Source organism: Salmo salar, chromosome 16 (genome assembly GCF_965601325.2).
Source record: "Salmo salar chromosome 16, fSalSal1, whole genome shotgun sequence".
NCBI lineage: Eukaryota > Metazoa > Chordata > Actinopteri > Salmoniformes > Salmonidae > Salmo > Salmo salar.
The window spans coordinates 88,035,616-88,179,794 of NC_138306.1; the positions used below are offsets into that span (position 1 = coordinate 88,035,616).

Below are 144,179 nucleotides of genomic sequence, written 5' to 3' on the forward strand. Positions count from 1 at the left end.
ATAGACTGGGCCTGTTATAGACTGGGCCTGTTATAGTCTGTTACAGTCTGGGCCTGTTATAGTCTGTTACAGACTGGGCCTGTTATAGTCTGTTATAGACGAGGCCTGTTATAGACTGTGCCTGTTATAGTCTGTTATAGACTGGGCCTGCTATAGTCTGTAATAGACTGGGCCTGCTATAGTCTGTAATAGACTGGGCCTGCTATAGTTTGTTATAGACTGGGCCTGTTATAGACTGGGCCTGTTATAGACTGGGCCTGTTATAGTCTGTTATAGACTGGGCCTGTTATAGTCTGTTATAGACTGGGCCTGTTATAGTCTGTTATAGACTGGGCCTGTTATAGTCTGTTTTAGACTGGGCCTGTTATAGACTGGGCCTGTTATAGTCTGTTATAGTCTGGGCCTGTTATAGTCTGTTATAGTCTGGGCCTGTTATAGTCTGTTATAGACTGGGCCTGCTATAGTCTGTTATAGACAGGGCCTATTATAGTCTGTTATAGTCTGTTACAGACTGGGCCTGTTATAGTCTGGGCCTGCTATAGTCTGTTATAGACTGGGCCTGTTATAGTCTGTTATAGACTGGGCCTGCTATAGTCTGTTATAGACTGTTATAGTCTGGGCCTGTTATAGACTGTTATAGACTGGGCATGTTATAGTCTGTTATAGACTGGGACAGTTATAGTCTGTTATAGACTGGGACTGTTATAGTCTGTTATAGACTGGGCCTGTTATAGACTGTTATAGACTGGGCCTGTTATAGACTGTTATAGACTGGGCCTGTTATAGACTGTTATAGACTGTTATAGTCCGTTATAGACTGGGCCTGTTATAGACTGTTATAGACTGGGCCTGTTATAGACTGTTATAGACTGGGCCTGTTATAGTCTGTTATAGACTGGGCCTGTTATAGACTGTTATAGACTGGGCCTGTTATAGACTGTTATAGACTGGGACTGTTATAGTCTGTTATACACTGGGACTGTTATAGTCTGTTATAGTCTGGGACTGTTATAGTCTGTTATAGTCTGGGCCTGTTATAGTCTGTTATAGACTGTTATAGACTGGGCCTGTTATAGACTGTTATAGACTGGGCCTGTTATAGACTGTTTTAGACTGGGCCTGTTATAGACTGTTTTAGACTGGGCCTGTTATAGACTGTTTTAGACTGGGCCTGTTATAGACTGTTATAGACTGGGCCTGTTATAGTCTGTTATAGACTGGGCCTGTTATAGTCTGTTATAGACTGGGCCTGTTATAGTCTGTTATAGACTGGGCCTGTTATAGTCTGTTATAGACTGGGCCTGTTATAGACTGGGCCTGTTATAGACTGTAATAGACTGGGCCTGTTATAGACTGTTATAGACTGGGCCTGTTATAGACTGTTATAGACTGGGCCTGTTATAGACTGTTATAGACTGGGCCTGTTATAGTCTGTTATAGACTGGGCCTGTTATAGACTGTTATAGACTGGGCCTGTTATAGTCTGTTATAGACTGGGCCTGTTATAGTCTGTTATAGACTGGGACTGTTATAGACTGTTATAGACTGGGACTGTTATAGACTGTTATAGACTGGGCCTGTTATAGACTGTGCCTGTTATAGTCTGTTATAGACTGGGATTGTTATAGTCTGTTATAGACTGGGCCTGTTATAGTCTGTTATAGACTGGGCCTGTTATAGTCTGTTATAGACTGGGACTGTTATAGTCTGTTATAGTCTGTTATAGACTGGGCATGTTATAGTCTGTTATAGACTGGGCCTGTTATAGTCTGTTATAGACTGGGACTGTTATAGTCTGTTATAGACTGTTATAGACTGGGCCTGTTATAGACTGTTATAGACTGGGCCTGTTATAGTCTGTTATAGACTGGGACTGTTATAGTCTGTTATAGACTGTTATAGACTGGGCCTGTTATAGTCTGTTATAGACTGGGACTGTTATAGTCTTATAGACTGGGACTGTTATAGACTGTTATAGACTGGGCCTGTTATAGACTGTTATAGACTGGGACTGTTATAGTCTGTTATAGACTGTTATAGACTGGGCCTGTTATAGACTGTTATAGTCTGTTATAGTCTGGGACTGTTATAGTCTGTTATAGACTGGGCCTGTTATAGTCTGTTATAGACTGGGCCTGTTATAGTCTGTTATAGACTGGGACTGTTATAGTCTGTTATAGACTGTTATAGACTGGGCCTGTTATAGACTGTTAGTCTGTTATAGACTGTTATAGACTGTTATAGTCTGGGACTGTTATAGACTGTTATAGACTGGGCCTGTTATAGACTGTTATAGTCTGGGCCTGTTATAGACTGTTATAGACTGTTATAGACTGTTATAGACTGTTATAGACTGGGCCTGTTATAGACTGTTATAGTCTGTTATAGACTGTTATAGACTGTTATAGACTGTTATAGACTGTTATAGTCTGTTATAGACTGGGCCTGTTATAGACTGTTATAGACTGTTATAGACTGGGACTGTTATAGACTGTTATAGACTGTTATAGACTGTTATAGACTGTTATAGTGTTGATGTTAGGGGGAGTGATGAGCTCTACAGCAGAGTCTCACAACTCAATCGCTGGTTGAAAACTGTTTTCTGCCCCTCCCATCATCGACTCAGTGGGTTTTGTCCAACATGTCTCTGGACCTACTCACTGCCACAGTCATACTCTGGACCTAGTTTTGTCCCATGGAATAAATGTTGTGGATCTAAATGTTTTTCCTCATAATCCTGGACTATCGGACCACCATTTTATTACGTTTGCAATTGCAACAAATAATCTGCTCAGACCCCAACCAAGGAGCATTAAAAGTCGTGCTATAAATTCTCAGACAACCCAAAGATTCCTTGATGCCCTTCCAGACTGCCTCTGCCTACCCAAGGACGTCAGAGGACAAAAATCAGTTAACCACCTAACCGAGGAACTCAATTTAACCTTGCGCAATACCCTAGATGCAGTTGCACCCCTAAAAACTAAAAACATCTGTCATAAGAAACTAGCTCCCTGGTATACAGAAAATACACGAGCTCTGAAGCAAGCTTCCAGAAAATTGGAACGGAAATGGCGCCACACCAAACTGGAAGTCTTCCGACTAGCTTGGAAAGACAGTACCGTGCAGTATCGAAGAGCCCTTACTGCTGCTCGATCATCCTATTTTTCCAACTTAATTGAGGAAAATAAGAACAATCCGAAATTTCTTTTTGATACTGTCGCAAAGCTAACTAAAAAGCAGCCTTCGCAAATGGAGGATGGCTTTCACTTCAGCAGTAATAAATTTATGAACTTCTTTGAGGAAAAGATCATGATCATTAGAAAGCAAATTACAGACTCCTCTTTAAATCTGGGTATTCCTCCAAAGCTCCATTGTCCTGAGTCTGCACAACTCTGCCAGGACCTAGGATCAAGGGAGATACTAAAGTGTTTTAGTACTATATCTCTTGACGCAATGATGAAAATAATCATGGCCTCCAAACCCTCAAGCTGCATACTGGACCCTATTCCAACTAAACTACTGAAAGAGCTGCTTCCTGTGCTTGGCCCTCCTATGTTGAACATAATAAACGGCTCTCTATCCACCGGATGTGTACCAAGCTCACTAAAAGTGGCAGTAATAAAGCCTCTCTTGAAAAAGCCGAATCTTGATCCAGAAATTATAAAAAACTATCGGCCTATATCGAATCTTCCATTCCTCTCCAAAATTTTAGAAAAAGCTGTTGCACAGCAACTGACTGCCTTCCTGAAGACAAACAATGTATACGAAACGCTTCAGTCTGGTTTTAGACCCCATCATAGCACTGAGACTGCACTTGTGAAGGTGGTAAATGACCTTTTAATGACGTCAGACCGAGGCTCTGCATCTGTCCTCGTGCTCCTAGATCTTAGTGCCGCTTTTGATACCATCGATCACCACATTCTTTTGGAGAGATTGGAAACCCAAATTGGTCTACATGGACAAGTTCTGGCCTGGTTTAGATCTTATCTGTCGGAAAGATATCAGTTTGTCTCTGTGAATGGTTTGTCCTCTGACAAATCAATTGTAAATTTCGGTGTTCCTCAAGGTTCCGTTTTAGGACCACTATTGTTTTCACTATATATTTTACCTCTTGGGGATGTCATTCGAAAACATAATGTTAAATTTCACTGCTATGCAGACGACACACAGCTGTACATTTCAATGAAACATGGTGAAGCCCCAAAATTGCCCTCGCTAGAAGCCTGTGTTTCAGACATAAAGAAGTGGATGGCTGCAAACTTTCTACTTTTAAACTCGGACAAAACAGAGATGCTTGTTCTAGGTCCCAAGAAACAAAGAGATCTTCTGTTGAATCTGACAATTAATCTGGATGGTTGTACAGTCGTCTCAAATAAAACTGTGAAGGACCTCGGCGTTACTCTGGACCCTGATCTCTCTTTTGAAGAACATATCAAGACTGTTTCAAGGACAGCTTTTTTCCATCTACGTAACATTGCAAAAATCAGAAATTTTCTGTCCAAAAATGACGCAGAAAAATTAATCCATGCTTTTGTTACTTCTAGGCTGGACTACTGCAATGCTCTACTTTCCGGCTACCCGGATAAAGCACTAAATAAACTTCAGTTAGTGCTAAATACGGCTGCTAGAATCCTGACTAGAACCAAAAAATTTGATCATATTACTCCAGTGTTAGCCTCCCTACACTGGCTTCCTGTTAAGGCAAGGGCTGATTTCAAGGTTTTACTGCTAACCTACAAAGCATTACATGGGCTTGCTCCTACCTATCTTTCCGATTTGGTCCTGCCGTACATACCTACACGTACGCTACGGTCACAAGACGCAGGCCTCCTAATTGTCCCTAGAATTTCTAAGCAAACGGCTGGAGGTAGGGCTTTCTCCTATAGAGCTCCATTTTTATGGAATGGTCTGCCTACCAATGTGAGAGACGCAGACTCAGTCTCAACCTTTAAGTCTTTACTGAAGACTTATCTCTTCAGTAGGTCCTATGATTAAGTATAGTCTGGCCCAGGAGTGTGAAGGTGAACGGAAAGGCTGGAGCAACGAACCGCCCTTGCTGTCTCTGCCTTGCCGGTTCCCCTCTTTCCACTGGGATTCTCTGCCTCTAACCCTTTTACAGAGGCTGAGTCACTGGCCTACTGGTGTTCTTCCATGCCGTCCATGGGAGGGGTGCGTCACTTGAGTGGGTTGAGTCACTGACGTGGTCTTCCTGTCTGGGTTGGCGCCCCCCCCCCCCCCCCCCCTTGGGTTGTGCCATGGCGGAGATCGTTGTGGGCTATACTCGGCCTTGTCTTAGGACGGTAAGTTGGTGGTTGGAGACATCCCTCTAGTGGTGTGGGGGCTGTGCTTTGGCAAAGTGGGTGGGGTTATATCCTGCCTGTTTGGCCCTGTCCGGGGGTATCATCGGATGGGGCCACAGTGTCTTCTGATCCCTCCTGTCTCAGCCTCCAGTATTTATGCTGCAGTAGTTTATGTGTCGGGGGGCTAGGGTCAGTCTGTTACATCTGGAGTATTTCTCTTGTCTTATCCGGTGTCCTGTGTGTATTTAAATATGCTCTCTCTAATTCTCTCTTTCTCTCTTTCTGTCTTTCTCTCGGAGGACCTGAGCCCTAGGACCATGCCTCAGGACTACCTGGTATGATGACTCCTTGCTGTCCCCAGTCCACCTGGCCGTGCTGCTGCTCCAGTTTCAACTGTTCTGCCTGCGGCTATGGAACCCTGACCTGTTCACCGGACGTGCTTGTTGCACCCTCGACAACTACTATGATTATTATTATTTGACCATGCTGGTCATTTATGAACATTTTAACATTTTAACATTTTGACCATGTTCTGTTTTAATATCCACCCTGCACAGCCAGAAGAGGACTGGCCACCCCTCATAGCCTGGTTCCTCTCTAGGTTTCTTCCTAGGTTTTTGGCCTTTCTAGGGAGTTTTTCCTAGGGAGTTTTTCCTAGCCACCGTGCTTCTTTCACATGCTTTGCTTGCTGTTTGGGGTTTTAGGCTGGGTTTCTGTACAGCACTTTGAGAATATCAGCTGATGTACGAAGGGCTATATAAAAATAAATTTGATTTGATTTGATTTGATGTGTTTTGTATTTGGTAGCCGTTTGGTTGCTACTGTGTAATATTGTTCTTTATTTTGACGTTCTGTCCTTTATGGACTGCAACAGGCTACAGAACGTCATGTTTGCCTCAATTTGGACCCATTGGTTTAAATATCCACCTACACTATGTTCACCAGAGTGCAGTTGTAGATAAAACCTTCATGTTGTTGTACTCTATTTGGCCCTAACAGTTAGGCTTACACACTAATGCCAGATAAACACAATGAAAGAAAAAACTGTATGTAGCCTATAGATATGCAAACTAGTAATACATTTATGGATTTTTTGATGCAATGTTTTCCCTTTATTCAACCCGCACGCCACCCACCCGCCCTTCATCCACACAATACTTCATGGCCCTGAACCCACCCGCCCACAGTGTCCGCAGGGACTGCAGTCAACCAGCACATCAGTCCTACTGTGTGCAGAGCAATACTGCCCCCTGCAGGTCACTGCAGGTAGCTTCACACACACAATCTCTGAGGAGACAAATGAGTATTACCTGAAAGCCAGCTCAAACACAGAGCCACCACTGTCGTTGCACACTGCCAGCGTAGGGTCATCAGTGAACTGAGAGAGAGAGAGAGAGAGGGACAACAGAGGAGCTCAATAGAGACCATCTGAGCAGAAGACACATTTCCATTCAAGTTGACTTTTACTGCCAGACTACCTTGACATGTAAGACGGCGGTGCCGGGTGGGTGAGCGTCCGTAATGCTTCGCAGAAGCTTCCCATTGGCCAGATCCCACATGGTGATATGTCCCTTGGCGAAGCCACAGAGCAGGCGGGTGCAGTGGTGGTTGATGCTGAGGGCGGAGACGGCTCCATACTCCGCCCCTGTCGCCGTGCTTCCCAAGCACAAACGGAGAGCCTGGTTCAGATCTGAAATAAACCGCATTACCCATCAGGCAACACACTGTGGAGCCAAGCACTATGGGAGAGGCCACTCTTAACTCTTGTACTGTCATAGAACAACAGCAGTGACACTGGGACAGTCAGTCTTTAGAAAACATATGGAGATTTGTCAAAACACATTTTCTGCTTAGAGCATAAATCAAACCAAAAACACGCTCCACACAGTAGTGAATGACAACCACACTAAATACAACAACACATGTCTGAACCAGCCGGATGAATGACAACCACACTAAATACAACAACACATGTCTGAACCAGCCGGATGAATGACAACCACACTAAATACAACAACACATGTCTTAACCAGCCAGATGAATGACAACCACACTAAATACAACAACACATGTCTGAACCAGCCGGATGAATGACAACCACACTAAATACAACAACACATGTCTGAACCAGCCGGATGAATGACAACCACACTAAATACAACAACACATGTCTGAACCAGCCGGATGAATGACAACCACACTAAATACAACAACACATGTCTGAACCAGCCGGATGAATGACAACCACACTAAATACAACAACACATGTCTGAACCAGCCGGATGAATGACAACCACACTAAATACAACAACACATGTCTGAACCAACCGGATGAATGACAACCACACTAAATACAACAACACATGTCTGAACCAACCGGATGAATGACAACCACACTAAATACAACAACACATGTCTGAACCAGCCGGATGAATGACAACCACACTAAATACAACAACACATGTCTGAACCAGCCGGATGAATGACAACCACACTAAATACAACAACACATGTCTGAACCAGCCGGATGAATGACAACCACACTAAATACAACAACACATGTCTGAACCAGCCGGATGAATGACAACCACACTAAATACAACAACACATGTCTGAACCAGCCGGATGAATGACAACCACACTAAATACAACAACACATGTCTTAACCAGCCGGATGAATGACAACCACACTAAATACAACAACACATGTCTGAACCAACCGGATGAATGACAACCACACTAAATACAACAACACATGTCTGAACCAGCCGGATGAATGACAACCACACTAAATACAACAACACATGTCTGAACCAGCCGGATGAATGACAACCACACTAAATACAACAACACATGTCTGAACCAGCCGGATGAATGACAACCACACTAAATACAACAACACATGTCTGAACCAGCCGGATGAATGACAACCACACTAAATACAACAACACATGTCTGAACCAGCCGGATGAATGACAACCACACTAAATACAACAACACATGTCTGAACCAGCCGGATGAATGACAACCACACTAAATACAACAACACATGTCTGAACCAGCCGGATGAATGACAACCACACTAAATACAACAACACATGTCTGAACCAGCCGGATGAATGACAACCACACTAAATACAACAACACATGTCTGAACCAGCCGGATGAATGACAACCACACTAAATACAACAACACATGTCTGAACCAGCCGGATGAATGACAACCACACTAAATACAACAACACATGTCTGAACCAGCCGGATGAATGACAACCACACTAAATACAACAACACATGTCTGAACCAGCCGGATGAATGACAACCACACTAAATACAACAACACATGTCTGAACCAGCCGGATGAATGACAACCACACTAAATACAACAACACATGTCTGAACCAGCCGGATGAATGACAACCACACTAAATACAACAACACATGTCTGAACCAGCCGGATGAATGACAACCACACTAAATACAACAACACATGTCTGAACCAGCCGGATGAATGACAACCACACTAAATACAACAACACATGTCTGAACCAGCCGGATGAATGACAACCACACTAAATACAACAACACATGTCTGAACCAGCCGGATGAATGACAACCACACTAAATACAACAACACATGTCTGAACCAGCCGGATGAATGACAACCACACTAAATACAACAACACATGTCTGAACCAGCCGGATGAATGACAACCACACTAAATACAACAACACATGTCTGAACCAGCCGGATGAATGACACACAGACAAACAACCTTATTCAAAAACCAGTTGGAGAAATGAAATAGCATGTGCAGACAATATGTTAACATGCTGATGTTGAGACCGATGTCTACAATATGACTGTACAGAGAGACCGATGTCTACAATATGACTGTACAGAGAGACAGATGTCTACAATATGACTGTACAGAGAGACCGATGTCTACAATATGACTGTACAGAGAGACCGATGTCTACAATATGACTGTACAGAGAGACCAATGTCTACAATATGACTGTACAGAGAGACAGAGACCGATGTCTACAATATGACTGTACAGAGAGACCGATGTCTACAATATGACTGTACAGAGAGACCGATGTCTACAATATGACTGTACAGAGAGACCGATGTCTACAATATGACTGTACAGAGAGACAGATGTCTACAATATGACTGTACAGAGAGACCAATGTCTACAATATGACTGTAGAGAGAGACCAATGACTACAATATGACTGTACAGAGAGACAGATGTGTACAATATGACTGTACAGAGAGACCGATGTCTACAATATGACTGTACAGAGAGACCAATGTCTACAATATGACTGTACAGAGAGACCAATGACTACAATATGACTGTACAGAGAGACAGATGTCTACAATATGACTGTACAGAGAGACCGATGTCTACAATATGACTGTACAGAGTTGAGGTCGACCGATTATGATTTTTCAACGCCGATACTGATTATTGGAGGGCCAAAAAAAAGCCGCTACCGATTAATCGGCAGATTTTTTTATTTATTATTATTTGTAATAATGACAATTACAACATTACTGAATGAACACTTATTTTAACTTAATATAATGCATAAATACGATCAATTTAGCCTCAAATAAATAATGAAACATGCTCAATTTGGTTTAAATAATGCAAAAACAAAGGGTTGGAGAAGAAAGTAAAAGTGCAATATGTGCCATGTAAAAAAGCTAACATTTAAGTTCCTTGCTCAGAACATGAGAACATATGAAAGCTGGTAGGTCCTTTTAACATGAGTCTTCAATATTCCCAGGTAAGAAGTTTTAGGTTGTAGTTATTATAGGAATTATAGGACTATTTCTCTCTATACGATTTGTATTTCATACACCTTTGACTATTGGATGTTCTTATAGGCACTTTAGTATTGCCAGTGTAACAGTATAGCTTCCGTCCCTCTCCTCGCTCCTACCTGGGCTCGAACCAGGAACACATCGACAACAGCCACCCTCGAAGCAGCGTTACCCATGCAGAGCAAGGGGAACAACTACTCCAAGTCTCAGAGCGAGTGACGTTTAAAACGATATTAGAGCGCACCCAGCTAACTAGCTAGCCATTTCACATCGGTTACACCAGCCTAATCTCGGGAGTTGATAGGCTTGAAGTCATAAACAGCGCAATTCTTGAAGCACAGCGAAGAGCTGCTGGCAAAACGCACAAAAGTGCTGTTTGAATGAATGCTTACGAGCCTGCTGGTGCCTACCACCGCTCAGACTGCTCTATCAAATCATAGACTTAATTAGAACATAAAAACACACAGAAACGTTTTTCGAAAACAAAACGTTTTTTCTTTCAGTGAAATACGGAACCGGTCCGTATTTTATCTAACGGGTGGCATCCCTAAGTCTAAATATTCCTGTTACATTGCACAACCTTCAATGGTATGTCATAATTATGTACAATTCTGGCAAATTAATTACAGCCTTTGTTAGGAATAAATGGACTTCACACAGTTCGCAACGAGCCAGGCGGCCCAAACTGCTGTATATACCCTGACTGCTTGTACGGAACGCAAGAGAAGTGACACAACTCCCCTAGTTATAAGAAATTCATGTTAGCAGGCAATATGAATTAAATATGCAGGTTTAAAAATATATACTTGTGTATTGATTTTAAAGAAAGGCATTGATGTTTATGGTTAGGTACATTGGTGCAACGACAGTACTTTTTTCGCAAATGCGCTTATTAAATCATCACCCGTTTGTCGAAGTAGGCTGTGATTCAATGAGAAATTAACAGGCACCGCATCGATTATATGCAACGCAGGACACGTTAGATAAACTAGTAATATCATCAACCATGTGTAGTTAACTAGTGATTATGTTAAGATTGATCGTTTTTTATAAGATAAGTTTAATGCTAGCAAGCAACTTACCTTGGTTTCTTGCTGCCCTCGCGTAACAGGTAGTCAGCCTGCCACACAGGCTCCTCGTGGAGTGCAATGTAAGGCAGGTGGTTAGAGCGTTGGACTAGTAACCGGAAGGTTGCAAAAACGAATCCCCGAGGTGACAAGGTAAAAATCTGTTGTTCTGCCCCTGAACAAGGCAGTTAACCCCCGTTCCTAGGCCGTCATTGAAAATAAGAATGTGTTCTTAATCTGACTTACCTAGTTAAATAAAAGTGTAAAAAATTACAAAATACATTTCAAAAAAAAAAAATCGCCGTCCAAAAATACCGCTTACCGATTGTTATGAAAAATTGAAATCGGCCATTCCGATTAATCGGTCGACCTCTAGTACAGAGAGCACAATGTTTACAATATGACTGTACAGAGAGACAGAGAAAGAGAGACAGAGAGAGAGAGAGAAACAGACACAGACAGACAGAGAGAGACAGACAGAAAAACAGAGAGAGAGAGACAGACAGAGAGAGAAAGACAGAGAGACCTATTGGCGGAATGTACCTTTTCCTGTCCATTCAGAGTTAGCCCAGACAGACAGAGAGAAAACAACCAACTAAATATATAACAATCTTCAGTTGAATTCATAGTTCACACAACCTCAACGTAGTTAGTTAGTTACTACCTTGTCCTTAACCATGCATTGCACTGGATCATGTCAATGATTATATGACTGTAGTACTAATCACTGATATGTTAAGGACTTACCAAACACTAGAGCCAGGCCATGAGACGTTCCCACTACGATCACACCGGACACAGTCTAGAAACAGAGAGAACAGGACCAGTCTAGAAACAGAGAGAACAGGACCAGTCTAGAAACAGAGAGAACAGGACCAGTCTAGAAACAGAGAGAACAGGACCAGTCTAGAAACAGAGAGAACAGGACCAGTCTAGAAACAGAGAGAACAGGACCAGTCTAGAAACAGAGAGAACAGGACCAGTCTAGAAACAGAGAGAACAGGACCAGTCTAGAAACAGAGAGAACAGGACCAGTCTAGAAACAGAGAGAACAGGACCAGTCTAGAAACAGAGAGAACAGGACCAGTCTAGAAACAGAGAGAACAGGACCAGTCTAGAAACAGAGAGAACAGGACCAGTCTAGAAACAGAGAGAACAGGACCAGTCTAGAAACAGAGAGAACAGGACCAGTCTAGAAACAGAGAGAACAGGACCAGTCTAGAAACAGAGAGAACAGGACCAGTCTAGAAACAGAGAGAACAGGACCAGTCTAGAAACAGAGAGAACAGGACCAGTCTAGAAACAGAGAGAACAGGACCAGTCTAGAAACAGAGAGAACAGGACCAGTCTAGAAACAGAGAGAACAGGACCAGTCTAGAAACAGAGAGAACAGGACCAGTCTAGAAACAGAGAGAACAGGACCAGTCTAGAAACAGAGAGAACAGGACCAGTCTAGAAACAGAGAGAACAGGACCAGTCTAGAAACAGAGAGAACAGGACCAGTCTAGAAACAGAGAGAACAGGACCAGTCTAGAAACAGAGAGAACAGGACCAGTCTAGAAACAGAGAGAACAGGACCAGTCTAGAAACAGAGAGAACAGGACCAGTCTAGAAACAGAGAGAACAGGACCAGTCTAGAAACAGAGAGAACAGGACCAGTCTAGAAACAGAGAGAACAGGACCAGTCTAGAAACAGAGAGAACAGGACCAGTCTAGAAACAGAGAGAACAGGACCAGTCTAGAAACAGAGAGAACAGAACCAGTCTAGAAACAGAGAGAACAGGACCAGTCTAGAAACAGAGAGAACAGGACCAGTCTAGAAACAGAGAGAACAGGACCAGTCTAGAAACAGAGAGAACAGGACCAGTCTAGAAACAGAGAGAACAGGACCAGTCTAGAAACAGAGAGAACAGGACCAGTCTAGAAACAGAGAGAACAGGACCAGTCTAGAAACAGAGAGAACAGGACCAGTCTAGAAACAGAGAGAACAGGACCAGTCTAGAAACAGAGAGAACAGGACCAGTCTAGAAACAGAGAGAACAGGACCAGTCTAGAAACAGAGAGAACAGGACCAGTCTAGAAACAGAGAGAACAGGACCAGTCTAGAAACAGAGAGCACAGGACCAGTCTAGAAACAGAGAGAACAGGACCAGTCTAGAAACAGAGAGAACAGGACCAGTCTAGAAACAGAGAGAACAGGACCAGTCTAGAAACAGAGAGAACAGGACCAGTCTAGAAACAGAGAGAAGACATTTAACTAGAGAACAGTCTAGAAAGGGTGAAAGCAGCACTGCAGTATAGTATGTGATAATGATACTTACTACTGCAGTTGGCAGTCCAGCATCTACTTTGTCCTGAAGAACAAGGAAGGAAAAAGTACATTTCAGTGATGCATGTACAAATTGTACAAATTGAAAGCTGTGTTTGTGTTGTTGGTTGTGCGTGTGTGTGGCGTTGGTTGTGTGTGTGTGTGTGTGTGTGGTGTTGGTTGTGCGTGTGTGGTGTTGGTTGTGCGTGTGGTGTTGGTTGTGCGTGTGTGGTGTTGGTTGTGTGTGTGTGTGTGGTGTTGGTTGTGCGTGTGTGGTGTTGGTTGTGCGTGTGTGGTGTTGGTTGTGCGTGTGTGGTGTTGGTTGTGCGTGTGTGGTGTTGGTTGTGCGTGTGTGGTGTTGGTTGTGCGTGTGTGGTGTTGGTTGTGTGTGTGGTGTTGGTTGTGTGTGTGGTGTTGGTTGTGTGTGTGGTGTTGGTTGTGCGTGTGTGGTGTTGGTTGTGCGTGTGGTGTTGGTTGTGTGTGTGGTGTTGGTTGTGTGGTGGTGTTGGTTGTGTGTGTGGTGTTGGTTGTGTGTGGTGTTGGTTGTGTGTGTGTGTGTGGTGTTGGTTGTGTGCGTGGTGTTGGTTGTGTGCGTGGTGTTGGTTGTGTGCGTGGTGTTGGTTGTGTGTGTGGTGTTGGTTGTGTGCTGTGGTGTTGGTTGTGTGTGCGTGGTGTTGGTTGTGTGTGTGGTGTTGGTTGTGTGTGTGGGTGTTGGTTGTGTGTGTGGTGTTGGTTGTGTGTGTGGTGTTGGTTGTGTGCGTGGTGTTGGTTGTGTGCGTGGTGTTGGTTGTGTGCGTGGTGTTGGTTGTGTGTGTGGTGTTGGTTGTGTGTGTGGTGTTGGTGTGTGTGTGTGTGGTGTTGGTTGTGTGTGTGGTGGTGTGGTTGGTGTGTGTGTGGTGTTGGTTGTGTGTGTGCGTGTGTGGTTGTGTGGTGTGGTGTTGGTTGTGTGTGTGGTGTTGGTTGTGTGTGTGTGGTGTTGGTTGTGTGTGTGTGGTGTTGGTGTGTGTGTGTGTGGTGTTGGTGTGTGTGTGTGTGGTGTTGGTTGTGTGTGTGTGGTGTTGGTTGTGTGTGTGTGGTGTTGGTTGTGTGTGTGTGGTGTTGGTTGTGTGTGTGGTGTTGGTTGTGTGTGTGGTGTTGGTTGTGTGTGTGGTGTTGGTTGTGTGTGTGGGTGTTGGTGTGTGTGTGTGGTGTTGGTTGTGTGTGTGGTGTTGGTTGTGTGTGTGTGGTGGTGTTGGTTGTGTGTGTGGTGTTGGTTGTGTGTGTGGTGTTGGTTGTGTGTGGTGTGGTGTGGTGGGTTGGTTGTGTGTGTGGTGTTGGTTGTGTGTGTGGTGTGTGGTTGGTGTGTGTGTGGTGTTGGTTGTGTGTGTGGTGGTGTTGGTGTGTGTGTGTGTGGTGTTGGTTGTGTGCGTGGTGTTGGTTGTGTGCGTGGTGTTGGTTGTGTGTGTGGTGTTGGTTGTGTGTGTGGTGTTGGTTGTGTGTGTGGTGTTGGTTGTGTGTGTGGTGTTGGTTGTGTGTGTGTGGTGTTGGTTGTGTGTGTGGTGTTGGTTGTGTGTGTGGTGTTGGTTGTGTGTGTGGTGTTGGTTGTGTGTGTGGTGTTGGTTGTGTGTGTGGTGTTGGTTGTGTGTGTGTGGTGTTGGTTGTGTGTGTGTGGTGTTGGTTGTGTGTGTGTGGTGTTGGTGTGTGTGTGTGGTGTTGGTTGTGTGTGTGGTGTTGGTTGTGTGTGTGGTGTTGGTTGTGTGTGTGGTGTTGGTTGTGTGTGTGGTGTTGGTTGTGTGTGTGGTGTTGGTTGTGTGTGTGGTGTTGGTTGTGTGTGTGGTGTTGGTTGTGTGTGTGGTGTTGGTTGTGTGTGTGTGGTGTTGGTTGTGTGTGTGTGTGTTGGTTGTGTGTGTGGTGTTGGTTGTGTGTGTGGTGTTGGTTGTGTGTGTGGTGTTGGTTGTGTGTGTGGTGTTGGTTGTGTGTGTGGTGTTGGTTGTGTGTGTGGTGTTGGTTGTGTGTGTGGTGTTGGTTGTGTGTGTGGTGTTGGTTGTGTGTGTGGTGTTGGTTGTGTGTGTGGTGTTGGTTGTGTGTGTGGTGTTGGTTGTGTGTGTGGTGTTGGGTGTGTGTGGTGTTGGTTGTGTGTGGTGTTGGTTGTGTGTGTGGTGTTGGTTGTGTGTGTGGTGTTGGTTGTGTGTGGTGTTGGTTGTGTGTGTGGTGTTGGTTGTGTGTGTGGTGTTGGTTGTGTGTGTGTGGTGTTGGTTGTGTGTGTGTGGTGTTGGTTGTGTATGTGTGTGTGGTGTTGGTTGTGTATGTGTGTGTGGTGTTGTGTGTGTGTGTGTGTGTGGTGTTGTGTGGTGTTGTGTGTGTGTGTGTGTGTTACTCACAGCGGCTGAGACTATCTGAGCAGAGATGCCTTTCAGGATGCAGTGTCGGAGCACTGAGCCATGGACTGTAGTGCTGAGCTCCACTGTCTTCCGCTTCCTACACACACGCGCACAAACACACACGCGCACGGGCACGCGCACAAACACACACAGGCACACACACACACAGTTAGGTTTGAATCTCAGTTGCGACGACAAATGTCAGAGTGAACTGTACCCGTAATGCATAATATAACCTGCTGAATACAGCACATCACAGAAGGGTCTCACAACATGCCCATTAGGAGTTAGGTTACATTTAGTGTTAGAGAAAATAGGATTTTGGATTGGGAATCAATTCTTTGGTCCCCACAAAGATAGCAATACAAAACTGTGTGTGTGTGTGTGTGTGTGTGTGTGTGTGTGTGTGTGTGTGTGTGTGTGTGTGTGTACACACATTTTACCATACTTGTGAGTACCAGAAGTCCTCACAATAATAGTAAACCAACAAAAATTCAGAGAAGTGAGGACATTTTGCCGGTCCTCACTTGTAAAGGCAAGGCTAGGTTGGTTAGGCTTAGGTATAAGGTTAGGCTTAGGTATAAGGTTAGGCTTAGGGAAAATATAATGTTCAATGGGAATCAATTGTTGGTTCCTAAAAAGTCCTCACAAGTAGAGTAAGACATAGCTGAGAGAGTGTGTGTGTGTGTGTGTGTGTGTGTGTGTGTGTGTGTGTGTGTTGGCTACCGTTTGAGGTGTGTGCGGTCTCCGCTGTCGGAGCTGGCCAATGAGGAGGTCTCACAGGAGTGGGCATCGATGTTCTCTGTGTTCAGCAGACACGTGTCCTCCAGGATGAAGGGCTCCTCCTCATCCTCAGGCTAAAACAGGAGACGGAAGAATCACAACTGTTAGCCCAGATATGATGTAGGGCTGGCTACCCCGCTGTGTTGACTTCCTAACAGAACATTGTGTTGTTCTGTAACAAGTCAGGGAGCTAGAAGCTGTCAGATTCCTGCAGCATGTGAAACAGAATAGGTATAGTTACTGAAAGATGAGAGTTACCTCATTCAGGATGCTCTCCAGGGTAGGCGGGGTGTCAACTTGGGGAATGTCAAACTCTTTATCATCGATCTGAGGAGAATAGATAAGGTATGCAATATGTGTTCAGCACAATGAAGTCTATCTCGTTAGACATCTCATTATATTACTATTCTACCTAAGTCTATGGTTCTAGCGATCTTTAATGGGATATTAAACGTATAGCAGAAACATGGCAGTGCTAGGCTAAATGAAAACAAAGTAACCCACTAGCAAGCTATACACTTGACAACCAGTAAAATAATACTAATGCTACCTACAGCTTTAATTGCACAAACAAACTCTCATATTTAGTGCATCTATCCCCCCAAAAATGCTAGGTTTAGCTATCTAACTATCTACCACCTCCACCAAGTCTATCAAGAAAACCAGAAACTGTTGAGAAACAGCCATAAGCGACAGTCCCACTCACCGTATCTATTTCCATTAAATTGAGCTGGGATGAGGCAGAAACCAAACTGCGTGTATCTGGTGAACCTGACATTGTAACAGGTCAAATATATTCATGTAGATACACAACGAAACAATAGCTACATTATTAGCTAGCTAACGGTATCACATCTCTCCGATTCTACTCTTCCTTGTTGTACCGGAAGAACGGTGTGTCACGTGCTACGTCACGACTGAAGGGGTGTATTCAGTGTTCGGAACGTTTGGCAAGGTTCAGAAACATTTTGTCTTGAGCGAAAAATACCAACAAAAAGTGTGGATTTTGTATAATACTTCACACTCTTTTAGAGTGAAATGAATGAGTTCAGTATTGCCAGCTAGCTTCCCATCTCTATTTCCCAGATATGTTTCACTCTCTCTGGTATTCCAGGAGTCCTCGGCCAGTATTCAGAATCTCAGATCTAGGATCAGGTCAAAACTGATCCTCGACCAGCACTCCGAATCTGAAACCATTTAGGAATATGGGCTCTTTGGAAGAGGTTGATGTGCGGTGGAGGGATGAAGATTCTGTAAAATGTAATTGTAGCTTTTAACCAGCAGGGGGCGTCCAAAACACAGTCTACTTCGGCCTACTAACTACAACATGGTGTTGAAATGATCAAGAGTAGCTAAATGCTGCCTCCTTGTGTCCTATTTCCGAAATACAGGCAAAAGTGATGAGTGTGACCAATCTTTTGAGTGTGATCCCAAATAAAAGTCTGTGGTTTGAACAAGATTTTCCTAGATAAAAAACATCTTATCATCTTGAAAGGTTTAGAAGTAGACAGCAAAATAATGACATACTCATTGTTGTTGACAGAGTTGGGGAGTAACTGATTACAAAAAACTGCAACTGTAATCAGTTACATAACCAGCTAAAATATTGTAATGAGATTACAGATACTGTTTTCTCAAGGTCATTAAATTCAGCATTGAAAAAAGGAGCAAGTTTAAGTTTGTTCCACCTGAGTGAGTCTGGCAAGTGATGACACACCAAATGATGACCACCAATCAGAGACCACTATGATGACACACCAAATGATGACCACCAATCAGAGACCACTATGATGACACACCAAATGATGACCACCAATCAGAGACCACTATGATGACACACCAAATGCGTTTGATGGATCTTTTTAGTCTTCTTCTAATGGTGAAATGAATCCAAAAGTATCTGAAAGTAATCAGATTACATTACTGAGTTTGGGTAATCCAAAAGTTACATGACTAATTACAGTGTTGGATAGGTGACTAGTAACTGTAATAGATTACATGTAGAAAGTAACCTACACAACCCTGGTTGTTGATGCCTGTGTCTTGTGCACTGATGAAGGTCTGACGACCGAATGCTCAGCCTAAATAAATAGAAAGTTGTGCATTGATCCTGAGTGTGCGGAGACTCCTTTTCATTTAAATGTGTCTTTTGCGCAAATCAATGACAGGCCCCTGCTAATAATGTTGTGTTTGACTCTAAATGTCTACAACAACTACATATAAGCCTAACCTTACGTATTTCCAAAACACTGATTTCCCAAAAATCGTTTTGGTAGGGAAACCAAAAATGCAAGTAAGCGTTTCATTGGATGGTGTATACCATGTGTATCCTGTACAGATGACTCATAAAACTTGAAATTGAAAGGCTTTACTTGAAACATCTAATGAGGCTGTCACAGAGATACAAAAGCAGATTGGGTCTGGTAGGCCGAAGCTATACTGGTACATCTCTGTTCCTCACAATCCTGGATGCAGGCTGGATTTTACGCTTTACTTTCACAGATCCAGCTTTAAGCTTCTTGTTCTTGCTGCTTTTCTCAGTCTTTTGCACATCGGGCACAGACTCAGGATTCCGAACTGACTCTATGGGAGGCTTTGGATCCATCACACACCTTGAGGTGTATATCTGTCTGGACAGGCTCTGTTTCGATAAACTGTGTGTCTGTGTCTGCATCGACTTCTGTCTGGACAGTTCTGGTGGTGAGAGCAGAACGCTGATCTTGCTGGACCCCAGGATCGGCTGTTCGAAGCACCAGCCACAGCACCAGCTGAATATGACAGCTAGAGTCATGGTGATGACGATGGTGCAGAAGATGAATACTACGAGAAAGCCACCAATGCTCCACATGTCGTGGAAGCCCTCATCGGACAGCTTGGAGAAGAGCCTCTCATAGAGGTAGGACCACTCCTTGGAGATGTTTCTTGCCATGGCTGCCATCTTGGCTCTGGCTCCAGTGTCTTCATTCACCTGTACGGTCATTGAGGTCAATGTCAATTCTCTAATAACCATAGCAATGTGGAAGATACCATTCTGTAAAACATACATGACACTTACCTCTTGATCACCAGCTATTACTCTGATAGAGAAGAACACCGTTCTCCTATACTATGTGAGAAGCTTCTGGACTACTACATCATTGATGTCCATTTCAGATCCACTTTATCTGTATTCATTCAGAAATAAGAAGATATAGTTGCACGGACATGTAATCTTTGAATGAACAGTATTTCTTTATCATTTCCATCCAGAAAACGAATAATAGTTTCCATCATAACAAAGTCAAGTGCCACCGTCAGTGCCAATGAACAAACTGGACAGAGGACCCCAGCTAGCTAGCCAGCTAGCTTGTTAGCTATTACTGTCAAGTTGCAATAATTGAGCCATGACGAAGTGTGTTAACTTAGGGAACTTTCATTATCATAAAATTCCTTCGTGAAAGCGTTACTTCAACTTACCAAAATTGTTAGTAGGACGTTGGCAAACTATATGGCTTTTATTTGAACGGGAGGATCACTGGTCCAGTCGGAAATTCTTGGTAACCATGGTAACATGTTATCAACGTTTGCCACGTGTTACATTAAATTGTTGCAAGCCAAGCGCCTAGGAATTCTGTAGAGAGCATGTATCTTTTTCCTAATATTAGCTAGCCTACTTTACAACTATTCGTTGAGTTACTTTATAATATGCATGAGGAATTTCGAGATGGTAGACCTACAGGCTTGTGGTAGATATATAGGGGAGAGCAAGTGAAATAGTTTTTTAACTAACTGAAGAGTTATCCAATATTTATTTGCTCTAGCCTAAGCTCATATTCAGTTGCCTCAAGGAAAAGGAGTAGATGAAAACTTAGTACTGTAATTATGGTTACTACATAAACAATTATAATGCTTTTCACAAGTGAAGAGGTCTAATCACTGTATCATTCATGTGCTCTTTTTCTACCAACCCTGGTCATTAGGCCCTGGCTGCAAGCTAGTGTTTCATGCTAGGCGCTGTGATACCAGCCACACTAATTGGCAGAGATGGAATTCCTCAGGGGCCTGATTCATCTCCTAGTTCCCAGCACGGAGAGGGGCTTATGTAGGGGTCATACAGACGAGTGCTGTGTGCACACACGCACAGATGCACTCACACACAGAGGCAGGCACACAGACACACACACACACACACACACACACACACACACACACACACACACACAGGCAAAATGCTACTGTACTACTGTTGTCTTATACTGCATCAATTTCCTTCACATAGGCCTCTAAGTACAGTACAGTATAGTCTGGGTAATCTAGGATATTGTGCCTGCCAGCCTGTCACTTCTCTAGACTTAAGCCCCACTGTAAGACAAGACATCAGACAGAAAACAGCAGTCCCTCTAGCAGTGTAAGCTTTACTGGGAGGATGTACAGTGTGTGTGTGTGTGTGTGTGTGTGTGTGTGTGTGTGTGTGTGTGTGTGTGTGTGTGTGTTTTTTTTAGCTGGGGATCTACAGGAAATATGGGATAATCCCCTTTTTAAGATAACTTTCCTTGAGAATGTGATGTGTTTCTTTCTCTAAAGCCCCAATTGTACCACAGTATCCTCAGAAATATACACATAAACCACGCATCAGTGGGGGAGAGAGAGAGATTCAGCATTCAGCACCACAGACAGCTCAGAGAGAGAAAGTGAGATGACACATTAGTCTGACATTGATAAAAATGACATTGTTTACAAACAATGGAGTAAAACAAGCTTATATTTTGGGTTCCGATGGGGTACGACAGTTGAACTACGCTCAATTAAAAGTCAATGGGTATATAATATAGAATTAATTTAGAAGTCTAAAAATGTAGGTACAAATCACAGATTTCCCCTTTTAAAGTCCTTGTTTTTATTATCATAAAGATAGAGATACTGACAGGCTACATTCCAGTAGGTGAGGGACACTCACATTCCATCACAGGGCAGGATGTCACACTGACAGTAGCCTACACCCTGAGGTCAGATTGTGTGATGTAACAATGACTTATGTCATATGACAGATAACATTAACAATGAATGCCATGACCCTCACACCTCACTGGCCATTGCAAGCAGTGTCAAACATACAGTATTGATAAAGAATCATAATTGCTCTACATAGTCGAGAGAGAGAGAGAGAGAGTGAGAGAGAAGAGAGAGAGAGAGAGAAATCGAGATAGAGAGAGAGAAAGAGAGAGACAGTGAGAGAGAGAGAGTGAGAGAGAAGAGAGAGAGATGAGAGAGAGAAATCGAGACAGAGAGAGAGAAAGAGAGACAAAGAGAGAGAGAGTGAGAGAGAGAGATGAGAGAACACGGGCGATTAGAGATATTTCTTTACAGTGTAAATTGTTTGGGGGTTAATGCTAGTGGAAGTCCTACAACAGTGTAAATTGTTTGGGGGTTAATGCTAGTGGAAGTCCTACAACAGTGTAAATTGTTTGGGGTTAATGCTAGTGGAAGTCCTACAACAGTGTAAATTGTTTGGGGTTAATGCTAGTGGAAGTCCTACAACAGTGTAAATTGTTTGGGGGTTAATGCTAGTGGAAGTCCTACAACAGTGTAAATTGTTTGGGGGTTAATGCTAGTGGAAGTCCTACAACAGTGTAAATTGTTTGGGGGTTAATGCTAGTGGAAGTCCTACAACAGTGTAAATTGTTTGGGGGTTAATGCTAGTGGAAGTCCTACAACAGTGTAAATTGTTTGGGGGTTAATGCTAGTGGTGGTGGGAAGTCCTACAACAGTGTAAATTGTTTGGGGGTTAATGCTAGTGGAAGTCCTACAACAGTGTAAATTGTTTGGGGGTTAATGCTAGTGGAAGTCCTACAACAGTGTAAATTGTTTGGGGGTTAATGCTAGTGGAAGTCCTACAACAGTGTAAATTGTTTGGGGGTTAATGCTAGTGGAAGTCCTACAACAGTGCAAATTGTTTGGGGGTTAATGCTAGTGGAAGTCCTACAACAGTGTAAATTGTTTGGGGGTTAATGCTAGTGGAAGTCCTACAACAGTGTAAATTGTTTGGGGGTTAATGCTAGTGGAAGTCCTACAACAGTGTAAATTGTTTGGGGGTTAATGCTAGTGGAAGTCCTACAACAGTGTAAATTGTTTGGGGGTTAATGCTAGTGGAAGTCCTACAACAGTGTGACATATTTCCCTGGGCCTGGGGGAAACTGCAGCAGTGAGTGGGCCACTACTCTGATTGCATTCCAAATGGCACCTTTTCCTTATATAGCTCATAGGGCTCTGGTCAAAAGTAGTGCACTATGTAGGGAATTAGGGTGTCATTTGGGCCACGCTCACGCAGACTGGCTCACTTGTTTCTTCAGACGCATGTTGAAGAGAGAGGAAATGGAGAGAATTCAGCTCACTCTTCTTGTATCTGGATGTGATGTGTGATGTGTGATGTGTGGTGTGTGGTGTGTGTGTGTGTGTGTGTGTGTGTGTGTGTGTGTGTGCTGTAGCTTACTGCCAGGGTTCAGCAGGTTCAGGGAAGGCTGTAGTGTGGCACTAAGCACACTAGGCAGACCAGAATATATAAATACCTAGTGTATAGGGGATAGTCTACTGTGCATTATTCAACAGCCACAGCCCATATAGCATCATAAGGCACCTCCAATTTAGACCTATATGTCAACTTTTTTATTTATTTAAGCAGCTTGTTTGCTAAATGTGAACAGCCTAAGTTCCCCAATCAATGATTTTTTTTAAAAATATATAATTTTAGTTGTTGGACATAAAAGACTGTAAAATCACCAGAAAATCATCTCAAAGTATTGTTTATTTTATTTATGAAATCTGTTCCCAAGTCTTCCCACGCGTAAATAGAGGGATGTGTGATCGTATCCCAATGTAATCAAGGTTTGACATGATTCTGTTTTTGTCAAATACTTTATCTGTTTGTGATTCCTGCTGAATCTATTATTTCATCTCATTCATCCCAGATGTTATCTTGTTGCTATCCGATATGAGACGAGCCAGCCCATGCTCGCCCCCTTTCTTGCATCACGCTGGTGTTCCAGACGGGCCCGCGCCTGGGAGCTGTCCCATCCTTAATGGTGCTGAACCCGCGGCGAGAAGAGAACCATCGAGTCGAACGGATTTCAAAAGCACAGAGACAACGGCCACATCAACCACCTCTCTCCGGTTTCGCTGCTCCTGTCGACCCAAAGACATGACAATAACCGTTTTGGGGTGAATTAAAGCACTGTTATGTCGTTAAAATATGTGGATTACCCGCTTGTAAAGAGGATGCTCCGTGTGAGAGAAAATGACGGTAGGAGGCTAGGCTCAGTGGAAGCGAAGCCCAGGGCATGTTCGTGACATCCCTAAATTATCTTGTAGGCTTTTGTTGTGGGAATAGCCTCAACCTTCTCAGACAGACCGTTGAATTGACAGGCGACGAACGCAAACTACCGTGGAAACTATATTAGACTGCAGCCGAGGACATAACCTTTTAAGCATCCATCAGGATGAGTATAGAGAAAGGATGATTTAAGCAGGGCTCGACTGGTCAACGGGGTGGGGGGTGGCGGTTATATCAAGGAGCAGTGGCCACATAGCGACTGTTATTACAACATGTAACTGGACATTGTTGGTAGAAGGCCCGTAAAGAAACAGAGGTGTTGGATTAATGGAACATGATAGGATCGATAAAGGGCAACGGGAGAGCAGGCGAGACACGAATGAAAAGATCGCAATACTGTAGTCCTGCTCCCAAGATCCGGTTTGTGATGCCATTAGAATGAAATGGGAAGATGCTCAGCTATGTGCCTGCCCATTTTCTCTAAGGTATATGAGACATGTAAGTCTATTTGTTTGATATATAGTCAGGGTTTTCCTGTAACCTGAGCAATTACTTAGTTACAGGCATACGCGAGCTCCAAGGCTAGTGCACGATAGGGTTATCTGACAAGGCTGAGAAATGATGTGCGGTGGTGCGCGCACACCAACTCATTCGATTTATTCAGGCTGATTCGATATTAGAATTCAGAGCTAAATTGAAAATAGCTGTTGAGAGAAAGAATGTCATTCAGCCCAACTGGAAAAGTCACAACAGAGAAAACTCCTCTTTCGGATAATCCTCAACGAAATAACAGTAAGCGTTTCCTTTTCTCTTCCTGTGCTCTGCACATTTCTGAATAGGAATCTCCACCTGTATGCTCATATCGAAACAGACACATGTTGTTGTCTCTCTGGGTGGTTGTATGGTGCTGGGGATTGTTGAGCCGGAGACCGATGCTGCTCCGCCGCCAGGGCATGTCCAAAGGCCGCTGTTGCGTTTTGTTCAGTGACCTGAAGGTTTTCTTACTCAGACCGCCGGTCCCGGCTCCGCCACCGGCGATCATCCCCATGAACGGACAATATACGGACAGCAATGGGTCCGGCACCGGCATTGATGTTGCCGCCGACAACAGCAACTCTGCAGCGAGTGCACCTCCACCAGAGGCGGATGGTTATGCTGCCCCTGTCCCGCCGACAGGAGAGCCTCATTCTGCCGGGACAAACGAGCCTAAAGCGACAGAGGAATGGCAGCATGCTACGGGACAGACTGGACCCCTGGACTATGGCAGCTCCGAGGAGGACTGCTTCAAAGCGAAGTGTGAGGAGAGATTCTCCCTGAACAGTCGCACAGACAGTGGTGTTCGGACTCCCCAGTGCAGGATATGTTTCCAAGGTCCAGAACAGGTGAGTGGCCTTACAGGTAGTCAATAGATGATAGACCTATAGTCAGACATTGACTGTATATGGCTAATTGTTGCTAACAAGGATGTTCTTCAAAGTGTTTCAAAAACAATGGAGCTGTCCATGGAGCTGAAGGGCTGAGAAATTCTCTCTCTCTCTCTGTCTCTCTTTCTTTCTCCCTCCCTCTCAACACTGTGCATGTTGTGGATCCCAAGCACGCAGGAGCAATTATATGCTTGAGAACAGAAATAATGATTTTCTAACTTACTCACTTCCCATGGCCATGTAAATGGTAGGAGTACTAGAATTCACAGAGCAAGCCCTGTCTTGGACAGAAGAGATAGGAACAGAACATGACAGAGGAAGCCCTGTCTTGGACAGAAGAGATAGGAACAGAACATGACAGAGGAAGCCCTGTCTTGGACAGAAGAGATAGGAACAGAACATGACAGAGGAAGCCCTGTCTCGGACAGAAGAGATAGGAACAGAACATGACAGAGGAAGCCCTGTCTTGGACAGAAGAGATAGGAACAGAACATGACAGAGGAAGCCCTGTCTTGGACAGAAGAGATAGGAACAGAACATGACAGAGGAAGCCCTGTCTTGGACAGAAGAGATAGGAACAGAACATGACAGAGGAAGCCCTGTCTTGGACAGAAGAGATAGGAACAGAACATGACAGAGGAAGCCCTGTCTTGGACAGAAGAGATAGGAACAGAACATGATAGAGGAAGCCCTGTCTTGGACAGAAGAGATAGGAACAGAACATGACAGAGGAAGCCCTGTCTTGGACAGAAGAGATAGGAACAGAACATGACAGAGGAAGCCCTGTCTTGGACAGAAGAGATAGGAACAGAACATGACAGAGGAAGCCCTGTCTTGGACAGAAGAGATAGGAACAGAACATGACAGAGGAAGCCCTGTCTTGGACAGAAGAGATAGGAACAGAACATGATAGAGGAAGCCCTGTCTCGGACAGAAGAGATAGGAACAGAAAATGACAGAGGAAGACCAGGGGAAGTAGTGGATTCAAGTAACACAGGGTACATCTCAATAGTCTAAAGGGGATTCCTCTCCTAAAATCTCCAATTCCAGGTGTTTGCTTTCCACCTGTCCTGGTCTTTCATATCATCAGATGGAGCCAAGGAGAGGGAAAGGAAAGGACACCACTTTAGAATATTGAGATCCGGCCAGGGAGTGTAGCTAGGGCCACATGGCCTTGGATTACCTGACTCAGAAGAACTCCCATTTACAAAGTACCCGGCCCACGTAGACAACTCAGTGTGAAAGTGGATTGATGATTGAATAGGTGCTGGTGCATCAGGGTCAACATGGTGAATGTGCTGCACATACCTTTCACATCCTGATCCTCTCACCTCTAAGGGAAGTCAATGGGGTTGCTCCTCCCCCTCCTGCTTCTCCTCCTCCCGCTCCTCCTCCTCCTCCCCTTCCCGCTCCTCCTCCTCCTGCTCCTCCTCCTCCTGCCCCTCCTCTTCCTCCTCCTCCTCCTCCTAATCCTCCTCCTCCTCCTCCTCCTCCTGCTCCTCCTCCTCCTCCCCCTCCCGCTCCTCCTCCTCCTGCCCCTCCTCTTCCTCCTCCTCCTCCTCCTCCTAATCCTCCTCCTCCTCCTCCTCCTGCTCCTCCTCCTCCTCCTCCTCCTGCTCCTCCCCCTCCTGCTCCTCCATCCCCTTCTCCCCCTGCTCCTCCTCCTCCTGCTCATCCTCCTCCCGCTCCTCCTCCTCCTGCCCCTCCTCTTCCTCCTCCTCCTCCTAATCCTCCTCCTCCTCCTCCTCCTGCTCCTCCTCCTCCTCCTCCTGCTCCTCCCCCTCCTGCTCCTCCATCCCCTTCTCCCCCTCCTGCTCCTCCTCCTCCTGCTCATCCTCCTGCTGCTCCTCCTGCTCCTCCTCTTCCTCCTCCTCCTCCTCCTCCTTCTCCTCCTCCTCATCCTCCTGCTCCTCCTCCTCCTCTTCCTCCTCCTCCTCCTCCTCCTGCTCCTCATCCTCCTCCTAATCCTCCTGCTGCTCCTCCTCCTGCTCCTCCTCCTCCTTTAATTTGTGGCCTAGTGCATCAACTAGCCCAGGGGTATTCAACCCAGGGTCCGTGGTATTGCAGGGGGTCCGTGAAAATATATTTAAAAAAAAGGGGATTTACATTTTTAACAATTTAATCGTTTTTATGAATATTGCTAACAACAACAAGATAAACCCCTTTTGAATGACATTCAGACAGTAGAAAATATGAGAATATAATATAATATAATGATGTTAAATTTATTTCTCAACTCATAATATTGAGCAAATGACATTCACTGAAGTATCAACCAATGGTCGCGCTCCCCTGCTCAGACTTTGCATGCATCAACCAATGGCTGCGTGCCACGTCATCGACAGTGCTGTAGGGCACATGATTGCTGTAACATATGATGCGATTAGCTGATAGTTAAATATCTATGCAGGCGGTGTAAGAGCCGACATGCGTCTGCACCGCCTGGGCAGAGCAATGCACCATAAGCTTTGAAAAAGTACTGTGAGCCGCTGGCTGCTGGTCAGCTTTCTTGACAGATTTTGACCAACACATGGCTCACCTTTGTTTAACCAGCGAAACAGCTGCTATTGGCTATTAGTGTTTGGAGTGACCTGTCTAGCTAACATGTCATGTTAGAGTTCCACTTCCTCTTCCTGTTATAATGTGGGAGGTCAACATAATATAAAACCATCTACCAAATCTATTCATTTAAAAATGTTGGTGACTTAACCTTCACCTGATGATAAGACAAGACATGAACAGTTTTTTATGCTAACATACGATGGGGGTGCTGGGTCACCAGTTTGCCTGGGCGGGGGTCCATGGTTCACCAGTTTGCCTGGGCGAGGGTCCCTGGGTCACCTGTATGCCTGGGCGGGGGTCCATGGTTCACCGGTTTGCCTAGGCGGGGGTCCCTGGGTCACCTGTATGCCTGGGCGGGGGTCCCTGGGTCACCTGTATGCCTGGCGGGGGTCCCTGGGTCACCTATATGCCTGGGCGGGGGTCCCTGGGTCACCTGTATGCCTGGGCGGGGGTCCCTGGGTCACCTGTATGCCTGGCGGGGGTCCCTGGGTCACCTATATGCCTGGGCGGGGGTCCTTGGGTAACAAAAAGTTGAAGACCCCTGAATTTGCCCCATCTTCACCCAGTCTCTTTCAGTGGTGAAGACAAATCCTCATGATCTGTCCCTGTGTTGACATTTAGGGAGACTAGTCTAGTGTCTGGTGATGCCCCTGGAGAACACTGGAGAGCATCTCTCTCTCTCTGCTCTAAATGACATCACATTATGTAACACTACTGCCTGGAGTGGTAGTTGCAGTCAGCCTGTCTCTGGGTGGCAGGCTGCTGAACGCTTTTTGGCTATGAGGATAAATTAATATGTGTCCCAAATGGCACCCTAGTCCCTATCTAGTGCACTACTTTAGACCAGGGTCTGAGTCCCTATCTAGTGCACTACTTTAGACCAGGGCCCATAAGGTGGCCTCTAGGGTGCCATTTGAGCTGCATCCTCAGTATAAAGAGAGTCTGTGTTAAAGCTTTGGCTCAGTCTGGGAGCAGGAGGAAATAAAACACATTCAGGAGAACCAGTGTTGTTAATGCTGCCTGTCAATCTGAAAGGTCCCTTATTTATTTATTTACTCTCTCTCTCTCTCTCTCTCTTTCCCCCCCTCTCTCCCCCCCCCTCCCTCCTCCTCTCTCCCCCCCTCTCTCCTCCTCTCTCCCCCCCTCTCTCTAGTGTAATATGTTATTGAATGTAAACCCTGTTTGACACTTATTGAATGTACTCTGCTAGTCTGACTCCTGTCACAGACAGTACAGGACAGTTGGTTCCCAGGGCGGTTTAGGTTGAATTAGGTTGGATAACCAACGTACCAGTTCAGACCTCTTTTAAACCCATGTTGTTGTAGCCTAACTACCAGACAGCAGGCTGCACTGGGTACACATACATTTATCTGCCAGCCAGGGACAGCTTTTCTATGTCTTTATTGTGTAGTATCCACCTGTTTGTATTACATAGATGGTGTGAAATTGAGTGTAGATAATTGCCTGTCTCTCTCTGAAGAAAGGAACAGGAGAGATGTCATTATAGATGTTTGGCTTTAGAAAAGTGCTCTTCTGGGTGTTTGTGTTAACAACTGAAACATGAAAGCAAGAGAATGACCTTCTTGAAAGGCTGTTTCATCTCTCTCTGTGTCTCTCTCTGTGTCTGTGTCTCTGTGTCTCTCTCTCTGTGTCTCTCTCTCTGTGTCTGTGTCTCTGTGTCTCTCTCTGTGTCTCTCTCTGTGTCTCTCTCTGTGTCTCTGTGTCTCTCTCTCTGTGTCTCTCTCTGTGTCTCTGTGTCTCTCTCTCTGTGTCTCTGTGTCTCTCTCTCTGTGTGTCTCTCTCTGTGTCTCTCTCTGTGTGTGTGTCTCTCTGTGTCTCTGTGTCTCTCTCTCTGTGTCTCTCTCTCTGTGTGTGTCTCTCTGTGTCTCTCTCTGTGTCTCTCTCTCTCTGCGTCTCTCTCTCTGCGTCTCTCTCTCTCTGCGTCTCTCTCTCTCTGCGTCTCTCTCTCTGTGTGTGTGTCTCTCTCTGTGTCTCTCTGTGTGTGTCTCTCTCTGTGTGTCTCTCTCTGTGTGTCTCTCTCTGTGTCTCTCTCTCTGTGTCTCTCTCTCTGTGTCTCTCTCTCTGTGTCTCTCTCTCTGTGTCTCTCTCTGTGTCTCTCTGTGTGTCTCTCTCTGTGTCTCTCTCTGTGTCTCTCTCTCTCTCTGTGTCTCTCTCTGTGTCTCTCTCTGTGTCTCTGTGTCTCTCTCTCTGTGTCTCTCTCTGTGTCTCTGTGTCTCTCTCTCTGTGTGTCTCTCTGTGTGTGTGTGTGTGTGTGTGTGTGTGTCTCTCTCTGTGTCTCTGTGTGTCTCTCTCTCTGTGTCTCTCTGTGTGTCTCTCTCTCTGTGTTTCTCTCTAATAAAAGTGGTTGCATGGTTCTCTCTGTGTCTCTCTCTAATAAAAGTGGTTGCATGGTTCTCTCTGTGTGTCTCTCTCTCTGTGTCTCTGTGTCTCTCTGTGTCTCTCTCTAATAAAAGTGGTTGCATGGTTCTCTCTCTGTGTCTCTCTGTGTCTCTCTGTGTCTCTCTAATAAAAGTGGTTGCATGGTTCTCTCTCTGTGTCTCTCTAATAAAAGTGGTTGCATGGTTCTTAGGAAAAATAACATTTGAGCCTGGATACGGTATGCCTGGCAGATTCAAGGCATCATCACTGCTGGATTCATCTGACCAGAGCACTAACCAGAGAGGACGTGGCCTGGTCATGATAACCATGGTAGCTGTGAGATGTCTGGAACCAGAGAGGACGTGGCCTGGTCATGATAACCATGGTAGCTGTGAGATGTCTGGAACCAGAGAGGACGTGGCCTGGTCATGATAACCATGGTAGCTGTGAGATGTCTGGAACCAGAGAGGACGTGGCCTGGTCATGATAACCATGGTAGCTGTGAGATGTCTGGAACCAGAGAGGACGTGGCCTGGTCATGATAACCATGGTAGCTGTGAGATGTCTGGAACCAGAGAGGACGTGGCCTGGTCATGATAACCATGGTAGCTGTGAGATGTCTGGAACCAGAGAGGATGTGGCCTGGTCATGATAACCATGGTAGCTGTGAGATGTCTGGAACCAGAATAAATACATTATATTGGTAATACTGATGATAAAAATACGCTTTTTAATGAGTGTCACACAATGTGTCATCTCACTCTCTCTCACTGAGCTGATAAATCTCTATCACTCTCTCTGAGACGATTATAAATGACAAGTTCACGGTAGAACGCACTGATGTGAGAATCACACACGCTCACACACACGCTCACGCTCACACACACGCACTACACACACAAACTTTCACACATAACAAGATAAGAGTGTTAAGGATTCATCTCTGAGGAGGTCTCTGTTGAAACAGATGACATGAGCTGTGGGAGGTAAGAAAGCAGAAACCACAGAGCTGTCTATCTGTCTGGAGGAAACACTCTGTAGAATCCACATTCTGACAGATACACAGAGTCAGTGAGGACATGTAGGTGCAGAGCTGAAGGGCACGTTACTGGTGATGCACTATATAGAGAATAGGATGCCAGATTAACCCTGTGGCAGCACCAATTATGTATATAAACCCTGGATTGCTGATGCTATGTATTGGCCAATGAGAGGCTTTGAAGCCATGTGTCGGCCATATTGGTACTCCCCATAGGAATGAATGGAATTCTACAGTATTTCAATGAAATGTTTCAAGGACAAAATTACATGTATTTAAGTATTTTTTGTTTTAGTGTGGACAGTAACATTAGTAATGTAAAAAATATATACTTTAAGGAAAATGTTTTTATATAAAAAAAATTGTTTAGCTCACATAATAACATTTAAAAGATTGCATTAAGGTGTCTGTAATAGAATAAACGTGGCAAAAACAAAAACAAATGTAGACATTAATAAATGCATTTCTTTAGCTTCCAAAATATTTTTGACACCGGTGTAGGAGTGTCAAGATGGAGGGGCGATGGCTTCAACACAGCGCCCCCTATCAGTCATCCAGCGTATATATAAATCATTGGTCAGCACCCTGGCCGACACTCAGCTGGCTCACTGTAAGACAAACCAATAGCAGCATTTTCCTTTGTGTCCCACAGGGGGAGCTGCTGAGCCCGTGTCGCTGCAGTGGGTCGGTCCGCTGTACCCATGAGCCCTGCCTCATCAAGTGGATCAGTGAGAGGGGCTCCTGGAGCTGTGAGCTCTGCTACTACAAGTACCACGTGGTAGCCATCAGCACCAATAACCCACTCCAGGTAGGGACAGCTGTGATGGGACTCACCAGCTCTTGGACTTGAGTGAAGGGGGAGGGTTTTAGGGGATGAAGAGGAGAGCTCTAACTGGGTGCATATCACACAGCACTGCAGAGAGAGAGAGGGGTTAATACTAGTGTATAGTGTGTATGAATAGTATGGGATGATGATGTACTCTCTCTCTCTCTCCCCCCAGTGGCAGGCCATCTCTCTGACCGTGATAGAGAAGGTCCAGATCGCTGCGGCCGTGCTGGGCAGCCTGTTCCTCATGTCCTCTATCTCCTGGCTGGTGTGGTCCTCCCTCAGCCCCTCGGCCAAGTGGCAGCGCCAGGACCTGCTCTTCCAGATCTGCTACGCCATGTACGGATTCATGGACCTCGTCTGCATCGGTGAGGCCGGCACACAGAGGAACTCCTCTTACTCTTCTTCTTTCTTTCTTCCTTGATTGATTTATTGGGGGGAAAAGATACACAACCCAGGGGAAACACGATAAAGCAATTCTACATGTTTGCAACGTAGTCCCCTATGGAATACACCTCCCTCCTCCCCTCTTCCTGTCCTCCATTCCCTCTTGTCCAATCAGGACACTTGAGGAGGGACATATGACTCCACAGACAGAGCTCTGGAGGACTCCCTGTGTGATCTATGAACATTACCAACGCATGTTGGATTCAGGATGTATTCATGTGTAACTGACAACCTCCCCCTCTTCTTCTCTCGTTCAAGCGCTGATCGTCCATGAAGGCCCCTCGGTGTTCAGGATCTTTAACCGCTGGCAGGCAGTGAACCCCAGCCTCAAGCGCTGATCGTCCATGAAGGCCCCTCAGTGTTCAGGATCTTTAACCGCTGGCAGGCAGTGAACCAGCAGTGATCGTCCATGAAGGCCCCTCGGTGTTCAGGATCTTTAACCGCTGGCAGGCAGTGAACCAGCAGTGATCGTCCATGAAGGCCCCTCAGTGTTCAGGATCTTTAACCGCTGGCAGGCAGTGAACCAGCAGTGATCGTCCATGAAGGCCCCTCGGTGTTCAGGATCTTTAACCGCTGGCAGGCAGTGAACCAGCAGTGATCGTCCATGAAGGCCCCTCAGTGTTCAGGATCTTTAACCGCTGGCAGGCAGTGAACCAGCAGTGATCGTCCATGAAGGCCCCTCGGTGTTCAGGATCTTTAACCGCTGGCAGGCAGTGAACCCCAGCCTCAAGCGCTGATCGTCCATGAAGGCCCCTCGGTGTTCAGGATCTTTAACCGCTGGCAGGCAGTGAACCAGCAGTGATCGTCCATGAAGGCCCCTCAGTGTTCAGGATCTTTAACCGCTGGCAGGCAGTGAACCAGCAGTGATCGTCCATGAAGGCCCCTCAGTGTTCAGGATCTTTAACCGCTGGCAGGCAGTGAACCAGCGCTGATCGTCCATGAAGGCCCCTCGGTGTTCAGGATCTTTAACCGCTGGCAGGCAGTGAACCAGCAGTGATCGTCCATGAAGGCCCCTCAGTGTTCAGGATCTTTAACCGCTGGCAGGCAGTGAACCAGCGCTGATCGTCCATGAAGGCCCCTCAGTGTTCAGGATCTTTAACCGCTGGCAGGCAGTGAACCAGCGCTGATCGTCCATGAAGGCCCCTCGGTGTTCAGGATCTTTAACCGCTGGCAGGCAGTGAACCAGCAGTGATCGTCCATGAAGGCCCCTCGGTGTTCAGGATCTTTAACCGCTGGCAGGCAGTGAACCAGCAGTGATCGTCCATGAAGGCCCCTCGGTGTTCAGGATCTTTAACCGCTGGCAGGCAGTGAACCAGCAGTGATCGTCCATGAAGGCCCCTCGGTGTTCAGGATCTTTAACCGCTGGCAGGCAGTGAACCAGCAGTGATCGTCCATGAAGGCCCCTCAGTGTTCAGGATCTTTAACCGCTGGCAGGCAGTGAACCAGCAGTGGAAGGTGCTCAACTACGACAAGATCAAAGACACTGAGGACCACCAGAAATCCAGGCTCACGCCCAGGCACTTGGCCCTGCCCAACCCCAGGACGAGTGCTCCTCCCGGGGCAGAGCCGGGGGATGACTTGGTCTCCCCCTCCACCTCCTCCCTCATGGCCGCGGTGGCCGCCTCCGCGCCTGGCTACACCGTGGCCACGACCACAACCGCCAGCCTGACGACGGTGACGACACAGGACTCAATGTCGGAGCAGAGCAACGGGGGGCCACCATCCCTGCCGGACCACCACTGTGCGTACAACATCCTCCACCTGCTCACCCAGCACCTCTGGACAACGCAGCAGGGGCCCCGGCCCACTCAAGTCCAACCCCAGCCTCCACAGCCCAGCAACAGCAGCCGGGAGCTGGTCATGAGAGTCACTACGGTCTGAGGCTTCAACTGTTACGTTACAACAACGAGAGAGACAGACATAAGAGAGAGAGAGCTGTGTGACCTCGTTTTGGGAGTTTGAATGGAGGACTGGGAGATGTTACTGCTGCTTCACAGAGATTTACATGAAGTTACTCAATGCTGCCTGGGACAGAAGGAGCGAGAGGGAGAGTGTGGGTGAGGGGGGGGGAGGATGAACAGGGGGTGAGGATGGAGAGGCGGAGGGCAGAGAGAGAGAGAGAGAGAGAGATTTGCCAGTTTCCTGTGTTTTGACAGCCTTGATGTAATAAAAGGAGATTTCCAGATCTGTGTGTTGTGGTCTGATGTAGCAGGAAGGATGTGTGAGGCAGAGCCATTTCTCTCCATATATAGGACTCTGCTTGGAGGGGGCTGTGATAGATGGCACTGATCTGATGTGATCTACTGTCTAGCCTGGAGCAACACTCCTGTCAGGAAGCTGCAGTCCTCACAGTCAGGATAAATAGACGTTTCTAATTACTATGATGACAGACAGGAGCACAGTTCAGTACAGTGACAGTCCATAACACTAATACCTTCTTCCATTAGCTGTTCACAATGACAATTCAGTCTACATCCCAAATGGCACCCTATTCCCTACATGGTGCACTACTTTTGACCAGAACCCGATGGGACCTGGTCAAAACTAGTGGACTGTACAGGGAACCGGTTGCTATTTGGGATGCAGCCTGAGATGAAGTTTCAATACAAAACACAAGCAGTCTCCTTCTGAAGAGCTTGAATAGTACGCCACTGACCCGAGGTTAGTTTGGAGTAGCCTAAAGTATGTGGTAACGCATTAACAGTTGAATTATTCATATTGGAATATGATTCCTTCCTGTCAACTATGAGACATGGCAGAGGCATCACAGACAGCTTTACGTCTCCCCAGAGTAATTTATATACAGCTTTACCCAGAATAAAGTATCTCCTCTCCTCTCCTCTCCGAAGGATAAATCTGAGGAAATTAAGTCTCCCCAGAGTAATTTATATACAGCTTTACGTCTCCCCAGAGTAATTTATATACAGCTTTACGTCTCCCCAGAGTAATTTATATACAGCTTTAAGTCTCCCCAGAGTAATTTATATACAGCTTTACGTCTCCCCAGAGTAATTTATATACAGCTTTACGTCTCCCCAGAGTAATTTATATACAGCTTTACGTCTCCCCAGAGTAATTTATATACAGCTTTACGTCTCCCCAGAGTAGTTTATATACAGCTTTACGTCTCCCCAGAGTAATTTATATACAGCTTTACGTCTCCCCAGAGTAGTTTATATACAGCTTTACGTCTCCCCAGAGTAATTTATATACAGCTTTACGTCTCCCCAGAGTAATTTATATACAGCTTTACGTCTCCCCAGAGTAGTTTATATACAGCTTTACGTCTCCCCAGAGTAATTTATATACAGCTTTACGTCTCCCCAGAGTAATTTATATACAGCTTTACGTCTCCCCAGAGTAATTTATATACAGCTTTACGTCTCCCCAGAGTAATTTATATACAGCTTTACGTCTCCCCAGAGTAATTTATATACAGCTTTACGTCTCCCCAGAGTAATTTATATACAGCTTTACGTCTCCCCAGAGTAATTTATATACTAGCTTTACGTCTCCCCAGAGTAATTTATATACAGCTTTACGTCTCCCCAGAGTAAGTTTATATACAGCTTTACGTCTCCCCAGAGTAATTTATATACAGCTTTACGTCTTCCCCAGAGTAATTTATATACAGCTTTACGTCTCCCCAGAGTAATTTATATACAGCTTTACGTCTCCCAGAGTAATTTATATACAGCTTTACGTCTCCCCAGAGTAATTTATATACAGCTTTACGTCTCCCAGAGTAATTTATATACAGCTTTACGTCTCCCCAGAGTAATTTATATACAGCTTTACGTCTCCCCAGAGTAATTTATATACAGCTTTACGTCTCCCCAGAGTAATTTATATACAGCTTTACGTCTCCCCAGAGTAATTTATATACAGCTTTACGTCTCCCCAGAGTAATTTATATACAGCTTTACGTCTCCCCAGAGTAATTTATTTACAGCTTTACGTCTCCCAGAGTAATTTATATACAGCTTTACCCAGAATAAAGTATCTCCTCTCCGAAGGATAAATCTGAGGAAATTAAGTCTCCCCAGAGTAGTTTATATACAGCTTTACGTCTCCCCAGAGTAATTTATATACAGCTTTATATCTTCCCAGAGTAATTTATTTACAGCTTTACATCTTCCCAGCATAAGAAACACAAAGGTTAAATCATGATGTGTCTCTAGTAGAACACAGTGAGCCGGTTGAAATGGATTTAACTCAAAACCTGTCTCTTCTGTCAGGTCCATCCATCTTAGTACAGGTTGAAATGGATTTAACTCAAAACCTGTCTCTTCTGTCAGGTCCATCCATCTTAGTACAGGTTGAAATGGATTTAACTCAAAACCTGTCTCTTCTGTCAGGTCCATCCATCTTAGTACAGGTTGAAATGGATTTAACTCAAAACCTGTCTCTTCTGTCAGGTCCATCCATCTTAGTACAGGTTGAAATGGATTTAACTCAAAACCTGTCTCTTCTGTCGGGTCCATCCATCTTAGTACAGGTTGGCATCTCTATGAGAAGTGAATCCATATGATCTTTGATAACACCACCGATGGCAGTAAAAGGGTTTCATGTGTGACATGGACTGCAGCAAGTAGCCTGAGTGAAAACTGAAGAGCAGCAGAGGGTGTTGCTTGAGTGAAAACTGAAGAGCAGCAGAGGGTGTTGTTTGAGTGAAAACTGAAGAGCAGCAGAGGGTGTTGCTTGAGTGAAAACTGAAGAGCAGCAGAGGGTGTTGTTTGAGTGAAAACTGAAGAGCAGCAGAGGGTGTTGTTTGAGTGAAAACTGAAGAGCAGCAGAGGGTGTTGTTTGAGTGAAAACTGAAGAGCAGCAGAGGGTGTTTGAGTGAAAACTGAAGAGCAGCAGAGGGTGTTGTTTGAGTGAAAACTGAAGAGCAGCAGAGGGTGTTGTTTGAGTGAAAACTGAAGAGCAGCAGAGGGTGTTGTTTGAGTGAAAACTGAAGAGCAGCAGAGGGTGTTGCTTGAGTGAAAACTGAAGAGCAGCAGAGGGTGTTTGAGTGAAAACTGAAGAGCAGCAGAGGGTGTTTGAGTGAAAACTGAAGAGCAGCAGAGGGTGTTGTTTGAGTGAAAACTGAAGAGCAGCAGAGGGTGTTGTTTGAGTGAAAACTGAAGAGCAGCAGAGGGTGTTGTTTGAGTGAAAACTGAAGAGCAGCAGAGGGTGTTGTTTGAGTGAAAACTGAAGAGCAGTAGAGGGTGTTGTTTGAGTGAAAACTGAAGAGCAGCAGAGGGTGTTGCTTGAGTGAAAACTGAAGAGCAGCAGAGGGTGTTGTTTGAGTGAAAACTGAAGAGCAGCAGAGGGTGTTTGAGTGAAAACTGAAGAGCAGCAGAGGGTGTTTGAGTGAAAACTGAAGAGCAGCAGAGGGTGTTTGAGTGAAAACTGAAGAGCAGCAGAGGGTGTTGTTTGAGTGAAAACTGAAGAGCAGCAGAGGGTGTTGTTTGAATGGAACATAACGAGCTAAGAGACTGCTTTTCAGATGCTTCGTGATGTTTTTGGTTCTGAGTGAAGTACCTCCAATCAAAACAGTGTGCATCTGGTAACCATGACGATGACCCCCAGCCCCTACCTGACCCCTGAGTTAAGCCAACCACAGTGCTCTGTAAAAAGGACACCACGTGCCTTCAGTCAGTGAATACACTGTTCCATGGGGACACATTCTGTTTATGATTAGTATAAATATGTTCAAGAAAACTGTTGATATATAAAACAAGGAATTTGATTCTGTGGTTCAGCTTGGGTACATCTGAGTCAGACCGTGTAGTTCAACATCGTTCCAATCATCTCTCTTTTATTACAAAATGAGCTCCAAAAAACAAGTACAAACACATCATGATTTAGAGGTGTAAGTCTACATTCCTTAAAGCCTGGCGTCTCATTCAGAGCTCTGCTGTACTACGAGTCCTGATCTTTGAACTTTGACACCAAGCAGCCAATCTACTCCATATATAGTGGACTACTTTGGGCCAGGGCCGTCTCAAGCTCTTCTGCCTTCAACAGGAGGAGACTGAGTCCCAGATCTGTTTAGTCAACTACACATGACGCCAATAGGAGTTGGCTTTACAGCACAAAACACATCTGGGACTCAGGCTAGGTAAATCAGATAAAATACACATTTTACACTCTAAAGCAATCAAGTCTCTACAGGCGACACAATGCACAGGATATTTAATAGGTAGGCTTTCCTCTAGAGGAACCCCTGGGTAATGATGATGTTACAGAACCATCGGTCCTGTTCTGGTCCTGTGTGGAAATAGAGGAACCCCTGGGTAATGATGATGTTACAGAACCATCGGTCCTGTTCTGGTCCTGTGTGGAAATAGAGGAACCCCTGGGTAATGATGATGTTACAGAACCATCGGTCCTGTTCTGGTCCTGTGTGGAAATAGAGGAACCCCTGGGTAATGATAGAGGAACCCCAGGGTTTTCACCATTACAGTACATGCAGCATCCTATGAAGTGCACTACTTTTGACCAGGGCCCATAGAGTGCATTTGGGACATAGCACAGGCAATATAGAACCCAAACCGATCTATAAGGTCCACTGGGGTGTATGAGGGAGAGTGAGTGTGTGGGGAGAGAGATCGATACGTCGAGCCCCTCTACCAGTCCCCACAGGTTGTCCAGCCCCTCTACCAGTCCCCACAGGACGTCCAGCCCCTCTACCAGTCCCCACAGGACGTCCAGCCCCTCTACCAGTCCCCACAGGACGTCCAGCCCCTCTACCAGTCCCCACAGGACGTCCAGCCCCTCTACCAGTCCCCACAGGACGTCCAGCCCCTCTACCAGTCCCCACAGGACGTCCAGCCCCTCTACCAGTCCCCACAGGACGTCCAGCCCCTCTACCAGCCCCCACAGGACGTCCAGCCCCTCTACCAGTCCCCACAGTACGTCCAACCCCTCTACCAGTCCCCACAGTACGTCCAACCCCTCTACCAGTACGTCCAACCCCTCTACCAGTCCCCACAGTACGTCCAACCCCTCTACCAGTCCCCACAGGACGTCCAACCCCTCTACCAGTCCCCACAGTACGTCCAACCCCTCTACCAGTCCCTACAGTACGTCCAGCCCCTCTACCAGTCCCTACAGTATTTAAAGAGTAACTTTCAAGACAAAAAACAGGATATTTTAGGCTTAGTTATAGTGAAGCACGTCAATCCTGGTCTTCATTTTGACAGTTTGTTGCAAAAGTGATATATTCAGGTGTTTTAGTATTAAATCTAGCTCCTTGTCCCTAGTGGTTCAACCCTACCATTGAATTGGTGATGTAGAGGCCCCCCCACGTCATCAAAGGGAGGGGTTCAGTATGAAATCCACTCCCTTCTAGATGCAGGTTGTGGAGTGTGCCAATATATTTAGCATGATGCTTCCTTGAACACTGACGTTACACAACATACAAAAGGCAGTAAAGGCACATACCCGCATATGACCAAATTCAACGTTTTATCTTACCGTTTCATACACATCAATCTGGTTTACCAAGAAAAAATAACAATTATACGTAGATACAGTTGAAGTAAGAAGTTTACATACACTGAGGTTGGAGTCATTAAAACTAGTTTTTCAACCACTCCACACATTTCTTATTAACAAACTATAGTTTTGAAAAGTCGATTAGGACATCTACTTTGTGCATGGCACTAGTAATTTTTCCAACAATTGTTTACAGACAGATTATTTCACTTACAATTCACTGTATCACAATTCCAGTGGGTCAGAACTTAACATACACTAAGTTGACTGTGCCTTTAAACAGCTTGGAAAATTCCACAAAATGATGTCATGGCTTTAGAAGCTTCTGTTAGGCTAATTGACATCATTTGAGTCAATTGGAGGTGTACCTGTGGATGTATTTCAAGGCCTACCTTCAAACTCAGTGCCTCTTTGCTTGACATCATGGGAAATCAAAAGAAATCAGCCAAGACCTCAGAAAAACAATTGTAGACCTCCGCAAGTCTGGTTCATCCTTGGGACCAATTTCCAAACACCTGAAGGTACCACGTTCATCTGTACAAACAATAGTACGCAAGTATAAACACCATGGGACCACACAGCCGTCATACCGCTCAGGAAGGAGACGCATTCTGTCTCCTAGAGATGAACGTACTTTGGTGCGAAAAGTGCTAATCAATCCCAGAACAACAGCAAAGGACCTTGTGAAGATGCTGGAGGAAACAGGTACAAAAGTATCGATATCCACAGTAAAACGAGTCCTATATCGACATAACCTGAAAGGCCGCTCAGCAAGGAAGAAGCCACTGCTCCAAAACCTGCATAAAAAAGCCAGACTACGGTTTGCAACTGCACATGGGGACAAAGATCGTACTTTTTGGAGAAATGTCCTCTGGTCTGATGAAACAAAAATAGAACTGTTTGGCCATAATGAGCATTGTTATGTTTGGAGGGGGACGCTTGCAAGCCGAAGAACACCATCCCAACCATGAAGCACGGTGGTGGCAGCATCATGTTGTGGGGGTGTTTTGCTGCAGGAGGGACTGGTGCAATTCACAAAATGGATGGCATCATGAGGGAGGAAAATTATGTGGATATATTGAAGCAACATCTTCAGACATCAGTCAGGAAGTTAAAGCTTGGTCGCAAATGGGTCTTCCAAATGGACAATGACCCCAAGCAAACTTCCAAAGTTGTGGCAAAATGGCTTAAGGACAACAAAGTCAAGGTATTGGAGTGGCCATCACAAAGCCCTGACCTCAATCCAATAGAACATTTGTGGGCAGAACTGAAAAAGCTTGTGCGAGCAAGGAGGCCTACAAACCTGACTCAGTTACACTAGCTCTGTCAGGAGGAATGGGCCAAAATTCACCCAACTTATTGTGGGAAGCTTGTGGAAGGCTACCTGAAGCGTTTGACCCAAGTTAAACAATTTAAAGGCAATGCTACCAAATACTAATTGAGTGTATGTAAACTTCTGACCCACTAGGAATGTGATGAAAGAAATAAAAGCTGAAATAAATCACTCTCTCTACTATTATTCTGACATCTCACATTCTTAAAATAAAGTGGTGATCCTAACTGACCTAAAACAGGGATTTTTTACTAGGATTAAATGTCAAGAATTGTGAAAAACTGAGTTATAATGTATTTGGCTAAGGTGTATGTAAACTTCCGACTTCAACTGTATTCGTAGCTACATCCATCGTAACAAGAAATAGATGACAGTGGTCATGTTGTAACGGCTGTCTTCGTCGTCAGATGAAACAGAGAAGTCATTGTCGGAAAAGGTGGACCAATACGCAGCGGAGGATGTGTTCATATTCAATATTTAATTAATAGAAACACTTCAAACAAAACACGAAAATGAACGACAGCCTACAGTTCTGCTAGGTACAAAACTAAAACAGAAAATACAATTACCCACAAAACCCAAAGGAAAAACATGCTCCTTATGTGTGACTCCCAATCAACAACAACGAACTTCAGCTGTGCCTGATTGGGAGCCACACACGGCCCAAAACAAAGAAATACAAAAAACCTAGAAAAAGAACATAGAACGCCCACCCAATGTAACACCCTGGCCTAACCAAAATAAAGAACCAAAAACCCCTCTCTATGGCCAGGGCGTTACAGTACCCCCCCCCCCCCCCCCCCCCCAAGGTGCGGACTCCGGCCGCAAAACCTGACACTGAAGGGGAGGGTCCAGGTGGGCCTTCCTACGGCGGTGGCTCAGGTGCGGGACGTGGCCACTGCTCCACCCTCGGCGTCGCCCTCTTAGGTGGCGCACCTGCCCGCGCCGAAAGTCTGGTTGGCGACCCTGACTGCGCCCGGCTGGCGGGCGACCCTGGTTGCACCCGGCTGGCGGGCGGCGATGGCTGCGCCCGGCTGGAGGGCGGCGATGGCTGCGCCCGGCTGGAGGGCGGCGATGGCTGCGCCCGGCTGGCGGGCGGCGATGGCTGCGCCCGGCTGGCGGGCGGCGATGGCTGCGCCCGGCTGGCGGGCGACCCTGGCTGCGCCCGGCTGGCGGGCGACCCTGGCTGCGCCCGGCTGGCGGGCGGCGATGGCTGCGCCCGGCTGGCGGGCGGCGATGGCTGCGCCCGGCTGGCGGGCGGCGATGGCTGCGCCCGGCTGGCGGGCGTCCCGGGCGGCACTGACCCAGGATTCACCAGGCTAAGGAGACATGTTAGAGGCCTGGCCCTAGGCGTAGGCTCTGACTGCTCTGGCGGCTCCGGACAGGCGGGCGGCTCTGGCGGCTCCGGACAGGCGGGCGGCTCTGGCGGCTCCGGACAGGCGGGCGGCTCTGGCGGCTCCGGACAGGCGGGCGGCTCCTGACTGGCGGGCGTCTCTGGCGGCTCCTGACTGGCGGGCAGCTCCGGACTGGCGAGACCCACTGGAGGCCTAGTCCTGGGAGGTGGCACAGGACGGACCAGGATGGGGAGACCCACTGGTGGCCTGGTCCTAGGAGGAGGCACAGGACAGACCAGGATGGGGAGACCCACTGGAGGCCTGGACCTAGGAGGAGGCACAGGACGGACCAGGATGGGGAGACCCACTGGTGGCCTGGACCTAGGAGGAGGCACAGGACGGACCAGGATGGGGAGACCCACTGGTGGCCTGGACCTAGGAGGAGGCACAGGACGGACCAGGATGGGGAGACCCACTGGAGGCCTGGACCGAGGAGGAGGCACAGGATAAACCGGGCTGTGGGGGAGCACTGGAGTTCTGGTATGTACGCTCAACATGCTTACTCCAGGCTGAATGCCCACTTTGGCCCGGCACGGGCGGAGAGCAGGCATTGGGCGAACTGGACCCTCCCAGCACTCTGGAGACACAGTACGCAACGCCGGCGCAGGATAACCTGGACCGAGGAGGCGCACTGGAGACCAGACGCGCTGAGCTGGCACCATCCGCCCTGGCTCGATGCCTGCACTCGCATGGCACTTGCGGGGGGCTGGTATGTAGCGCACCGGGCTATGCACACGCACTGGGGACACCGTGCGCTCCACAGCATAACAAGGTGTCTTACCAGTACCACGCTGCTTCCGGTAAGCACGGGGAGTTGGCTCAGGTCTACCGCCTGACTCCGCCAATCTCCCCGTGTGCCCCCCCCCAATTTTTTGGGGGGGGCTGCCTCTCGTGTCTGCTGCGCTCCCTTTCCTCATACCAGCGCCTCTCAGCTCTCGCCGCCTCGATCTCCCACTGCGGGCGGCGATAATCCCCAGCTTGAGCCCATGGTCCTTTCCCGTCCAGGATTTCCTCCCAAGTTCACGAATCCTGAACGCTCCTCTCCTGGCGCTTCTCCTTCCTCCGCTGCTTGGTCCGTTGTTGGTGGGTAATTCTGTAACGGCCGTCTTCGTCATCAGATGAAACAGAGAAGTCATCGTCGGAAAAGGTGGACCAATACGCAGCGGTGGATGTGTTCATATTCAATATTTAATTAATAGAAACACTTCAAACAAAAACACGAAAATGAACGACAGCCTACAGTTCTGCTAGGTACAAAACTAAATAGAAAATACAATTACCCACAAAACCCAAAGGAAAAACATGCTCCTTATGTGTGACTCCCAATCAACAAGAACGAACTTCAGCTGTGCCTGATTGGGAGCCACACATGGCCCAAAACAAAGAAATACAAAAAACCTAGAAAAATAACATAGAACGCCCACCCAATGTAACACCCTGGCCTAACCAAAATAAAGAACAAAATCCCCTCTCTATGGCCAGGGCGTTACACATGTTAACTTGACTGATTGGTGGTGCAGTCTGCTACAGTTGGCTCATAGTTTAATGGTTGTGAGTTCTAATCCCAACTGGGGAAGATAGATTTATTCTTCAAATCCTTTATTTCCTATATTCATCACGTGACCACACACACACTTCTAATTCTGAAAAGTGAAAGCATAGTAGTTGTAGGTTTTCATACAGTACCCAAGACCAGTCTGTGTTCATTTGACCATTGGAAAAAGAGATACTGCGTAAATACTGCAATGAGGTTTGGATTGAGTTGAGCCCCTTCATTTACAAGGTGATGATTTCACTTTCCTCCCAACACAATACCGCAGTAAATATGAGTCCACGTTTCAAATATTCCCCCCCCAATAAGGGATTCTAACTTACACTGCAAGTGGCAATAGATGTCAGGAAGTCAGCACATAACAACTGTGAGCCAACTTTCCAGAGCTGTATTTGCTCGCGATGCACATCATTTTATTATCAGAGCGTGCCAGTGGACTTCTGGGAAGTATACTTCAGTGAGAGAGTGTTGGGATGAGGTACAACTACATTTACCCACCCCCAAAATGAATATTTATGAGCAAGTCCCCCTATCCACTTCTCACCTGAATGCATTTTTTTCTTTACAATGTCAAGTGGTTGGACAAAGGCTGAAATTGGGGTTGAGAGATATCCTTTAAAAAGGCAAACAACTCCAGCCAAGGGAGTAGCGTTTTACTATAACCAGGTTTCTACGCTCTGATACACAAGTGTTTCATTACATTGAAATGTGAGGCGCTAGCCTGGTCCCACATGTCCTGGCAAGATGGCACAAACAGATCTGAGACCAGGCTAGTGAGGAAGTACATTACACATGATTAGTGACATGATGCTAAGTGATATATACAGTATTGATCATATTTAACAGGACAATCCTCCTTTCAGAGGCTGAAGGCACTAAAACAGGTCCACAGCGTCCATCTTGTTTTTGAGTTTTTGTGTGGAAAATTCCTAGAATGAGCGAATCCCAGAAGCCAATACTGGAGAGAGTAGCCTACTAGTACCACAGGAAGACCAAAACACCAGAACAAAACAACAAGGACAGACTGGGGAACAGTCCATCTAGTCTACTAGTATCCTGTTCATTCCTTTGTCCCAGAATTCCTTCAACCGGACTTGGAAGCCAATCCCTGGCGAGCGAGGTCAGAGGTGGGAGGGCAGAGGTTAGAGGTCGTAGGTTAGATCCTACTCTAGTTGGACCAGAAGGTCTCCCTCTCCAACCGTCTCTCCTGCTTTACAGTGGACACTCTTCACCTGGGAGGGAACAACAGAAAGGTCAATTGTCATAGAAACTAGCCGTCTGACTGGTGATGTGTAGAGGAAAGTAATTCAGTGTGTGTGTGATAATGTAGTAGTGTGTGTGGTAATGTAGCAGTGTGTGTGATAATGCAGTAGTGTGTGTGGTAATGCAGTAGTGTGTGTGGTAATGCAGTAGTGTGTGTGGTAATGCAGTAGTGTGTGTGATAATGTAGTAGTGTGTGATAATGTAGTAGTGTGTAGTAATGTAGTGGTGTGTGTGGTAATGTAGTGGTGTGTAGTAATGTAGTGGTGTGTAGTAATGTAGTGGTGTGTGTAGTAATGTAGTAGTGTGTGTAGTAATGTAGTAGTGTGTGTAGTAATGTAGAAGTGTGTGTAGTAATGTAGTAGTGTGTGTAGTAATGTAGAAGTGTGTGTAGTAATGTAGTAGTGTGTGTGATAATGTTTTAGTGTGTGTGATAATGTTGTAGTGTGTAGTAATGCAGTGGTGTGTATGGTAATGTAGTAGTGTGTGTAGTAATGTAGTAGTGTGTGTGGTAATGTAGTAAGTAGTGTGTAGTAATGTAGTGGTGTGTGTGGTAATGTAGTAGTGTGTGTGTAGTAGTGTGTGTAGTAATGTAGTAGTGTGTAGTAATGTAGTGGTGTGTAGTAATGTAGTGGTGTGTAGTAATGTAGTAGTGTGTAGTAATGTAGTAGTGTGTGTGGTAATGTATTAGTGTGTAGTAATGTAGTAATTGTGTGATAATGTAGTCGTGTGTAGTAATGTAGTGGTGTGTGTGATAATGTAGTAGTGTGTAGTAATGTAGTGTGTGTGTAGTAATGTAGTAGTATGTGTGAGTAATGTAGTAGTGTGTGTAGTAATGTAGTAGTGTGTGTAGTAATGTAGTAGTGTGTGTAGTAATGTAGTAGTGTGTGTAGTAATGTAGTAGTGTGTGGTAATGTAGTAGTGTGTAGTAATGTAGTAGTGTGTAGTAATGTAGTAGTGTGTAGTAATGTAGTGTGTGTGGTAATGTAGTAGTGTGTAGTAATGTAGTAGTGTGTGTAGTAATGTAGTCGTGTGTAGTAATGTAGTAATTGTGTGATAATGTAGTCGTGTGTAGTAATGTAGTGGTGTGTGTGATAATGTAGTAGTGTGTAGTAATGTAGTAGTGTGTGTAGTAATGTAGTAGTGTGTGTAGTAATGTAGTAGTGTGTATAGTAATGTAGTAGTGTGTGTAGTAATGTAGTAGTGTGTGTAGTAATGTAGTAGTGTGTGTAGTAATGTAGTAGTGTGTGGTAATGTAGTAGTGTGTAGTAATGTAGTAATGTGTAGTAATGTAGTGTGTGTGGTAATGTAGTAGTGTGTAGTAATGTAGTGTGTGTGGTAATGTAGTAGTGTGTAGTAATGTAGTAGTGTGTAGTAATGTAGTGTGTGTGGTAATGTAGTAGTGTGTAGTAATGTAGTAGTGTGTGTAGTAATGTAGTAGTGTGTGTAGTAATGTAGTAGTGTGTGTAGTAATGTAGTAGTGTGTGTAGTAATGTAGTAGTGTGTGGTAGTAGAGGGTGTAGTAGTGTGTGGTAATGTAGTAGGGTGTGTAGGGGGGTAATGTAGTAGTGTGTGGTAATGTAGTGTGTGTGGGTAGAGGTGTAGTAGTGTGTGGTAAGTGTAGTGTGTGTGGTAATGTAGTAGTGTGTAGTAATGTAGTAGTGTGTGAGTAGAGGGTGTAGTAGTGTGTGTGGTAATGTAGTAGTGTGTAGTAATGTAGTAGTGTGTAGTAATGTAGTAGTGTGTAGTAATGTAGTGTGTGTAGTAATGTAGTGTGTGTGGTAATGTAGTAGTGTGTAGTAATGTAGTAGTGTGTAGTAATGTAATAGTGTGTAGTAATGTAGTGTGTGTGGTAATGTAGTAGTGTGTAGTAATGTAGTAGTGTGTAGTAATGTAGTAGTGTGTAGTAGGAGGGTGTAGTAGGTGTGTGGTAATGTAGTAGTGTGTAGTAATGTAGTAGTGTGTAGTAATGTAGTAGTGTGTAGTAATGTGTAGGGTGTGTAGTAAGGTGTGTGTAGGGTGTGTAGTAGGGGTGTAGTGTGTGTGGTAATGTAGTAGTGTGTAGTAATGTAGTAGTGTGTAGTAATGTAGTAGTGTGTAGTAATGTAGTAGTGTGTAGTAATGTAGTAGTGTGTAGTAATGTAGTGTGTGTGGTAATGTAGTAGTGTGTAGTAATGTAGTAGTGTGTAGTAATGTAGTAGTGTGTAGTAATGTAGTAGTGTGTAGTAATGTAGTAGTGTGTAGTAATGTAGTAGTGTGTGGTAATGTAGTGTGTGTGGTAATGTAGTAATGTGTAGTAATGTAGTAGTGTGTAGTAATGTAGTAGTGTGTAGTAATGTAGTGTGTGTGGTAATGTAGTAGTGTGTAGTAATGTAGTAGTGTGTAGTAATGTAGTAGTGTGTAGTAATGTAGTAGTGTGTAGTAATGTAGTAGTGTGTGGTAATGTAGTAGTGTGTGGTAATGTAGTAGTGTGTAGTAATGTAGTAGTGTGTGGTAATGTAGTGGTGTGTTTTATTGTTTTTATCCTTATTTAACCAGGGAAGTTGACTGAGAACACTGTAATTTACAGCAACAACCTGGGGAATAGTTACATGGGAGAGGAGGGCTGTGTAATGTAGTGTGTGTGGTAATGTGTTGTAGTGGAGGTTAGTGTAATGGGTGTGTGTTCATTGGTCTTACCTTGGCAGCTTTAGCAGCAATCAAGCTGTTCTGCATCTTCATGGCCTCAATCACACAGATCTCCTGGCCTTCAGCCACCTGGGGAACAACAACAACAGATCATTACAGCATACAATAATGTAGTCTATAGCAGGCATGACTCACTCCAGACAGACAGACGTATGTATTAACTCACGACAGACAGACAGACAGACAGACAGACAGACAGACAGACAGACAGACAGACAGACAGACAGACAGACAGACAGACAGACAGACAGACACATTAACTGGCGCCAGATGCCACATGCAATATTGATAAACCAGCATTCCATCTCCATCATTGAGTGCTGATTCACAAGGTTAAATCATTGATGGATGAGGTGGTGAAACTAGTATCCAGCAACAACATGTATGTAACAACTAGTATCCAGCAACAACATGTATGTAACAACTAATGTCCAGCAACAACATGTATGTAAAAACTAATGTCCAGCAACAAGCATGTATCATGTAACAACTAATGTCCAAGCAACAACATGTATGTAACAACTAATGTCCAGCAACAACATGTATGTAACAACTAATGTCCAGCAACAACATGTATGTAACAACTAATGTCCAGCAACAACATGTATGTAACAACTAATGTCCAGCAACAATATGTATGTAACAACTAATGTCCAGCAACAACATGTAACAATTAATGTCCAGCAACAATATGTATGTAAAAACTAATGTCCAGCAACAACATGCATGTAACAACTAATGTCCAGCAACAACATGTATGTAACAACTAATGTCCAGCAACAACATGTATGTAACAACTAATGTCCAGCAACAACATGTAACAACTAATGTCCAGCAACAACATGTATGTAACAACTAATGTCCAGCAACAACATGTAACAACTAATGTCCAGCAACAACATGCATGTAACAACTAATGTCCAGCAACAACATGTATGTAACAACTAATGTCCAGCAACAACATGTATGTAACAACTAATGTCCAGCAACAACATGTATGTAACAACTAATGTCCAGCAACAACATGTATGTAACAACTAATGTCCAGCAACAACATGTATGTAACAACTAATGTCCAGCAACAACATGTATGTAACAACTAATGTCCAGCAACAACATGTATGTAACAACTAATGTCCAGCAACAACATGTATGTAACATGCAACATGTCCTTACCACATTATCTCCAGGCATGACGCTACTGCTCTGTTCAGGATGCTCTATGTACCAGGCATGACGCTACTGCTCTGTTCAGGATGCTCTATGTACCAGGCATGACGCTACTGCTCTGTTCAGGATGCTCTATGTACCAGGCATGACGCTACTGCTCTGTTCAGGATGCTCTATGTACCAGGCATGACGCTACTGCTCTGTTCAGGATGCTCTATGTACCAGGCATGACGCTACTGCTCTGTTCAGGATGCTCTATGTACCAGGCATGACGCTACTGCTCTGTTCAGGATGCTCTATGTACCAGGCATGACGCTACTGCTCTGTTCAGGATGCTCTATGTACCAGGCATGACTGCTACTGCTCTGTTCAGGATGCTCTATGTACCAGGCATGACTCTACTGCTCTGTTCAGGATGCTCTACGTACCAGGCATGACTCTACTGCTCTGTTCAGGATGCTCTACGTACCAGGCATGACTCTACTGCTCTGTTCAGGATGCTCTACGTACCAGGCATGACTCTACTGCTCTGTTCAGGATGCTCTACGTACCAGGCATGACTCTACTGCTCTGTTCAGGATGCTCTACGTACCAGACATGACTCTACTGCTCTGTTCAGGATGCTCTACGTACCAGGCATGACTCTACTGCTCTGTTCAGGATGCTCTACGTACCAGGCATGACTCTACTGCTCTGTTCAGGATGCTCTACGTACCAGGCATGACTCTACTGCTCTGTTCAGGATGCTCTACGTACCAGGCATGACTCTACTGCTCTGTTCAGGATGCTCTACGTACCAGACATGACGCTACTGCTCTGTTCAGGATGCTCTACGTACCAGACATGACGCTACTGCTCTGTTCAGGATGCTCTACGTACCAGGCATGACTCTACTGCTCTGTTCAGGATGCTCTACGTACCAGGCATGACTCTACTGCTCTGTTCAGGATGCTCTACGTACCAGGCATGACTCTACTGCTCTGTTCAGGATGCTCTACGTACCAGGCATGACTCTACTGCTCTGTTCAGGATGCTCTACGTACCAGGCATGACTCTACTGCTCTGTTCAGGATGCTCTACGTACCAGGCATGACTCTACTGCTCTGTTCAGGATGCTCTACGTACCAGGCATGACTCTACTGCTCTGTTCAGGATGCTCTACGTACCAGGCATGACTCTACTGCTCTGTTCAGGATGCTCTACGTACCAGACATGACTCTACTGCTCTGTTCAGGATGCTCTACGTACCAGGCATGACTCTACTGCTCTGTTCAGGATGCTCTACGTACCAGGCATGACTCTACTGCTCTGTTCAGGATGCTCTACGTACCAGGCATGACTCTACTGCTCTGTTCAGGATGCTCTACGTACCAGGCATGACTCTACTGCTCTGTTCAGGATGCTCTACGTACCAGACATGACGCTACTGCTCTGTTCAGGATGCTCTACGTACCAGACATGATGCTACTGCTCTGTTCAGGATGCTCTACGTACCAGGCATGACTCTACTGCTCTGTTCAGGATGCTCTACGTACCAGGCATGACTCTACTGCTCTGTTCAGGATGCTCTACGTACCAGGCATGACTCTACTGCTCTGTTCAGGATGCTCTACGTACCAGACATGACTCTACTGCTCTGTTCAGGATGCTCTACGTACCAGGCATGACTCTACTGCTCTGTTCAGGATGCTCTACGTACCAGGCATGACTCTACTGCTCTGTTCAGGATGCTCTACGTACCAGGCATGACTCTACTGCTCTGTTCAGGATGCTCTACGTACCAGACATGACTCTACTGCTCTGTTCAGGATGCTCTACGTACCAGGCATGACTCTACTGCTCTGTTCAGGATGCTCTACGTACCAGGCATGATGCTACTGCTCTGTTCAGGATGCTCTACGTACCAGGCATGATGCTACTGCTCTGTTCAGGATGCTCTATGTACCAGACATGACTCTACTGCTCTGTTCAGGATGCTCTACGTACCAGGCATGACTCTACTGCTCTGTTCAGGATGCTCTACGTACCAGGCATGACTCTACTGCTCTGTTCAGGATGCTCTATGTACCAGACATGACTCTACTGCTCTGTTCAGGATGCTCTACGTACCAGGCATGACTCTACTGCTCTGTTCAGGATGCTCTACGTACCAGACATGACTCTACTGCTCTGTTCAGGATGCTCTACGTACCAGACATGATGCTACTGCTCTGTTCAGGATGCTCTACGTACCAGACATGATGCTACTGCTCTGTTCAGGATGCTCTACGTACCAGTGTCTTGGATCTATGTGGATTCTATGTAACATGTATGTTCTTACCACGTCTCCAGGTTTGACAGACACGGCGACCACGGAGCCAGGCATAGGAGAACGCAGGATGCTGCTGGTGTCTTCTGGAACCTTCTCAGGCATGTGAGCGCTCAGCGTGGATACCAGCTGACTGAGAACACGGACCTTAAACTGAACACACAAGAGACAGAGGTCAGGGGTCAAATCACAGTTATCAATTCATTACATATACAAGTCCACAAAGTAGGCCCGTGTTGTAAAACTAATGAAAGAAAAATCAAGATGAACAACACATTCATTATTCTGAAACTCCTATTCTGTTGATGCTGTTCTCCTTGGGTCCACCGGGTGGCAGCACCCAATATTCGTGTCAGTCTATATCCGTCCCTGGCTTAGTGAATCAATACTACAGCTACTACTGCATTACAGCCAGTGGGTTCATTCATCAGGCTGTTTCATGCCAATCCTTTAATTAGCTCATTAGGCTCATTTATGTCTTACACATAGCTAACACTGAGTGGCTGGTTTCTCCCTCATTAAGAGTTGAAACTTCATGAAGCAGCAGGCCTAATAAATATAACAGCCAACGGTCGCTTGGCGCCGGGCAACAAGGTGAGACCGGAGAGTGAGATGAGGAGGGAGGGAGAGGTACAATACATTTTTTTCTGGTAGATATCTGTTGTGTGGTGCAATTCAATGAGCAGCTGGATACTGAAGTTTGATAACAGCTTGATAACAAAATACCTTCCTAACTCAGTCCTTTTATACTGAACAACAATATAAACGTAACATGTCCCATGTTTCAGAAGCTGAAATAAAAGATCCCAGAACTGTTGCCAGAGTGTTCATTTCTTTACCATAAGCCGCCTCCAACGTCATTTTAGAGAATTTGGCAGTACATTGTACATTTTTTACTTTTGAGTAATTTAGCAGATGGTCTTATCCAGAGCGACTTACAGTGAGTGCATACATTTCCATAGGTTTTTTTTCTCCGTACTGATTCTCCGTGAGAATGGAACCCACAACCCTGGTGTTGCAAGCATCATGCTCTACCTACTGAGACACAAGGATCTGTACACAATTCCTGGAAGCTGAAAATGTCCCAGCATTGTCCTGGCTTAACACTGGTCTAGGCTAGGGGGAGCATTGTCCTGGCTTAACACTGGTCTAGGCTAGGGGGGAGCATTGTCCTGGCTTAACACTGGTCTAGGCTAGGGGGGCGCCGCCGTCGGCAGGGGGGCATTGTCCTGGCTTAACACTGGTCTAGGCTAGGGGGGGGGAGCATTGTCCTGGCTTAACACTGGTCTAGGCTAGGGGGGGCATTGTCCTGGCTTAACACTGGTCTAGGCTAGGGGGGGGCATTGTCCTGGCTTAACACTGGTCTAGGCTAGGGGCGGGGGGAGGGGGGCATTGTCCTGGCTTAACACTGGTCTAGGCTAGGGGGGGAGGGCATTGTCCTGGCTTAACACTGGTCTAGGCTAGGGGGGGCATTGTCCTGGCTTAACCACTGGTCTAGGCTAGGGGGGGGCATTGTCCTGGCTTAACACTGGTCTAGGCTAGGGGGGGCATTGTCTTGGCTTAACACTGGTCTAGGCTAGGGGGGGGGGCATTGTCCTGGCTTAACACTGGTCTAGGCTAGGGGGGGCATTGTCCTGGCTTAACACTGGTCTAGGCTAGGGGGGGCATTGTCCTGGCTTAACACTGGTCTAGGCTAGGGGGGGGGGGCATTGTCCTGGCTTAACACTGGTCTAGGCTAGGGGGGGCATTGTCCTGGCTTAACACTGGTCTAGGCTAGGGGGGGGCATTGTCCTGGCTTAACACTGGTCTAGGCTAGGGGGGGGCATTGTCCTGGCTTAACACTGGTCTAGGCTAGGGGGGGGCATTGTCCTGGCTTAACACTGGTCTAGGCTAGGGGGGGCATTGTCCTGGCTTAACACTGGTCTAGGCTAGGGGGGGGCATTGTCCTGGCTTAACACTGGTCTAGGCTAGGGGGGGGCATTGTCCTGGCTTAACACTGGTCTAGGCTAGGGGGGGGCATTGTCCTGGCTTAACACTGGTCTAGGCTAGGGGGGGGCATTGTCCTGGCTTAACACTGGTCTAGGCTAGGGGGGGCATTGTCCTGGCTTAACACTGGTCTAGGCTAGGGGGGGGGCATTGTCCTGGCTTAACACTGGTCTAGGCTAGGGGGGGCATTGTCCTGGCTTAACACTGGTCTAGGCTAGGGGGGGGGCACTGGTCAGGCTAGGGGGGGCATTGTCCTGGCTTAACACTGGTCTAGGCTAGGGGGGGCATTGTCCTGGCTTAACACTGGTCTAGGCTAGGGGGGGCATTGTCCTGGCTTAACACTGGTCTAGGCTAGGGGGGGGCATTGTCCTGGCTTAACACTGGTCTAGGCTAGGGGGGGGCATTGTCCTGGCTTAACACTGGTCTAGGCTAGGGGGGGCATTGTCCTGGCTTAACACTGGTCTAGGCTAGGGGGGGGCATTGTCCTGGCTTAACACTGGTCTAGGCTAGGGGGGGCATTGTCCTGGCTTAACACTGGTCTAGGCTAGGGGGGGGCATTGTCCTGGCTTAACACTGGTCTAGGCTAGGGGGGGGCATTGTCCTGGCTTAACACTGGTCTAGGCTGGGGGGGCATTGTCCTGGCTTAACACTGGTCTAGGCTAGGGGGGGCATTGTCCTGGCTTAACACTGGTCTAGGCTAGGGGGGGGGGGCATTGTCTTGGCTTAACACTGGTCTAGGCTAGGGGGAGCATTGTCCTGGCTTAACACTGGTCTAGGCTAGGGGGGGCATTGTCCTGGCTTAACACTGGTCTAGGCTAGGGGGGGAGCATTGTCCTGGCTTAACACTGGTCTAGGCTAGGGGGGGGCATTGTCCTGGCTTAACACTGGTCTAGGCTAGGGGGGGCATTGTCCTGGCTTAACACTGGTCTAGGCTAGGGGGGGGCATTGTCCTGGCTTAACACTGGTCTAGGCTAGGGGGGGCATTGTCCTGGCTTAACACTGGTCTAGGCTAGGGGGGGCATTGTCCTGGCTTAACACTGGTCTAGGCTAGGGGGGAGCATTGTCCTGGCTTAACACTGGTCTAGGCTAGGGGGGGGCATTGTCCTGGCTTAACACTGGTCTAGGCTAGGGGGGGCATTGTCCTGGCTTAACACTGGTCTAGGCTAGGGGGGGCATTGTCCTGGCTTAACACTGGTCTAGGCTAGGGGGGGCATTGTCTTGGCTTAACACTGGTCTAGGCTGGGGGGGCATTGTCCTGGCTTAACACTGGTCTAGGCTAGGGGGGGGGGGCATTGTCCTGGCTTAACACTGGTCTAAGCTAGGGGGGGCATTGTCCTGGCTTAACACTGGTCTAGGCTGGGTGGGGCATTGTCTCTGCTTAACACTGGTCTAGGCTAGGGGGGGCATTGTCCTGGCTTAACACTGGTCTAGGCTAGGGGGGGGGCATTGTCCTGGCTTAACCCTGGTCTAGGCTAGGGGGGGCATTGTCCTGGCTTAACCCTGGTCTAGGCTAGGGGGGGCATTGTCTTGGCTTAACCCTGGTCTAGGCTAGGGGGGGGCATTGTCCTGGCTTAACCCTGGTCTATGCTAGGGGGCGGGCATTGTCCTGGCTTAACCCTGGTCTAGGCTAGGGGGGGGGCATTGTCCTGGCTTAACCCTGGTCTAGGCTAGGGGGGGGGCATTGTCCTGGCTTAACCCTGGTCTAGGCTAGGGGGGGCATTGTCTTGGCTTAACACTGGTCTAGGCTGGGGGGGGGGCATTGTCTTGGCTTAACACTGGTCTAGGCTGGGGGGGGTCATTGTCTTGGCTTAACCCTGGTCTAGGCTAGGGGGGGGCATTGTCCTGGCTTAACCCTGGTCTAGGCTAGGGGGGGCATTGTCTTGGCTTAACCCTGGTCTAGGCTAGGGGGGGGGCATTGTCCTGGCTTAACCCTGGTCTAGGCTAGGGGGGGCATTGTCTTGGCTTAACCCTGGTCTAGGCTAGGGGGGGGGGCATTGTCCTGGCTTAACCCTGGTCTAGGCTAGGGGGGGCATTGTCTTGGCTTAACCCTGGTCTAGGCTAGGGGGGGGCATTGTCCTGGCTTAACATTGGTCTAGGCTAGGGGGGATCATTGTCCTGGCTTAACCCTGGTCCAGGCTAGGGGGGGAGCATTGTCCTGGCTTAACCCTGGTCTAGGCTAGGGGGGAGCATTGTCCTGGCTTAACCCTGGTCCAGGCTGGGGGGGATCATTGTCCTGGTCTCAGTAACACTACTAGCAGCTGGTCCCAGTAACTGACCTGTATATGAAGGTCACAGTACAATAACATTAGGAAGCCACCCAGCATGTTAATGACCGCATGCATCCTTGTTTGTTTGTTTGTACCACACACACACACACACACACACACACACACACACACACACACACACACACACACACACACACACACACACACACACACACACACACACACACAACAGGTCATCCTCTTCACAACACCATCATAGTGACTAAAATAACCCCTGGCCGGGATACCCCCATAAGATACCCCCATAGGATACCCCCATAGGATACCCCCATAGGATACCCCCATAGGATACCCCAAACAAACAGTCATTGATTCCCAAGGCCGACAATCCCTTGTTGAAAAACCAGGAGCGGGGAGGGGAAACCAAGCTGGACTCGTAAATCAGTCTGTAATCCGGAGCGTCAGGAGTGTGGGGAATGTGAGGGTTGGGATGGCCTGGGGAAATGCAGGCTTCCACAGGATTTCTTCCCAGGAAACAACAGTAACTAACAGCCCTCATATTGGCCCTGCTGACTGTCACCCCAGTTCAGATACAGGTCAACCAACCAGGTTAACTAGGTGTTGTTCTGTAACCAGCTGTACTAAAGGTCTATTCAACTCCAGCCTGTTAACTAGGTGTTGTTCTGTAACCAGCTGACAAGAACATACCCAGGATGAGCTAGATTAGAACATACCCAGGATGAGCTAGACTAGAACATACCCAGGATGAGCTAGACTAGAACATACCCAGGATGAGCTAGACTAGAACATACCCAGGATGAGCTAGACTAGAACATACCCAGGATGAGCTAGACTAGAACATACCCAGGATGAGCTAGACTAGAACATACCCAGGATGAGCTAGACTAGAACATACCCAGGATGAGCTAGACTAGAACATACCCAGGATGAGCTAGACTAGAACATACCCAGGATGAGCTAGACTAGAACATACCCAGGATGAGCTAGACTAGAACACACCCAGGATGAGCTAGACTAGAACATACCCAGGATGAGCTAGACTAGAACATACCCAGGATGAGCTAGACTAGAACATACCCAGGATGAGCTAGACTAGAACATACCCAGGATGAGCTAGACTAGAACATACCCAGGATGAGCTAGACTAGAACATACCCAGGATGAGCTAGACTAGAACATACCCAGGATGAGCTAGACTAGAACATACCCAGGATGAGCTAGACTAGAACATACCCAGGATGAGCTAGACTAGAACATACCCAGGATGAGCTAGACTAGAACATACCCAGGATGAGCTAGACTAGAACATACCCAGGATGAGCTAGACTAGAACATACCCAGGATGAGCTAGACTAGAACATACCCAGGATGAGCTAGACTAGAACATACCCAGGATGAGCTAGACTAGAACATACCCAGGATGAGCTAGACTAGAACATACCCAGGATGAGCTAGACTAGAACATACCCAGGATGAGTGAGAGCTAAGGGATACAGTGGTCTTCCATGTCCTCAGGAGAGGAAGCCTGGAAGCAGCTCAGCAGGGTGTCTCCTACTCTCCAACACAGAGACAGAGTCCTCCAGCTGACGCAGCAGGGGACAGGACAGAGGTACTTACTGAGCCACTCATCAACCTCCTCCCAACCCCCCATGACCTAACAGACCCCCACGGCCCAGCCCCAGGACCCTAAAGGAGGAAAGGGAAGTGATGTCGCCCCGTGACAAGTTCCTGTGGAGCCTGCGTTCAAAGCCCCCCAGGGTCTGAGCAGCACAGAGCTGTTTATAGCTGGCTCCCTTCAAAGCCTCTGATACATAACGGATGGTCTTCTCTTCCTGACATTCTGTGTAGTGTGGGGGTCTGGGGGGTATTGGGGGTCTGGGACTAGGCTGGATGGGGATGTGTAGGCGGGGAACTGACACCGACTTGGCCCGACAGATAAGAGGAACGTTACTAAATGTGTGTACATACACACGACCACTAAGACACACAATTCATACATTCACCAGAATGAAGGAGAGGTGACTCACCTGTGTGCCCAGGTACTGTAGAGTGATGTCTCCTCCTGCATCTCTAGACAGACACTGTAGAACCCTGGGGGTTCTGTTGATGGTGACAGGCAGCAGGGCTGAGGCCAGGTTCCACTCTCCACTAACCTCCACCTTAACTCCATCCACCTCCACCTACCAGGGGGATCAGAGGAACAGTCATTTCATTACTACACTCTACTTATTATTCTGATACAAGCCATTTGCTTCCCATGTGGAGAGATTGCAGTTTGATATGCAGGAAGAGACAGCCTGCAGCCTGACAGCAGGAGGAGCAGCTATGTTGAACCACTTGGGAAAATAACAGCATCAAAGATAGTACTGTTGGGCAGAGGAAAGACCCAGTATCCACTACTAGAGGACCAGGGAAAGACCCAGTATCCACTACTAGAGGACCAGGGAAAGACCCAGTATCCACTACTAGAGGACCAGGGAAAGACCCAGTATCCACTACTAGAGGACCAGGGAAAGACCCAGTATCCACTACTAGAGGAGAGGACCAGGGTAATACCCAGTATCCACTACTAGAGGACCAGGGAAAGACCCAGTATCCACTACTAGAGGACCAGGGAAAGACCCAGTATCCACTACTAGAGGACCAGGGAAATACCCAGTATCCACTACTAGAGGACCAGGGAAAGACCCAGTATCCACTACTAGAGGACCAGGGAAATACCCAGTATCCACTACTAGAGGACCAGGGAAAGACCCAGTATCCACTACTAGAGGACCAGGGAAAGACCCAGTATCCACTACTAGAGGACCAGGGAAAGACCCAGTATCCACTACTAGAGGACCAGGGAAATACCCAGTATCCACTACTAGAGGACCAGGGAGACCAGCCACTACGGGCCAGTATCCACTACTGGGAGAGGACCAGGGAAATACCCAGTATCCACTACTAGAGGACCAGGGAAAGACCCAGTATCCACTACTAGAGGACCAGGGAAATACCCAGTATCCACTACTAGAGGACCAGGGAAAGACCCAGTATCCACTACTAGAGGACCAGGGAAAGACCCAGTATCCACTACTAGAGGACCAGGGAAAGACCCAGTATCCACTACTAGAGGACCAGGGAAAGACCCAGTATCCACTACTAGAGGACCAGGGAAAGACCCAGTATCCACTACTAGAGGACCAGGGAAAGACCCAGTATCCACTACTAGAGGACCAGGGAAAGACCCAGTATCCACTACTAGAGGAGAGGACCAGGGAAAAACCCAGTATCCACTACTAGAGGACCAGGGAAAGACCCAGTATCCACTACTAGAGGACCAGGGAAAGACCCAGTATCCACTACTAGAGGAGAGGACCAGGGAAATACCCAGTATCCACTACTAGAGGACCAGGGAAAGACCCAGTATCCACTACTAGAGGACCAGGAGAAAGACCCAGTATCCACTACTAGAGGACCAGGGAAATACCCAGTATCCACTACTAGAGGACCAGGGAAAGACCCAGTATCCACTACTAGAGGACCAGGGAAAGACCCAGTATCCACTACTAGAGGACCAGGGAAAGACCCAGTATCCACTACTAGAGGACCAGGGAAATACCCAGTATCCACTACTAGAGGACCAGGGAAAGACCCAGTATCCACTACTAGAGGACCAGGGAAAGACCCAGTATCCACTACTAGAGGACCAGGGAAAGACCCAGTATCCACTACTAGAGGACCAGGGAAAGACCCAGTATCCACTACTAGAGGACCAGGGAAAGACCCAGTATCCACTACTAGAGGACCAGGGAAATACCCAGTATCCACTACTAGAGGACCAGGGAAAGACCCAGTATCCACTACTAGAGGACCAGGGAAAGACCCAGTATCCACTACTAGAGGACCAGGGAAATACCCAGTATCCACTACTAGAGGGAGAGGACCAGGGAAAGACCCAGTATCCACTACTAGAGGACCAGGGAAAGACCCAGTATCCACTACTAGAGGACCAGGGAAAGACCCAGTATCCACTACTAGAGGACCAGGGAAAGACCCAGTATCCACTACTAGAGGACCAGGGAAAGACCCAGTATCCACTACTAGAGGACCAGGGAAAGACCCAGTATCCACTACTAGAGGACCAGGGAAAGACCCAGTATCCACTACTAGAGGACCAGGGAAAGACCCAGTATCCACTACTAGAGGACCAGGGAAAGACCCAGTATCCACTACTAGAGGACCAGGGAAAGACCCAGTATCCACTACTAGAGGACCAGGGAAAGACCCAGTATCCACTACTAGAGGCCAGGGCCCCCACTGGGACCAGGGAAATGACCCAGTATCCACTACTAGAGGACCAGGGAAAGACCCAGTATCCACTACTAGAGGACCAGGGAAAGACCCAGTATCCACTACTAGAGGACCAGGGAAAGACCCAGTATCCACTACTAGAGGACCAGGGAAATACCCAGTATCCACTACTAGAGGACCAGGGAAAGACCCAGTATCCACTACTAGAGGACCAGGGAAAGACCCAAGTATCCACTACTAGAGGACCAGGGAAAGACCCAGTATCCACTACTAGAGGACCAGGGAAAGACCCAGTATCCACTACTAGAGGACCAGGGAAAGACCCAGTATCCACTACTAGAGGACCAGGGAAAGACCCAGTATCCACTACTAGAGGACCAGGGAAAGACCCAGTATCCACTACTAGAGGACCAGGGAAATACCCAGTATCCACTACTAGAGGACCAGGGAAAGACCCAGTATCCACTACTAGAGGACCAGGGAAAGACCCAGTATCCACTACTAGAGGAGAGGACCAGGGAAATACCCAGTATCCACTACTAGAGGACCAGGGAAAGACCCAGTATCCACTACTAGAGGACCAGGGAAATACCCAGTATCCACTACTAGAGGACCAGGGAAAGACCCAGTATCCACTACTAGAGGAGAGGACCAGGGAGTAATGACCCAGTATCCACTACTAGAGGACCAGGGAAAGACCCAGTATCCACTACTAGAGGACCAGGGAAAGACCCAGTATCCACTACTAGAGGACCAGGGAAAGACCCAGTATCCACTACTAGAGGACCAGGGAAAGACCCAGTATCCACTACTAGAGGAGAGGACCAGGGAAAATACCCAGTATCCACTACTAGAGGACCAGGGAAAGACCCAGTATCCACTACTAGAGGACCAGGGAAAGACCCAGTATCCACTACTAGAGGACCAGGGAAAGACCCAGTATCCACTACTAGAGGACCAGGGAAAACCCAGTATCCACTACTAGAGGACCAGGGAAAGACCCAGTATCCACTACTAGAGGACCAGGGAAAGACCCAGTATCCACTACTAGAGGACCAGGGAAAGACCCAGTATCCACTACTAGAGGACCAGGGAAAGACCCAGTATCCACTACTAGAGGACCAGGGAAAGACCCAGTATCCACTACTAGAGGACCAGGGAAAGACCCAGTATCCACTACTAGAGGACCAGGGAAAGACCCAGTATCCACTACTAGAGGACCAGGGAAAGACCCAGTATCCACTACTAGAGGACCAGGGAAAGACCCAGTATCCACTACTAGAGGACCAGGGAAAGACCCAGTATCCACTACTAGAGAGGAGAGGACCAGGGAAAGACCCAGTATCCACTACTAGAGGACCAGGGAAAGACCCAGTATCCACTACTAGAGGACCAGGGAAAGACCCAGTATCCACTACTAGAGGACCAGGGAAAGACCCAGTATCCACTACTAGAGGACCAGGGAAAGACCCAGTATCCACTACTAGAGGACCAGGGAAAGACCCAGTATCCACTACTAGAGGACCAGGGAAAGACCCAGTATCCACTACTAGAGGACCAGGGAAAGACCCAGTATCCACTACTAGAGGACCAGGGAAAGACCCAGTATCCACTACTAGAGGACCAGGGAAAGACCCAGTATCCACTACTAGAGGACCAGGGAAATACCCAGTATCCACTACTAGAGGACCAGGGAAAGACCCAGTATCCACTACTAGAGGACCAGGGAAAGACCCAGTATCCACTACTAGAGGAGAGGACCAGGGAAATACCCAATATCCACTACTAGAGGACCAGGGAAAGACCCAGTATCCACTACTAGAGGACCAGGGAAATACCCAGTATCCACTACTAGAGGACCAGGGAAATACCCAGTATCCACTACTAGAGAGGAGAGGACCAGGGAAAGACCCAGTATCCACTACTAGAGGACCAGGGAAAGACCCAGTATCCACTACTAGAGGACCAGGGAAAGACCCAGTATCCACTACTAGAGGACCAGGGAAAGACCCAGTATCCACTACTAGAGGACCAGGGAAAGACCCAGTATCCACTACTAGAGGACCAGGGAAAGACCCTAGTATCCACTACTAGAGGACCAGGGAAATACCCAGTATCCACTACTAGAGGACCAGGGAAATACCCAGTATCCACTACTAGAGGACCAGGGAAATACCCAGTATCCACTACTAGAGGACCAAGGAAAGACCCAGTATCCACAACTAGAGGACCAGGGAAAGACCCAGTATCCACTACTAGAGGACCAGGGAAATACCCAGTATCCACTACTAGAGGACCAGGGAAATACCCAGTATCCACTACTAGAGGACCAGGGAAATACCCAGTATCCACTACTAGAGAGGACAGGACCAGGGAAAGACCCAGTATCCACTACTAGAGGACCAGGGAAAGACCCAGTATCCACTACTAGAGGACCAGGGAAAGACCCAGTATCCACTACTAGAGGAGAGGACCAGGGAAAGACCCAGTATCCACTACTAGAGGACCAGGGAAAGACCCAGTATCCACTACTAGAGGACCAGGGAAATACCCAGTATCCACTACTAGAGGAGAGGACCAGGGAAATACCAAGTATCCACTACTAGAGGACCAGGGAAAGACCCAGTATCCACTACTAGAGGACCAGGGAAAGACCCAGTATCCACTACTAGAGGACCAGGGAAAGACCCAGTATCCACTACTAGAGGACCAGGGAAATACCCAGTATCCACTACTAGAGGACCAGGGAAAGACCCAGTATCCACTACTAGAGGAGAGGACCAGGGTAATACCCAGTATCCACTACTAGAGGACCAGGGAAAGACCCAGTATCCACTACTAGAGGACCAGGGAAAGACCCAGTATCCACTACTAGAGGACCAGGGAAAGACCCAGTATCCACTACTAGAGGACCAGGGAAAGACCCAGTATCCACTACTAGAGGACCAGGGAAAGACCCAGTATCCACTACTAGAGGACCAGTATCCACTACTAGACAGGAGAGGACCAGGGAAAGGACACAGTACCCAGCACCAGTCGTTCCTCTCCTGGGGGGTACTGGCCCCTAGTTTGATGTGTGGTTCAGTGGTTCTGGGTGACCAGGAGAGGCTGATTAGGAGCATATGTTATCATGGTTCAAGGAAAACAGCCCACCAGACCAGGGACTGCAGGTGTCTAAACACCCAGCCACCGAGTGATGTCTGTCGGCCAGGACAACCCCTCCTCCCCCCCACCACCTGGACCTCAGCTCCATTCAAGCCCCCTCACAGAGAGAAGGGCCTACTGCCTTCATTCACTTTACCAAACCACAGGGATACCTTCAGGCTCTGATCAGTCCCTACACCCGGACCCTACACCCGGACCCTACACCCGTACCCTACACCCGGACCCTACACCCGGAGCCCTACACCCGGACCCTACACCCGAACCTGAAACCCAGACCCTACACCCGGACCCTACACCCGTTGAAAACCTGTGGTTTGAGTTGAAGAGGGCAGTTGATAAGCCCAGACGAAGGATATCAAAGATCTGGAAGGATTCTGTGTGGAGAAATGGTCCAAGATCCCTCCCAATGTGTTGACCAACTCACAAAACTTTTTGTTGCATAAAATAGATCTCAGTATTTAAATTATTTACCTTATACAGTTTTTTGCTCATCTTTATCAAGGGTGTCAATAATTTCGAACCCCACTGTGTGTGTGTGTGTGTGTGTGTGTGTGTGTGTGTGTGTGTGTGTGTGTGTGTGTGCGTCACTCACAGTGAACGTGGATCCAGAGCGTGACACAGCGACCGCGTGGCTTCCCTTCTCCAACTCCACACACAGCTCCCACTGCCTCCTCTCCTGGGGGGTGGTGGACACCCTGAAACACACACACACCCCTTTCCCATTAGTATCAGTCTCAGAGAGCGTTTCCCTGAGGCTCAGAGGAAGCTGAATAAACAGTCAGCTCTTCCACTAACTGACAGCTACTCCCTCTCTCTCTCCCTACACCAGAGACCAGTCTGCTGGTCTGTTACCTCTCAGCCAACCTTCCTAACACAACTTTTATTAAGAAAGACACTTGAAATGAGCATGGTATAGATGAACATAATCAACAGCACCAACACAAGTTTAGCTTTGGAACCAGAAATTCAAGAGATAGAAATGTTTCTAAAATGTTGATGGCTAACTATAGTGTTGAGGCTTTAATGATCATGTTCTCTGGAATACTCCACTGTAGAAGGATCTGTCTGGTTTATCCCTGCTCTGAGAGAGAGGAGGGGGTAGGGGGGAGGGAGGAGAGAGGAGGAGTGAGAGGAGAGAGGAGGGAAGAAAGGGGGAGGGAGGGCTGAGGGGGAGGGAGAGAGGCGGAGAGGAGACAGGAGGGGTGAGGGAGGAGAGAGGAGAGAGGAGGAGTGAGAGGAGAGAGGAGGAGTGAGAGGAGAGAGGAGTGAGAGGAGAGAGGAGGGGGAGGGAAGAAAGGAGTGGTAGGGAGGGGGAGGGAGGGAGGGAGGGAGGGAGGGAGGGAGGGGAGGGATCTACCACTGACTGCAACTACAAAGACCGACCCCCGGCGGTTCATGAACAACGAAAGGAAACGATCCGAACAAGAAAGAATAAAACGTGGCCAGATGTTGAGACAGATGGCAGAGCTGACAGAGAGAATCAAGTCTAACAGTTTGACCAGCAGACTGCTACACCACGCTAGGATACAGCTCTGTTAACTGGTGACATATTGCAGAACTGAGCCGGTGCTACAAGCAATGGAACATGTAAAACACTGGTTTAAACACACAACACAATAATAAACTCAGTAAAAACAGACAATGGACATTCAGATACAGTGAAACAGCACAATAATTAACACATGGGGAACAATGAGAGCTCTAGCTCTTTCTGATGTCAACTAGAACCTCTTGGTGTTTTTACCTCCTCTCTGTTTGATTTAACCAGTCATTGAGAACACATCAATTACAATATCAACCTGACCAAGATGGTGCTTTATCTAAGTGATATTCCAGTACCAATTCATACAAGAATTTCCCACAGTTATTTTAATTTATTTAATTTACCTGAGATTACCCAGGAACCTCTGGGAGCGGAGCTGTGCCGAGACGTAGAGAGCGGCTGCGGTGGCGACGAGCTCCCTGCGACCCTCGGAGGTCAGCTGGTGACCTTTGAACCCCTCTGGGTATTCCTCTGGCAGGAAGTTAGTGGTGATGTCACCAGAGATGAAGCGAGGGTGGGTGATGATCTCCCTGAGCAGGGGGATGTTGTGGGTCACACCTGGACAGTCACACACACAGGAACAACAGTCAGAGACAGGTAGAGATCAGACCCCTGGACAGTCACACACACAGGAACAACAGTCAGAGACAGGTAGAGATCAGACCCCTGGACAGTCACACACACAGGAACAACAGTCAGAGACAGGTAGAGATCAGACCCCTGGACAGTCACACACACAGGAACAACAGTCAGAGACAGGTAGAGATCAGACCCCTGGACAGTCACACACACAGGAACAACAGTCAGAGACAGGTAGAGATCAGACCCCTGGACAGTCACACACACAGGAACAACAGTCAGAGACAGGTAGAGATCAGACCCCTGGACAGTCACACACACAGGAACAACAGTCAGAGACAGGTAGAGATCAGACCCCTGGACAGTCACACACACAGGAACAACAGTCAGAGACAGGTAGAGATCAGACCCCTGGACAGTCACACACACAGGAACAACAGTCAGAGACAGGTAGAGATCAGAACCTCTACATGTGTGTAGCTATACAGAAAATGTCAGAGTCTTGAGGTACTGAAGATGCTTCCAGAAAGATATAACACCCAACAGTGTGTGTGCGCGCGTGTGTGTGTGTGTGTGTAGTGTGTGTGTGTGTGTGTGTGTGTGTGTGTGTGTGTGTGTGTGTGTGTGTGTGTGTGTGTGTGTGTGTGTGTGTGTGGTGTGTGTCTTACCTCTGATGACATAGTTATCCAGAGCGTCCTCCATCCTCTGCAGGGCTTCAGCGCGCGTGGCGCCATAGGTCACCAGCTACGGCGAGCACAGAGGGACATTCACATTATAGATCAGTAAAACATATTGGAAAGGGCAATGTGATTGTGTTGGGCAGTTTGAGGGAGAACACAGCAGCTAACCTTGGAGATCATTGGGTCATAGTAGATACTGATGTCACTTCCTTCTTGGATGCCACTGTCCACACGCACCTGACAGAGGAGACTACATGTCAGTATGAATACACTGTCACCTGACAGAGGAGACTACATGTCAGTAAGACTACATGTCAGAATGACTACATGTCAGTATGAATACATGTCAGTATGACTACATGTCAATATGAATACACTGTCACCTGACAGAGGAGACTACATGTCAGTAAGACTACATGTCAGAATGACTACATGTCAGTATGAATACATGTCAGAATGACTACATGTCAGTATGAATACTTGTCAGTATGACTACATGTCAATATGAATACATGTCAGAATGACTACATGTCAGTATGAATACATGTCAGTATGACTACATGTCAATATGAATACACTGTCACCTGACAGAGGAGACTACATGTCAGTATGACTACATGTCAGTATGAATACATGTCAGTAAGACTACATGTCAGTATGAATACATGTCAGTATGACTACATGTCAGTATGAATACATGTCAGTAAGACTACATGTCAGTATGAATACATGTCAATATGAATACATGTCAGTATGACTAAATGTCAGTATGAATACACTGTCACCTGACAGAGGAGACTACATGTCAGAATGACTACATGTCAGTATGACTACATGTCAGTATGAATACATGTCAGTAAGACTACATGTCAGTATGAATACATGTCAGTATGACTACATGTCAGTATGAATACATGTCAGTAAGACTACATGTCAGTATGAATACATGTCAGTATGACTACATGTCAGTATGAATACACTGTCACCTGACAGAGGAGACTACATGTCAATATGAATACACTGTCACCTGACAGAGGAGACTACATGTCAGTAAGACTACATGTCAGTATGACTACATGTCAGTATGAATACATGTCAGTAAGACTACATGTCAGTATGAATACATGTCAGTATGACTACATGTCAGTATGAATACACTGTCACCTGACAGAGGAGACTACATGTCAGAATGACTACATGTCAGTATGAATACATGTCAGTATGACTACATGTCAGTATGAATACACTGTCACCTGACAGAGGAGACTACATGTCAGAATGACTACATGTCAGTATGACTACATGTCAGTAAGACTACATGTCAGTATGAATACACTGTCACTTGACAGAGGAGACTACATGTCAGTATGACTACATGTCAGTATGACTACATGTCAGTATGAATACATGTCAGTAAGACTACATGTCAGTATGAATACACTGTCACCTGACAGAGGAGACTACATGTCAGTATGAATACATGTCAGTATGACTACATGTCAATATGAATACATGTCAGTAAGACTACATGTCAGTAAGACTACATGTCAGTAAGACTACATGTCAGTATGACTACATGTCAGTATGAATACATGTCAGTAAGACTACATGTCAGTATGAACACATGTCAGTAAGACTACATGTCAGTAAGACTACGTCACTATGAATACATGTCAGTAAGACTACATGTCACTATGAATACATGTCAGAATGACTACATGTCAGAATGACTACATGTCAATAAGACTACATGTCAGAATGACTACATGTCAGTATGACTACATGTCAGAATGACTACATGTCAGTAAGACTACATGTCAGTATGACTACATGTCAGTAAGACTACATGTCAGTATGACTACATGTCAGTAAGACTACATGTCAGTATGACTACATGTCAGTAAGACTACGTCACTATGAATACATGTCAGAATGACTACATGTCAGAATGACTACATGTCAGTAAGACTACATGTCAGTAAGACTACATGTCAGTAAGACTACATGTCACTATGAATACATGTCAGAATGACTACATGTCAGAATGACTACATGTCAGAATGACTACATGTCAATAAGACTACATGTCAGAATGACTACATGTCAGTATCAATGACTACATGTCAATGACTACATGTCAATAAGACTACATGTCAGAATGACTACATGTCAGTAAGACTACATGTCAGTAAGACTACATGTCAGTAAGACTACATGTCAATGACTACATGTCAATAAGACTACATGTCAGAATGACTACATGTCAGTAAGACTACATGTCAGTAAGACTACATGTCAGTAAGACTACATGTCAGTAAGACTACATGTCAATAAGACTACATGTCAGAATGACTACATGTCTTTAAGACTACATGTCAGTAAGACTACATGTCAGTATGACTACATGTCAGTAAGACTACATGTCAGTAAGACTACATGTCAGTAAGACTACATGTCAGTAAGACTACATGTCAATAAGACTACATGTCAGAATGACTACATGTCTTTAAGACTACATGTCAGTAAGACTACATGTCAGTATGACTACATGTCAGTAAGACTACATGTCAGTATGACTACATGTCAGTAAGACTACATGTCAGTAAGACTACATGTCAGTAAGACTACATGTCAGAATGACTACATGTCAGAATGACTACATGTCAGTTAGACTACATGTCAGTTAGACTACATGTCAGTAAGACTACATGTCAGTTAGACTACATGTCAGTAAGACTACATGTCAGAATGACTACATGTCAGAATGACTACATGTCAGTATGACTACATGTCAGTAAGACTACATGTCAGTAAGACTACATGTCAGTAAGACTACATGTCAATAAGACTACATGTCAGAATGACTACATGTCAGAATGACTACATGTCAGTATGACTACATGTCAGTATGACTACATGTCAGTAAGACTACATGTCAGTAAGACTACATGTCAATAAGACTACATCAGTATGACTCAGGTCTTCCAGGAAGATAGAAATATGACATGTAGTATGTATTTCCATGTTGTTTAATGTTTATCAAATTGTTTTGACATCAGGTTGAGGACAGAAGGATATAAATATGACGCTATTATTAGTAGTCATAACAACAAGCATTCTGATGCTCTAGATCTGAGGCCTGACTAGAACAGCAGCAGTGTTCCATGGAAATATCCTGTCAGGTTCAGAAAGGTCAACACACATCACGTCTTCAGCAGAAATAACAGAGAGGTCAACACATCACGTCTTCAGCAGAAATAACAGAGAGTTCAACACATCACGTCTTCAGCAGAAATAACAGAGAGGTCAACACATCACGTCTTCAGCAGAAATAACAGAGAGGTCAACACATCACGTCTTCAGCAGAAATAACAGAGAGGTCAACACATCACGTCTTCAGCAGAAATAACAGAGAGGTCAACACATCACGTCTTCAGCAGAAATAACAGAGAGGTCAACACATCACGTCTTCAGCAGAAATAACAGAGAGGTCAACACATCACGTCTTCAGCAGAAATAACAGAGAGGTCAACACATCACGTCTTCAGCAGAAATAACAGAGAGGTCAACACATCACGTCTTCAGCAGAAATAACAGAGAGGTCAACACATCACGTCTTCAGCAGAAATAACAGAGAGGTCAACACATCACGTCTTCAGCAGAAATAACAGAGAGGTCAACACATCACGTCTTCAGCAGAAATAACAGAGAGGTCAACACATCACGTCTTCAGCAGAAATAACAGAGAGGTCAACACATCACGTCTTCAGCAGAAATAACAGAGAGGTCAACACATCACGTCTTCAGCAGAAATAACAGAGAGGTCAACTCAGAACAAAGAGTGCATGTGACTCACTTTTGGGAGGTTGATGGGTTCCTGGTACTGTGACAGGCGTCCAATGGAGGGCAGACCAAAGGACTTGTAGGGGTCCTGGAGAAGGAGAAATATCACCTATGCTTTATAACTGGTTATAACTGCCTAATAAACTCTCAATAACCTCTATAACACACAGGAAGTGTCCAGAAGACAGTGGGGACCCAGAAACAGTTTTGTAGAGAGAAGTGACACATTCACTAGCCAGCAGAAGGGCCATGGTTCACCTTATTCACTTTAAGGTACAAAGCAGAACAAGTGTTTAGTGTGCCCACCTCAGCGTAGACTCTGCTCTCTATAGCCCAGCCGTTGATGGGGATGTCTTCCTGTTTGTGTAGCAGAGGGAAACCCTTGGCCACCCGGATCATCTGCTGCACCAGGTCCAGACCAGTGATACACTCTGTGATTGGGTGCTCCACCTGAACGGGGCAAAGGTCAGCGGTCAGTCAACCACTCAGAGGGGAGGACTGGGTTGATTACAGGAAGTCACTTGGCAAGTGTCTGACTGTCATGTACAGAAAAACACACAAAGACAAAAGTACAGCTTTCTTCCCATCGCCCCACCTGAAGGCGAGTGTTCATCTCCAGGAAGTAGAAGTTCTTGTTGGAATCCACCAAGAACTCTACGGTCCCGGCAGAGGAGTACTGGACTGCTTTAGCCAGCTGTACTGCCTGCTCCCCCATCGCACGACGTGTGTCTGGGTCCAGAAACGTACTGCAGAGAGGACAGAAAACAGAAAACTTAGAGCCCAAGACATTTCTTTTTTTAAATGTAACCTTTATTTAACTAGGCAAGTCAGTTGAGAACAAACCCTAACCCTTATTTACAATGACGGCCTACACCGGCCAAACCCGGACGACGCTGGGCCAATTGTGCACCGCCCTATGGGACTCCCAATCACGGCCGGATGTGATGCAGCCTGGATTTGAACCAGGGACTGCAGTGACGCCTCTTACACTGAGATGCAGTGCCTTAAAGCGCTGCGCCACTTGGGAGCCCACTCGGGAGCCCACTCGGAGCCCACTCGGGAGCCCACTCGGGAGCCCACTCGGGAGCCCACTCGGGACATACACCAATGAATAAGTTAAAGGCGAAAACATTGACCCCTGACCTTGGAGCCTCCTCCACCACCTTCTGGTTCCTCCTCTGGATAGAACACTCCCTCTCGTTCAGCCACAGAGCATTACCATGCTTATCAGCCAGGACCTGGATCTCAATGTGTCTGGGGTTGTCTACAAACTTCTCAATCAGCAGACGGTCGTCTCCGAAACTAGATGCAGCCTCCTGTGAGGACAAACGAAAACCTTCCCTGGGAAAGACAGAAGGGAAACGGTTTATAAGTCTCATTAAATATCTTAATAAAGTCTATAAATATCTTATTGCCATTTACTACACAGCGTAGAGACGTATAACTAATTGTATAATTAAAATGCTTTTATTATATTTTAATTGTATTTATTACAGCAATAACGAATCTCACCTGGTCTCATCATCGTTCCAGGCGATCCTCATACCTTTCCCCCCTCCTCCTGCTGAGGCCTTGATCATCACCGGGTAGCCTGATCAACAACACAATATGACTGGGTAGTCTGATCAACAACACAATATGACCGGGTAGCCTGATCAACAACACAATATGACTGGGTAGCCTGATCAACAACACAATATGACTGGGTAGTCTGATCAACAACACAATATGACCGGGTAGCCTGATCAACAACACAATATGACCAGGTAGCTTGATCAACAACACAATATGACTGGGTAGCCTGATCAACAACACAATATGACTGGGTAGCCTGATCAACAACACAATATGACTGGGTAGCCTGATCAACAACACAATATGACTGGGTAGCCTGATCAACAACACAATATGACCGGGTAGCCTGGTCAACAACCCAATATGACCGGGTAGCCTGATCAACAACACAATATGACCGGGTAGCCTGATCAACAACACAATATGACTGGGTAGCCTGATCAACAACACAATATGACTGGGTAGCCTGATCAACAACACAATATGACCGGGTAGCCTGGTAAACAACCCAATATGACCGGGTAGCCTGATCAACAACACAATATGACTGGGTAGCCTGATCAACAACACAATATGACTGGGTAGCCTGATCAACAACACAATATGACTGGGTAGCCTAATAACACCACAATATGACCCGGGTAGCCTGATCAACAACCCAATATGACCGGGTAGCCTGATCAACAACACAATATGACTGGGTAGCCTGATCAACAACACAATATGACTGGGTAGCCAGATCAACAACACAATATGACTGGGTAGCCTGATCAACAACACAATATGACTGGGTAGCCTGATCAAAAACACAATATGACCGGGTAGCCTGATCAACAACACAATATGACTGGGTAGCCTGATCAACAACACAATATGACTGGGTAGCCTGATCAACAACACAATATGACTGGGTAGCCTGATCAACAACACAATATGACTGGGTAGCCTGATCAAAAACACAATATGACCGGGTAGCCTGGTCAACAACACAATACAAAAATTCTGCATGGAGGCCAGGCAAATCTTTTTTTAATTAATTAATGGAATTTTGATTCACTTACCGATCTCTCCTGCAATCTTCACAGCTTCCTCCACGTTCTGAGACAGGAGACAGAGTTGTAAGTTCCACCAACCACCAGCAGAGGGAGGGATTTCCCTCATCTCCTTAACCATCCCTTTGTTTCTCTGCGTCTCCCCACCTGTCTGCTTCTGCCTGCCTGCGTTCGCCTGCCTGTCTCCCTGCCTGCCTGTCTCCCTGCCTGCCTGTCTCCCTGCCTGCCTGCCTGTCTCCCTGCCTGCCTGCCTGTCTCCCTGCCTGCCTCCCTGCCTGTTTCCCTGCCTGCCTGTCTCCCTGCCTGCCTGTCTGTCTGCCTGCCTGCCTGCCTGTCTCTCTGCCTGCCTGCCTGCCTGCCTGCCTGCCTGTCTGTCTGTCTGTCTGTCTGTCTGTCTGTCTGTCTGTCTGTCTGTCTGTCTGTCTGTCTGTCTGTCTGTCTGTCTGTCTGCCTGCCTGCCTGCCTGCGGGTCTGTCTCTCTGCCTGCCTGTCTGTCTCCCTGCCGGTCTGTCTGTCTACCCCATCAATCATGCCCAGGGGCAGCATAGGTAGAAGAGATCACCCCATCAGAGGTGTTGTTGCCCCCCTGGCCTGTGACAGCTACGTGACAACAACCATCTTTATCTATTTATCTACTAGCCATCAGCAGGCGAAGTGTTAAACATGGCCCACACAGCTCTATTAGGACCATCACTGTATACAGAGGAGAGGGGAAGAGCAGGAGAGGAGAGACAGGGGAGAAAGAAGGGAAGATTGAGTGAGTGAGAGAGACAGACAGAGAGAGAGACAGAGAAAGGCAAGAGGCTGAGGAGAGAGAGGGGGAGAAGAGAGAGATGGGAGAGGAGAGAAGAAGAGCAGGAGGAGAGAAGAGGGGGGGAGAAAGAGGGGGGAGAGGAGAGTGGAAGAGCAGGAGGAGAGGGGGGAAAGGAGAGAAAGAAGGGAAGATTGAGAAAGAGATAGACAGAGAAAGGCAAAAGGCTGAGGAGAGAGGGGGTAGAGGAGAGAGAGATGGGGAGAAGAGAGATGGAGATAGAGTGAGGGAAAGAGAGGGGGTGAGGAGAGAGAGAGATGAGAAGAGAGATGGAGATAGAGTGAAGGAAGGAGAGAGGGGGTAGAGGAGATGGAGGAAAACAAATGCCTGTGTGTAGAATGAGGGATAATGAAGAAGACTAGATCTGAGTGGTATTGTTAAATGCAGATGAAGTTTGATTTGTTGCCAGGATGATCATATGCTTGCAGAAAGTTGTTGCCAGGACAACCATGTTGACGTATAGCTCACCTCGACGACCCCGTCAAACCCGGGGATGACGTTGACATTGGCTGCCTTGGCAAGGAGCTTGCTCTCGATCTTGTCGCCCATGGCATGGATGGCGTGGGTGTCCGGTCCTATGAACACCACATCTTCTGCAGCCTGCAGGAGACCAACAACATCACCACCACATCAGAGAACAACCTACACTGGAACCATTCAGACAGACAATCACACCTGCTACCTATACCAACCTACATAATGAACAGACCTGAGTCAGTATAGAGCTGCTACCTATACCAACCTACATAATGAACAGACCTGGGTCAGTATAGAGCTGCTACCTATACCAACCTACATAATGAACAGACCTGGGTCAGTATAGAACTGCTACCTATACCAACCTACATAATGAACAGACCTGGGTCAGTATAGAGCTGCTACCTATACCAACCTACATAATGAACAGACCTGGGTCAGTATAGAGCTGCTACCTATACCAACCTACATAATGAACAGACCTGGGTCAGTATAGAACTGCTACCTATACCAACCTACATAATGAACAGACCTGGGTCAGTATAGAGCTGCTACCTATACCAACCTACATAATGAACAGACCTGGGTCAGTATAGAGCTGCTACCTATACCAACCTACATAATGAACAGACCTGGGTCAGTATAGAGCTGCTACCTATACCAACCTACATAATGAACAGACCTGAGTCAGTATAGAGCTGCTACCTATACCAACCTACATAATGAACAGACCTGGGTCAGTATAGAGCTGCTACCTATACCAACCTACATAATGAACAGACCTGGGTCAGTATAGAACTGCTACCTATACCAACCTACATAATGAACAGACCTGGGTCAGTATAGAGCTGCTACCTATACCAACCTACATAATGAACAGACCTGGGTCAGTATAGAACTGCTACCTATACCAACCTACATAATGAACAGACCTGAGTCAGTATAGAGCTGCTACCTATACCAACCTACATAATGAACAGACCTGGGTCAGTATAGAGCTGCTACCTATACCAACCTACATAATGAACAGACCTGGGTCAGTATAGAACTGCTACCTATACCAACCTACATAATGAACAGACCTGGGTCAGTATAGAGCTGCTACCTATACCAACCTACATAATGAACAGACCTGGGTCAGTATAGAGCTGCTACCTATACCAACCTACATAATGAACAGACCTGGGTCAGTATAGAACTGCTACCTATACCAACCTACATAATGAACAGACCTGGGTCAGTATAGAGCTGCTACCTATACCAACCTACATAATGAACAGACCTGGGTCAGTATAGAGCTGCTACCTATACCAACCTACATAATGAACAGACCTGGGTCAGTATAGAACTGCTACCTATACCAACCTACATAATGAACAGACCTGGGTCAGTATAGAGCTGCTACCTATACCAACCTACATAATGAACAGACCTGGGTCAGTATAGAGCTGCTACCTATACCAACCTACATAATGAACAGACCTGGGTCAGTATAGAGCTGCTACCTATACCAACCTACATAATGAACAGACCTGGGTCAGTATAGAGCTGCTACCTATACCAACCTACATAATGAACAGACCTGGGTCAGTATAGAGCTGCTACCTATACCAACCTACATAATGAACAGACCTGGGTCAGTATAGAGCTGCTACCTATACCAACCTACATAATGAACAGACCTGGGTCAGTATAGAGCTGCTACCTATACCAACCTACATAATGAACAGACCTGGGTCAGTATAGAGCTGCTACCTATACCAACCTACATAATGAACAGACCTGGGTCAGTATAGAGCTGCTACCTATACCAACCTACATAATGAACAGACCTGGGTCAGTATAGAGCTGCTACCTATACCAACCTACATAATGAACAGACCTGGGTCAGTATAGAGCTGCTACCTATACCAACCTACATAATGAACAGACCTGGGTCAGTATAGAGCTGCTACCTATACCAACCTACATAATGAACAGACCTGGGTCAGTATAGAGCTGCTACCTATACCAACCTACATAATGAACAGACCTGGGTCAGTATAGAGCTGCTACCTATACCAACCTACATAATGAACAGACCTGGGTCAGTATAGAGCTGCTACCTATACCAACCTACATAATGAACAGACCTGGGTCAGTATAGAACTGCTACCTATACCAACCTACATAATGAACAGACCTGGGTCAGTATAGAGCTGCTACCTATACCAACCTACATAATGAACAGACCTGGGTCAGTATAGAGCTGCTACCTATACCAACCTACATAATGAACAGACCTGGGTCAGTATAGAGCTGCTACCTATACCAACCTACATAATGAACAGACCTGGGTCAGTATAGAGCTGCTACCTATACCAACCTACATAATGAACAGACCTGGGTCAGTATAGAGCTGCTACCTATACCAACCTACATAATGAACAGACCTGAGTCAGTATAGAGCTGCTACCTATACCAACCTACATAATGAACAGACCTGGGTCAGTATAGAGCTGCTACCTATACCAACCTACATAATGAACAGACCTGGGTCAGTATAGAGCTGCTACCTATACCAACCTACATAATGAACAGACCTGGGTCAGTATAGAACTGCTACCTATACCAACCTACATAATGAACAGACCTGAGTCAGTATAGAGCTGCTACCTATACCAACCTACATAATGAACAGACCTGAGTCAGTATAGAGCTGCTACCTATACCAACCTACATAATGAACAGACCTGGGTCAGTATAGAGCTGCTACCTATACCAACCTACATAATGAACAGACCTGAGTCAGTATAGAGCTGCTACCTATACCAACCTACATAATGAACAGACCTGAGTCGGTATAGAGCTGCTACCTATACCAACCTACATAATGAACAGACCTGGGTCAGTATAGAGCTGCTACCTATACCAACCTACATAATGAACAGACCTGAGTCAGTATAGAACTGCTACCTATACCAACCTACATAATGAACAGACCTGGGTCAGTATAGAGCTGCTACCTATACCAACCTACATAATGAACAGACCTGAGTCAGTATAGAGCTGCTACCTATACCAACCTACATAATGAACAGACCTGAGTCAGTATAGAGCTGCTACCTATACCAACCTACATAATGAACAGACCTGGGTCAGTATAGAGCTGCTACCTATACCAACCTACATAATGAACAGACCTGGGTCAGTATAGAACTGCTACCTATACCAACCTACATAATGAACAGACCTGAGTCAGTATAGAGCTGCTACCTATACCAACCTACATAATGAACAGACCTGAGTCAGTATAGAGCTGCTACCTATACCAACCTACATAATGAACAGACCTGGGTCAGTATAGAGCTGCTACCTATACCAACCTACATAATGAACAGACCTGAGTCAGTATAGAGCTGCTACCTATACCAACCTACATAATGAACAGACCTGAGTCAGTATAGAGCTGCTACCTATACCAACCTACATAATGAACAGACCTGAGTCAGTATAGAGCTGCTACCTATACCAACCTACATAATGAACAGACCTGGTCAGTATAGAGCTGCTACCTATACCAACCTACATAATGAACAGACCTGGGTCAGTATAGAGCTGCTACCTATACCAACCTACATAATGAACAGACCTGGGTCAGTATAGAGCTGCTACCTATACCAACCTACATAATGAACAGACCTGGGTCAGTATAGAGCTGCTACCTATACCAACCTACATAATGAACAGACCTGGGTCAGTATAGAGCTGCTACCTATACCAACCTACATAATGAACAGACCTGGGTCAGTATAGAGCTGCTACCTATACCAACCTACATAATGAACAGACCTGGGTCAGTATAGAGCTGCTACCTATACCAACCTACATAATGAACAGACCTGAGTCAGTATAGAGCTGCTACCTATACCAACCTACATAATGAACAGACCTGGGTCAGTATAGAACTGCTACCTATACCAACCTACATAATGAACAGACCTGGGTCAGTATAGAGCTGCTACCTATACCAACCTACATAATGAACAGACCTGGGTCAGTATAGAGCTGCTACCTATACCAACCTACATAATGAACAGACCTGGGTCAGTATAGAACTGCTACCTATACCAACCTACATAATGAACAGACCTGAGTCAGTATAGAGCTGCTACCTATACCAACCTACATAATGAACAGACCTGGGTCAGTATTGAACTGCTACCTATACCAACCTACATAATGAACAGACCTGGGTCAGTATAGAACTGCTACCTATACCAACCTACATAATGAACAGACCTGGGTCAGTATAGAACTGCTACCTATACCAACCTACATAATGAACAGACCTGGGTCAGTATAGAACTGCTACCTATACCAACCTACATAATGAACAGACCTGGGTCAGTATAGAACTGCTACCTATACCAACCTACATAATGAACAGGCCTGGGTCAGTATAGAGCTGCTACCTATACCAACCTACATAATGAACAGACCTGGGTCAGTATAGAGCTGCTACCTATACCAACCTACATAATGAACAGACCTGAGTCAGTATAGAGCTGCTACCTATACCAACCTACATAATGAACAGACCTGGGTCAGTATAGAGCTGCTACCTATACCAACCTACATAATGAACAGACCTGGGTCAGTATAGAACTGCTACCTATACCAACCTACATAATGAACAGACCTGGGTCAGTATAGAGCTGCAACCTATACCAACCTACATAATGAACAGACCTGGGTCAGTATAGAGCTGGTACCTATACCAACCTACATAATGAACAGACCTGGGTCAGTATAGAGCTGCTACCTATACCAACCTACATAATGAACAGACCTGAGTCAGTATAGAGCTGCTACCTATACCAACCTACATAATGAACAGACCTGGGTCAGTATAGAACTGCTACCTATACCAACCTACATAATGAACAGACCTGGGTCGGTATAGAACTGCTACCTATACCAACCTACATAATGAACAGACCTGGGTCAGTATAGAGCTGCTACCTATACCAACCTACATAATGAACAGACCTGGGTCAGTATAGAGCTGCTACCTATACCAACCTACATAATGAACAGACCTGGGTCAGTATAGAGCTGCTACCTATACCAACCTACATAATGAACAGACCTGGGTCAGTATAGAACTGCTACCTATACCAACCTACATAATGAACAGACCTGGGTCAGTATAGAGCTGCTACCTATACCAACCTACATAATGAACAGACCTGGGTCAGTATAGAGCTGCTACCTATACCAACCTACATAATGAACAGACCTGGGTCAGTATAGAACTGCTACCTATACCAACCTACATAATGAACAGACCTGGGTCAGTATAGAGCTGGTACCTATACCAACCTACATAATGAACAGACCTGGGTCAGTATAGAGCTGCTACCTATACCAACCTACATAATGAACAGACCTGGGTCAGTATAGAGCTGCTACCTATACCAACCTACATAATGAACAGACCTGGGTCAGTATAGAGCTGCTACCTATACCAACCTACATAATGAACAGACCTGGGTCAGTATAGAACTGCTGGAATTTGCGCTTTTTGAACTATAGTGGTTGCATTGGTTCCATTGTACCAGGCATAGCTCAAGAATTGAAACGTGATCGACTTATTTCACCAATTTCAGTATATTCACAAATTTACATTTACATTTGAGTCATTTAGCAGACACTCTTATCCAGAGCGACAGTTAGTGTATTCCCCTTAATATAGCTAGGTGGGACAACCACATCTCAGTCTTAGTAAGTACATTTTTCTTCAGTAAAGCAGCTATCAGCAAAGTCAAAGCTAGTAAGAACAAAAATAAGTCAATTGTGAAATACGTAAATGATACAGGACGAACATACCCGACTCCCATCACAGCCATTTATTTTCAGTCAAAGCAGTGCTGTCTTGGGAACTCAACACAAACCCCTTCAGGCTGTAATAGATGAGGCCTAGTCTTCTGTCACATCTACCCCTTCTACATTACCCACTACCCCTGGAAACATGACAGTACTTAGGGCATATAAACAGGGAAAGAAAGAGGGACGGGAAGAGGGGCGCTTGTTCTCTCTCTCTCTCCCGTTGTCTTTGTGTTGTATAGAGCCCGTTGGATATTGCTTCCTGCCTGACACACAGTGGCAGAGCCTCAGGGCCCATCGTCAGGCCTACAGCAGGGCAGTAAGGCTATAGCCCAAATGGCAACCTATTCCCAATGAAGTGCATCACCTTTGACTTGGCTCTGGTCTAAAGTAGTGCACTATATAGGGAATTGGGTTCCATTTGGGTCGTAGCCTAAGGGCCTGTTATTAGTATGGAGATTCACCCTCAATGACTCCCAATTCAGCACCCTTAAAGTGAATAGGCCCTGGTTCCCATAGCATGACACACAGGACAAAGGCAGAGAAGGAGAAGAGGGGGACTCGACCCAGAGATAATTCTGCTGTTTGTAAATAATAAGCTTAGCTGAGAAGGACAAAGAGAAGAGTGGTGAAGAGAGAAAACAGAAGAACAAAACCCCTACTTTAGTGAAATGATTTAAGTTTTACACAAAAGGTACCTTCATTCTCATTTCATCAGTAGGCTTCCTTGTTAGACTTTGACTTGGTTGTAGAGATCACTGTTTGAACAATATTTACAACTCCTCCATCCTGGTTCCAGATCACTGTTTGAACAATATATACAGCGCCTTCGGAAAGTATTCATAACCCTCAGCATTTTGTTGAGTTACAGCCTGAATTCAAAATGGATTAACACATCTACACACAATATCCTGTAATGACAAAGTGAAAACATGTTTTCAAATGTTTTGCTAATTTATTGAAATACAAAACACACAAGTCAATAAGTCAATTTATTGAAAGACTCACACCCCTGAGTCAATACTTTGTAGAAGCACCTTTGGCAGTGATTACAGCTGTGAGTTTTTCTGGGTAAGTCTATAAGACCTCTAAATTCTTCAAGCTCTGCCAAGTTGGTTGTTGATCATTGCTAGGCAGCCATTTTCAAGTCTTGCCATAGATTTTCAAGCTGACTGAAGGGGTGTGAGTCAGGAACAGTCAATGTCTTCTTGGTAAGCAACTCCAGTGTAGATTTGGCCTTGTGTTCTAGTTTATTGTCCTGCTGAAAGGTGAATTCGTCTCCCAGTGTCTGGTGGAAAGCAGACTGAACCAGGTTTTCCTCTAGTACTGTGACTGTGCTTAGCTGTATTCCGTTTATTTTTATCACCCAAAAAAACCTCTATAGTCCTTGCCGATGACAAGCTTACCCATAAAATGATGCAGCATCCACCATGCTTGAAAGTATGAAGAGTGGCACTCAGTAATGTATTGGATTTGTCCCAAACATATCAATTTGTATTCATTTTTTGCTGTTTTACCTTAGTGCCTTATTGCAAACAGTTTCAGAATATGTATTTTGTACAGGTTCCCTTCTTTTTACTCTGTCATTTAGGTTAATATTGTCGAGTATACAATGTTGATCCATCCTCAGTTCTATCACAACCATTAAACTCTAACTGTTTTAAAGTCACCATTGGCCTCATAGTGAAATCCCTGAGCAGTTTCCTTCCTCTCCGGCAACTGAGTTAGGAGGGATGCCTGAATCTTTGTAGTGACACCATCTAAAGTGTAACTAACAACTTCACCATGCTGAAAGGAATATTTAATGTCTTATTTTGTTTTTACCCATCTACCAATAGGTGCCCTTCTTTGTGAGGCATTGGAAAACCTCCCTGGTCTTTGTGGTTAAATCTGTGTTTGAAATTCTTTGCTCGACTGAAGGGACCTTACAGATAATTGTATGAGTTGGGTACAGAGATGAGGTACACACTATTATTGCACACAGAGTCCATGCAACTTATTATGGGACTGGTTAAGCACATTGTTACTCCAGTACATATTTAGGCTTGCCATAACAAAGGGGTTGATTACTTATTGAGTCAAGACATTTCAGCTTTTAATAATTTCTGAAGGCACTAAGTATTCACACCTGAGTCAATATTTTGTAGAAGCACCTTTGGTGGGGATGTCTGGATCAGCTTTGAGTCGTCTTGGGGATGTCTGGATCAGCTTTGCACATCTGGATTTGGGGATTTTCTCCCATTTTTCCTTGCAGATTTTCTCAAGCTTTGTTAAGTTAGATGGGGAGCGCCGGGGAACAGCAATCTTCAAGTCTTTCCACAGATTTTCAATGGGATTTAAGTCTGGGCTTCTGCTGGGCCGCTCAAGGACTTTAACATTCTTGTTCTGAAGTCATTTCAGTGTTGCTTTGGCTGTATGCTTGGGGTCATTGTCCTGTTGGAACATAAATCTTCACCCCAGTCTAAGGTTGTTTGCACTCTGAAGCAGGTTCTCGTCAAGGATTGGCCTGTATTTGGCTCCATTCATTGTTCGCTCTATCCTTACCAGTCTGACAGTCCCTGCCACTGAAAAGCATCCCCATAGTATGATGCTGCCACCACCATGCTTCACGGTAGGGATGGTGTTAGACGGGTGATGAGCTGTGCCTGGTTCTCTAGACATAGCGCTTTGCATTCAGGCCCAAGAGTTCAATTTCAGTCTGATCAGACCACGGAACCGTTTGCCTCATGCTGTCTTTCACAGGCCTTTTTGCAAACTCCAGGTGTGCTGTCATGTGCCTTTTTCTCAGTAGTGGCTTCGGTCTGACCACTCTCCCATAAAGCCCAGATTGGTGAAGTTCTGTAAAGACGATTGTCCTTCTGGCAGGTTCTCCCATCTCAGCCAAGGAACTCTGTAGTTCTGTCAGAGTGGTCATTGGGTTCTTGGTTACCTCCCAGACTAAGGTCTTTCTTGCCCGGTTGCTCAGTTTGCTGAGACGGCCAGCTCTAGGCAGAGTCTGGGTAGTTCCATCATTTTTCAATTTCCCAATGATGGAGACCACGGTGGAGACCACTCTTGGAAACTTTCAACACTCTAGAACTTGTTTTATACCCTTCCACAGATAGAATTGTGATGAGGCATATATCTTGGAGCTCTACGGACAGTTCCCTGGACTTCAGGGTATAGTTCCTGCTCTTACATGCACTGTCAACTGTGGGACCATATATAGACAGGTGTGCTTATTTCTAAATCATGTTCAAACTGGTGAAAACAGGTGGACTCCAGTCAAGTTGTAGTGACATCAAGGATGATCAAAGGAAATTGGATGCACCTGAGCTCAATTTGGAATGTCATAGCAAAGGGGTGTGAATACTTATGTCAATGAATATCTGCATTTAATTTTCAATATATTTGCAAAAATGTCTAAAAACATGTTTTCACTGTCATTATGGGGTATTGTGATGTCATTATGGGGTATTGTGTGCAGATGATCCATTTTGAATTCAGGCTGTAACAACAAAATGTGGAATAAGTCAAGGGGTATGAATACTTTCTGAAGGCACTGATACAACTCCATCTTTCTAAACTATTTGGCAGACAATGACAAACACACAAGCTATCCATCTTTTAGATGGTAATGACAAAGAAACACCCAACCAATCATCCTTTAGACGAGGACACACAATGACAAACACACAACCTATTTTTATTTATTATGAATCCTTATTAGCTGCTGCCAAGGGGTTCTGTGGTCAAGCAAAATTAAGGCAACATTTTCAAAACATTACAATACATTCACAACACACTGTGTGCCCTCAGGCCCCTACTCCACCACTACCCCATATCTACAGTACTAAATCCATTTGTGTGTGTGTGTGTGTATGTTCTCATGTGTGTGTGCATATGTCTGTGCCTATGTTTGTGTTGCTTCACAGTTCCGCTGTCCCATAAGGTGTATTTTTATTTGGTTTTTAAATATAATTTTACTGCTTGCATCAGTTACTTGATGTGGAATAGAGTTCCATGTAGTCATGGCTCTATGTAGTACTGTGCACCTCCCATAGTCTGGACTTGAGGACTGTGAATAGTGGCATGTCTTATGGGGCATGCATGGGTGTCCGAGCTGTGTGCCAGTAGTTTAGACAGACAGCTCGGTGTATTCAGCATGTCAATACCGCTCAAATACAAGCAGTGATGAAGTCAATCTCTCCTCCACTTTGAGCCAGAAGAGATTGACATGCATATTATTAACATTAGCTCTCTGTGTACATCCAAGGGCCAGCCGTGCTGCCGTTCTGAGCCAATTTCAATTTTCCTAATTCCTTTTTTGTGGCACCTGACCACACGACTGAACAGTAGTCAAGTTGCGGCAAAACTAGGGCCTGTAGGACCTGCCTTGTTGACAGTGTTGTTATGAAGGCAGAGCATCACTTTATTATGGACAGACTTCTCCCCATCTTAGTTAGTACTGTATCAATATGTTTTGACCATGACAGTTTACAATCTAGGGTTACTCCAAGCAGTTTAGTCATCTCAACTTGTTCAATTTCAACTTTATTTATTACAAGATTTAGTTGAGATTTAGGGTTTAGTGAATGTTTTGTCCCAAATACAATGCTTTAAGTTTTAGAAACATTTCGGGCTAACTTATTCCTTGCCACCCACTCTGAAACTAACTGTAGCTCTTTGTTAAGTGTTGCAGTCATTTCAGTCGCTGTAGTAGCTGACGTGTATAGTGTTGAGTCATCCGCATACCATAGAAACTCTGGCTTTACTCAAAGTAAGTGGCATGTCGTTAGTAAAAATGTTAAAAAGCAAGGGGCATAAACAGCTTCCCTGGGGAATTCCTGATTCCATTTGGATTATGTTTGAGAGGCTTCCATTAAAGAACACCCTCTGTGTTCTGTTAGACAAGTAACTCTTTATCCACATTATAGCAGGGGGTGTAAAGTCATAACACACATGTTTTTCCAGCAGCAGACTACAATCGATAATGTCAAAAGCTGCAGTGAAGTCTAACAAGACAGCCCCCACAATCATTTTATCACAAATTTCTCTCAGTCAATCATCAGTCATTTGTGTAAGTGCTGTGCTTGTTTAGTGTCCTTCCCTATAAGCGTGCTGAAAATCTGTTGTCAATTTGTTTACCGTGAAATAGCATTATATCTGGTCAAACAATTTTTCCCAGAAGTTTACTAAGGGTTGGTAACAGGCTGATTGTTCGGCTATTTAAGCCTGTAAAGGGGGTTTTACTATTCTTGGGTAGCGGAATGACTTTAGCTTCCCTCCAGGCCTGAGGGCACACCTTTCTAGTAGGCTTAAATTGAAGATGTGACAAATAGGAGTGGCAATATCGTCTGCTATTACCCTCAGTAATTTTCCATCCAGATTGTCAGACCCCGGTGGGACACACAATTTGTCAGACCCCACAATAATTTTCACCTCCTCCACACCGACTTTACGGAATTCAAAAGTACATTTGTCTTTCATAATTTGGTCACATATACTTAGATGTGTAGTGTCAGCCAGTGTTGCTGGCATGTCATCCCTAAGGTTGCTTATCTTGTCAATGAAAACGTCCTTAAAGTAGTTTGCAATATCAGTGGGCTTTGTGATGAGTGAGCCATCGGATTCAATGAACGATGGAGCCGAGTTGGCTTTTTTCCCCAAAATGTAATTTAAGGTGCTCCAAAGCTTTTTACTATCATTCATCTTTGTTTCATAGTGTAGTTTCTTTTAATTTAGTTTAGTCACGTGATTTCTTAATTTGCAGTACGTTTCTCAATCAGTTGGGCTGATTGGGAAACGTTATTCTTGAGTGGGCAGCTTGATGATCGCCAATCAATATTTAAAGTCTCACCCAGAAAATATACTTCTCTGTTGATATCACATACATTATCAAGCATTTCACACATATTATCCAGATACTGACTGTTAGCACTTGGTGGTCTATAGCGGCTTCCCACCAGAATGGGCTTTAGGTGAGGCAGATGAACCTGTAGCCATATTACCTCAATAGTATATAACATTAGATTGTCTCTAAGCTTTACAGGAATGTGGTTCTGAATATAGACCGCAACACCGCCTCCGTTGGCATTTCTATCTTTTCGGTAGATGTTATAACCATGTATTGCTACCACTGTATCAAAAGGTATTATCTAAGTAGAGTTTCAAAGATAGTCAGAATAGAAAATGTTACAATCAAGTTATTGACTTCATGGACCTTGTTTCTTAGGCTATATATGTTAATATGGGCTATTTTGTGGCACTTTCCTGGGTTGCTTGATTGTTTTTAACGCTTTCCTGGGAAGTTTGTCAGAAGTAGACTTACTCATGTTATTTACATTGGAGCTGATTGTGCAGGGTGAGATGCACAAAGTGGTCTTCCTACTAGGACACCGCCTCACTGCTAACAGTGTAACTCTGGTTTATAGTCTTATGATTACTGCTTACAATAGCTGTAGGATTAACAGAAGTATTCGGTGTAATTAGGGGTACATAAATTAAATGACTAACATTGTGTTTGCCAATGCCCCTTGGATCATGTACATTTGATGCAGCATTATGACGACTCATTGTCACAATGGTAGGGATTAACTGAGCTGGTCTTGGATCATGTACATTTGATGCAGCATTATGACGGCTCATTGTAACAATGGTAGGGATTAACTGAGCTGGTCTTGGATCATTTACCAGTCATTGTTTCAACGCAGCCTTGAAATGCTTGGACAGAGTCCAGGAGACAAGATGATTTGGATGGACTCCGTCATTCCTGTAGAGTATCTTCTGTTTCCAGAAGGTGTCAAAGTTATCAATAAAAGTGACTCCAGCAGAGCTACAGTAGTCTTTTAGCCAGATGTGTAATGCCAGCAGTCTGCTGAATCTTTCACACCTGCAGCCCAACGATGGTACTGGACCTGAAATGATTGGCCGTTTTTTTGGAATCTTAATGCTAAAACATCAGTTCTTTAAAATAAATGTTCAAATGTTCCAAGCTAGCCCTCCTGAAGTCGTTTGACCCCACATGAACTACGACAGCATCAGCTCCCGGCATCTGTGGTAGAACAGTCAGAAGCAGCCTTGTTATGTCCTGTACTCCTGCTCCTGGGTAACACAGGGTTTTTGCCTTGGGAACCGAGATGTTTCCCACCATAGTGCTGCCTATGGTGACAGCAGGTGATGTTGAATGGGCCGGTCTCTCAGGCAGCCTCAGGGTCTGTTGAGGGTGGGAGCTCCGAGGATCTGAAGCTGAGATAGGAGCCACCGGAGAGGGAGACAGGACCGAGGACAAAGGCGCAGGTACCTCTGGATCCGATCTTGAATGGGAAGCCCCCAAGGAAGAAGGCGCCGGAACCTCTGGATCCAGGGCGGCAAAGCTGTTTCTGGTCTGTGTCAGTTCTGGGCTCAACATCTCCATGGAGACCCCCGTTGCCAGAGGACGCCTTCTTTGAATTCCACGGCGAGTGATGTACCTCCGTGGCTGGTTGGTTGGGTCGAGAACTCCGTTCTGCCAGGGAAGAGGGAGACCCCTTCGGGGATGGAACCCTGCCGAGCACCGGCCTGTCGGCTGTGGAGAGCCTACACGGCAGCGAAACTTCCACTAGAACAAAGCAGCGTCCGGCTAATGGGGTGGAAGAAAATGAAAAAGTAGGCGGGCGTGGGTTCCCCAGTAGCTTGTGTAGGTTTGCTACTTGCTTGCTAAGAGTAGCTACTTTGCTCCTGTAGTCTTCAGCAAACAAGCAGTTGCTACATTGAAAGTCAGCGCGGTCCACATTGTCCCGGAACAAAGCAAAGTAAACACAGCTCCTGCAGCGCTGGAAACATTCAAAAGCGGCCAGCTAGGCTAACTGGGCTTTCTGTCTTGAGACCGATAGCAGCGCTGGAAACATTCAAAAGCGGCCAGCTAGGCTAACTGGGCTTTCTGTCTTGAGACCGATAGCAGCGCTGGAAACATTCAAAAGCGGCCAGCTAGGCTAACTGGGCTTTCTGTCTTGAGACCGATAGCAGCGCTGGAAACATTCAATAGCGGCCAGCAAGGCTAGCTGGGCTTTCTGTCTTGAGACCGGACCGATAGCAGCGCTGGAAACATTCAAAAGCGGCCAGCAAGGCTAACTGGGCTTTCTGTCTTGAGACCGATAGCAGCGCTGGAAACATTCAAAAGCGGCCAGCTAGGCTAGCTGGGCTTTCTGTCTTGAGACCGATAGCAGCGCTGGAAACATTCAATAGCGGCCAGCAAGGCTAGCTGGGCTTTCTGTCTTGAGACCGATAGCAGCGCTGGAAACATTCAATAGCGGCCAGCAAGGCTAGCTGGGCTTTCTGTCTTGAGACCGATAGCAGCGCTGGAAACATTCAATAGCGGCCAGCAAGGCTAGCTGGGCTTTCTGTCTTGAGACCGATAGCAGCGCTCACAGCAACTTAGCCCAACGGAGCCGCAGGATCCAAAATAAAAAAGTATATATAAAAAGAAAAAAAAAAATAGGTTTTTAGTTCAGGTTTCAGCGTTCAACAACAACAAACATCTGTCCTGTAGACGAGGACAAAGAAAAACACACAACCTATCATCCTCTAAATCAGTGTTTCCCCAACTCAGTCCTGGGGCCCCTCCCCCAGGTGCATGTTTTGGTTTGTAACGCTGATTCCAATAACCAAGTCATCATCAAGCTTTGATTATTACCAAACATAGACCTGGGGTGGGCAGGACCGAGCTGCTCTAAATGTAGACACACAATGACAAACATCTATCCTCCCTCCCTCCTCTGGTACCATCTCACTATTTAAATCACAATCAACCTGGCTAAGCCTTTTCAGAACTCCCTCATCCTCTCACGTCCAAACGGCTGTTCTTAACACACTAGTGAGCAGAGCACCACACGCCATTCTGCCAGGCGCAAACAAATGAGTCTCCACCAATAAGAGGTGTAATCGGACCCCTGAGTTTAGTGGGTGCATGTGTCCTAGAGTGCTCAACACAAGTGTGAAATGCTTGTGTTCATCTGCAGAGTCCAAAAATAATTAGACATTTATTTTGAAATGGGAGGGATCCACCGACGCATTGAGGGACAATACATTATACTATACTCCATCCATCCCCCGTATCCCTTCAGCTCTATTCAGCCTGAGGTTCTTTCTCATGCTAACAGAACCTTTACCCTAATCTCCCCCCCCCCAGCTTTACCCCGAGCCCAGAGGCATACGGACCTTGCCCCCCCCCATCGCCCCCAGAGCGTTTTGCAATGCGTAAATCTGGCACTAACTCTTCACCCACTGTTACAGGAGGGGGAGGCCCATTGAGTTGCTAATGTAATGACATCTCCATTTCCACAGCAGGCTCCCATAAGGCAGTGGACAGCCTAGTGGACGGCCGTGGACGGCCGGGACGGCCGGGACGCCTAGTGGACGGCCTAGCGGACAGCCTAGTGGACGGCCTAGCGGACGGCCTGCGGCAGCCGGGACGGCCGGGACGCCGTGGACGCCTGCGGCGCCAGCGGCGCCTAGTGGACGGCCGGGCGGCCCACTCACATACAGAGCAAGAGCCTTGTTCCAGGGCAACACATGAGGAATGGGGGATACTGGGCATTGGGGTTGATTCAAATCATGGGAGTGGGTACGAAATGTTTTAGTTCCAATGAAGGAAAATATGCCATTTAGCTGTGGGATTAGCTTGAATGTACTATGGCCCACCGTCGGGTGCCACCGTCGGGTGCCACCGTCGGGTGCCTTGCATGATACGGCACAACGGACAGGAAGAAGGGCTACACCTAGTAAGTTGTTCAACTGAATGCATTCAATGGGAGGGAGAGATGTCTGGGTTTTTGTAGGACATTGAATGATGGCGGGAGAGGTACTTGGTTAACCATGAGGTAAATATGTGGGTTATTTTCCTGTGGAACTAGGTGAGTTTTAGATTTGCCGTACTAACACAGCCTTGCATAACGGCATGGTTCAATGTGTGTCATCAGCTAAACTTCACAGGGGACTTTAATTTATTTCACCTTTATTTACGTTGTCAAGTCTTGTGTCTGTCTGCAGGACGATGGGGCCATGTAATGTGGAGGTATAACTGCCAAAACATTTTTCTTTAAGTAAATTACTTTAAATAATTTGAAAGATGTTACATGTTCTTATCATGAAGTGAGCCTTTTGGCGTCTGTGTGTTAAGTTTTCATATCAGGTTGACCCGGAGAATCACACCCTTAATAAAATTAACTTCCAGGGGTCCTGAAGCTGTTGATAAGGGAAACAGAGGGTATATAGAGAGGTGTGTGTGTTCCCAACAGTTGGAAATCCCAGCACTACTCACCAGTCTCTTGGCAAACTCTTTATTTTCAGACAGAAAGCCGTAGCCTGGATGCACCTTCAGAGACAGAAGAGAAAAGAAAGGTTTTAAAACACATCAGCAAACACAACCGTGTGTGTGTGTTCAAATGTTGATGTGTGTGTTATGTGTGTGTGTGGTAAATCTCACGGCCTGGGATCCAGTCTTCCTGATGGCGCCCATGATGGCGTCCATGTTGAGGTAGCTCTTGTTGGTGGGGGCGGGGCCTACACACACTGCCTCGTCAGCCATCTTCACATGGACCTGAGGTGGCACAGAGAGAAACAAGTATTTATTCAACTTCACATGGACCTGAGGTGGTACAGAGAGAAACAAGTATTTATTCATCTTCACATGGACCTGAGGTGGTACAGAGAGAAACAAGTATTTATTCATCTTCACATGGACCTGAGGTGGCACAGAGAGAAACAAGTATTTATTCATCTTCACATGGACCTGAGGTGGCACAGAGAGAAACAAGTATTTATTCATCTTCACATGGACCTGAGGTGGCACAGAGAGAAACAAGTATTTATTCATCTTCACATGGACCTGAGGTGGCACAGAGAGAAACAAGTATTTATTCATCTTCACATGGACCTGAGGTGGCACAGAGAGAAACAAGTATTTATTCATCTTCACATGGACCTGAGGTGGTACAGAGAGAAACAAGTATTTATTCATCTTCACATGGACCTGAGGTGGCACAGAGAGAAACAAGTATTTATTCATCTTCACATGGACCTGAGGTGGCACAGAGAGAAACAAGTATTTATTCATCTTCACATGGACCTGAGGTGGTACAGAGAGAAACAAGTATTTATTCATCTTCACATGGACCTGAGGTGGCACAGAGAGAAACAAGTATTTATTCATCTTCACATGGACCTGAGGTGGCACAGAGAGAAACAAGTATTTATTCATCTTCAAATGGACCTGAGGTGGCACAGAGAGAAACAAGTATTTATTCATCTTCACATGGACCTGAGGTGGCACAGAGAGAAACAAGTATTTATTCATCTTCACATGGACCTGAGGTGGTACAGAGAGAAACAAGTATTTATTCATCTTCACATGGACCTGAGGTGGTACAGAGAGAAACAAGTATTTATTCATCTTCACATGGACCTGAGGTGGTACAGAGAGAAACAAGTATTTATTCATCTTCACATGGACCTGAGGTGGTACAGAGAGAAACAAGTATTTATTCATCTTCACATGGACCTGAGGTGGTACAGAGAGAAACAAGTATTTATTCATCTTCACATGGACCTGAGGTGGTACAGAGAGAAACAAGTATTTATTCATCTTCACATGGACCTGAGGTGGTACAGAGAGAAACAAGTATTTATTCATCTTCACATGGACCTGAGGTGGTACAGAGAGAAACAAGTATTTATTCAAATGGGGCAAGCCTCAATCATATGGTACACACGCAGCTCACTGCCGCAGACACACACCGGCTCTGCTACAGCACACACCGGCGCGCCACGGCGGGCGCTCGCCCGGCCGCACAGCCACACCGGCGGGCGCTCGACACCGGCGGGCGCACGACCGGCGGGCGCTACAGACACCGGCGGGCGCTACAGACACCGGCGGGCGCTCGACACCGGCGGGCGCACGACCCGGCGCTACCACAGACAGAACGGGATCTTAATCACTGATTTTTTTTGGCAGGACCCAACGTATCACACCAAATGGATGACGTTTTGGATCGAGCGCTACTTTCAAAACCACTGGCTAAAATTATAGAAAATCTATGTAGCATCATTTTAAATAACTAAATATTCAAGAGGACAAGCTAGCCAAAGCATCAACTGTGGTCCATTCATCTGACAGATATTTTCTGTTAAATTAAACAGGTTGTAAAACAAGGAAGAAATGATTCATTGGGTGAGAGTGGTATTTTGAAAACACAACATCAAGGCCAGGCAGCCATATCATCTTCTAAATCTCACACCAGCCCCCGTCCCCGTCCCTGTCCCCCCCCCCCATGGAGCCAGACCCTCAGCAGATTGAGTGACAGACACTGTCACCACCAGGACACATTCCACGGGATTAACATCAACATCTGGATCAACAAGGTGGCAGAAGGAGTGTGTGTGTGTGTGTGTGTGTGTGTATATCGGGGGGTGGGAAGGGGGTTATAGGCCAGTTGGTTCCCTGCGTCTCTTAACAAAGAAGTGCTAAGGGAGGCATCATGTCTGCTCCACAGCTAAACACCACAGCTAAACACCACTTCACAACCTGTCCAACACATCCACAGGTCAATGGGACTTCACTATTACCTGCTCCATCTTACAGGCCGTCCTTCAGTCCTTACATTGACATACATCTGGTCCATCTTACAGGCCGTCCTTCAGTCCTTACATTGACATACATCTGGTCCATCTTACAGGCCGTCCTTCAGTCCTTACATTGACATACATCTGCTCCATCTTACAGGCCGTCCTTCAGTCCTTACATTGACATACATCTGGTCCATCTTACAGGCCGTCCATCAGTCCCTTACATTGACATACATCTGGTCCATCTTACAGGCCGTCCTTCAGTCCTTACATTGACATACATCTGGTCCATCTTACAGGCCGTCCTTCAGTCCCTTACATTGACATACATCTGGTCCATCTTACAGGCCGTCCTTCAGTCCTTACATTGACATACATCTGCTCCATCTTACAGGCCGTTCTTCAGTCCTTACATTGACATACATCTGGTCCATCTTACAGGCCGTCCTTCAGTCCCTTACATTGACATACATCTGCTCCATCTTACAGGCCGTCCTTCAGTCCCTTACATTGACATACATCTGGTCCATCTTACAGGCCGTCCTTCAGTCCTTACATTGACATACATCTGGTCCATCTTACAGGCCGTCCTTCGTCCCTTACATTGACATACATCTGGTCCATCTTACAGGCCGTTCTTCAGTCCTTACATTGACATACATCTGCTCCATCTTACAGGCCGTTCTTCAGTCCTTACATTGACATACATCTGGTCCATCTTACAGGCCGTCCTTCGTCCCTTACATTGACATACATCTGCTCCATCTTACAGGCCGTCCTTCAGTCCTTACATTGACATACATCTGCTCCATCTTACAGGCCGTCCTTCAGTCCTTACATTGACATACATCTGCTCCATCTTACAGGCCGTCCTTCAGTCCTTACATTGACATACATCTGCTCCATCTTACAGGCCGTCCTTCGTCCCTTACATTGACATACATCTGGTCCATCTTACGGGCCGTTCTTCAGTCCTTACATTGACATACATCTGGTCCATTGACATACAACAATATTAACATACACCGTAGAGACTCCAGAGCACATTTTGGTGGGTACTCAACAGTCCCCCATCTACCCCCTGTGTCCTGGTCAATGTTATGGTGGGTACTAAACAGTCCCCCATCTACCCCGGTGTCCTGGTCAACGTTTTGGTGGGTACTCAACAGTCCCCCATCTACCCCCTGTGTCCTGGTCAACGTTAACGTTTTGGTGGGTACTCAACAGTCCCCCATTGACCCCCTGTGTCCTGGTCAACGTTTTGGTGGGTACTCAACAGTCCCCCATCGACCCCCTGTGTCCTGGTCAATGTTATGGTGGGTACTAAACAGTCCCCCATCGACCCCCTGTGTCCTGGTCAACGTTTTGGTGGGTACTCAACAGTCCCCCATCGACCCCCTGTGTCCTGGTCAACGTTTTGGTGGGTACTCAACAGTCCCCCATCGACCCCCTGTGTCCTGGTCAACGTTTTGGTGGGTACTCAACAGTCCCCCATCGACCCCCTGTGTCCTGGTCAACGTTTTGGTGGGTACTCAACAGTCCCCCATCGACCCCCTGTGTCCTGGTCAACGTTTTGGTGGGTACTAAACAGTCCCCCATCGACCCCCCGTGTCCTGGTCAACGTTTTGGTGGGTACTCAACAGTCCCCCATCGACCCCCTGTGTCCTGGTCAACGTTTTGGTGGGTACTCAACAGTCCCCCATCGACCCCCTGTGTCCTGGTCAACGTTTTGGTGGGTACTCAACAGTCCCCCATCGACCCCCTGTGTCCTGGTCAACGTTTTGGTGGGTACTCAACAGTCCCCCATCGACCCCCTGTGTCCTGGTCAACGTTAACGTTTTGGAATGTTAGTCACCTTGGCAACTAGAGAAGCCCAATAAACAATCATGTCTACCCACCCATCTGGCCAATAGAGGAGCATCTCCTACACACCAACTCTACAGACCAGACAGACTGGGATCAACATCCCCTACTCACACCAACTCTACAGACCAGACAGACTGGGATCAACATCCCCTACTCACACCAACTCTACAGACCAGACAGACTGGTATCAACATCCCCTACTCACACCAACTCTACAGACCAGACAGACTGGCATCAACATCCCCTACTCACACCAACTCTACAGACCAGACAGACTGGTATCAACATCCCCTACTCACACCAACTCTACAGACCAGACAGACTGGTATCAACATCCCCTACTCACACCAACTCTACAGACCAGACAGACTGGGATCAACATCCCCTACTCACACCAACTCTACAGACCAGACAGACTTACCGCGCTGGCATCGACATCACTGTGCACCGCCACTGTTTTGATTCCCATCTTCTTACATGTTTTCATCACCTGCCAGAGGCAAAGACGACGTGTTATCAACTTTTATTCAATACATCAATAATAATTGTCTCTAATGTTTACTAGGTGCTATAGAGCTGCTATAGAGCTGCTAGAGAGCTGCTAGAGAGCTGCTATAGGCGCAGTAGAAAGATGTGACACGGTATAGCTCAGGAGGGCTTTCATCCTGTCTCTGGCTTTTAACCTGAGAACCAGTGATGCTTAGTTAACATAGCACACAGTCTTACCCTGCAGGCGATCTCTCCTCTGTTTGCAATAAGGATCTTATCAAAGGTCTAGTAGGGTGAAAGGGAAGAAAGACATTAGTTTGAGAACTCGTTGTCACAACAAATCATTTGCTCCTGTGTGTGTGTGTGTGTGTGTGTGTGTGTGTGTGTGTGTGTGTGTGTGTGTGTGTGTGTGCCAGTAAAGACGTAGAAACCCAGTAAGTGAAAGCGTCTGGTTCTGTCAGTCTTTCCATTCCTCTGGTCTGAACACCTTATTAAATGGAGTGTCTTTCCTCTGTCCCCTCTTACCCCCCTACTCACAGCTCAACCCCCTGCCAGTCCTACTGCTAAACACTATGGCCAGAGGCAAGGTTGGCATGGCGGTTTGAAGATCAAAGAACAAAGCTAGGAGGATGTGACATGTTTATATTGGGGACGGAGGGAAATGAAGGTTTCCCCTTGTAACATTTAGAGAGAGAAAAGATAATACTCTGCAAGCAACAAATAAAATACATTCTGTTACTCCGGTTCATGTTGACAAACCTCCGCAAGTCATGACAAAGTACTGTTTTTAAATCAGAGGTCTGTCAACACAAAGTACTGTTTTTAAATCAGAGGTCTGTCAACACAAAGTACTGTTTTTAAATCAGAGGTCTGTCAACACAAAGTACTGTTTTTAAATCAGAGGTCTGTCAACACAAAGTACTGTTTTTAATTTCAATACAGAACTACTCCTATCCTTCCTTGCATCATGTGACAACCCTGCACCCAGTGAGCCATACTACTTCTATCCAATGTTCCCTCTATACTGCACCTCCTCCAGGCGCAGAAGAAATGCCGCGCGACGCAAGAGACTGAACTTCACTGAGTTCACCCCATTAGTTTGCACTACAGTGCCTTCGGAAAGTATTCAGACCCCTTGACTTTTTCCACATTTTGTTACGTTACAGCCTTATTCTAAAATGGATTAAATAAGATTTTAAAAAATACTCAGCATCTACACACAATGCCCCATAATGACACAATGAAAAAAGGTTTTTAGAAATGTTTGCAAATTTATAAAAAATAAAAAACAAATAACTTAGAAGTATTCAGACTCTTCGCTATGAGACTTGAAATTGAGCTCAGGTGCATCCTGTTTACATTGATCATCCTCGAGATGTTTCTACAACTTGATTGGAGTTCACCTGTGGTAAATTCAATTGATTGGACATGATTTGGAAAGGCACACACCTGTCTATATAAGGTCCCACAGTTGACAGTTCATGTCAGAGCAAAAACCAAGCAATGAAGTTGAAGGAATTGTCCGTAGAGCTCCGAGACAGGATTGTGTCGAGGCACAGATCTGGGGAAGGGTTACCAAAACATTTCTGCAGCATTGAAGGTCCCCAAGAACATAGAGGCCTCCATCATTCTTAAAATGGAAGATGTTTGGACCCTCCAAGACTCTTCCTAGATCTGGCCACCCGGCCAAACTGATCAATCGGGGGAGAAGGGCCTTGGTCAGGGAGGTGACTAAGAACCCGATGGTCACTCTGACAGAGCTCTAGAGTTCCTCTGTGGAGATGGGAGAACCTTCTGGAAGGACAACCATCTTTGCAGCACTCTACCAATTAGGCCTTTATGGTAGAGTGGCCAGACAGAAGCCACTCCTCAGTAAAAGGCACATGACAGCCCGCTTGGAGTTTAACAAAAGGCACCTAAAGACTTTCAGACCATGAGAAAGAAGATTCTCTGGTCTGATGAAACCAAGATTGAACTCTTTGGCCTGAATGTCAAGCATCACTTCTGGAGGAGACCTGGCACCATCCCAACGGTGAAGCATGGTGGTGGCAGCATCATGCTGTGGGGATGTTTTTCAGTGGCAGGGACTGAGAGATTCTTCAAATAGCCACCCTTTGCCTCGATGACAATACCACCCATACCTTGTCACAACATAACTGACTGGCTCAAACGCATTAAGATAAGAAATTCCACAAATTAACTTTTAAGAAGGCAAACCTGTTCATTGAAATGCATTCCAGGTGACTACCTCATGAACCTGGTTGAGAGAATGCCAAGAGTGTGCAAAGCTGTCATCAAGGCAAAGGGTGGCTACTTTTAAGAATCTCAAATATATTTATTTAACACTTTTTTTGATTACTACATGATTACATGTGTTATTTCATAGTTTGTCTTCAATATTATTCTACAATGTAGATAATTGTCAAAAATAAAGAAAACCCTTGAATGAGGTGGTGTTGTAAAACGTTTGACCAGTAGTGTATGTATGTAAATGTGATTTCAGTTTTTTATATTCTAAAATTCTAAAAACCTGTTTTTGCTTTGTCATTATGGGGTAGTGTGTGTATATTGATGAGGGGGGGACGATTTAATCAATTTAGAATACTTCTGTAATGTAACAAAATGTGGAAAAAGTCAAGGGGTCTCAATAATTTACAAAGGAAAAAGCTTTTTCTGTGATCGAATCAACATTATATCAGCCCCTTTTCAATGCAACAAGCCAAAACAAATCTAACTTTGCAAGACTGAGTCTGTGATGTTGTAGGCAGAGCCAGAACACAACGGAGTAGAATTCTATTGGCGGGAGAGTAGCCCACGAGCTGTCTTTCAATCCCCTGTAGACTATATTTCAAAAGCTATTTGCATGTTTAAATGTTATGGGATTTGCTCCATTGGTAGGCCTACATTATGCTCCAATAGCCTATCTGTCTAAAAGTGTAAGGGTACAGCCTCTGTTCACTGTAAACGCTCGCCGGAAGTTGCACAACATTCTCACAACTTTCAAGTTTCCACTCACAAGACCTGAAATGTGCTCAGTGCCCCCCAAAAATTGAGGGATCATTGCTCCTATCCTTCCATGCATCATTGTGACAGCCCTGCACCCTGTGAATCATATGTTACCTTCTCATTGGAATCATAAACAGTGGAGTACCGTACTCGACTGGACACCACACAGCATCTGGACTGGAAAGAGGCATGCTGCAGGGAAACATTTCAGAAACATGAACGTTATAGTACCACACGCAAACATCAGAAACACCACTCTTCGCTATTCTTTATAATGGGCACATGCCGAACATCACAAAGAGGTGAAGGTTAAACGTGATGGCAGCTGTGTTTCTATTACACCAACAGCGCCCATAATTGCTGAGTTGGAAAGAAGGCATATCCCGATATACGATAGCTGTTCAGGTCACAACGTTACATTCAAGGACGGTTTTTCATTCAAAGACGGTTACATTTAGTCATGTGGTGAAGGTTCAACCAGTTCAGGATTGTGTTATGAAGTGTAACAATTTATTAGCAAGATGCTAACGGTTTGGACGCTTTGACATTGACAGAGGAGGAATGGACGAAGCTGTACATTCTCTAATACGAATATAAATTAAACATTTATACCGCAAAATACAACATTTAAATGTCAGATAGAGAAGAGAATGCTTACATCTTACAAAAGTCAAAAGAAGAGAGACGGCTGGAGAGAAGGTGTGTGAGTGACAGACGGACTTGCTAGCTAGGCAGGCTAGCGAACAGATGTCCGATTGTGTGGTGCTAGAGACTTGCATTAAAAGCATAGATTTTCGGGTGTTTCGGTTCTGAAAGAGCTCTTCGTGAATTTGAAATAACTAGCTACAAGATTAAGGTTGCAATAACTGACAGCTCACCTTAGCAACAAGCACAACTCTTTGCAGGGTTGAAGTGATCATGTACGCCGCCATGTCTGTCCCGGTGAGGGGAGCGTCGTAGTGACGTATGACAGGGGCGTATGCTCCGTCTTCCAATCAAATGGAGTCACCGGACGTAGAAGGACGTCCGTAGAGCTCGAGGGGTTTCAATGGATTTCCATTTAATGGATCATACAGTAACCTAGTTTTATAATGCAAGTCTCGTCTTACTTATTTGTCCATCTGTTTTCTCATCTTCTCACCTGTTTTCTTACCTTTTGAAATGATATGAACAACAATGATGTTAAGTATTATCAACATAGTAGGCATTTCGAGTGACATTTGGAATTTGTGGACTTTTACAGAGATAAGCCTAGAAGAAATCCATTATTCCTATATTTTCAAAATGTCATTTTAGTGTCATACAGTAGAATACAGTCATGTACAATATCAATGTATCTTCATTATTCTCTGGAAATGGGAAAAAATCTATAAAAACTGAAATGATGGAATTAGGTCTATATCCGGGTTTATTTGGGTTAGCCTATAGCCTTCTTTCCCCGACTCTTTTACCGTCCTTTCCTGCTGTATAGTCTCTCGTTATTGTCCAGTGCAATGACAGGAATAAAAACAGAATACAGCAGGCCGTGTAAACTCCAACCTGTAAGAAATGACTGGAGCTGTGTTAGAATACTCATACTAACCACACTATTTGCGACGTAAATTGAGTCTGTAGTAGACGGTATGTTAGCATGGGTATTCGAACACAGCTCCAGACTTTGTTCTCCTCGCTGATTTTACTCGTGTTGTTTGTTTTTAAAATGGTCGAATTAATAAACTAAAGGGGTCTCATTTCAATGACCATTTTAAAAAAACCGAACAAACATGAAATAACAAAACAAGTTGTATTTCTCATAAACAATAGGTGGTGGTGATCAATCCAAGTTGTCCAGCCATATTAAGGATTAAGTCATTGCTTTAAAAACCCTATTGGAGCTCCACATAAATAATGAATCATTGAATTGATGATTCTGAACAGAAGACCCATGATAATTTATGCATACATGTAATTTATTATCTTACATATCAGTAGGGTACATATACAATTTAGACTTGTATAAATTCCATATCATACTTGTTGGTGGGGGGAACCGTTTTAATGCAAAACATTTACAGAGAGACACGAATTAAAAAAGGATTTAAGACAGGCATTTTAAACATCAGATTCATTTTATTAACAAGTTTCGAAACATAATGGACTTACAGCAAAACAACAATAAAAAAAATGTGCACAATTAAACTAAGGTTAACTTTGGCACTTATTTAAAATATTTTTAAATATTTAATGTTCAGTCTCAAACTCCAAATCAACTATAAAAATAAGCAATCTCAAAATGACAGCGAAAGACTGATATGAGAATCATAATACTGATAATTAAACAACCATCGAAAGAAAGATAACGTTTGTTATTTTACATAAGACATTTTCTTCTTTGGCTTCCAATGTTTTAGTGCAACGTTATTGATTCATATTTCAATCGCGCGTAAAGCGTCCATTTAGGCCAGTCAGATGCTCATTGTATTTTTTGCCTGTTTTTCCTTCATTTTTTGCCATCGTTTTCCCGTTAGTCTTGAGTGTGGTCCTCAGACATACCACTCACTGAAGTTGGACGAGAGGTTGCTGTGTCCGCTACCGAGGACCGCAGAGTCCGGGGACATGTTGCTCTGTGTCTCCGAGGCAGGGGACACTAAACTCGGGGGCGTCGAGGACTCATACCCGCTGCTGGCTCCGGGCGAAGTGTCTGCTACTGACAATGAATCATGCACCTAAAATAAATAAAAACTCATCTGTCAAAAAACACTCTCAGATGACCACAATTTCGGCACAAAAGTCTCATTTGTCACAGAACAAAGGTGTCCAGGAGAAGTATATTTTGGCAGAGAACACTGACCTTCATATGTTTTCTCAGAGAGCTGGGGTGTGTGTAGGACTTGACACACTTCTTGCACAGATAGGGCTTGTCAGACGTGTGAACGTGCAGGTGTTTCTTGCGGTCACTGCTGTTGGCGAAGCGTCTGTCGCAGCCGAAGAAATCACACATGAACGGTTTCTCCCCTGGAAGAGAACAGAATGAGGAGATTAGTTTAAACGTGTTTGTTGGTTTAAATACAGTCACAATTGTTTTCAAATGTCTGATACGATTTAGTTATAGGCCCTGCCGATAAAACCCAAAGCACATAAACAAATAAAAACATGGGAGAGTTATGGATTATTTTTGAAGGACACAGGCAGTACACCAGCCTGGGGACATTTACCTATAAACTTTCTAAACAACCTCACTCCATATAAAACTCAAATCAGATATCTAAAACTGACGTTTATATCCATGAGATATTCAACCTGCAGACATCAAATCAAACTTTATTTGTCACATACAACAAATGTAGACTTTACCGTGAAATGCTGAATACAACAAGTGTAGACCTTACCGTGAAATGCTTACTTACAAGCCCTTAACCAAACAGTGCAGTTCAAGAAGAGTTAAGAAAATATTGACCAAATAAACTAAAGTAAAACAATATATAAAAAGTAACACAACATAACAATAATGAGGCTATATTTCGTTTTAAATTACCTGTGTGCGTTCTCTTGTGTATCTTTAAGTTCTCAGAGCGCGCAAAGACCTTGCTGCACGCGGGGAACGGGCACGCGAAAGGCTTCTCTCCAGTGTGCACCCGAATATGATTCACCAGTTTGTATTTGGCCTTGAACGATTTGTTCTCGCGCGGGCACTCTTCCCAGAAGCAAGTGTGGCTACTCTGCTCGGGCCCACCGACGTGCTCCACGGAGACGTGCGTAACCAGCTCGTGCATGGTGCCGTAGGTCTTGCCACAGCACCGGCTCGCCCCGCCGGGCTGGTCCGGATCTATCCACTTGCAGATCAACTCTTGTTTGATGCACTGCTGCCGCATGAAGCGGAAGAACGCGGCTGGGTGATGATGGTGGTGAGCTGCCATGCCCATGTTGTGACCCATGGCCCCATATTGTCCGTAAGGGTCGCTCCTTGGACCGGAAACATGGTGATACTGGTCCGCTCTCCCGAATACCTCCCCTGGTAGTCCCAACCGGCCGCCCAGCACGTTAGCAGAGCCGTGGTGCTGGTCATGCATTCCAGGAAAGAGGAGGTGTCCATGCCCGTGGCCCTGGCCCTCTACGTGTGACTGATGGAGAGACCCAGCCATAGTTCTGAGGAGAGAGTGCTGATCGCTGGCAGGGGAAGAGTCTCCGAATCCCCGGTTGCGCAGGATAAAGTCCCGTGTGGAGTTCGCATAGGATGGGCCATACCCGGGACCCTGGGTGGCGATGTGGACCGACTCCATAAAGCTGGGGTCTCTCTCCTGCATCTCGACTGGTGAATGCGCTGAGTGGTGCCTTTGGAACGCGCTCGCACTGACCCCTGTGCCTGATTGCTGGTGACCTCCCTCCAACAGCATCACAGCACGAGCCTGGGCTGAATGGAACGATGCGCAAAGTAAATATTTAAACTGTAGGCGTGCGTAGAAAGCGGTTGAAGAAGTGTTCAAAAGCTCTAAATAAAAATATGTTTTTTTCTCAAATGAGGACTCAATATCTTGCTGGAAAAAAATATTCCAGATAATTCCTAAGCACCCCAAGGAGAAAGAACTTCCCCAAGCTGTGAATGGATAGTTTAGCAGGAGTCTCGACAGGAATGTGCCAGGTAATTAATAAAGATCTTGTGGTGTATCTCCAGAATGCTGTTTGTAAGTATGACTGTTCACTACAACGTGAAAATGCTTATCCCAGGGTCTTCAATGGGCACTTCTTACCTCCCCTTTTTACAGAACCCCGGGTGTTCACCAAACGCACTCTAATTGGCCACTGCAGCTCATCCCGATCCCAGCCATTCCACCAATTACAGGCAAGCCTCTCGTGACTAATCGATGCTTGCTCCGCCCATGTTTTATTACTATGGAAAGTCTTAACGGGAAAATAACAAATGTTGGTGAAATCTTGAAAGTGAAACTAGTCACTTCCTTTACGTTGCTTGAATGCTGAATAGTGATGGGGAAAAATATGCATTCAGTTGTGTGGAAAGTATATATTTTCACTCACACAACACACACACACACACACACACACACACACAAGCGTTTAATACATTTTGCAAGCTAACCATATGTTATGGCAGCTCAAAGCTTAAATCTGTTTTAACTGATGCACCTCAGCCATCCAATTTCGTTAGGCCTAAATAAAAACCCCAAGGATATTTATGTTTAAAGTGAATAAGATGGACTTACAGCAAGGAGAAGAATGACCCTGAAGAAAGTTCCATTGCTCCATGGTTACAGTTACGCACGGCCCTACCTCTTTTGTCCCGCTGGCCACACCACAGGAGTGAGTCGAGTTCAAAGGCAGCCCTGCAGCTCTGGGGTTGGAGGGAAAAAACAACCTTTCAGTGTCTCTGTGGAAACAGAAAACATTAACCCTGTCCTGTTAGAGGCTCAGAGGAAAATACAAGAAAACAGTTAGAGGACCAAAATAGCATTGGAAATGTTTGAAATCCGATTACAAATTATAAGCAGAATCTTCAAGACGTTTAATTTTGGAACATGTTCAGCATCCCATGTTCCTCACTATCCACTGAATGTGTTAAACCATATATAGAATGAAAAGTGGATATTCTGCAAATGAAATATTTGATATTGTACTGTCAATTCAATTATGCGACAAATGCCCAAGGAAAAGTTTTATTTCTTACAATTCCACGTTTTACATTTTGTAAATATATGGTTGTGGCCACAACTATCAAATTATTTAGATAGAAAGGATATAGTTTATAACAAAACCAAAGGTGGGAAAAGAAAACAACGTTTATTTTTGCTAATCTGGGGCGAAAAAAACACATCAGCCAAAATTGATTACATTTGAAGTAAGCCTGGCTGGCTTCTCATGGTAGGCTATAGAGGGCATTGACATTATGAATATGTGGGCCCGGCCTATAGATGCCACAGATGTTCACTTGGCGAGCGTCCTCGTGCTTACCACTGGGGGGCGCATCTCAATAATTACGAGTATATTCTCATCTCCTTTCCTTCGAATCCACTGATCTGAAAAGTCTTGAGTGAGGAAATAAATCACCTTCATCCGCCATATTGCTTTCTTGTGTTTTTCAGATCAGTGCCGCCTGAGCTGAGGAAGAGGTGATGAAGAGAGGACGCCATTTTACACCATTGGGATACAGTCATAGATCTGCCAGTTTTTCTTACAACTATGTGGGGACGGACCACCTGGTTCTAACCGGGTTTACGGACAATTTAGAGAATATGCCTCATGCTCCTCGGTAGTCCAAAACCTGGGCGGACCGCGTTCAGATCAACGTGGTTTCCCCAAATCAGCGCGGTTTCTATCTGCAGCTGCAGGAAGCATAAAGGACAGAGAAAGGCAAGACAGCCAGCTCGAGGCCCGTCTCTACTACCATGCAGCGGCCGGGTGGTCGCCATCGCCACAATGGCCACTCTCTGCTCCGCAATAACAATTCCATGATCTCATACATCGCTTCTCCTCCACCGCGCGCTTCCTCCACGGGCGCCTATGCGGAATACTCCACCAACAACAACAGGCCGATAAAGCCCGAGCTGGTCTGCAAATGGACGGACCACGAGCACCGTGACCGAACTTCAAAACAAAGGATATGCGACCAAACTTTCAGCTCCATGCACGAGCTGGTGGACCACGTAAGCACCGAGCACGTCGCTGGGCTCGAGCCCCTGAGCCATGTTTGTATGTGGGAAGAATGCCTGAGAGAAGGAAAGGCGTTTAAAGCCAAATATAAACTAATAAACCACATCAGGGTACACACTGGGGAGAAACCGTTCTCCTGCACTTTCCCAGACTGCGGGAAAGTGTTCGCTCGGTCAGAAAACCTCAAGATTCACACGCGCACGCATACAGGTATGTAGATTATGTTCCATAAAGGACACTGGGAATGCCAACAAAGAGCCTACCCTTCGTCTCCTGGCGTCATTGGGCCTGTACTAAAACTAAAGAATGGGACAACATTTCTGATTTATATACAGTAGGTTAGTCACTGCTTGTCAGACAGACAGAACACGTCATCATGTTTACATGTTCCACACAGTCCTATTCAGGAAGTAGCCTGTTTGTGGAGTAGTAGACTACACTGTGTGGTGGGGTTTGGCCATTGACAAGAAGTGAAGGACCTTTTAAAGGGACGGTCCAGGGAAGCAAGCTGTGGAAAAGGGACACTGTTTGACATATTTAACGCAGCTACATCAACTCAAGGCTGACAGATGGAGCATGGTCTACACAGTAGGGTGGAGCTTGTATGTTGTGTTGAAGATGTTTAGTCCTGTGACTGATATCATGTGACATTCTGTTTCCTCCCCATAACATCTTTCACCTCTTTCTAGGTGAGAAGCCATTTCAGTGTGAGTTCCCCGGCTGCCTGCGGAAATTTGCCAACAGCAGTGACCGTAAGAAGCACTCGCAGGTCCACACCAGCGCCAAACCGTACGACTGCAAGTCCCACGGCTGCTTCAAGTCCTACACACACCCCAGCTCCCTCAGAAAACACATGAAGATCCACCTCAACGCACTCAAGTCCTCTCCTACCTCCGAACCCATAGACCTGTCATTCACAGGGATTCTTGGGAAACGTAGTTCCCAGGATTACGTAGCTTCACGGACTAACTGCTCCTCCTCCAGGCTCTCGCTGCCTCCGGCGGTGTCCAACATGAAGGAGTGGTACGTGTGCACCAGGACCACAGGTCAGGGACAGAACTACCTCCAACTCACAGCGGACCAGATCAAGTCAGAACCGTGTAGTGGTGATGAGGACTATTATAACAACACGTAGTCGCAGCAGAACGCTGTGCGTTATGGGCTGTGTCAACTACAATGAATCCTAAATACATGGATAGAAGCTGTAAGAACATAACATACGTATCAGTATGGCGATGTGATTATTTAAAACACTTATTATTATTTTTTTAAACATTTATTTAACTAGGCAAGTCAGTTAAGGACAAACTCTTATTTACAATGACGGCGTACCCCGGCCAAACCCGGACAACGCTGGGCTTCCCCTGTCAATATGGAGATGGACAGATGTAATGGAGACTTACTGTATGTGTGAATGTCTGGGCCAGTGTTCATAAAGCGTCATGTCAGAGTACTGATCTGGGGTCAGTTTAGCCGTTTAGATAATAATAAATACTAGAGAGGACCAGATCCTAGTGCTGATCTGGGATCAGTTTAGCCTTTTTAAATCATATTGAAAAAGATTGCATTAGACAAGGACCTGATCCTGGATCAGAACTCTGAGACGCTTTATGAGTACAGGCCCTGATGTCAGTGTATTATCTAATGAGAAGCAGTAGCCATGAAATGTATTGCCATAAGAGATTAAAGACAACGTCCCTCTGACACCCAGGGGCCCGTATTCACAAAGCGTCTCAGAGAAGGACAGCTGATCCAGGATTTAAAAGACAAAACTGCTTTGTAAATACGGGGCCTGATCAGAGTTAGATTCTTAAACATAGTTGAGCTGCGCTTGATTTACCTTTTGGAGTTGGCACTTTTCTGATTAGTCCATTGGTTCCTGTGTACCGGGCAAACTAAATCAAGCGCATCTCAAGTATTTGACAAATGTAATGGACTCATGTCTGGTTGTATAGCTACGCATACTAAAGCAGAGTGTTCCGGTGCAGTAATGTAAACATAAAGGTACCTGTGAGACGGTTTGCTTCCTTCAATAACTGTCAGATAGAATCTCTAAAGACTACTTCCAATGGAAGAAATGGTTAACGTTCCCTTTCCAGCAGCTCTGGCCCCATAGAAGCCATGTTATGATGTAGTTAATGACGGGTGCAAACCGTGATGGTTTAGTTGAACTCTGAATGTGAGAAATGTTGCCACAACCTCATGATGAGTCAGACTCTGTTTACATGTGACTGTACTGATCAGTGTGGTGGTCGCTGCTGTGTTCACTTACAGTGACGAGGTTTATTAGATTATCTGGAACATGTTATTATTGTGTTTAAATCTATTTTCTCAGCCTTTCATAGTGCCTCATTAAACCCTATTCCCACATTGATATACGTCTATTGTTTAGCTGTTAATTACCACACAACAGATTCATCCTATATCTATGCTAATAACAGCTGATTTCAGTCAGACAAATATGTTTTCTATGTGGTCAAAGTGAATAGAATCTGTGTGTATAAATAATAATAAATACTCATAATTTCCCCCAGAAGTAACAAGTTGTCATTGCTTGTTTTAAAGCAGTATTGACAAAGGAATCATATTGACTATGTAAGGGGCTCATCATTTGTTCACTATGAATGCCCTTTCTCTGTTTCTATTCACTTTGAAAGTTGAAAATGCTACTTTCTCGTTTACATTATATACAGGAAGTGCCTTTGTGAATGGTAGGAATCAACCGGATAAAGAGACTTGAGTAAAGTAGTCAAACCTAACAGATAAACACCAATCGGTTGTAAGGCGTGTGTGGACCACAAGGCAGCTGCCAGTGAATGAGTAAGAGGGGGCTTTTAAAGTGGAACCTACCGGGGGAATACCGTTCTGTTGTCCTAACAACACTGCTGAGCTGAGAAGACTTGTCTTATGTGGCTGATTTGGACGCTGACTGCAAATAAAGTGACATTCTTAGACCGGGTGACGCCACTCTGTCTCAGTGGACATAGTCTGGATCCTAAATCACACCTTCTTCCCTATACAGCCCATAGGAGTGGTCGAAAGTAGTGTACTATATAGGGGGCCATCTGAGATGAGCCTACAAAGTGTGAAAGAGAAAATAGCATGACCTTCAGTCCCCTATCCATTCTCCATCAAATAGCATGGCCTTTAGTCCCCTATCCATTCTCCATCAAATAGCATGACCTTTAGTCCCCTATCCATTCTCCATCAAATAGCATGGCCTTTAGTCCCCTATCCATTCTCCATCAAATAGCATGGCCTTTAGTCCCCTATCCATTCTCCATCAAATAGCATGGCCTTTAGTCCCCTATCCATTCTCCATCAAATAGCATGGCCTTCAGTCCCCTATCCATTCTCCATCAAATAGCATGACCTTCAGTCCCCTATCCATTCTCCATCTGATTCAAGGAGGACAACAACTGACTATGAGAAGGAAAGAACAGACCAGATAGATACTCCGGACTGCCTGTTACCATAGATGCTCCTGTTACCATAGATGCTCCTGTTACCATAGATACTCCTGTTACCATAGATACTCCAGACTGTCTGTTACCATAGATACTCCGGACTGCCTGTTACCATAGATACTCCTGTTACCATAGATACTCCTGTTACCATAGAGCCTAAGATACTCCTGTTACCATGGGGCCTCAGATGCTCCTGTTACCATAGATACTCCTGTTACCATGGGACGTCAGATACTCCTGTTACCATAGATACTCCTCTTACCATAGGGTCTCAGATACTCCTGTTACCATAGATAATCCTGTTACCATAGATACTCCTATTACCATAGGGCCTCAGATACTCCTGTTACCATAGATACTCCTATTACCATAGATACTCCTATTACCATAGATACTCCTATTACCATAGGGTCTCATATACTCCTGTTACCATAGATACTCCTATTACCATAGGGTCTCATATACTCCTGTTACCATAGATTCTCCTATTACCATAGGGTCTCATATACTCCTGTTACCATAGATACTCCTATTACCATAGGGTCTCATATACTCCTGTTACCATAGATACTCCTATTACCATAGGGTCTCATATACTCCTGTTACAATAGGGTCTCATATACTCCTGTTACAATAGGGTCTCATATACTCCTGTTACCATAGATACTCCTGTTACCATAGGGTCCCATATACTCCTGTTACCATAGATACTCCTGTTACCATAGATACTCCTGTTACCATAGATACTTCTGTTACCATAGGGCCTAAGATACTCCTGTTACCATAGATACTCCTGTTACAATAGGGTCTCATATACTCTTGTTACCATAGATACTCCTGTTACCATAGGGTCTTAGATACTCCTGTTACCATATATACTCCTGTTACCATAGGGTCTCAGATACTCCTGTTACCATAGCTACTCCTGTGACCATAGGGTCCCATATACTCCTGTTACCATAGATAATCCTGTTACCATAGATACTCCTGTTACCATAGATACTTCTGTTACCATAGGGCCTAAGATACTCCTGTTACCATAGATACTCCTGTTACAATAGGGTCTCATATACTCCTGTTACCATAGATACTCCTGTTACCATAGATACTCCTATTACCATAGGGTCTCAGATACTCCTGTTACCATAGATAGTCCTGTTACCATAGGGTCTCAGATACTCCTGTTACCATAGATACTCCGGTTACCATAGGGCCTAAGATACTCCTGTTACCATAGATACTCCTGCTACCATAGATACTCCTGTTACCATAGGGTCTCAGATACTCCTGTTACCAAAGATACTCATTTTACCATAGGGCCTAAGATACTGCTGTTACCATAGATACTCCTGTTACCGTAGGGCCTCAGATACTCCTGTTACCATAGATACTCCTATTACCATAGGGCCTAAGATACTCCGGTTACCATAGATACTCCTGTTACCATAGATACTCCTGTTACCATAGGGTCTTATATACTCCTGTTACCATAGATACTCCTGTTACCGTAGGGCCTCAGATACTCCTGTTACCATAGATACTCCTATTACCATAGGGCCTATACTCCTGTTACTATAGATACTACTGTTACCATAGATACTCCTGTTACCATAGGGTCTCAGATACTCCTGTTACCATAGATACTCATTTTACCATAGGGCCTAAGATACTGCTGTTACCATAGATATTCCTGTTACCATATATTCTTCTGTTACCATAGGGTCTCAGATACTCCTGTTACCATAGATACTCCTGTTACCATAGGGTCTCATATACTCCTGTTACCATAGATACTCCTATTACCATAGGGCCTAAGATACTCCTGTTACTATAGATACTCCTGTTACCATAGATACTCCTGTTACCATAGGGTCTCATATACTCCTGTTACCATAGATACTCCTGTTACCATAGGGTCTCATATACTCCTGTTACCATAGATACTCATTTTACCATAGGGCCTAAGATACTGCTGTTACCATAGATACTCCTGTTACCATAGATACTCCTGTTACCATAGATACTTCTGTTACCATAGGGCCTAAGATACTCCTGTTACTATAGATACTCCTGTTACAATAGGGTCTCATATAATCCTGTTACAATAGGGTCTCATATACTCCTGTTACCAGAGCTACTCCTGTTACCATAGGGTCCCATATACTCCTGTTACCATAGATAATCCTGTTACCATAGATACTCCTGTTACCATAGATACTTCTGTTACCATAGGGCCTAAGATACTCCTGTTACCATAGATACTCCTGTTACAATAGGGTCTCATATACTCCTGTTACCATAGATACTCCTGTTACCATAGCTACTCCAGACTGTCTGTTACCATAGATACTCCGGACTGCCTGTTACCATAGATACTCCTGTTACCATAGATACTCCTGTTACCATAGAGCCTAAGATACTCCTGTTACCATGGGGCCTCAGATGCTCCTGTTACCATAGATACTCCTGTTACCATGGGACGTCAGATACTCCTGTTACCATAGATACTCCTCTTACCATAGGGTCTCAGATACTCCTGTTACCATAGATAATCCTGTTACCATAGATACTCCTATTACCATAGGGCCTCAGATACTCCTGTTACCATAGATACTCCTATTACCATAGATACTCCTATTACCATAGATACTCCTATTACCATAGGGTCTCATATACTCCTGTTACCATAGATACTCCTATTACCATAGGGTCTCATATACTCCTGTTACCATAGATTCTCCTATTACCATAGGGTCTCATATACTCCTGTTACCATAGATACTCCTATTACCATAGGGTCTCATATACTCCTGTTACCATAGATACTCCTATTACCATAGGGTCTCATATACTCCTGTTACAATAGGGTCTCATATACTCCTGTTACAATAGGGTCTCATATACTCCTGTTACCATAGATACTCCTGTTACCATAGGGTCCCATATACTCCTGTTACCATAGATACTCCTGTTACCATAGATACTCCTGTTACCATAGATACTTCTGTTACCATAGGGCCTAAGATACTCCTGTTACCATAGATACTCCTGTTACAATAGGGTCTCATATACTCTTGTTACCATAGATACTCCTGTTACCATAGGGTCTTAGATACTCCTGTTACCATATATACTCCTGTTACCATAGGGTCTCAGATACTCCTGTTACCATAGCTACTCCTGTGACCATAGGGTCCCATATACTCCTGTTACCATAGATAATCCTGTTACCATAGATACTCCTGTTACCATAGATACTTCTGTTACCATAGGGCCTAAGATACTCCTGTTACCATAGATACTCCTGTTACAATAGGGTCTCATATACTCCTGTTACCATAGATACTCCTGTTACCATAGATACTCCTATTACCATAGGGTCTCAGATACTCCTGTTACCATAGATAGTCCTGTTACCATAGGGTCTCAGATACTCCTGTTACCATAGATACTCCGGTTACCATAGGGCCTAAGATACTCCTGTTACCATAGATACTCCTGCTACCATAGATACTCCTGTTACCATAGGGTCTCAGATACTCCTGTTACCAAAGATACTCATTTTACCATAGGGCCTAAGATACTGCTGTTACCATAGATACTCCTGTTACCGTAGGGCCTCAGATACTCCTGTTACCATAGATACTCCTATTACCATAGGGCCTAAGATACTCCGGTTACCATAGATACTCTTGTTACCATAGATACTCCTGTTACCATAGGGTCTTATATACTCCTGTTACCATAGATACTCCTATTACCATAGGGCCTATACTCCTGTTACTATAGATACTACTGTTACCATAGATACTCCTATTACCATAGGGCCTAAGATACTCCTGTTACTATAGATACTCCTGTTACCATAGATACTCCTGTTACCATAGGGTCTCATATACTCCTGTTACCATAGATACTCCTGTTACCATAGGGTCTCATATACTCCTGTTACCATAGATACTCATTTTACCATAGGGCCTAAGATACTGCTGTTACCATAGATACTCCTGTTACCATAGATACTCCTGTTACCATAGATACTTCTGTTACCATAGGGCCTAAGATACTCCTGTTACTATAGATACTCCTGTTACAATAGGGTCTCATATAATCCTGTTACAATAGGGTCTCATATACTCCTGTTACCAGAGCTACTCCTGTTACCATAGGGTCCCATATACTCCTGTTACCATAGATAATCCTGTTACCATAGATACTCCTGTTACCATAGATACTTCTGTTACCATAGGGCCTAAGATACTCCTGTTACCATAGATACTCCTGTTACAATAGGGTCTCATATACTCCTGTTACCATAGATACTCCTGTTACCATAGATACTCCAGACTGTCTGTTACCATAGATACTCCGGACTGCCTGTTACCATAGATACTCCTGTTACCATAGATACTCCTGTTACCATAGAGCCTAAGATACTCCTGTTACCATGGGGCCTCAGATGCTCCTGTTACCATAGATACTCCTGTTACCATGGGACGTCAGATACTCCTGTTACCATAGATACTCCTCTTACCATAGGGTCTCAGATACTCCTGTTACCATAGATAATCCTGTTACCATAGATACTCCTATTACCATAGGGCCTCAGATACTCCTGTTACCATAGATACTCCTATTACCATAGATACTCCTATTACCATAGATACTCCTATTACCATAGGGTCTCATATACTCCTGTTACCATAGATACTCCTATTACCATAGGGTCTCATATACTCCTGTTACCATAGATTCTCCTATTACCATAGGGTCTCATATACTCCTGTTACCATAGATACTCCTATTACCATAGGGTCTCATATACTCCTGTTACCATAGATACTCCTATTACCATAGGGTCTCATATACTCCTGTTACAATAGGGTCTCATATACTCCTGTTACAATAGGGTCTCATATACTCCTGTTACCATAGATACTCCTGTTACCATAGGGTCCCATATACTCCTGTTACCATAGATACTCCTGTTACCATAGATACTCCTGTTACCATAGATACTTCTGTTACCATAGGGCCTAAGATACTCCTGTTACCATAGATACTCCTGTTACAATAGGGTCTCATATACTCTTGTTACCATAGATACTCCTGTTACCATAGGGTCTTAGATACTCCTGTTACCATATATACTCCTGTTACCATAGGGTCTCAGATACTCCTGTTACCATAGCTACTCCTGTGACCATAGGGTCCCATATACTCCTGTTACCATAGATAATCCTGTTACCATAGATACTCCTGTTACCATAGATACTTCTGTTACCATAGGGCCTAAGATACTCCTGTTACCATAGATACTCCTGTTACAATAGGGTCTCATATACTCCTGTTACCATAGATACTCCTGTTACCATAGATACTCCTATTACCATAGGGTCTCAGATACTCCTGTTACCATAGATAGTCCTGTTACCATAGGGTCTCAGATACTCCTGTTACCATAGATACTCCGGTTACCATAGGGCCTAAGATACTCCTGTTACCATAGATACTCCTGCTACCATAGATACTCCTGTTACCATAGGGTCTCAGATACTCCTGTTACCAAAGATACTCATTTTACCATAGGGCCTAAGATACTGCTGTTACCATAGATACTCCTGTTACCGTAGGGCCTCAGATACTCCTGTTACCATAGATACTCCTATTACCATAGGGCCTAAGATACTCCGGTTACCATAGATACTCTTGTTACCATAGATACTCCTGTTACCATAGGGTCTTATATACTCCTGTTACCATAGATACTCCTATTACCATAGGGCCTATACTCCTGTTACTATAGATACTACTGTTACCATAGATACTCCTGTTACCATAGGGTCTCAGATACTCCTGTTACCATAGATACTCATTTTACCATAGGGCCTAAGATACTGCTGTTACCATAGATATTCCTGTTACCATATATTCTTCTGTTACCATAGGGTCTCAGATACTCCTGTTACCATAGATACTCCTGTTACCATAGGGTCTCATATACTCCTGTTACCATAGATACTCCTATTACCATAGGGCCTAAGATACTCCTGTTACTATAGATACTCCTGTTACCATAGATACTCCTGTTACCATAGGGTCTCATATACTCCTGTTACCATAGATACTCCTGTTACCATAGGGTCTCATATACTCCTGTTACCATAGATACTCATTTTACCATAGGGCCTAAGATACTGCTGTTACCATAGATACTCCTGTTACCATAGATACTCCTGTTACCATAGATACTTCTGTTACCATAGGGCCTAAGATACTCCTGTTACTATAGATACTCCTGTTACAATAGGGTCTCATATAATCCTGTTACAATAGGGTCTCATATACTCCTGTTACCAGAGCTACTCCTGTTACCATAGGGTCCCATATACTCCTGTTACCATAGATAATCCTGTTACCATAGATACTCCTGTTACCATAGATACTTCTGTTACCATAGGGCCTAAGATACTCCTGTTACCATAGATACTCCTGTTACAATAGGGTCTCATATACTCCTGTTACCATAGATACTCCTGTTACCATAGATACTCCTGTTACCATAGCTACTCCTGTGACCATAGGGTCCCATATACTCCTGTTACCATAGATAATCCTGTTACCATAGATACTCCTGTTACCATAGATACTTCTGTTACCATAGGGCCTAAGATACTCCTGTTACCATAGATACTCCTGTTACAATAGGGTCTCATATACTCCTGTTACCATAGATACTCCTGTTACCATAGATACTCCTATTACCATAGGGTCTCAGATACTCCTGTTACCATAGATAGTCCTGTTACCATAGGGTCTCAGATACTCCTGTTACCATAGATACTCCGGTTACCATAGGGCCTAAGATACTCCTGTTACCATAGATACTCCTGCTACCATAGATACTCCTGTTACCATAGGGTCTCAGATACTCCTGTTACCAAAGATACTCATTTTACCATAGGGCCTAAGATACTGCTGTTACCATAGATACTCCTGTTACCGTAGGGCCTCAGATACTCCTGTTACCATAGATACTCCTATTACCATAGGGCCTAAGATACTCCGGTTACCATAGATACTCCTGTTACCATAGATACTCCTGTTACCATAGGGTCTTATATACTCCTGTTACCATAGATACTCCTGTTACCGTAGGGCCTCAGATACTCCTGTTACCATAGATACTCCTATTACCATAGGGCCTATACTCCTGTTACTATAGATACTACTGTTACCATAGATACTCCTGTTACCATAGGGTCTCAGATACTCCTGTTACCATAGATACTCATTTTACCATAGGGCCTAAGATACTGCTGTTACCATAGATATTCCTGTTACCATATATTCTTCTGTTACCATAGGGTCTCAGATACTCCTGTTACTATAGATACTCCTGTTACCATAGGGTCTCATATACTCCTGTTACCATAGATACTCATTTTACCATAGGGCCTAAGATACTGCTGTTACCATAGATACTCCTGTTACCATAGATACTCCTGTTACCATAGATACTTCTGTTACCATAGGGCCTAAGATACTCCTGTTACTATAGATACTCCTGTTACAATAGGGTCTCATATAATCCTGTTACAATAGGGTCTCATATACTCCTGTTACCAGAGCTACTCCTGTTACCATAGGGTCCCATATACTCCTGTTACCATAGATAATCCTGTTACCATAGATACTCCTGTTACCATAGATACTTCTGTTACCATAGGGCCTAAGATACTCCTGTTACCATAGATACTCCTGTTACAATAGGGTCTCATATACTCCTGTTACCATAGATACTCCTGTTACCATAGATACTCCTGTTACCATAGATACTCCTGTTACCATAGGGTCTCAGATACTCCTGTTACCATAGATACTCCTGTTACCATAGGGCCTAAGATACTCCTGTTACCATAGATAATCCTGCTACCATAGATACTCCTGTTACCATAGGGTCTCAGATACTCCTGTTACCAAAGATACTCATTTTACCATAGGGCCTAAGATACTGCTGTTACCATAGATACTCCTGTTACCGTAGGGCCTAAGATACTCCTGTTACCATAGATACTCCTGTTACCATAGATACTCCTGTTACCATAGGGTCTCATATACTCCTGTTACCATAGATACTCATTTTACCATAGGGCCTAAGATACTCCTGTTACCATAGATACTCCTGTTACCATAGATACTCCTGTTACCATAGGGTCTCATATACTCCTGTTACCATAGATACTCATTTTACCATAGGGCCTAAGATACTCCTGTTACCATAGAAACTCCTGTTACCATAGATACTTCTGTTACCATAGGGCCTAAGATACTCCTGTTACCATAGATACTCCTGTTACAATAGTGTCTCATATACTCCTGTTACAATAGGGTCTCATATACTCCTGTTACTATAGATACTCCTATTACCATAGGGCCTAAGATACTCCTGTTACCATAGATACTCCTGTTACCATAGATACTCCTGTTACCATAGGGTCTCATATACTCCTGTTACCATAGATACTCATTTTACCATAGGGTCCCATATACTCCTGTTACCATAGATACTCCTGTTACCATAGATACTCCTATTACCATAGGGCCTAAAATACTCCTGTTACCATAGATACTCCTGTTACCATAGATACTCCTGTTACCATAGGGTCTCATATACTCCTGTTACCATAGATACTCCTGTTACCGTAGGGCATCAGATACTCCTGTCACCATAGATACTCCTATTACCATAGGGCCTAAGATACCCCTGTTACTATAGATACTACTGTTACCATAGATACTCCTGTTACCATAGGGTCTCAGATACTCCTGTTACCATAGATACTCATTTTACCATAGGGCCTAAGATACTGCTGTTACCATAGATACTCCTGTTACCATATATTCTCCTGTTACCATAGGGCCTCATATACTCCTGTTACCATAGATACTCCTATTACCATAAGGCCTAAGATACTCCTGTTACTATAGATACTCCTATTACCATAGATACTCCTGTTACCATAGGGTCTCATATACTCCTGTTACCATAGATACTCCTGTTACCATAGGGTCTCATATACTCCTGTTACCATAGATACTCATTTTACCATAGGGCCTAAGATACTGCTGTTACCATAGATACTCCTGTTACCATAGATACTCCTGTTACCATAGATACTTCTGTTACCATAGGGCCTAAGATACTCCTGTTACCATAGATACTCCTGTTACAATAGGGTCTCATATAATCCTGTTACAATAGGGTCTCATATACTCCTGTTACCATAGCTACTCCTGTTACCATAGGGTCCCATATACTCCTGTTACCATAGATAATCCTGTTACCATAGATACTCCTGTTACCATAGATACTTCTGTTACCATAGGGCCTAAGATACTCCTGTTACCATAGATACTCCTGTTACAATAGGGTCTCATATACTCCTGTTACCATATATACTCCTGTTACCATAGATACTCCTGTTACCATAGGGTCTCAGATACTCCTGTTACCATAGGGCCTAAGATACTCCTGTTACCATAGATAATCCTGCTACCATAGATACTCCTGTTACCATAGGGTCTCATATACTCCTGTTACCATAGATACTCCTGTTACCATAGGGTCTCATATACTCCTGTTACCATAGATACTAATTTTACCATAGGGCCTAAGATACTGCTGTTACCATAGATACTCCTGTTACCATATATTCTCCTGTTACCATAGGGTCTCAGATACTCCTGTTACCATAGATACTCATTTTACCATAGGGCCTAAGATACTCCTGTTACCGTAGGGCCTCAGATACTCCTGTTACCATAGATACTCCTGTTACCATAGGGCCTAAGATACTGTTGTTACCATAGATACTCCTGTTACCGTAGGACCTCAGATACTCCTGTTACCATAGATACTCCTATTACCATAGGGCCTAAGATACTCCTGTTACTATAGATACTTACCATAGATACTCCTGTTACCATAGATACTCCTGTTACCATAGATACTTCTGTTACCATAGGGCCTAAGATACTCCTGTTACCATAGATACTCCTGTTACAATAGTGTCTCATATACTCCTGTTACAATAGGGTCTCATATACTCCTGTTACCATAGATACTCCTGTTACCATAGGGTCCCATATACTCCTGTTACCATAGATACTCCTGTTACCATAGGGCCTCAGATACTCCTGTTACCATAGATACTCCTATTACCATAGGGCCTAAGATACTCCTGTTACCATAGATACTCCTGTTACCATAGATACTCCTGTTACCATAGGGTCTCATATACTCCTGTTACCATAGATACTCCTGTTACCATAGATACTCCTGTTACCATAGGGCCTAAGATACTCCTGTTACTATAGATACTACTGTTACCATAGATACTCCTGTTACCATAGGGTCTCAGATACTCCTGTTACCATAGATACTCATTTTACCATAGGGCCTAAGATACTGCTGTTACCATAGATACTCCTGTTACCATAGGGCCTCAGATACTCCTGTTACCATAGATACTCCTATTACCATAGGGCCTAAGATACTCCTGTTACCATAGATACTCCTGTTACCATAGATACTCCTGTTACCATAGGGTCTCATATACTCCTGTTACCATAGATACTCCTGTTACCGTAGGGCCTCAGATACTCCTGTTACCATAGATACTCCTATTACCATAGGGCCTAAGATACTGCTTTTACCATAGATACTCCTGTTACCATATATTCTCCTGTTACCATATGGTCTCAGATACTCCTGTTACCATAGATACTCATTTTACCATAGGGCCTAAGATACTCCTGTTACTATAGATACTCCTGTTACCATAGATACTCCTGTTTCCATAGGGTCTCATGTACTCCTGTTACCATAGGGTCTCATATACTCCTGTTACCATAGATATTCATTTTACCATAGGGCCTAAGATACTGCTGTTACCATAGATACTCCTGTTACCATAGATACTCCTGTTACCATAGATACTTCTGTTACCATAGGGCCTAAGATACTCCTGTTACCATTGATAGTCCTGTTACAATAGGGTCTCTTATAATCCTGTTACAATAGGGTCTCATATACTCCTGTTACCATAGATTCTCCTATTACCGTAGGGTCTCATATACTCCTGTTACCATAGATACTCCTATTACCATAGGGTCTCATATACTCCTGTTACAATAGGGTCTCTTATAATCCTGTTACAATAGGGTCTCATATACTCCTGTTACCATAGATAATCCTGTTACCATAGATACTCCTGTTACCATAGATACTTCTGTTACCATAGGGCCTAAGATACTCCTGTTACCATAGATACTCCTGTTACAATAGGGTCTCATATACTCCTGTTACCATAGATACTCCTGTTACCATAGATACTCCTGTTACCATAGATACTCCTGTTACCATAGGGTCTCAGATACTCCTGTTACCATAGATACTCCTGTTACCATAGGGCCTAAGATACTCCTGTTACCATAGATAATCCTGCTACCATAGATACTCCTGTTACCATAGGGGCTCAGATACTCCTGTTACCAAAGATACTCATTTTACCATAGGGCCTAAGATACTGCTGTTACCATAGATACTCCTGTTACCATAGATATTCCTGTTACCATAGGGCCTAAGATACTCCTGTTACCATAGATACTCCTGTTACCATAGATACTCCTGTTACAATAGATACTCCTGTTACCATAGATACTCCTGTTACCATGGGGCCTCAGATGCTCCTGTTACCATAGATACTCCTGTTACCATGGGACGTCAGATACTCCTGTTACCATAGATACTCCTATTACCATAGGGCCTCAGATACTCCTGTTACCATATATTCTCCTGTTACCATAGATACTCCTGTTACAATAGGGTCTCATATACTCCTGTTACCATAGATACTCCTGTTACCATAGATACTCCTATTACCATAGGGCCTCAGATACTCCTGTTACCATAGATACTCCTGTTACCATAGGGTCTCATATACTCCTGTTACCATAGATACTCCTATTACCATAGGGCCTAAGATACTCCTGTTACCATAGATACTCCTGTTACATAGATACTCCTGTTACCATAGGGTCCCATATACTCCTGTTACCATAGATACTCCTGTTACCATAGATATTCCTGTTACCATAGGGTCTCAGATACTCCTGTTACCATAGATACTTCTGTTACCATAGGGCCTAAGATACTCCTGTTACCATAGATTATCCTGTTACCATAGGGTCTCAGATACTCCTGTTACCATAGATACTCATTTTACCATAGGGCCTAAGATACTCCTGTTACCATAGATACTCCTGTTACCACAGGGTCTCATATACTCCTGTTAGCATAGATACTACTGTTACCATAGATACTCCTGTTACCATAGATACTCCTATTACCATAGGGCCTAAGATACTCCTGTTACTATAGATACTCCTGTTACCAGAGATACTCCTGTTACCATAGGGTCTCATATACTCCTGTTACCATAGATACTCCTATTACCATAGGGCCTAAGATACTCCTGTTACCATAGATACTTCTGTTACCATAGGGCCTAAGATACTCCTGTTACCACAGATACTCCTGTTACCATAGCTACTCCTGTTACCATAGGGTCTCATATACTCCTGTTAGCATAGATACTCCTGTTACCATAGATACTCCTATTACCATAGGGCCTAAGATACTCCTGTTACTATAGATACTCCTGTTACCATAGGGTCTCATATACTCCTGTTACCACAGATACTCCTGTTACCATAGAAACTCCTGTTACCATGGGGCCTCAGATACTCCTGTTACCATATATACTCCTGTTACAATGGGGCCTCAGATACTCCTGTTACCATAGATACTCCTGTTACCATAGATGATCCTGTTACCATGGGGCCTCAGATACTCCTGTTACCATAGATACTCCTGTTACCATAGATTATCCTGTTACCATGGGGCCTCAGATATTCCGGATCGGTGGAGTTAAATACCTTTCAATATGTGCTGCTGGGTACCTCTGATCCGACCTGGGATTTAATTACATCGCAAAGGTTCATAAAAAAATATTACCAAGAAAGCACATAGAAATAAAAAAAATCCATGTTGAGTTTATCTAACTTGCTAAGATGGTGTGTGTCAGAGAGAGACATGTTTCATGCTCTGTCACAGTATTTGGTGTGTGTGTGTGTGATTTTCTCAGCAAGAATTTGGAGAAGGAGGGGTGTGTTGGAGGTTGACTAATGCTCATTATCAGTCAATAAGCCCTTCAGTAAAACAAGAGAGAGAGCGAGAGACAGAGACACAGAGAGAGACAGAGAGAGAGAGACAGAGAGAGAGAGAGAGAGAGAGAGACACAGAGAGAGAGACAGAGACACAGAGAGAGAGACAGAGACACAGAGAGAGAGAGAGAGACAGAGACACACAGAGAGACAGAGACACAAAGAGAGAGACAGAGACACAGAGAGAGACAGAGACACAGAGAGAGACAGAGACACAGAGAGAGAGAGACAGAGACACAGAGAGAGACAGAGACACAGAGAGAGAGAGACAGAGACACAGAGAGAGAGACAGAGGAGAATGAAAGACTTAGATTGAGGTGAACAGGAGAGCTCCTCCATTAAAGTCAAGCCAACCATGACACCCCTCTCCAGAGAGAGAGAGATGGAGAGAAGAGGATAACAAATAAAGAGGGGTTAACAATGGTGGGAACAATCCCAGTTGACCCCTCAACCCTCTTATTCTTTAAAGGAGACATCAGGAACACTTGTAATCCACAGGTCAGCTTTCGTGTCTTCATTTGGGATGATCCAAAACCTTAAAGATGTGATAAAGACACCCCAGAAACAAATAAACACCAGACATGACAACGGAAGTTGGTAGGAATTGGGCCAGGCGCGGACCGGCCATCGGGCAGTTGTGGGCCTGTCTAAATGGTATTTTTTGGTGCAGAATGACTAGGACCTGTGTGTTCGAAATATCTGGGCTGATTTCTGTTCCCAGTCAGACCCTGGATTGGGCTGTCTCATTGAATCTGCATCTGAGTGTGTAAGACAGAAACGTTACCGCCTCTCTAGCGGTAATGAATGTTGTTAAGAAATACCTCTCCCTAATGGCTTCCACGTTTCTCCTATAAAACACCAGCATCAGAAGGCTGTGGCGAACACACACACACACACACACACACACACACACACACCACACACACACACACACACACACACACACACACACACACACACACACACACACACACACACACACACACACACACACACACACACACACACACACACACACACACACACACACACACACACCTTCCCCGTCACAAGGCTCCCAGTCAGACCCATACCTCCCAGAGGACTTTGCTATTCCACATAAACAGCTATAAAACATCAGTGAAACAATAAGAGCCTTGCTAAAGCAGCTTCCTGGAGCAGCAGCAGGCTTTGATGAACTCCAGTATAATCAGGGAAACACGGAGGCTGTGTTACAACTACACACTGATGTGAAACACAGTCAGGGATCTGTTTAGGGAGGTAGTTAGTCAGGGCTCACAGGGATCTCTGTGTGTTTAGGGAGGTAGTTAGTCAGGGCTCACAGGGATCTGTTTAGGGAGGTAGTTAGTCAGGGCTCACAGGGATCTCTGTGTGTTTAGGGAGGTAGTTAGTCAGGGCTCACAGGGATCTCTGTGTGTTTAGGGAGGTAGTTGGTCAGGGCTCACAGGGATCTCTGTGTGTTTAGGGAGGTAGTTAGTCAGGGCTCACAGGGATCTCTGTGTGTTTAGGGAGGTAGTTAGTCAGGGCTCACAGGGATCTCTGTGTGTTTAGGGAGGTAGTTGGTCAGGGCTCACAGGGATCTCTGTGTGTTTAGGGAGGTAGTTAGTCAGGGCTCACAGGGATCTCTGTGTGTTTAGGGAGGTAGTTAGTCAGGGCTCACAGGGATCTCTGTGTGTTTAGGGAGGTAGTTGGTCAGGGCTCACAGGGATCTCTGTGTGTTTAGGGAGGTAGTTAGTCAGGGCTCACAGGGATCTCTGTGTGTTTAGGGAGGTAGTTAGTCAGGGCTCACAGGGATCTCTGTGTGTTTAGGGAGGTAGTTAGTCAGGGCTCACAGGGATCTCTGTGTGTTTAGGGAGGTAGTTGGTCAGGGCTCACAGGGATCTCTGTGTGTTTAGGGAGGTAGTTAGTCAGGTCTCACAGGGATCTCTGTGTGTTTAGGGAGGTAGTTAGTCAGGTCTCACAGGGATCTCTGTGTGTTTAGGGAGGTAGTTAGTCAGGTCTCACAGGGATCTCTGTGTGTTTAGGGAGGTAGTTAGTCAGGTCTCACAGGGATCTCTGTGTGTTTAGGGAGGTAGTTAGTTACACCGATCTGAGGTTGCTTGCATCTGGGTTGTTCCACAAAATGAGTGCCTTTTGCGTCCCTTTGACATGTTAAGTCAAAAGTGTATTTATTCTACAAGCCTGTTATATTAAATGAAGAGCCCTTTACTGACGACCACCCTGAAGACATGTTGACCCACCTCACCCCACACTGTCTCCAGGTGTTCTCCATCATGGTAAAGCCCTGAAGACATGTTGACCCACCTCACCCCACACTGTCTCCAGGTGTTCTCCATCATGGTAAAGCCCTGAAGACATGTTGACCCACCTCACCCCACACTGTCTCCAGGTGTTCTCCATCATGGTAAAGCCCTGAAGACATGTTGACCCACCTCACCCCACACTGTCTCCAGGTGTTCTCCATCATGGTAAAGCCCTGAAGACATGTTGACCCACCTCACCCCACACTGTCTCCAGGTGTTCTCCATCATGGTAAAGCCCTGAAGACATGTTGACCCACCTCACCCCACACTGTCTCCAGGTGTTCTCCATCATGGTAAAGCCCTGAAGACATGTTGACCCACCTCACCCCACACTGTCTCCAGGTGTTCTCCATCATGGTAAAGCCCTGAAGACATGTTGACCCACCTCACCCCACACTGTCTCCAGGTGTTCTCCATCATGGTAAAGCCCTGAAGACATGTTGACCCACCTCACCCCACACTGTCTCCAGGTGTTCTCCATCATGGTAAAGCCCTGAAGACATGTTGACCCACCTCACCCCACACTGTCTCCAGGTGTTCTCCATCATGGTAAAGCCCTGAAGACATGTTGACCCACCTCACCCCACACTGTCTCCAGGTGTTCTCCATCATGGTAAAGCCCTGAAGACATGTTGACCCACCTCACCCCACACTGTCTCCAGGTGTTCTCCATCATGGTAAAGCCCTGAAGACATGTTGACCCACCTCACCCCACACTGTCTCCAGGTGTTCTCCATCATGGTAAAGCCCTGAAGACATGTTGACCCACCTCACCCCACACTGTCTCCAGGTGTTCTCCATCATGGTAAAGCCCTGGTTATGATGTTGCTTTGACAAAGTCCTTTCTGGAGATCAGGATTTACTTCATGTGATTCATTCTAAAGAGAAAGAAAAAACGGTGTACCTCATTTAAAGGTCAACCGTGTTACGTGAACTGAACCCTTGTTTTAGTAAAATGAAACTAGTCCTTTTAAAACATTTAAAACATTGTTCTAGTCAAAGCCAGGTGTAGAAGCAGGTGAGCTGGTTCTACGGGCCGAGCAGAACACCCCAACCCTGTTACCCATTACTTTGGACCTGCTCTAAATACAATGGCAGGGTGACATTTTCTGACTAAAGTGTTAATCTGGAATAGGAGATTAACCCGGATTAATGACCTCCAGGAGCCCGATCCTAATTCCTAATCTGTGCTTTGATGTGTCATTGTTTGGTACTTACTTCCCAACAAACATACAAACACACTACACCATTATTAACAAGAGGTTATTATAACACTACACCATTATTAACAAGAGGTTATTATATCACACTACACCATTATTAACAAGAGGTTATTATAACACACTACACCATTATTAACAAGAGGTTATTATAACACTACACCATTATTAACAAGAGGTTATTATATCACACTACACCATTATTAACAAGAGGTTATTATAACACACTACACCATTATTAACAAGAGGTTATTATAACACTACACCATTACTAATAAGAGCTTATTATAACACACTACACCATTATTAACAAGAGGTTATTATAACACTACACCATTATTAACAAGAGGTTATTATAACACACTACACCATTATTAACAAGAGGTTATTATAACACACTACACCATTATTAACAAGAGGTTATTATATCACACTACACCATTATTAACAAGAGGTTATTATAACACACTACACCATTATTAACAAGAGGTTATTATATCACACTACACCATTATTAACAAGAGGTTATTATATCACACTACACCATTATTAACAAGAGGTTATTATATCACACTACACCATTATTAACAAGAGGCTATTATAACACTACACCATTATTAACAAGAGGTTATTATAACACTACACCATTATTAACAAGAGGTTATTATATCACACTACACCATTATTAACAAGAGGTTATTATATCACACTACACCATTATTAACAATATGTTATTATATCACACTACAACATTACTAACAAGAGGTTATTATAATACTACACCATTATTAACAAGAGGTTATTATAACACACTACACCATTATTAATAAGAGGTTATTATAACACTACACCATTATTAACAAGAGGTTATTATATCACACTACACCATTATTAACAAGAGGTTATTATATCACACTACACCATTATTAATAAGAGGTTATTATATCACACTACACCATTATTAATAAGAGGTTATTATATAACACTACACCATTATTAACAAGAGGTTATTATAACACTACACCATTATTAACCAGAGGTTATTATAACACTACACCATTATTAACAAGAGGTTATTATAACACTACACCATTATTAATAAGAGGTTATTATAACACTACACCATTATTAACAAGAGGTTATTATAACACTACACCATTATTAACAAGAGGTTATTATAACACACTACACCATTATTAACAAGAGGTTATTATAACACACTACACCATTATTAATAAGAGGTTATTATATCACTACACCATTATTAACAAGAGGTTATTATAACACTACACCATTATTAACCAGAGGTTATTATAACACTACACCATTATTAACAAGAGGTTATTATATCACACTACACCATTATTAACAAGAGGTTATTATATCACTACACCATTATTAACAAGAGGTTATTATAACACTACACCATTATTAACCAGAGGTTATTATAACACTACACCATTATTAACAAGAGGTTATTATATCACACTACACCATTATTAACAAGAGGTTATTATATCACACTACACCATTATTAACAAGAGGTTATTATATCACACTACACCATTATTAACAAGAGGTTATTATATCACACTACACCATTATTAACAAGAGGTTATTATATCACACTACACCATTATTAACAAGATGTTATTATATCACACTACAACATTACTAACAAGAGGTTATTATAATACTACACCATTATTAACAAGAGGTTATTATAACACACTACACCATTATTAATAAGAGGTTATCATATCACACTACACCATTATTAACAAGAGGTTATTATATCACACTACACCATTATTAACAAGAGGTTATTATATCACACTACACCATTATTAACAAGAGGTTATTATAACACTACACCATTATTAACAAGAGGTTATTATATCATTGTAAGTACAGTTTTGTCGGACAAATGTATTGATAGAAAGATTCAAACAATTTGGGGTAAACAATAACACAATTTCAACCAATGAGATATAACTGTTTATTAATGTTTTATAAAGTACAAACGAACTGATAATGAACTGTCTGTAAAGTACTTAGAGAGAACAGGTAGCAGAACAGAAGCTGTCTGTCTGTCTGTCTGTCTGTCTGTCTGTCTGTCTGTCTGTCTGTCTGTCTGTCTGTCTGTCTGTCTGTCTCTGTCTGTGTTTGTCACTGTCTGTCTCTCTCTGTGTCTGTCTGTCTGTCTGTCTGTCTGTCTGTCTGTCTGTCTGTCTGTCTGTCTGTCTGTCTGTCTCGCTCGCTCGCTCGCTCTCTGTCTCTGTCTGTCTCTCTCTCTCTCTCTGTCTGTCTCTCTCTCTCTGTCTCTGTCTGTCTCTTTCTCTGTCTCTCTCTGTCTGTGTCTGTCTGTCTGTCTGTCTGTCTGTCTGTCTGTCTGTCTCGCTCTCTGTCTCTGTCTGTCTCTGTCTGTCTCTCTCTCTCTCTCTCTCTGTCTTTGTCTGTCTCTCTCTCTGTCTCTGTCTGTGTTTGTCACTGTCTGTCTGTCTGTCTGTCTGTCTGTCTGTCTGTCTGTCTGTCTGTCTGTCTGTCTGTCTGTCTGTCTGTCTGTCTGTCTGTCTGTCTGTCTGTCTGTCTGTCTCTCTCTCTCTCTGTCTCTCTGTCTCTCTGTCTCTCTCTCAGCTGTAAGCACATTTGTCTAGTCTCCTTTCTAACTCCCTAATACAAAACATTTCCTATCAAACAGCCTGTTAATTACACATTCATCAGAAATAACAGAGAAGGTAAAGAGAAAGAAAGTGATCAAAGGTCCTGAGAGTGTTTGGGAGTGGATTCAGTGGAACGAGGGCATCGGGGTCAGCTCTTCAAAGTGAACTGCTTAAATTGACTTCAGGAAAACCCAATAACCAGATTGAGAATTCTGCTATGGAACACACTGGTGTTCCAGAACCCCCATGGTGCTTCACGGAGCTTCATGAAGCCCCCCTGGTGGGGACAAAGAGACACCCCACACTCTGGAATCTGCTCTGAACACCCCCAGAACAGAGGGCCCAACTGTTCCCCTTCTGGGAGATTGGAGAAGGGGCCTGGGAGGAGAAGGGGCCTGGGGGGAGGTTTGGAGGAGGGGGTAAGAGGGTAGCATGGGGGCGAGGCAGACAGGCGTCTTTGGGGACTGGGGTGACCCTAAAACAATGATGTCCCCTGGATAGGCTGACGGAGAGGTAATAGACTGGTCTGTTGTTGTCTGAGTGATGGAGGGTAGAACCAAGGGGCTCCAGCTCAATACAGATAGCACTGTTTAAGACTGAGACTCAAGCCATTCCACACAGGTCGTATCTCTCTGGTCTTAACAACCAGTCAGTCAGTGGGTTTCTACCTGATTCTCTTGAATGGAGACCTCTCCTCACTTCCTAATGGCTATATGCGACAGTATAACGTTAGCAATATTTCTTTGCAGACATTCCTCTGTCCTAATTTCATCAGACGGATGGCAGGCAACTTTCAGCAGGTTTCTAAGCAATCTTCAAAGAATGTTTGTGGGTGTAGAAGTGACACACGAGGGTCAGCTGTGTGACTTATTAGCAGGCGAGGAGAAAGAGGAGGAGCTAGAACTGAGCTCAGAAGAAGTAATGAGGAGCTGAGACAAAAGGACCTGGAATAAAACACAGAGCAGGAGAAAGGAGGAGGGGGAGAAAAGGACCTGGAATAAAACACAGAGCAGGAGAAAGGACCTGGAATAAAACACAGAGCAGGAGAAAGGACCTGGAATAAAACACAGAGCAGGAGAAAGGAGGAGGGGAAGAAAAGGACCTGGAATAAAACACAGAGCAGGAGAAAGGACCTGGAATAAAACACAGAGCAGGAGAAAGGAGGAGGGGTAGAAAAGGACCTGGAATAAAACACAGAGCAGGAGAAATGAGGAGGGGAAGAAAAGGACCTGGAATAAAACACAGAGCAGGAGAAATGAGGAGGGGGACAAAAGAAGGGAATGGCCTGGAGCTCCAGGAGTCATCAAAGATGAGATAGTCACACACAAAGAGATGAATGCTCTCTCTCTCTCTCTCTGTCTCTCTCTGTGTCTGTCTCTCTCTCTCTCTCCCTCTGTCTCTCTCTGTGTCTGTCTCTCTCTCTCTCTGTCTGTCTCTCTCTCTCTGTGTCTGTCTCTCTCTCTGTCTCTGTCTGTCTCTCTCTCTCGCTCTCAAATTTCAAATTCAAACTGCTTTATTGGCATGAAAAACATTGTGTCAATATTGCCAAAGCAACAATGTGTACAATATACATTGTAATAAAATTATAAACAATAACAAATAATAATATAAAATGGTCGTAAATAATAATACAAAATGAAATACAAAAATAACAATATAGTAGAAATGTAATAGATATAAAAATCTGAAGATGGAAAATGAAACTATAAGTAACTGATAAGGGTTGTGTATAGAACAGAGGGGCTTGAGTCAGTGTTCTCTGAGTCTCGCTCTGTCTCTCACTCTCTCAAAATACCATCTCACCAGGACGTTTTCATTCTTTAGAAATCATCAGTCAGTCAGCCATGACGGGAGCTTCTGTGGGAAGATGGCTGCCGTCTGTCCACCCTCGTTAAAAACGACCCGTAAAACAATGAATGGTGACTGTTGTTCAAATAAAGCTTCATCATCATCACCATCGTCCTCTTCATACATCATCGTCATCAAAGGTGTTTTCCCGTCAGTGAAATACAATGTGTGTGTGTGTGAGTGAGTGTGTTTGTGTGTTGTGGAACCTAAGCTCACAGCAGAATGAGTCACCTCCATGTTTCCATATAAAGAGGAAAACCAACCAAGTCTTCATATATCCGACATTCTATGAGGCAAAGCTGTTTTTCCCCATGGAAATGCAATGTGTTTTTTCCCCATGGAAACGCAATGTGTTTTTCCCCCATGGAAATGCAATGTTTTTTTCCCTATGGAAATGCAATGTCTTTTTCCCCCATGGAAATGCAATGTTTTTTTTCCCCATGGAAATGCAATGTCTTTTTTCCCCATGGAAATGCAATGTGTTTTTCCCCCATGGAAATGCAATGTGTTTTTTCCCCCATGGAAATGCAATGTGTTTTTTCCCCCATGGAAATGCACTGTGTTTTTTCCCCCATGGAAATGCAATGTGTTTTTTCCCCCATGGAAACGCAATGTGTTTTTTCCCCCATGGAAATGCAATGTGTTTTTTCCCCATGGAAATGCAATGTGTTTTTGTGTTCGTGTTGTAACTTACAGCAGTATGAGTCACCTCTGTCTCAGTCGAAAGAGGTGAACCAACCAAGTGGACAATTACAACCTGTTACTTCCTTTCCACTTCACTCAGAGAACAGTGACTCAAGCCCCTCTGTTCTATCACAGCCCTAGTTACACAGACAAGGCTTCAAATCCCATTCAGTAAAACCCTAGATTCTCCCTCCTTCCTCTCTCTCTTATAAAGCTCTGGAACTCAAAAACATTGAGAGGTGCTGAATCAGAAGCTGATTCACTGCTGAGAGCCCCAGCTGATCCTCCATATGTGACTCTTACAACCAGAATGTTCTGGACAATCCACCATTCTAAAGAGAACCCGGAACAGAGTGCCATCACAATGACATCGGTCAGCCAGTGTCTCTGCAGGGACAATGGGTGACAGGAGAGGAGGAGGGGTTAACATGGCGGAGGCTTTGAAGAGACCTGCATCCTTAAAGTCTTTGGATGGATGAGTGAAACAGACTAAGGCTGTCCACCCCTTTCATTAGCTATGTGTGTAGAAACACCGTGGAGCATGTGAATACACACTGTGACATGTTTATGATAACCTATAGGGGAATCGGCCATAAGGGAACTCTCTTTGGCAGTGTGTGTGTTATGTAACCAAACTGATCTTCAGTCAGTTTTCACTGATACTACAATTCTGTTTGACCTTGTAGACGGAGGGTAGGTGGGGATGACCTGCAGGGATTTCCTGCACATTCAAAGGAAGTTGTTCTATATAATGTTTCAAGATCAATGGGATACCTCCTAAGCACACAGCCAAAACAACACAGGAGTGGCTTCGGGACAAGTCTCTGAATGTCCTTGAGTGGCCCAGCCAGAGCCGGACTTGAACCCGATCGAACATCTCTGGAGAGACCTGAAAATACAGTGCCTTGCGAAAGTATTCGGCCCCCTTGAACTTTTCGACCTTTTGCCACATTTCAGGCTTCAAACATAAAGATATAAAACTGTAATTTTTGTGAAGAATCAACAACAAGTGGGACACAATTATGAAGTGGAACGAAATTTATTGGATATTTCAAACTTTTTTAACAAATAAAAAACTGAAAAATTGGCCGTGCAAAATTATTGAGCCCCCTTAAGTTAATACTTTGTAGCGCCACCTTTTGCTGCAATTACAGCTGTAAGTCGCTTGGGGTATGTCTCTATCAGTTTTGCACATCGAGAGACTGACATTTTTGCCCATTCCTCCTTGCAAAACAGCTCGAGCTCAGTGAGGTTGGATGGAGAGCGTTTGTGAACAGCAGTTTTCAGTTCTTTCCACAGATTCTCGATTGGATTCAGGTCTGGACTTTGACTTGGCCATTCTAACACCTGGATATGTTTATTTGTGAACCATTCCATTGTAGATTTTGCTTTATGTTTTGGATCATTGTCTTGTTGGAAGACAAATCTCCGTCCCAGTCTCAGGTCTTTTGCAGACTCCATCAGGTTTTCTTCCAGAATGGTCCTGTATTTGGCTCCATCCATCTTCCCATCAATTTTAACCATCTTCCCTGCCTCTGCTGAAGAAAAGCAGGCCCAAACCATGATGCTGCCACCACCATGTTTGACAGTGGGGATGGTGTGTTCAGGGTGATGAGCTGTGTTGCTTTTACGCCAAACATAACGTTTTGCATTGTTGCCAAAAAGTTCGATTTTGGTTTCATCTGACCAGAGCACCTTCTTCCACATGTTTGGTGTGTCTCCCAGGTGGCTAGTGGCAAACTTTAAACAACACTTTTTATGGATATCTTCAAGAAATGGCTTTCTTCTTGCCACTCTTCCATAAAGGCCAGATTTGTGCAGTATACGACTGATTGTTGTCCTATGGACAGAGTCTCCCACCTCAGCTGTAGATCTCTGCAGTTCATCCAGAGTGATCATGGGCCTCTTGGCTGCATCTCTGATCAGTCTTCTCCTTGTATGAGCTGAAAGTTTAGAGGGACGGCCGGGTCTTCGTAGATTTGCAGTGGTCTGATACTCCTTCCATTTCAATATTATCGCTTGCACAGTGCTCCTTGGGATGTTTAAAGCTTGGGAAATCTTTTTGTATCCAAATCCGGCTTTAAACTTCTCCACAACAGTATCTCGGACCTGCCTGGTGTGTTCCTTGTTCTTCATGATGCTCTCTGCGCTTTAAACGGACCTCTGAGACTATCACAGAGCAGGTGCATTTATACGGAGACTTGATTACACACAGGTGGATTCTATTTATCATCATTAGTCATTTAGGTCAACATTGGATCATTCAGAGGTCCTCACTGAACTTCTGGAGAGAGTTTGCTGCACTGAAAGTAAAGGGGCTGAACAATTTTGCACACCCAATTTTTCAGTTTTTTATTTGTTAAAAAAGTTTGAAATATCCAATAAATTTCGTTCCACTTCATGATTGTGTCCCACTTGTTGTTGATTCTTCACAAAAAATTACAGTTTTATATCTTTATGTTTGAAGCCTGAAATGTGGCAAAAGGTCGAAAAGTTCAAGGGGGCCGAATACTTTCGCAAGGCACTGTAGCTGTGCTGCGATGCTCCCCATCCAACCTGACAGAGCTTGAGAGGATCTGCAGAGAAGAATGGGAGAAACTCCCCAAATACAGGTGTGCCAAGCTTGTAGCGTCATACCCAAGAAGACTCGAGGCTGTAATCACTGCCAAAGGTGCTTCAATAAAGTACTGAGTAAAGGGTCTGAATACTTATGGAAATGTGATATTTCCGTTTTTTTTTTTTTTATACATTTGCAAACATTTAAAAAAATCTGTTTTTGCTTTGTCATTATGGGGTATTGTGTGTAGATTGACGAAGGAAAAAAATGATTTAATAAATTTTAGAATAAGGCTGTAAAGTAAAAAAATTTGGAAAAAGTCAAGGGGTCTGAATACTTTCCGAATGCACTGTAGAAACTGAAGCAGTGTGGGTGTCTGTCTGTGAGATAGAAACTGAAGCAGTGTGGGTGTCTGTGAGATAAAAACTGAAGCAGTGTGGGTGTCTGTGAGATAGAAACTGAAGCAGTGTGGGTGTCTGTCTGTGAGATAGAAACTGAAGCAGTGTGGGTGTCTGTCTGTGAGATAGAAACTGAAGCAGTGTGGGTGTCTGTGAGATAGAAACTGAAGCAGTGTGGGTGTCTGTCTGTGAGATAGAAACTGAAGCAGTGTGGGTGTCTACCTCCCAAACATCTTTGTACTCCTAACCCCCCCTCCCTAAAAAACTACCTAAAGCACACCTAACCAGCCTGACCGCTGTGATCATTATAACCAGCCTGACCGCTGTGATCATTATAACCAGCCTGACCGCTGTGATCATTATAACCAGCCTGACCGTTGTGATCATTATAACCAGCCTGACCGCTGTGATCATCATAACCAGCCTGACCGCTGTGATCATCATAACCAGCCTGACCGCTGTGATCATTATAACCAGCCTCACTACTGTGATCATTATAACCAGCCTGACCGCTGTGATATCATAACCAGCCTGACCGCTGTGATCATCATAACCAGCCTGACCGCTACGTTCATTCTAACCAGCCTGACCACTGTGATCATTATAACCAGCCTGACCACTGTGATCATTATAACCAGCCTGACCGCTGCGATCATAACCAGCCTGACCGCTGTGATCATTATAACCAGCCTCACTACTGTGATCATTATAACCAGCCTGACCGCTGCGTTCATTATAACCAGCCTGACCACTGTGACCATTTTAGACCAAGCCTCCGTCGGCAATGAGGTGCTCTGGCTCTATGGGGGAACTTCCCCGTCGATCCCATCTCACAAATGTCAGCGAATTGAACAGAAGGTCTTGCCTTTATGTGACCTTTAGGTCATCCTGAGCTTAGTGGGCACCACAGCAGGAGGTCTCCTCAGCCCCGGTTCAATGTATCGACCTCACCTGACTGTGTTGTTCAATACTTTAACACTGACTCTGCTATTAAGACACAGGAAAAAACAACACTCCAACAGGAAAATGTTTTATTTGACATTTTCTACCATTTCTTATTTTTCAGATCATAATTACATCATTTCAAACCAGTGAAGGAGAGAAGGAACCCAGATACTCGGTCAGACTAATGAAACTAGTATCATTTATGAAGAGAGTATATTTACACTGAAAGGATATAAGTATCAGATCCCCACATAACAGATGGACGATGTCCCAAATGGCACCCTATTCCCTATGTAGTGCACTACTTCAGACCCGAGCCATTGATCAAGGGTAGTGCACTACATAGGGAATAGGGTGCCATTTGGGACATAGAAGTCGATGATGCCTTTCACAAAATCCCAAACGGTTGGTTTTTGCAAATAAAATGAACTACTGATGAGGCACGTGTCTTTGAGGCAAAAATAAAATAAAGGAAAGACAGAAAAAATGTAATTGGAATATAAAGTTAAATAACAGACCAGTTGGTTAATACTCAAGCATTTATAATACAAAATAAAACAAACCCCAGAGAAAATGCTTTAATCCCAAATTGCACCCAACTCCCTACATAGTGCAGACTACTTTTGTAGTGCAGACTAGAGTGCCATTTGGGACCCACACATAACATGGGTTAGAGGAGGAATTCCATCTCACATTTTAAGCTTATTACGACCCCAAATCATTCATCAGCATTAGAAAAAATAAGTTATTTACAATCATATTGTCCAACACTATTAGAGTTTGAATGACACCGTAAAACCACCTAGTGTGCCAACGTGGACAGAACCTAACTGTATTGAAATAGTCACTACCATGCAGGTTTCCTATTTCCATTGCATTTGTCAGAGGTAAATAACAGATGTTTCATTGATGTGCAGTCAGATCTGGACCTCCCAACAGGTCATTCATTTCCTGCACTCCAGACTACATATTATACACACACACACACACACACACACACACACACACACACACACACACACACACACACACACACACACACACACACACACACACACACACGCACACACACACACACACACACACACACACACACACACACACACACACGAGACTGGTGTCTTGCTGCTCTGACAAAAAAAGCGTCTTCCACACAGTAGATAAGGGTTGTGGTCCAAACGGCACCCTATTCCGTACTTAGACCAGTGGGCCCTGGTCAGCGTACGCAGTCAGGGTGTAATGTAACAATAGTGTCCCTCCAGCCCAGGGGGGGTGAGGGGGGAGGGGGCGTGGGAGAATAAACAGGAAAATCCATTGGTTTGGTTTTTGGTTAACTACTCAGTCCACCTTCACTACGCTATAGATCTTGGTGACGAACCAGAAACAGGCAAAGAATCCAATCGTTCCTGATGGAGAGAGAGACAGACATGTAATTGACAGAAAGAGAGAAAACATGAAAATCACACTTTCCCAGGGCGATTTGTCAATCCCACATCCTGCTGTCTAGGAAACTCTGATACGACAACAGACACAAACCATCCGACGGGGGGGGTGTGTGTGTGTGTGTGTGTGTGAACAAGTAGAGCTGCACCTCAACCTAAACCCAAGAAAGGCAGCATAACAGGCAGGGTGGGAGGAACTGGACTAACGAGGATAACCTCTGCCCTTTGACCTGGTCCATCCTCTTCATGCCAGCGACAGTATGACGCCCCGCCCCCCCAGCTACCTACCTGTGAATAAGAAGAAGATGAGAGCCATGATCATGGTGTAACCAAAGTAGAGGATGGTGCTAGCCAATCCTGTGATCTGGAGCTTGGAGAAGAAGTAGTGGATGGCATAGACCAGGAAGTAGACGGCCGTGAAACCACTGGTCAGGAAGGAACGCCACTGCAGTTAGTCCTGATGGAGAGACAGAGAGAACAGTTAGTTATCTCTGTGTTTATAACATCTTTACTAAGACAAGACCACTGGTCAGGAGGAACCCACTCCAGTTAGTCCTGATGGAGAGACAGAGAGAACAGTTAGTTATCTCTGTGTTTATAACATCTTTACTAAGACAAGACCACTGGTCAGGAAGGAACGCCACTGCCAGTTATAGTCCTGATGGAGAGACAGAGAGAACAGTTAGTAAAGATGTTATAAACACTGAGATATCTAAGACAAGACCACTGGTCAGGAAGGAACACTACCAGTTATAGTCCTGATGGAGAGAATGAACGTAGCGCTCCCTTAATTAAACTTCCTGTTTTCCTTTCATCCTGTCTCCTCTCCTTCTCAACCGTATTGGAGAAGGAGGTTCCAGGTCCCTTGTTTGGGACATTCTGTTTTAAAGAGAGAAGCTGCTAGGAATCAAGGAAACAGTCCCTTCATCCTCGTCATTAATTAAGGGCACTATTGCCATTGGTCACATGACCCGACCAGGAAATACTCAGATGGTCATAACTCAGCACAGAGGAGGAAGTAGCAGAATATGATGGTGTGTGTGGTGTCTTACCTCAGCACAGAGGTGGAAGTAGCAGAATATGATGGTGTGTGTGGTGTCTTACCTCAGCACAGAGGAGGAAGTAGCAGAATATGATGGTGTGTGTGGTGTCTTACCTCAGCACAGAGGAGGAAGTAGCAGAATATGATGGTGTGTGTGGTGTCTTACCTCAGCACAGAGGTGGAAGTAGCAGAATATGATGGTGTGTGTGGTGTCTTACCTCAGCACAGAGGAGGAAGTAGCAGAATATGATGGTGTGTGTGGTGTCTTACCTCAGCACAGAGGTGGAAGTAGCAGAATATGATGGTGTGTGTGGTGTCTTACCTCAGCACAGAGGTGGAAGTAGCAGAATATGATGGTGTGTGTGGTGTCTTACCTCAGCACAGAGGTGGAAGTAGCAGAATATGATGGTGTGTGTGGTGTCTTACCTCAGCACAGAGGTGGAAGTAGCAGAATATGATGGTGTGTGTGGTGTCTTACCTCAGCACAGAGGAGGAAGTAGCAGAATATGATGGTGTGTGTGGTGTCTTACCTCAGCACAGAGGTGGAAGTAGCAGAATATGATGGTGTGTGTGGTGTCTTACCTCAGCACAGAGGAGGAAGTAGCAGAATATGATGGTGTGTGTGGTGTCTTACCTCAGCACAGAGGAGGAAGTAGCAGAATATGATGGTGTGTGTGTGTGGTGTCTTACCTCAGCACAGAGGAGGAAGTAGCAGAATATGATGGTGTGTGTGTGTGGTGTCTTACCTCAGCACAGAGGAGGAAGTAGCAGAATATGATGGTGTGTGTGTGTGGTGTCTTACCTCAGCACAGAGGAGGAAGTAGCAGAATATGATGGTGTGTGTGTGTGGTGTCTTACCTCAGCACAGAGGAGGAAGTAGCAGAATATGATGGTGTGTGTGTGTGGTGTCTTACCTCAGCACAGAGGAGGAAGTAGCAGAATATGATGGTGTGTGTGTGTGGTGTCTTACCTCAGCACAGAGGTGGAAGTAGCAGAATATGATGGTGTGTGTGTGTGGTGTCTTACCTCAGCACAGAGGTGGAAGTAGCAGAATATGATGGTGTGTGTGTGTGGTGTCTTACCTCAGCACAGAGGAGGAAGTAGCAGAATATGATGGTGTGTGTGTGTGGTGTCTTACCTCAGCACAGAGGAGGAAGTAGCAGAATATGATGGTGTGTGTGTGTGGTGTCTTACCTCAGCACAGAGGAGGAAGTAGCAGAATATGATGGTGTGTGTGGTGTCTTACCTCAGCACAGAGGAGGAAGTAGCAGAATATGATGGTGTGTGTGGTGTCTTACCTCAGCACAGAGGAGGAAGTAGCAGAATATGATGGTGTGTGTGGTGTCTTACCTCAGCACAGAGGAGGAAGTAGCAGAATATGATGGTGTGTGTGGTGTCTTACCTCAGCACAGAGGAGGAAGTAGCAGAATATGATGGTGTGTGTGGTGTCTTACCTCAGCACAGAGGAGGAAGTAGCAGAATATGATGGTGTGTGTGGTGTCTTACCTCAGCACAGAGGAGGAAGTAGCAGAATATGATGGTGTGTGTGGTGTCTTACCTCAGCACAGAGGAGGAAGTAGCAGAATATGATGTGTGTGTGTGTGGTGTCTTACCTCAGCACAGAGGAGGAAGTAGCAGAATATGATGGTGTGTGTGGTGTCTTACCTCAGCACAGAGGAGGAAGTAGCAGAATATGATGGTGTGTGTGGTGTCTTACCTCAGCACAGAGGAGGAAGTAGCAGAATATGATGGTGTGTGTGTGTGGTGTCTTACCTCAGCACAGAGGTGGAAGTAGCAGAATATGATGGTGTGTGTGTGTGGTGTCTTACCTCAGCACAGAGGAGGAAGTAGCAGAATATGATGGTGTGTGTGGTGTCTTACCTCAGCACAGAGGAGGAAGTAGCAGAATATGATGGTGTGTGTGGTGTCTTACCTCAGCACAGAGGAGGAAGTAGCAGAATATGATGGTGTGTGTGGTGTCTTACCTCAGCACAGAGGAGGAAGTAGCAGAATATGATGGGTGTGTGGTGTCTTACCTCAGCACAGAGGAGGAAGTAGCAGAATATGATGGTGTGTGTGGTGTCTTACCTCAGCACAGAGGAGGAAGTAGCAGAATATGATGGTGTGTGTGGTGTCTTACCTCAGCACAGAGGAGGAAGTAGCAGAATATGATGGTGTGTGTGGTGTCTTACCTCAGCACAGAGGAGGAAGTAGCAGAATATGATGGTGTGTGTGGTGTCTTACCTCAGCACAGAGGAGGAAGTAGCAGAATATGATGGTGTGTGTGTGTGGTGTCTTACCTCAGCACAGAGGTGGAAGTAGCAGAATATGATGGTGTGTGTGGTGTCTTACCTCAGCACAGAGGAGGAAGTAGCAGAATATGATGGTGTGTGTGGTGTCTTACCTCAGCACAGAGGAGGAAGTAGCAGAATATGATGGTGTGTGTGGTGTCTTACCTCAGCACAGAGGAGGAAGTAGCAGAATATGATGGTGTGTGTGGTGTCTTACCTCAGCACAGAGGAGGAAGTAGCAGAATATGATGGTGTGTGTGGTGTCTTACCTCAGCACAGAGGAGGAAGTAGCAGAATATGATGGTGTGTGTGGTGTCTTACCTCAGCACAGAGGAGGAAGTAGCAGAATATGATGGTGTGTGTGGTGTCTTACCTCAGCACAGAGGAGGAAGTAGCAGAATATGATGGTGTGTGTGGTGTCTTACCTCAGCACAGAGGAGGAAGTAGCAGAATATGATGGTGTGTGTGGTGTCTTACCTCAGCACAGAGGAGGAAGTAGCAGAATATGATGGTGTGTGTGGTGTCTTACCTCAGCACAGAGGAGGAAGTAGCAGAATATGATGGTGTGTGTGTGGTGTCTTACCTCAGCACAGAGGAGGAAGTAGCAGAATATGATGGTGTGTGTGGTGTCTTACCTCAGCACAGAGGTGGAAGTAGCAGAATATGATGGTGTGTGTGGTGTCTTACCTCAGCACAGAGGAGGAAGTAGCAGAATATGATGGTGTGTGTGGTGTCTTACCTCAGCACAGAGGAGGAAGTAGCAGAATATGATGGTGTGTGTGTGTGGTGTCTTACCTCAGCACAGAGGAGGAAGTAGCAGAATATGATGGTGTGTGTGTGGTGTCTTACCTCAGCACAGAGGTGGAAGTAGCAGAATATGATGGTGTGTGTGGTGTCTTACCTCAGCACAGAGGAGGAAGTAGCAGAATATGATGGTGTGTGTGGTGTCTTACCTCAGCACAGAGGAGGAAGTAGCAGAATATGATGGTGTGTGTGGTGTCTTACCTCAGCACAGAGGAGGAAGTAGCAGAATATGATGGTGTGTGTGGTGTCTTACCTCAGCACAGAGGAGGAAGTAGCAGAATATGATGGTGTGTGTGGTGTCTTACCTCAGCACAGAGGAGGAAGTAGCAGAATATGATGGGTGTGTGTGTGGTGTCTTACCTCAGCACAGAGGAGGAAGTAGCAGAATATGATGGTGTGTGTGGTGTCTTACCTCAGCACAGAGGAGGAAGTAGCAGAATATGATGGTGTGTGTGGTGTCTTACCTCAGCACAGAGGAGGAAGTAGCAGAATATGATGGTGTGTGTGTGTGGTGTCTTACCTCAGCACAGAGGAGGAAGTAGCAGAATATGATGGTGTGTGTGTGTGGTGTCTTACCTCAGCACAGAGGAGGAAGTAGCAGAATATGATGGTGTGTGTGTGTGTGGTGTCTTACCTCAGCACAGAGGAGGAAGTAGCAGAATATGATGGGTGTGTGTGGTGTCTTACCTCAGCACAGAGGTGGAAGTAGCAGAATATGATGGTGTGTGTGGTGTCTTACCTCAGCACAGAGGAGGAAGTAGCAGAATATGATGGTGTGTGTGGTGTCTTACCTCAGCACAGAGGAGGAAGTAGCAGAATATGATGGTGTGTGTGGTGTCTTACCTCAGCACAGAGGAGGAAGTAGCAGAATATGATGGTGTGTGTGGTGTCTTACCTCAGCACAGAGGAGGAAGTAGCAGAATATGATGGTGTGTGTGGTGTCTTACCTCAGCACAGAGGAGGAAGTAGCAGAATATGATGGTGTGTGTGGTGTCTTACCTCAGCACAGAGGAGGAAGTAGCAGAATATGATGGTGTGTGTGGTGTCTTACCTCAGCACAGAGGAGGAAGTAGCAGAATATGATGGTGTGTGTGGTGTCTTACCTCAGCACAGAGGAGGAAGTAGCAGAATATGATGGTGTGTGTGGTGTCTTACCTCAGCACAGAGGAGGAAGTAGCAGAATATGATGGTGTGTGTGGTGTCTTACCTCAGCACAGAGGAGGAAGTAGCAGAATATGATGGTGTGTGTGGTGTCTTACCTCAGCACAGAGGAGGAAGTAGCAGAATATGATGGTGTGTGTGGTGTCTTACCTCAGCACAGAGGAGGAAGTAGCAGAATATGATGGTGTGTGGGTGTCTTACCTCAGCACAGAGGAGGAAGTAGCAGAATATGATGGTGTGTGTGGTGTCTTACCTCAGCACAGAGGAGGAAGTAGCAGAATATGATGGTGTGTGTGGTGTCTTACCTCAGCACAGAGGTGGAAGTAGCAGAATATGATGGTGTGTGTGGTGTCTTACCTCAGCACAGAGGAGGAAGTAGCAGAATATGATGGTGTGTGTGGTGTCTTACCTCAGCACAGAGGAGGAAGTAGCAGAATATGATGGTGTGTGTGGTGTCTTACCTCAGCACAGAGGAGGAAGTAGCAGAATATGATGGTGTGTGTGGTGTCTTACCTCAGCACAGAGGAGGAAGTAGCAGAATATGATGGTGTGTGTGGTGTCTTACCTCAGCACAGAGGAGGAAGTAGCAGAATATGATGGTGTGTGTGGTGTCTTACCTCAGCACAGAGGAGGAAGTAGCAGAATATGATGGTGTGTGTGTGTGGTGTCTTACCTCAGCACAGAGGAGGAAGTAGCAGAATATGATGGTGTGTGTGGTGTCTTACCTCAGCACAGAGGTGGAAGTAGCAGAATATGATGGTGTGTGTGGTGTCTTACCTCAGCACAGAGGAGGAAGTAGCAGAATATGATGGTGTGTGTGGTGTCTTACCTCAGCACAGAGGAGGAAGTAGCAGAATATGATGGGTGTGTGTGGTGTCTTACCTCAGCACAGAGGAGGAAGTAGCAGAATATGATGGTGTGTGGTGGTGTCTTACCTCAGCACAGAGGAGGAAGTAGCAGAATATGATGGTGTGTGTGGTGTCTTACCTCAGCACAGAGGAGGAAGTAGCAGAATATGAAGCTGTGTGTGGTGTCTTACCGCAGCACAGAGGAGGAAGTAGCAGAATATGATGGTGTGTGTGGTGTCTTACCTCAGCACAGAGGAGGAAGTAGCAGAATATGATGGTGTGTGTGTGGTGTCTTACCTCAGCACAGAGGAGGAAGTAGCAGAATATGATGGTGTGTGTGGTGTCTTACCTCAGCACAGAGGAGGAAGTAGCAGAATATGATGGTGTGTGTGGTGTCTTACCTCAGCACAGAGGAGGAAGTAGCAGAATATGATGGTGTGTGTGGTGTCTTACCTCAGCACAGAGGAGGAAGTAGCAGAATATGATGGTGTGTGTGGTGTCTTACCTCAGCACAGAGGAGGAAGTAGCAGAATATGATGGTGTGTGTGGTGTCTTACCTCAGCACAGAGGTGGAAGTAGCAGAATATGATGGTGTGTGTGGTGTCTTACCTCAGCACAGAGGAGGAAGTAGCAGAATATGATGGTGTGTGTGTGTGGTGTCTTACCTCAGCACAGAGGAGGAAGTAGCAGAATATGATGGTGTGTGTGTGTGGTGTCTTACCTCAGCACAGAGGAGGAAGTAGCAGAATATGATGGTGTGTGTGGTGTCTTACCGCAGCACAGAGGAGGAAGTAGCAGAATATGATGGTGTGTGTGGTGTCTTACCTCAGCACAGAGGTGGAAGTAGCAGAGTAGGATGGTGGCCTCAGAGCAGGTGATTACCAGGATGATGAACACCAGAAACAGGAAACCAAACATGTAGTACATCTGGTGAGACCTGGTGTGAGACACAACCATACATCATAAAGATAACCCACTGCTCTACCATCTGGTGAGACAACCAACATCATAAAGATAACCCACTGCTCTACCATCTGGTGAGACACAACCATACATCATAAAGATAACCCACTGCTCTACCATCTGGTGAGACAACCATACATCATAAAGATAACCCACTGCTCTACCATCTGGTGAGCCCCACTAAAGATAACCCACTGCTCTACCATCTGGTGAGACAACCACACATCATAAAGATAACCCACTGCTCTACCATCTGGTGAGACAACCATACATCATAAAGATAACCCACTGCTCTACCATCTGGTGAGACAACCAACATCATAAAGATAACCCACTGCTCTACCATCTGGTGAACAACCAACATCATAAAGATAACCCACTGCTCTACCATCTGGTGAGACAACCATACATCATAAAGATAACCCACTGCTCTACCATCTGGTGAGACAAACATACATCATAAAGATAACCCACTGCTCTACCATCTGGTGAGACACAACCATACATCATAAAGATAACCCACTGCTCTACCATCTGGTGACACAACCATACATCATAAAGATAACCCACTGCTCTACCATCTGGTGACACAACCATACATCATAAAGATAACCCACTGCTCTACCATCTGGTGAGACAACCATACATCATAAAGATAACCCACTGCTCTACCATCTGGTGACACAACCACACATCATAAAGATAACCCACTGCTCTACCATCTGGTGAGACAACCACACATCATAAAGATAACCCACTGCTCTACCATCTGGTGAGACACAACCATACATCATAAAGATAACCCACTGCTCTACCATCTGGTGAGACAACCACACATCATAAAGATAACCCACTGCTCTACCATCTGGTGAGACAACCATACATCATAAAGATAACCCACTGCTCTACCATCTGGTGAGACAACCATACATCATAAAGATAACCCACTGCTCTACCATCTGGTGAGACAACCACACATCATAAAGATAACCCACTGCTCTACCATCTGGTGAGACACAACCACACATCATAAAGATAACCCACTGCTCTACCATCTGGTGAGACAACCATACATCATAAAGATAACCCACTGCTCTACCATCTGGTGAGACACAACCATACATCATAAAGATAACCCACTGCTCTACCATCTGGTGAGCACAACCATACATCATAAAGATAACCCACTGCTCTACCATCTGGTGAGACACAACCATCACATCATAAAGATAACCCACTGCTCTACCATCTGGTGAGACAACCACACATCATAAAGATAACCCACTGCTCTACCATCTGGTGAGACAACCACACATCATAAAGATAACCCACTGCTCTACCATCTGGTGAGACAACCATACATCATAAAGATAACCCACTGCTCTACCATCTGGTGAGACAACCACACATCATAAAGATAACCCACTGCTCTACCATCTGGTGACACAACCACACATCATAAAGATAACCCACTGCTCTACCATCTGGTGACACAACCATACATCATAAAGATAACCCACTGCTCTACCATCTGGTGAGACACAACCATACATCATAAAGATAACCCACTGCTCTACCATCTGGTGACACAACCATACATCATAAAGATAACCCTTTAAAACATGCTGTCCTCTGCTTCACTCCAACCACTAGTCAACCTACAGAGCCATAGTCAGTTACTCACTCAACCCCGTTCACCTTTAACCTCACTGA

The 144,179-nt window shown here is 45.2% G+C and overlaps 6 protein-coding genes and 2 long non-coding RNA genes across 10 annotated transcripts in view; 2 read left to right on the top strand and 6 right to left on the bottom strand.

The window, feature by feature from the left end:
• LOC106574831 (vacuolar protein sorting-associated protein 8 homolog) overlaps positions 1–17,545 on the bottom strand; it is a 207,546-nt gene extending 190,001 nt beyond the window's left edge. Inside the window, 8 exon segments of the mRNA XM_082963149.1 lie at positions 6,611–6,678; positions 6,779–6,990; positions 11,955–12,009; positions 13,529–13,561; positions 15,876–15,972; positions 16,602–16,732; positions 16,917–16,985; positions 17,365–17,545. Of these exon segments, the coding sequence (XP_082819275.1) occupies positions 6,611–6,678; positions 6,779–6,990; positions 11,955–12,009; positions 13,529–13,561; positions 15,876–15,972; positions 16,602–16,732; positions 16,917–16,985; positions 17,365–17,436 (737 nt within the window). The 5' untranslated portion in view covers positions 17,437–17,545.
• Positions 17,546–19,024: 1,479 nt separating this feature from the next.
• Positions 19,025–20,202, bottom strand: LOC145861069 (uncharacterized). Its single transcript, XR_014380822.1, has 3 exons — positions 20,115–20,202; positions 19,714–19,822; positions 19,025–19,626 (listed from the first exon to the last, which is right to left on the bottom strand). It is a non-coding gene; the product is annotated as an uncharacterized LOC145861069 (long non-coding RNA).
• A 3,519-nt stretch (positions 20,203–23,721) lies between these two features.
• LOC106595267 (E3 ubiquitin-protein ligase MARCHF4) lies at positions 23,722–36,053 on the top strand. The gene is made up of 4 exons (XM_082963150.1): positions 23,722–25,346; positions 32,021–32,176; positions 32,370–32,562; positions 34,023–36,053. Exons 1-4 carry the CDS (start codon positions 24,840–24,842, stop codon positions 34,520–34,522), a joined length of 1,356 nt encoding a protein of 451 aa, XP_082819276.1. The 5' UTR covers positions 23,722–24,839; the 3' UTR covers positions 34,523–36,053.
• A 7,966-nt stretch (positions 36,054–44,019) lies between these two features.
• LOC106593318 (propionyl-CoA carboxylase alpha chain, mitochondrial) lies at positions 44,020–98,878 on the bottom strand. Its single transcript, XM_082963151.1, has 21 exons — positions 98,777–98,878; positions 98,013–98,090; positions 95,130–95,177; positions 94,825–94,893; positions 90,400–90,513; positions 90,235–90,288; positions 74,079–74,210; positions 72,809–72,845; positions 71,685–71,763; positions 71,316–71,513; positions 70,768–70,918; positions 70,479–70,622; positions 70,186–70,260; positions 66,498–66,566; positions 66,318–66,393; positions 65,415–65,628; positions 64,120–64,222; positions 58,094–58,246; positions 51,844–51,984; positions 48,345–48,422; positions 44,020–45,637 (listed from the first exon to the last, which is right to left on the bottom strand). Exons 1-21 carry the CDS (start codon positions 98,828–98,830, stop codon positions 45,569–45,571), a joined length of 2,136 nt encoding a protein of 711 aa, XP_082819277.1. The 5' UTR covers positions 98,831–98,878; the 3' UTR covers positions 44,020–45,568.
• A 1,033-nt stretch (positions 98,879–99,911) lies between these two features.
• On the bottom strand, positions 99,912–103,023 carry LOC106575795 (zinc finger protein ZIC 2). Its single transcript, XM_014152482.3, has 3 exons — positions 101,413–103,023; positions 100,729–100,892; positions 99,912–100,603 (listed from the first exon to the last, which is right to left on the bottom strand). The coding sequence occupies exons 1-3, from the start codon at positions 102,269–102,271 to the stop codon at positions 100,421–100,423; spliced, it is 1,206 nt and encodes a 401-aa protein (XP_014007957.1). The 5' UTR covers positions 102,272–103,023; the 3' UTR covers positions 99,912–100,420.
• Positions 103,024–103,928: 905 nt separating this feature from the next.
• On the top strand, positions 103,929–107,083 carry LOC106575796 (uncharacterized). Of its 2 annotated transcripts, none has more exons than XM_014152483.3 (2): positions 103,929–104,750; positions 105,230–107,083. In XM_014152483.3, the coding sequence occupies exons 1-2, from the start codon at positions 104,276–104,278 to the stop codon at positions 105,673–105,675; spliced, it is 921 nt and encodes a 306-aa protein (XP_014007958.1). In that variant the 5' UTR covers positions 103,929–104,275; the 3' UTR covers positions 105,676–107,083. The 2 variants fall into 2 exon arrangements, with proteins under 2 accessions (XP_014007958.1, XP_082819278.1); XM_082963152.1 differs by having other exon boundaries at positions 104,404–104,533.
• Positions 107,084–133,984: 26,901 nt separating this feature from the next.
• LOC106593590 (transmembrane 9 superfamily member 2) overlaps positions 133,985–144,179 on the bottom strand; it is a 25,006-nt gene continuing 14,811 nt past the window's right edge. Inside the window, exons 15-18 of the mRNA XM_082963156.1 lie at positions 142,329–142,440; positions 135,960–136,015; positions 135,646–135,782; positions 133,985–135,321 (exon numbers count right to left, since the gene is read on the bottom strand). Of these exons, the coding sequence (XP_082819282.1) occupies positions 135,254–135,321; positions 135,646–135,782; positions 135,960–136,015; positions 142,329–142,440 (373 nt within the window). The 3' untranslated portion in view covers positions 133,985–135,253. The remainder of the gene's footprint in view (positions 135,322–135,645; positions 135,783–135,959; positions 136,016–142,328; positions 142,441–144,179) is intronic.
• LOC145861161 (uncharacterized) lies at positions 137,992–141,537 on the bottom strand. 2 transcript variants are annotated; one of them, XR_014381020.1, is made up of 3 exons: positions 139,220–141,537; positions 138,229–138,699; positions 137,992–138,172 (listed from the first exon to the last, which is right to left on the bottom strand). It is a non-coding gene; the product is annotated as an uncharacterized LOC145861161 (long non-coding RNA). The 2 variants fall into 2 exon arrangements; XR_014381021.1 differs by having other exon boundaries at positions 137,992–138,699; positions 139,220–140,070; positions 140,182–141,536.

Excerpts from the sequence above, each read along its gene's own strand:
- LOC106575795 (XM_014152482.3), bottom strand. The coding sequence starts at position 102,271 with ATGCTGTTGGAGGGAGGTCACCAGCAATCAGGCACAGGGGTCAGTGCG. Across the intron at positions 100,893-101,412 it reads ACACAAGAGAACGCACACAG|GGGAGAAACCGTTCATGTGT; the intron begins GTAATTTAAAAC and ends GTTCTCTTCCAG. Across the intron at positions 100,604-100,728 it reads CTCTGAGAAAACATATGAAG|GTGCATGATTCATTGTCAGT; the intron begins GTCAGTGTTCTC and ends TATTTATTTTAG.
- LOC106575796 (XM_014152483.3), top strand. The coding sequence starts at position 104,276 with ATGCAGCGGCCGGGTGGTCGCCATCGCCACAATGGCCACTCTCTGCTC. Across the intron at positions 104,751-105,229 it reads TCACACGCGCACGCATACAG|GTGAGAAGCCATTTCAGTGT; the intron begins GTATGTAGATTA and ends ACCTCTTTCTAG.
- LOC106595267 (XM_082963150.1), top strand. The coding sequence starts at position 24,840 with ATGTTGTTGTCTCTCTGGGTGGTTGTATGGTGCTGGGGATTGTTGAGC. Across the intron at positions 32,177-32,369 it reads GCACCAATAACCCACTCCAG|TGGCAGGCCATCTCTCTGAC; the intron begins GTAGGGACAGCT and ends CTCTCCCCCCAG. Across the intron at positions 32,563-34,022 it reads CATGGACCTCGTCTGCATCG|CAGTGATCGTCCATGAAGGC; the intron begins GTGAGGCCGGCA and ends GCAGTGAACCAG.
- LOC106593318 (XM_082963151.1), bottom strand. The coding sequence starts at position 98,830 with ATGGCGGCGTACATGATCACTTCAACCCTGCAAAGAGTTGTGCTTGTT. Across the intron at positions 74,211-90,234 it reads AAGAGTTTGCCAAGAGACTG|GCTGCAGAAGATGTGGTGTT; the intron begins GTGAGTAGTGCT and ends GGTCTCCTGCAG. Across the intron at positions 66,567-70,185 it reads AACCCATCAACCTCCCAAAA|GTGCGTGTGGACAGTGGCAT; the intron begins GTGAGTCACATG and ends CTCCTCTGTCAG.